The sequence below is a fragment of the Homo sapiens genome, chromosome 3 (assembly GCF_000001405.40).
Source record: "Homo sapiens chromosome 3, GRCh38.p14 Primary Assembly".
NCBI lineage: Eukaryota > Metazoa > Chordata > Mammalia > Primates > Hominidae > Homo > Homo sapiens.
The window spans coordinates 42,966,849-43,071,202 of record NC_000003.12 but is presented as its reverse complement, the minus strand read 5'-3'; the positions used below and the strand labels follow the sequence as shown (position 1 = coordinate 43,071,202).

The window sequence follows — 104,354 nt, the reverse complement described above, 5'->3', positions numbered from 1 at the left end:
CATAGTAGTGCACAATTACATGGTGTTTCCACCATACAGATATACAATAGATGTAAATAACCTCAAGACCACAGATGATAGCAAAATGTAGTAAAATAATTGTAAGTGATATATTTTGAATACTTATTACTTTTGTTTCAATGTAATTTATTTAATGGTAATGATATATAGGTTTTTTTCCTCTTTTTTAATACCCTTCAATTGGGATATGCTTTTTAAAAAAAATAATGAGGTGGGGTCTCGCTATATTGCCCAGTCTTGAACTACTGAGCTCAAGTGATCCTCCTACCTCAGCCTCCCGAGTAGCTGAGATTACAGGCTTGCGCTACGACACCCAGCATATAGGTTTATTTATTTTTATTTTTTTATTTATTTTTTTATTATTATTATTACTATTATTATTATTATTATTTTTTAATTATACTTTAAGTTTTAGGGTACATGTGCACATTGTGCAGGTTAGTTACATATGTATACATGTGTCATGCTGGTGTGCTGCACCCACTAACTCGTCATCTAGCATTAGGTATATCTCCCAATGCTATCCCTCCCCCCTCCCCCCTCCCCACCACAGTCCCCAGAGTGTGATATTCCCCTTCCTGTGTCCATGTGATCACATTGTTCAATTCCCACCTATGAGTGAGAATATGCGGTGTTTGGTTTTTTGTTCTTGCGATAGTTTACTGAGAATGATGGTTTCCAATTTCATCCATGTCCCTACAAAGGACATGAACTCATCATTTTTTATGGCTGCATAGTATTCCATGGTGTATATGTGCCACATTTTCTTAATCCAGTCTATCATTGTTGGACATTTGGGTTGGTTCCAAGTCTTTGCTATTGTGAATACTGCCGCAATAAACGTACATGTGCATGTGTCTTTATAGCAGCATGATTTATAGTCATTTGGGTATATACCCAGTAATGGGATGGCTGGGTCAAATGGTATTTCTAGTTCTAGATCCCTGAGGAATCGTCACACTGACTTCCACAATGGTTGAACTAGTTTACAGTCCCACCAACAGTGTAAAAGTGTTCCTATTTCTCCACATCCTCTCCAGCACCCGTTGTTTCCTGACTTTTTAATGATTGCCATTCTAACTGGTGTGAGATGATATCTCATAGTGGTTTTGATTTGCAGTTCTCTGATGGCCAGTGATGATGAGCATTTTTTCATGTGTTTTTTGGCTGCATAAATGTCTTCTTTTGAGAAGTGTCTGTTCATGTCCCTCACCCACTTTTTGATGGGGTTGTTTGTTTTTTTCTTGTAAATTTGTTTGAGTTCATTGTAGATTCTGGATATTAGCCCTTTGTCAGATGAGTAGGTTGCAAAAATTTTCTCCCATGTTGTAGGTTGCCTGTTCACTCTGATGGTAGTTTCTTTTGCTGTGCAGAAGCTCTTTAGTTTAATTAGATCCCATTTGTCAATTTTGGCTTTGGTTGCCATTGCTTTTGGTGTTTTGGACATGAAGTCCTTGCCCACGCCTATGTCCTGAATGGTAATGCCTAGGTTTTCTTCTAGGGTTGTTATGGTTTTAGGTCTAACGTTTAAATCTTTAATCCATCTTGAATTGATTTTCGTATAAGGTGTAAGGAAGGGATCCAGTTTCAGCTTTCTACATATGGCTAGCCAGTTTTCCCAGCACCATTTATTAAATAGGGAATCCTTTCCCCATTGCTTATTTTTCTCAGGTTTGTCAAAGATCAGATAGTTGTAGGTATGCGGCATTATTTCTGAGGGCTCTGTTCTGTTCCATTGATCTACATCTCTGTTTTGGTACCAGTACTATGCTGTTTTGGTTACTGTAGCCTTGTAGTATAGTTTGAAGTCAGGTAGTGTGATGCCTCCAGCTTTGTTCTTTTGGCTTAGGATTGACTTGGCAATGCGGGCTCTTTTTTGGTTCCATATGAACTTTAAAGTAGTTTTTTCCAATTCTGTGAAGAAAGTCATTGGTAGCTTGATGGGGATGGCATTGAATCTGTAAATTACCTTGGGCAGTATGGCCATTTTCACAATATTGATTCTTCCTACCCATGAGCATGGAATGTTCTTCCATTTGTTTGTATCCTCTTTTATTTCCTTGAGCAGTGGTTTGTAGTTCTCCTTGAAGAGGTCCTTCACATCCCTTGTAAGTTGGATTCCTAGGTATTTTATTCTCTTTGAAGCAATTGTGAATGGGAGTTCACTCATGATTTGGCTCTCTGTTTGTCTGTTGTTGGTGTATAGGAATGCTTGTGATTTTTGTACATTGATTTTGTATCCTGAGACTTTGCTGAAGTTGCTTATCAGCTTAAGGAGATTTGGGGCTGAGACAATGGGGTTTTCTAGATAAACAATCATGTCGTCTGCAAACAGGGACAATTTGACTTCCTCTTTTCCTAATTGAATACCCTTTATTTCCTTCTCCTGCCTGATTGCCCTGGCCAGAACTTCCAACACTATGTTGAATAGGAGCGGTGAGAGAGGGCATCCCTGTCTTGTGCCAGTTTTCAAAGGGAATGCTTCCAGTTTTTGCCCATTCAGTATGATATTGGCTGTGGGTTTGTCATAGATAGCTCTTATTATTTTGAGATATGTCCCATCAATACCTAATTTATTGAGAGTTTTTAGCATGAAGGGTTGTTGAATTTTGTCAAAGGCTTTTTCTGCATCTATTGAGATAATCATGTGGTTTTTGTCTTTGGCTCTGTTTATATGCTGGATTACATTTATTGATTTGCGTATATTGAACCAGCCTTGCATCCCAGGGATGAAGCCCACTTGATCATGGTGGATAAGCCTTTTGATGTGCTGCTGGATTCGGTTTGCCAGTGTTTTATTGAGCATTTTTGCATCAATGTTCATCAAGGATATTGGTCTAAAATTCTCTTTTTTGGTTGTGTCTCTGCCCGGCTTTGGTATCAGAATGATGCTGGCCTCATAAAATGAGTTAGGGAGGATTCCCTCTTTTTCTATTGATTGGAATAGTTTCAGAAGGAATGGTACCAGTTCCTCCTTGTACCTCTGGTAGAATTCGGCTGTGAATCCATCTGGTCCTGGACTCTTTTTGGTTGGTAAACTATTGATTATTGCCACAATTTCAGCTCCTGTTATTGGTCTATTCAGAGATTCAACTCCTTCCTGGTTTAGTCTTGGGAGAGTGTATGTGTCAAGGAATTTATCCATTTCTTCTAGATTTTCTAGTTTATTTTCGTAGAGGTGTTTGTAGTATTCTCTGATGGTAGTTTGTATTTCTGTGGGATCGGTGGTGATATCCCCTTTATCATTTTTTATTGTGTCTATTTGATTCTTCTCTCTTTTTTTCTTTATTAGTCTTGCTAGCGGTCTATCAATTTTGTTGATCCTTTCAAAAAACCAGCTCCTGGATTCATTGGTTTTTTGAAGGGTTTTTTGTGTCTCTATTTCCTTCAGTTCTGCTCTGATTTTAGTTATTTCTTGCCTTCTGCTAGCTTTTGAATGTGTTTGCTCTTGCTTTTCTAGTTCTTTTAATTGTGATGTTAGGGTGTCAATTTTGGATCTTTCCTGCTTTCTCTTGTAGGCATTTAGTGCTATAAATTTCCCTCTACACACTGCTTTGAATGCGTCCCAGAGATTCTGGTATGTTGTGTCTTTGTTCTCGTTGGTTTCAAAGAACATCTTTATTTCTGCCTTCATTTCGTTATGTACCCAGTAGTCATTCAGGAGCAGGTTGTTCAGTTTCCATGTAGTTGAGTGGCTTTGAGTGAGATTCTTAATCCTGAGTTCTAGTTTGATTGCACTGTGGTCTGAGAGACAGTTTGTTATAATTTCTGTTCTTTTACATTTGCTGAGGAGAGCTTTACTTCCAACTATGTGGTCAATTTTGGAATAGGTGTGGTGTGGTGCTGAAAAAAATGTATATTCTGTTGATTTGGGGTGGAGAGTTCTGTAGATGTCTATTAGGTCTGCTTGGTGCAGAGCTGAGTTCAATTCCTGGGTATCCTTATTGACTTTCTGTCTCGTTGATCTGTCTAATATTGACAGTGGGGTGTTAAATTCTCCCATTATTAATGTGTGGGAGTCTAAATCTCTTTGTAGGTCACTCAGGACTTGCTTTATGAATCTGGGTGCTCCTGTATTGGGTGCATATATATTTAGGATAGTTAGCTCCTCTTGTTGAATTGATCCCTTTACCATTATGTAATGGCCTTCTTTGTCTCTTTTGATCTTTGTTGGTTTAAAGTCTGTTTTATCAGAGACTAGGATTGCAACCCCTGCCTTTTTTTGTTTTCCATTTGCTTGGTAGATCTTCCTCCATCCTTTTATTTTGAGCCTATGTGTGTCTCTGCACGTGAGATGGGTTTCCTGAATACAGCACACTGATGGGTCTTGACTCTTTATCCAACTTGCCAGTCTGTGTCTTTTAATTGGAGAATTTAGTCCATTTACATTTAAAGTTAATATTGTTATGTGTGAATTTGATCCTGTCATTATGATGTTAGCTGGTGATTTTGCTCGTTAGTTGATGCAGTTTCTTCCTAGTCTCGATGGTCTTTACATTTTGGCATGATTTTGCAGCGGCTGGTACCGGTTGTTCCTTTCCATGTTTAGCGCTTCCTTCAGGAGCTCTTTTAGGGCAGGCCTGGTGGTGACAAAATCTCTCAGCATTTGCTTGTCTGTAAAGTATTTTATTTCTCCTTCACTTATGAAGCTTAGTTTGGCTGGATATGAAATTCTGGGTTGAAAATTCTTTTCTTTAAGAATGTTGAATATTGGCCCCCACTCTCTTCTGGCTTGTAGGGTTTCTGCCGAGAGATCCGCTGTTAGTCTGATGGGCTTCCCTTTGAGGGTAACCCGACCTTTTTCTCTGGCTGCCCTTAACATTTTTTCCTTCATTTCAACTTTGGTGAATCTGACAATTATGTGTCTTGGAGTTGCTCTTCTCGAGGAGTATCTTTGTGGCGTTCTCTGTATTTCCTGAATCTGAACGTTGGCCTGCTTTGCTAGATTGGGGAAGTTCTCCTGGATAATATCCTGCAGAGTGTTTTCCAACTTGGTTCCATTCTCCGCATCACTTTCAGGTACACCAATCAGACGTAGATTTGGTCTTTTCACATAGTCCCATATTTCTTGGAGGCTTTGCTCATTTCTTTTTATTCTTTTTTCTCTAAACTTCCCTTCTCGCTTCATTTCATTCATTTCATCTTCCATTGCTGACACCCTTTCTTCCAGTTGATCGCATCGGCTCCTGAGGCTTCTGCATTCTTCACGTAGTTCTCGAGCCTTGGTTTTCAGCTCCATCAGCTCCTTTAAGCACTTCTCTGTATTGGTTATTCTAGTTATACATTCTTCTAAATTTTTTTCAAAGTTTTCAACTTCTTTGCCTTTGGTTTGAATGTCCTCCCGTAGCTCAGAGTAATTTGATCGTCTGAAGCCTTCCTCTCTCAGCTCGTCAAAATCATTCTCCATCCAGCTTTGTTCCATTGCTGGTGAGGAACTGCGTTCCTTTGGAGGAGGAGAGGCGCTCTGCGTTTTAGAGTTTCCAGTTTTTCTGTTCTGTTTTTTCCCCATCTTTGTGGTTTTATCTACTTTTGGTCTTTGATGATGGTGATGTACAGATGGGTTTTCGGTGTGGATGTCCTTTCTGTTAGTTTTCCTTCTAACAGACAGGACCCTCAGCTGCAGGTCTGTTGGAATACCCTGCCATGTGAGGTGTCAGTGTGCCCCTGCTGGGGGGTGCCTCCCAGTTAGGCTGCTCGGGGGTCAGGGGTCAGGGACCCACTTGAGGAGGCAGTCTGCCCGTTCTCAGATCTCCAGCTGCATGCTGGGAGAACCACTGCTCTCTTCAAAGCTGTCAGACAGGGACATTTAAGTCTGCAGAGGTTACTGCTGTCTTTTTGTTTGTCTGTGCCCTGCTCCCAGAGGTGGAGCCTACAGAGGCAGGCAGGCCTCCTTGAGCTGTGGTGGGCTCCACCAAGTTTGAGCTTCCCGGCTGCTTTGTTTACCTAAGCAAGCCTGGGCAATGGCGGGCGCCCCTCCCCCAGCCTCGCTGCCGCCTTGCAGTTTGATCTCAGACTGCTGTGCTAGCAATCAGCGAGATTCCGTGGGCGTAGGACCCTCCGAGCCAGGTGTGGGATATAGTCTCGTGGTGCGCCGTTTTTTAAGCCGGTCTGAAAAGGGCAATATTCGGGTGGGAGTGACCCGATTTTCCAGGTGCGTCCGTCACCCCTTTCTTTGACTTGGAAAGGGAACTCCCTGACCCCTTGCGCTTCCCAGGTGAGGCAATGCCTCGGCCTGCTTCGGCTCGCGCACGGTGAGCGCACCCACTGGCCTGCGCCCACTGTCTGGCACTCCCTAGTGAGATGAACCCGGTATCTCAGATGGAAATGCAGAAATCACCCGTCTTCTGCGTCGCTCACGCTGGGAGCTGTAGACCGGAAGCTGTTCCTATTCGGCCATCTTGGCTCCTGAAAATCAGGTTTATTTTTTAATAATGGCTGTGCTTTACAACATAAGCTCTTGCAAGCCAATATGAACAGACTACAGTATTTCACTGTGGCAGGCTGAAAGAATGGCCCTCCAAAAAAATATTCACTTCCTAGTCCCCAGAATCTATGAATACTACCTTAAATGCAAAAGACTGAATAGTATTTTATTTGGTGAAAGTGATATCTAAAAATCCTGAGAGTAAACTCTTACCCTGGATTATGCGGGTGGGCCCTAAATCTAATAACAAGTGAAGTGTCCTTGTACGAGCAAGGCAATGGGAGATTCGACACAGACACACATGGAGTGGAGAAGGCAATGTGAAAACAGAGGTAGGGATTGGAGCAATGCAGCCACAAACCAAAAAAACAAAACAAGACCGAGTGCGGTGGCCCATGCCTGTAATCCTAGCACTTTGGGAGGCCAAGGCGGGTGGATCATCTGAGGTCGGGAGTTCAAATCCAGCCTGACCAACATGGAGAAACCCCATCTCTACTAAAAATACAAAATTAGCCAGGTGTGGTGGCATATGCCTGTAGTCCCAGCTACTTGGGAGGCTGAGGCAGGAGAATCACTTGAACCCGGGAGGTGGAGGTTGCAGTGAGCCGAGATCTCACCATTGCACTCCAGCCTGGGCAATAAGAGTGAAACTCCATCTCAAAACAAACAAACAAACAAACAAACAAAAAAGGAGGAATGCCAGGCAGCCAGCACATGCTAGAAGAAGCACGCGACAGATTCTCTCCAGAGCCTCAGGTGGCAGCATGAACCTGCCAACACCTTGATTTCGACTTACCCCCAGAACTATGGTTTTGAACCACCCCACTGGTGGAAGATTGTCAAGGCAGCCTGAGGAAATGGTTACGGGCCTGACGTTTCTTCTCACATGGACCTCAGATATTTGCCTTGTCCTTAAGCAAACCAAAACCAATGGCTGCCTTCTTTGCAGAGATTTCTTCCTTTGGATTAAAAGCTGGGTTAAATCTCCTATCCTTCCTAAGTCTTCCTATCAGTCTCCAAACACTCCTTTTGGAGGGACTTACATAGTTCAGATTTTGCTAGAATAAGCTGTTTGTTTAGTTCTCAAATACACTGTAGAATGATTCCATCACAATTTCCAAATTGCCTGGCATTTTCATAAACTCTGGAGAGGCTCCACCTTTTCCTTAACAGCAAAGACTTGAAAAATGTTGTCCCTGGACCAGCAGTGCCAGTAGTACCTGGAACTTGACAGAAATGCAGATTCTTAGGCCACACCCCAGGCCCACTGAGTCAGAAACTCTGAGGGTGGGGCCCAGCAATCTGTGTTTCAACAAGATCTCCAGATGATTCTGATGCTGGCTCAAGTTCGCAGCTGCAGCCACAAATGGATGGTTTCAGAGTCTGCTCAGGCTCTCAGACGCAGCAGCAGGCCAGGGGACCCAGGATGATGTCTGAGAGGTGGGGTGGGGCTAGCCCAGAGCTCCTGCACTGAGGAGGTTGCTCAGGGCTCCAAGCATGTGAGCTGCACACTGCAGGAATCAGAGCACAAGGAAGACACCAGCTCCTGCCAGGAGGGGCAGCCCCTCCAGCCTGGGTAGAGCCCTGCCGTCCAGATGGCTCAGGCTATGGGAACTTCTGCCCATTCTTCCAACCGCGACTCTCGTCCATCGGAGCACTCACTCTCTGGATCAGCCACAACCTCTCTGGTGCCTTTGAAACACAGAGTGCCTGGGGGTGCAGACAGAGGAGGATAAGCACTCATGCTTCCTACTTCCACTCAGTTGATAATAGTCTGCCCAGCACGGGCCTACAGTATGGCAGAAGTCAGTTAAACCTCAGACCACTGAGGCACGTGGGCTGGCTCCTCACATCCCTCCAGCCTCATGGGGGATGAACGGGCCAAGGAGCTGCTTGGCTTCCTTCCAATCTCCAGGCTCCCAACCCAACTCAGGGAACCCACATCTGACATTCCACTCAGGGTGGGGGCCGTGGCTAGGGGAGGAGGAGCATCGCATTCACCCCTCCAGGGGAGAGCCATCGCCTGCATCCTTGGCCAGGCCTTTCTGGACTTCAGGATCCTTGTCTGCAGAACAAAGGGGTTTCAGCCAAGTCAGGATGACTCAAAGTGCATCTTGAGGAATGCTGACAGACGTTACTTAACGCCTCTGTGCCTCATCTGTAAAACAAAGATAACAGCAACACAAAGGCCACAAAAAAACCAAAGGAAGGGCTCTTTGACAAAATAAGTTTAGGAAGGGCTGCACTGAACAGGGCTCTGGCCTCAGGACCACAGAGCCTTCAGATGCTGCTGTGGCCACATCGCCAAGATGCACCACACCCAGGGCCTCCACCTTGGAAACTTCTGAAGTCAAAGATCTCAGGATCCCTGAAGCATCTGTCCAGCATCACGGGTAAAAATTTGCTGCTCCCATCTGTGTGGCCTCAGGCAAGCCACCTCTCTTTTTTCCCTCCCCGCTACCTCTGTCATTTGTTCCTTATCTGTAGGGTAACCATAATCAAATTGGGGTTGTTGTTAGTCATTCATGAGATAAGATGTGTAAAGCCCTTAGCATGAGTTATTACAGGTCTGTCCAGAATCCCATACTCAAACCCTGGGGGCCAGATGTGATTCAGAATTCTGAATCTCTCAGATTTAGAAAGGTAATATGGTTCACATGCCGTGCATTATGCAGTGCCCTCAACAGAGTCCGAGGTTACACCCAATAACCCAACACATCACTATTTCTGCAGTAAGTTGTATAAATATTCACACTGAGTGGGACATGAGTTTTAGCACCAAACATACAAAAAAGCTTTTGATTTTCATGCTCTGGGGAATTGCTGGTATCGCATCTAGAAGGTTGCGAACCTGTGTTACTATCTTCAGCTCCTCTAGCTTGGAAACCATCATTTTTCTTGGAGCAGCCCATTCAGCTGGGGATGCAGGAGGAGCAGGTTGGACCTGGGGTGAGGCCTGTCTGGCAGCACGGAGGCTGGCAATTGTGATTGCCTCAGCAGAGCCTCTGAGGCTCATCTGTCTGAATCGGAGCAGAACCCTCACGGCACCCCACCCACTGCAGACCCATGGCAGCTCCAACCCTACAGACTCTTCTACGCTTAGTGGGAACATACTGATTCCCAGCTGTTTGCTTCACTTGGCACATGGTTCTCATTCCAGAGGGAATGGCTGGGTGAACAGCAAGCACTGAGGCAAAGAGGCTTTCTTGAAAAGGATAAAAGTGGATGAAGTTTCCAGTTTGCAGGAAAGACACAGCTAATAGATTAGGCAGACTTTAACAAGCCAAGAGCCAAATGCATGTGAATGTGCTTGGCCAGGAGTTGCAGTTTGCGGCTCCCTGGACTAGAGAACCAGCCCTGCCACATCTTTAACAGAAAGTTCTTCTCCTGCTAATCCTTCTGAATCCAAAGGGATTAGCAGAAGAGGAACTGTCAGGGTGGCTGGGCTGGGGAGTGTGGTGGGAAAAGCGGTGGTCTTGGAAGCGAGACTTGCTAGCACAGTTCCTGATGGGTTTGAAGTCCCACCCTTCTACCTACAAGCTGGGTGACCTTAGGTACGTTATTTAACCCCTCTGTGCCTCATCTGTAAAATGGAGAGAGTAACAATCACACCTCCCCATGTTGTTGCTGTGAGGTTAAATGCTTTGATCCATGTAAACCACCTATCCTAGGGAGTCTGCCCTTCTCCCCGCCCCAGGTAGGAAGAGGTCAGTGTTGATGGGAGTGCCTGGAAATGGTGTCCTTCCCAGATAAGCTAAGGAGGGAGAGCTGGGTCCTATGCCACAGTGCTACAAGTGGCTGCTGTGCACTGGGCAGGCTGAGAGGGGCCACTCCGTATCTGCCCATGTGCCCCCACTGTCTATGCTGAGCAGACCTGTTCACATCAGCACACAAAAGGGCTTGGTGCAAGCTGGGGCCTTGCTCACTGACAGGAAGAGTCTGGCTTGGTCTTTTCAAAGAGAAACTCTACATACACACACACACACACACACACACACACACACACACACACACCACAAAACCAGGCAACCCTGCCAGGCAGATTTCCCCTCCTTTCTTAGGCGGCCACCTCTGCCCCATTTCAGTGTAAAGGAAACCTGCTCTCAGAATGTGGCTCAGTTTGCCTACCCTTCCAGCTGCCGGGCCAGTGCCTTCACCTGGATTACTAGTTAACTTTGTTTAATTCTTACAGCCAGGCAGTATGGAAATCAACAAAGACCACCCAAGGGAGAACAGACAGAGGCTTGCTACGGCAAGGGGGTCAGCACCATCACTTGCATTTGGCAGGGACTCCAAGACAGGCAGGGACTGGGAAAGCTTTATAGTGAGAAAGAAAGGGAAGGCTCCAGGTGCACCCTGATTGGAGGCTGCTGGCATGAGAGACACTGGAGATGGGCAAACTAGAGGTGGGGCATCCTAACTGATTGGTTAGGGGAGCATATTTGGCTTTCTCTGATTGATCCTGAGTTGGAAGTAGGGACAAAAATAAGGAAGCTGGCAGTCACTGACTAGGTCTTCACCCTACTGAGCAGATGCTACAGACATTGTGGTTGGTTCTCTGAGCTGGTTGCTACAGAGGTGGTGGATAGAGTTTTATTATTATATGTAGTTTGGGCATTGTCCACTTGCATGTCAGTCTCTCGGTGGTGAGACAGGATTAGATCTGTTTTATTTCAAAGCGGCTGGTTAAGTCACAAAGTAGAATGAGCCTCATCCTAATGTGAGAGCTCCACATTATGTTTTGCAATGAAATGTTTCTTTGTATTCCTTTCTTCTTGCCATTTTCTAGGATGACAAGTGTCTCACTCCCACCTCTGGCTGAGTGTAGGTCTACCAGGCAGAAGGCAAAGCAGAGACTGTTAAACAGAAACTGGCTGAGGCCTAGAGGAACAGCATCACTTGATAAGGGTATCCTTGGAAAGAACTGAGAACACAGGAAGAAGAGAGGAGAAAAGACAAAAAGTCAAAGTCAAATAAACATTGGTGACCTTAAGAGAAATGCCTGAAATCTCTAAATCCAAACTCCCTTTTCCAAGGGCCTGAGTCTTGCCCAGGACACTTCTACATTTCCACGCCCACTGAATATGCCAGGCATGTTGGTTTATTGCAGGCCCCTGTTACCTATCTCCTACATTAGGTTGTAAAAGATCTAGCAAAAGGCACAGGGCCCAGATGGTTTTATGGGAGAGTGCTATAAAACTTTTGAGGAATAAATGGTTCTTATTTAAACTCTTACAAAGCATTAAAAAGATAAAATAAAATTCTGAATTTATTTTATGAGGTATGTTTAAATTTAATAGTAAGACAGCCATGGAGTGCCCAAAAAGGAAAACCTTATGAATGTATATGCAAAGATTCTAAGTAAAATATTGGCAAGTTAAATTCTGCAGTTCCCAAAATACTAACATACCTCAGCCTAATAGGTTTTTTCTGAGAATGTAAAGATTATTCAGCATTAGAAAATAAAGGAGAAAAACTATATGCTCAATAGATATTGAAAAGAGCATTTAATAAAATTCAATCCCCATTCTTGATTTTTGAAAAATGGTTTTAGTAAGCTAAGAATAAAAAGAAACTTCCTTAACTTAATGAAAGATATTTATCAGAAATGATTTCTTTAAACCTGACAAAACATAATAGAAACCACAGAGGTGTTCCCATTAAAGTCCAGAATAAGATGTGGATGCCTACTATTGTTGCTATTATTACTCAATTTTCCTCCAGAAAGCTCCCAACCTAAGTAATAAGACAATAGAAATAAATGAGAGGAGAACACACACACACTTATGAAATATAAATGTAAAATTATCATTATTTGAAAATATTATTTTCTACTTAAAAACTATAAGATATGCACCTAAAATTCTATCTAGAAAAATCTAATCAAGAAAAAGAACTCATTCTCAATAGGAGTAGAAATTGCAAACTATCTTTAAAATGAGCTTATTTGCTGAAGAAAACATTAAAATGTTACTAGAGGCCGGGTTCGGTGGCTCATGCCTGTAATCCCAGCACTTTGGAGGCTGGGATGGGCAGATGCTTTGAGCTCAAGAATTCAAGACCAGCCTGGGCAATATGGCAAAATCCCATCTCTACAAAACAATACAAAAATTAGCTGGTCGCGGTGGTGTGCACTTGCCGTCCCAGCTACTCAGGAGGCTGAGGTGAGAGGATCACTTGAGCCCAGGAGGTTGAGGCTGCAGTGAGCTGAGATCTTGCCACTGTACTCCAGCCTGGGTGACAGAGTGAGACCCTGTCTCAATAAACAAAAAAATGTTGCTAGAGATTATCAAAGAATAGGTGGATTGATAAACCTGAATGAGAGCACTCAATATTCAAATAAGTCAGATTCCCACTAATTATAAATTCTATATAATCACAATCAAAACACCAATGGGATTTTGAGGATAAAAGGAGAGGGGTGGCATGCTTCATAGACTGACATTATCACATGAAAGACAAATGCACAAAAATAGCAAAGGAAAAAACTAAAGTAGAATAAAAATATGGGAACTCAGCCTACCAGACAGCAAAAAAGAATAAAGTAACTTTAATTAAAACACTGTCATACTAATGCAGGAACTGAAAAATAATATCAGAACAGAGTTCACAAATGGACCTCTGTGCATGTGGGAACCTAATATCTGATAAAAGTATACTTTCACAGCAGTAAAGAAAGAATGGACTATGAAATAATGTTACAGCAACTAACTATCCATTTGAAGGGAAATGAAACTTGTTAGATCCCTAACTCACACCATTCTCTGCTTAAATCCATATAAAATATAGGTTTTATATATTAATTTAGAGGGAATATATATGAAATATATGAAAATATATAAGAAATACTATATAATATATAAGAAATACTGTATAATACTAGAATAAAACACAGATTATTTCAATAATCTTGAAGTGGTGACAGCCTTTCTAAGAAGGCATGAAACTCAAAAGACTTAAAGGGAAGGATAAACAAATTTGACTACGTGGAAATTAACATTTTACACTTGGCAAAAGACTATAAACAAAGTTAAGAGACAAATTAGAGGCTGGAAGAAAACATTTATACCAAGTCAGCAGAGAAAAGATTGATCACACTTATTAGAGTCAAAGATTTCCAACAAATTAACAAGCAAAGGGCAAACATCTTAAAACAAAAAGACAATGCAGAAAAGAAAATACAAATGTCTGGCAAATAAGTGGAAAGATGACTTCATTCATGATTAAGGAAATGCAGCTTTTAAAATCGGTTTTCCTCCTAAATAGGCCAAAAAAAACCCAAAAGTCTGAGAATGCCAAGTGTTGGTGAAGGTGTAGAAAAATAATCAGTCTCCTACCCTCTTGGGAGAAATGTAAATTGACACCACCATTTCAGAGAGCAATTTGGCAGTTTCTCTCAGAATACTGAATGCCCATACCCTTTGCCCCAGAAATCCCGTACGGAAATCTACCTCGCAGAAATACTTGCACGCCATGCAATCATGTTCATGGCGGCAATGTCTGTAATTGATGAAAAATTGGAGCTACTTAAATGTTCATGATTATGGGACCAGCTAAAGAAAATATGACACATCCCTGCCTTGGAATTTCATGCAGTCACCAATAAAGATTGGGTCAATTCAGATGGCTGATACAGAATATAGTTAATAAAGTAAAAATATAGTGAGTTGACAAAGCATGACCACACTTTCATTTTTTAATTTGCATGTAGTGTGACCATGAATAACACACACACACATACACACCGCTAGGGAGTTTGTGGGACTTATGCTTTTTGTCATATGCTTCTATTTTTTATGGACTTGTTTTTACTGAGCATGTATTACTTTTAGACTTTTATAATTTTTTAAACCAAAAACATAACTGAGTAATAATTGAAAATTTAAAGTCTATAAAGACAAACGCATTATGTTTCATTTCTTAAGCCTGAGTCTACTTTCAGCCAGAGCAACTCCAGGCTGCAAGTGCAGTTCTATGAAGATTGTACCTTTATTAGGTTGGTCTCAGGTATTGCATGCAGGCGGGCACACATGCCACCCACACCTACACACCTCTACACACACACAAAGTTCTCCCACTCTGCATATGCACGTGCATCACACATTTTTACAGTTTCTTGAGCAGCTCACAGAACATTTTCGAATGTATTTGTTGGTGCAAGGGAATAAATAGCCAGAGCCGAGAAGGCAGAAAGGGACGCTTTGAGATTGAAAACCCCATACTACCTCCACCATCCCAGGCAGGTGAAATATCCCGTGACATCCTTGTGCCCCTCTGGCTTCTGGCTTTTCCCATTTGTCCTCAAGATGAGTGAGCCCAAGAAAATGTGGCCATCAGGATGGATGCTCATTGACTCAGGGCTGTGTGCGGCTTATGGGTCCTCGTCCCTGAAGAGTGTGAGGTTGTGCTTTTGGATGTGTCCCAGCAGCACCTGTCCTCGCTGCTCCAGGGTCTGGAGGACCTGCTTCAGCCCCTGGGCTCCGCCTTGGCTTTCCCAGAACACTGGGTCCATCTGCAGCGACTTCAGCAGCATGTTCTGTAGACACCCTGATGCGAGAACCTTCACGGCAGACTCAGGAAACCTGGAGCAAAGGCCCCAGAGCCCCGTAACAGAAAGAAAAAGCAACAGTAATCTCAGAGAATTTCAGTAACAGGTGATGCCAGATGGCCAGAGCTTGCATAGCTGAGGAACTCTGGTAAAGTCACCTGGCAAACTCCCCAGACCTGCACCTGCTATCTCACTAACAGAGGACCCTTTGCCTGGCTTTGCTGTGAAGGCAGGGGACAGACCTTTCAGATGGGTCCCATCCTACAGAGAAGCCAGGTGAATAAATTCCGCTATCCCAGGCTCCACTTGGCAAATGCAGGGCCAGAAAGAATCCTGGGAAGGCAGAGCTGCCTGCCAAGAGTGAGCTGGGAGGGGTAGACTCTCTGGCCTAGCTCTCTCACCCAGAACAAGGGAAGGACTAGCCTTCCCACACCCCAGCAATACAGCTAGTATTCTGCAGGCACGAGGCCCTCTGGATATTGGGGTAGGCCCTGCCAACTGTATCCCCTCTCAGCTTTCCCAGGGCTCCCCACCACCGCCTAAAGTTCTGATCCAATAACTTCTGTCTGATGGACTGTGGGCTTCTCAGGGCCACAGTTGAAGGTCCCAAGGTTTGCAGCAAGGCCATCAGGTCTCAGTCCCATGAACTTCCACCCAACCCTTTTGACCCTCACCCATCTATGCCCTCCAGCAGCCGAAAGTTCAGCTTGTCCTCAGGGTGCTGAAGGTTGCCAGCGTTATCGATGTAGACCAGGTGAGATGGATCGCTGCTCCGGACCTCAGGGAAGAGGGTGGACAGAGACAGAGGTGGGTAAGGGTGCAGCTACGGCTGGCACCTATGGACTTGGTCAAGATTAAGGGGCTGACAGCCCTGAGCTGTCAGTCCCACAGTCCATCCTAACAAACAGTCCTCACCGCTGAGTGCTTACTCTATGCTGGGCACTGTGCTAAGTGCTTCCAGACATCCTGTCAATTAATTCTCCCAGTAACCTTAGGAAGCAGGCACTAGTGTTAGCCCTATTTTACAGAAATGGTGGCACCTTCTTTAAGTTAAGCAATTTGCACAAAATCACACAGCTAGTAAGTAGCTGGGCTGTTTCAAACCCGGACCCATGGGGCTAAGCCATAGCACCATCTGCTAAATCGCAAGGCCAAAGGACTGATCCTATTTTGGTGGCTGAAGGGGTGAGGAGCAAGGGTGGGAATCAGCAGTTGCCAAGGTAGCCTGCTCCTCGGGGCCACCGGCTGTGAGGGGCATCGCACATGTGCTGCTCACATGTGTACACACACTCAGTCACCCCTTTGTGCCACCTGTGCCTGTGCACCTGGGCATCCCCCTGAGCATCACTGAGATCACAGACATATCCTTTATCCTCAAAAAGCACTGACCATAATCTGATTCTACAGAAGAGTTTAGCAGCTCCTAAACCTTTTCAAAACCAAAATCAGCACCAGAAAATTCTTTAGTACCTTAAAGAATATGGTGTGGTTGCGAATGGGAGGCCATCTCTTCTGGTCCCCACTCCCATGCATGCACTCCTTTCCCAAATAGCCTCCAAAAGTCCATGGGCATTTCCCACAATCCTCTCCAGTGGCCTAGGCTTAAGCTATGAACTTCTGTTTCCAGGACTCCAGCTTCCCTTCTCTCTGCCTCTTCTCCTTTCTCACCCCACTCCACATGTCAGGATCACCTTTTGCTCAAAGCCAGGTGACTCTTCCCTCTGGAAACTGCTGTCCTAAAAGATCTGTGAAATGCCTGCTCACCAGGGGTAAACAATGGCTATTAAAACTTTGTCTCTCCCATGGATATTTACCTTTGACCAGGGAAAAGGAGAGATGGCTCTGGGGGTAGGGGAGGAGAATTCCCAGCACCACCACTAAGCAATCCTGGGCTTCGGGTGATGCGGCCTCCCTGAAGCCCATCCCTGGACACCATGCTGACAGCTACCCTCTAAGAGCAAAGGGAGGCTGTGAGGACACTATGCCTCACTGCAGGAGAAGATAGAGAAGCCCTTCCCCGGGGGAAGCACCTTGCTTCTTATGCAGAAGAAGTGGCTATTCTGCCCTCTCCAATGGCCTCGGCACATTGCTTCCCACCCTGGACTCTAGTTTTGACAGGAGCAGCACCAGCCTGTGAGCCACTGCAGTCTTGGGTTCATGCCCTAATGCTGCTAGCGTATGGCCTTGAAGATTCCTTTCCCTCCAGACTGCAATTCCTCATTTACTGGCACAACGAGGATGTTGACTAGACACACCATTCTCAAACTCTACTTCCAGGAGCCCTAGTTGTTCCCTGGAGTCTCTTAGGGGCAGTGGAGACAGTGAAAACAAGGCTCCAGCCCCCACCCCACACCCCTCCTCAGGCACATTCTTAAAGCTCCATTTTGTCAGCTTTATATATTGCGGACTCCTGGAAATATTCAAACAACTGGTTCTGCTGCTGAAAAGAACAAGACTGGGAAACCCCAGCATCAACTGATCTCTGAAACTTGTTAACAGCATCTTCTGAAGGACACAGAAAGACCTGGGTCTGGGGTGACAAGGGGATGGTGTGGAGGAGACGTACCAGGATGTGGACCAGCCGCAGCTCGGCTGGGTTCTGGCATTTCTCTCGGAGCCTCTCTTCCACACAGGGGTCTGAGGGCTCAGGCTCGAAGCCACAGCAGTAGCGATCCAAGCGGTCGTGGACCTGTGGAGACACCCAGCCTTCGGTGGGGTGCGGCAGGGGGCCTGCCTCCACCAGGCATAGCATGGAGGCCACCTGACCTGCTGTTTCCTACATGACCCTGGGGCCACAGCAGGGGTGACCCTCACTGGTTCTCTGTGCTGGTCATTACTAAATGGGGCTTCCGCTTTCCTCCTCTGGCCAGATCACTCTGCGCACCAGGAGCTGTTTGCTCATGCCTCAGGCCAGTGTGGATTTTCACCCAGTGCCCACAGCTTAACCTACACTGTTGCTCTTTAGCTCTAGCCTGGCACCTCTGAGGCTCTGAATGCTGACCGTCTGCCTGTCTACCTAGGGAGATTCCACATCACTCTATTTTTTCTTTAAGCAGCAAATGCTACATCAGGGATTCCTCCTTTCTTTAGAGGTGCAAGTCCTTCAATGATCATCTCAACAGCTCCAACTGGACAGCTCTTTCACCCTGCAGCAGGCCTGAATCAAGCCAGGGAAAGAGGAGGACATCCTCAATGTGGTGTGCAGTCAGTTCTGAGGAGCTTTGCCACCCTTCCCCTGAATAGACACATACAGATGACACCCACAGCATTTTAGAGTGGATCAGAGGATTCCTAGAATCACACTTCCCACTCACTTGCTTCCGGGATGCTTTCTTCAGAAGGAAAGGTGCAGCCTGAAAGTCAGCAATAGGAAGAATCGTGGGTCTACCCCAGCCCTGACCTACATGAGGATAGTATCTGCTGTAAGTATCTAGGACAAAGAGGTTGAGGATGGAGAGGCATACAAGCAAGAAGTGGTAGAGTCCTCTGAGGATGGTTAGGGGAGGGCTTGCTGTGGGGAGAAAGACAGGAAAGGGAGAATAGTCGAAGTGAGGAGTTGGTTTGGAGAAGGTTTGGGAGATGCTAGGAAGTGGATGAAAGATGAAGCGAGGGCGGCTGAGCAGTAGGGAATCACCATCACACACAGGATGGGCAAGCCGGGGAAAACTCATTCTATTTTCCTTTTATGAAGGAAACTTGGTTTGATGCAATACCTCAATGAATGCCTAGGGTAGAAGGTGAAATCCCTGGAGGTCTGGGTGAGGGAGGACTTGCATTGCATGGGACAAGAAGAAAAGTTAGTTTCTTGCTGTGGAAGGAGGAGGACAGAGGAATAGAGAAGGTGAAGGGAAGCAGGGAGCAGCAGGAGGCTGGGGCTGAGATGTGCCCTTCCACAAGTTCTCTGTCCTTCAGTGAAGCTGCCGCCCTTGTGAAATGTTTGGTGGATGCTGAGCTTTGAGTTCAGGTTTGGTGTGGGGCAAGTCAAGGTAGTGCTCACGGCACATGAAACAGAAAGAGTCCATCTACTCCTTGGGATTTGTCCAAATCCTAGGAAGGGCTCCAGACCCCACAGGTTATGGGACTAGGGGTTTTAGTCGTTTTCTTAAATCTCCCAGATGGTGGTGAAAGTCAGTGGGGAGGCCTTGAGGATCTCTGGGATCTACCAGTCAGGACAATGACTGGTAGGTATCTAACTCTCAGGCTGCAAAATGTACTAAGTTCCTAAAAGAGCCTGGTGTGGGGAAGACCTAGATTGGACACTCTGATCCCATCTTTGCAGAAGGGCTAGTCTGAATTAGAAAGCCTGGGAACAACACTGGAGAGGAAGACATCAGCCTGGGAACCTGGAAACTCAGTATGAAGGGAGCAGAGCAGACCTCATTGCAAGAAAATTGTCATTATCTGACGTGTCTGGTGATTCCCTGGTAAACTCCACTAAAAGGCATGGTTTTTTGGTTGCCCGGTACTAAAAGCCTTCTCCTGGAAGGGTAGAGGACATTTGTTGAGAACATTTACTGGCAAATGTTTCAACACCATGGCTGTCTGAGACAATGGATAACAATTGGGACAAACAATAGATTAACCAAAAAGCTTTAAAAGGAAAAGATAAGAAATGAAATGTCCAAGGGGCTGTGAAAAGCTCCAATATGTTCCTGGAAATCTAGAAAGCCACATGCACATGTGTAGGACTGTGCACATGTTCAGGAAAAAACTGAAAATACCCTAAGCTCTCACCTCTGGTTGACCTTGAGACTATACAAGCACAAATGAAGGCAAAAGCAGATTTGTCAATTGCATACATACGTGTTGGAGATGCCTCAACACACACACAGAGTCCTTTGGCAAAGACTAGGAGACTTACTGGCTCCGGAAATTCATGAAAATCTCCTGCTCAATCATCAGCTGATCACTGAACTAACTGAGCAGAAATTTCAGTGGCCATATACAATAAAGAATACAGATGACTATAGAATTTGTTCATAAAAATAAAACAAGCAAATAAAGAAAACCACTACAAACAAAAACAACTACAACAAACAGCAATGACAAAAATCCTGGGGAAAAGAAGAATCTGATTTTCAAAGTGGCCACCTTATATTATTTAAATACTCAGTTTTCAACAAAAAAATATGAGACAGTCAAAGAAACAAAGTATGGCCAATATGCATGAAAAAAGTCAATCAATCAAAATTTTTCCTGAGGAAGCCCAGACATTAGATAAAAAAATTTAAATTAGCTATTTTACATATGTTCAAAGAACTAAAGGAAATCAGGCCTAGAGAAGTAAAGTATGAGAACGATACCTCACCATAAAGACTACATGAATAATGAGATAGAAATTATAAAGAGAAACCAAATATAAATTATGGAGTTGAAAAGTACAACAACTTTTAAAAATTCACTGAGAGGATCGAACAGCAGTTATGAGCAGGCAGAAGAACGAATCAGAAAACCTGAAGATAGGTCCACTGAGATTATCAAGTATGAGGAATAAGAAGAAAAAAATGAAGAAAAATAAACAGTGCCTCAGAGACCCATGTAACACCATCAAGTGTACCAACATATATATAAGAGGAGTTTTAAAAGGAAGGGAGGATGATGTGAAAATAATATTAGAAGAATTAATGTCCAAAACCTCCCCAAATTTGGTGAAAAGCATTGATCTACACGTCCAAGAGGTCCAGTGAACTCCATTAATATAAACTGAAAGAGACCTACACCTAGAATAAAACTGTCAAAAGCCAGAGAGAGAATCTTAAAAGCAGCAAGACAGAAGTCACTCATCACATAAAAAGGATTCTTTCAAAGAGTAATTTGATATCAAATTTATCAAAAACCATGGAGGCCAAAAGGCAGAGGAATAACATTCAAAGTGTTGAAATTAAATTAAAAAAAAGAGAGCCTGTCAACCAAGAATTTTATATACAGCAAAACTATCCTTCAAAAATTAAGGAGAAATGAAGACATTAACAGAACAACAAAAACAGAGTTTATTGTCAGCAGGCTTCTTCTACAAGAAATACTAAAAGGAGGACTTCAGGTTGAATGAAAGGACACTAAGTAGTAACTTGAATTAATGTCAAGAACTAAAAAGCTCTGTTCAAGGTAACTACATAGATAAACATAAAAGACAGTATAAATGTATTTTTTTTTGTTCTGGACTTCTTTTTTTCCCCTCTGATTTAAAAAAAAAAACTGCTGAAAGCAATAATTATAATCTATACTGATGGGCAGAAAATGTATAAAGATGTAATTTGTGACAAGAATAGCATAAAAGTGGGGGGGGAGAGATTTATATAGAAAGAAAGTCTTTTTACACTATTGAAATTAAATTGCTGGTAATCTGACCTAGATTGTTATAAATCAAGATGTTAATGGTAATCCCAGTGCAACTACCAAGAAAATAACTACAGTTCTAGTCACCAACTAATCTCACAAAACCAGATGTTAAGAAATGAGACAGCATTCAATAGTCCCAAGTACTGTCCCCAAACATTATTTTCTGTTTTATACAGTTAAACATGGAGAAAGCACATCTCAGGTCTAGATAGGCTGAGGGCAGTAGACCAAATGGATTAAATATATCCACTGATTCTAGTAAAAAAAACAAGTTTAGCCCAGAGGCCAATGCACAAAGCCCAGAAGATTGGTCCAGCTTGGCAAAGAACCACAGCCCTGTTCATGCGATAAGCCAATTAGCAAGACTTCCTGAGGAGTACCCTCTTTACTGCTTTGGCCTCCTGAACTTTGGGTAACCAATATTCAATTTTTCTTCTTTCCTCTAATACCCTATTATAAAAAATTTCAAACAGCAAATTTGAAATAATTTTATGGTGAATATCCACATACCCATTACTAAGATTCTACCATGAATATTTTATTATGCTTACTTTATGACATATCTATTGATACATCTCTATATCTATCCATTAAGTCATCTTATCTCTTATTTTTTATGCATTTCAAAGTAAGTTGCAGACATTAGAAATTTCCCTCTAAACACATTGGCATGCACACCACTCATTAGAGTTCCTGGTTTTCCTGTAAGAGAATCAATCTTCCCTGCTAGATACAGTCTGGTGGCATCAACAATCCAAGTACCCTGCACACCCAGCCATGAAGTGAGGATGGGGTCCAAGCTCCCCTAACCATATACCCTCCATCCTTCCCCTGACTCTTCAGGCTTCCCAGGCCTTTTTCTTCCATTCCTTGAAGCCCTTAATGTCTTACCAAATGTAGATTCTTTTCTTGCTTATGTTAACCAGAGTTAGTCTCTGTTGCTTGGAATCAAACTCCCTCCAAGTGATGCGCCCCCTGAATTTTCCTTCATCCAGGTTAAACACACTTGGGTTCTGAAACTATGGTAGATGCTTTTGATGCTCTCCATCCATGAACCTAGGGCTCACCTACAGAAGGTCCCAACCATACAGTCCCCATATGTAGAGGTACTCTTGCCCATAACAGGCTTGACCCACCCATGCAGCAGGCAAATGTGCTGGAAAATAAATGCCTCCAGGAGCAAGCTTCAAACAATGACTTATGGCAGTTAGTGTACAAGTATCATAGCCCCTCACCTCCCAGGGGAATGATACCCCACAGCAGTGTTCTACACAGTCTGTCAAGGGCCCTCATCTGGGTTCAGCCTCACTTGCCCATGGTGGCAGCCTGCTCTTTACTGTACCCTTCATTAGCTTTTCTTCCTTCCCTGCTTCACTTCCCCATTTGCTCACCAGGTTTCCTAGGACCACCTCCCAGATAAATTGCTCTATTCAAATTCTAGTCTCAGAGTCCCTTTTTGGGGAACTCAAACCTAGATAGAAACCCCTCATGGTCTCTATTGCTGTCACATGTCCAGGCTCTTGTTGGTCAATATTCTTATCATACTTTAGTACCTAGCACTGGACACAACAGCTGAGAATCAAGTTACGGAGTAGCACAGAAACATCGCCTCCCTGATTCCAGATGCTAAGACTGAATTAGCATCTTCACCAATCTTATCATATTGTTGACACCTATTGTGCATGTCTAAAACTAGCAAGTCTCTGTCTCATATGTGTCCATTCAGCCAGGGCTTCATTAACCTGCCTTTATACCACTGACTCACAGGCCCTCAGTAGACTTTGCATTTAACACTATTCCATTTCCTCCTTTAATCTTTCATTGCAACCCATTGAATCTTTTTTGGATGGTTTTGCTGTCACATTCATTTGCCTTTCCTTCCCCTGCCAATTTTAGGTTATGTGCCGCCAGACCAGTAAGCTACTATACCAATGGGAGTGTTTTCAGCCACAAGTAACAGAAAAACCTGACTCCAAATGGCTTAAACCATAAGGAAGATTGAGATTATCTACAGAAGGAAGTCTTGAGGAAGGGCAGGTTGGGTGGATTTAGCAGCTCCATATTATCATGATAAGGACTTGGGTTGCTTTCTGCCCTCCACGTTACCACCCACAATGTTAACAGCATCCCAGTGTTGTCTTAGGATGCCTGCAGGTAGTTGCTGTGGGAATATGTTTCCTTGTTCATGTCCAGCAGGAAAGAGAGAAGAAGAGTATGAGAGAAGGGGAGAGAGAGAAGGAACCTCTCCCCTCAACAACCGTGGAATAGAAGGTCTTCCCTTCAGCCAAATTAAGAGGCCAATAGCAATCAGTGGACCAACAGCAATCAGTGGAAGACGTTAATGCACTGATCCTTGAACCCATTGCCTCTGAATCCAGGAATAGGTGGAAGGTGAATCAAATCAGGGCTCTGTGAGGAACGACTACAGAGAGAATGGCTGGGTCCCCTACAGCCCAGATGTCCTCATTCAGGCTACTAATAAAAATGTTGGCTAGGACAGGGTTAGAGAGTTCATTTTAAATCACTAAAGCTAGTATCATCCCACCTGTATTAGTCCATTCTCATGCTGATGCAAGAGATGGGCTCCCACAGTCTTGGGCAGCTCTGGCCCTGTAGCTTTGCAGGATAGAGACCCCCTCCTGACTGCTCTCACCGGCTAGCATTGAGTGTCTGCAGCTTTTCCAGGTGCACAGTGCAAGCTGTCAGTGTGTCTACCATTCTGGGGTCTGGAGGATGATGGCCCTCTTCTCACAGCTCCATCAGGCAGCCCCACTGGGAACTCTGTGTGGGGGCTCTGACTCCACATTTCCCTTCCACATTGCCCTAGCAAAGGTTCTCCATGAGGGTTCCACCCCTTCAGCAGACTTCTGCCTGGACATCCAGGTGTTTCCATACATCCTCTGAAATACAGGTGAAGGTTTCCAAAGCTCAATTCTTGTCTTCTGTGCAGCCACAGGTGCAACACCACGTGGAGGCCTAGAAGGTTTGGGGCTTGTACCCTCTGAAGCAATGGCTTGAGCTGTACTTTGGCCCCTTTTTGGTGCAGCTGGGATGGAGGGCACCAAGTCCTAAGACTGCACAAAGCAGCAAGATCCTGGGCCCTGCCCACACAACCATTTCCTCCTCCCAGGCCTTTGGACCTGTGATGAGATGGTTGCCATGAAGACCTCTGACATGCCCTGGAAACATTTTCTCCATTGTCTTGGCATTGACATTTGGCTCCTCATTACTTAAGCAAATTTCTGCAGCCAGCTTGAATTTCCCTCCAGAAAATGGGTTTTTCATTTCTACCACATCATCAGGATGCAAATTTTCCAAACTTTTATGCTCTGATTCCATCTTAATTATAAGTTCCAATTCCAAACCATCTCTGTGAATGCATAAAACTGAATGTTTCTAAGAGTATCTAGGTCACATCTTGAATGCTTTGCTGCTTAGAAATTTCTTCTGCCAGATACCTTAAATCATCTCTCTCAAGTTCAAAGTTCCACAGATCTCTAGGGCAGGGGCAAAATGCCGCCAGTTTCTTTGCTAAAGCATAGCAATAATCACCTTTATTCCAGTTCCCAACAAGTTCTCATCTCCATCTGAGTCCACTTCAGCCTGGACTTCATTGTCCATATCACTATCAACATTTTGTTCAAAGCGATTCAACAAGTTTCTAGGAAGTTCCAAACTTTCCCACATCTCCCTGTCTTCTTCTGAGCCCTCCAAACTCTGCCTGTTCCAACATCTGCCTGTTTCCCAGTTCCAAAGTCACTTCCACATTTTTAGGTACCTTTATAGCAGCACCCCACTCTTTGTGGTACCAATTTACTGTATTAGTCCATTTTCATACTGCTATAAACAGCTGCCCAAGACTGAGGAATTCATAAGGAAAGAGATTTAATTGACTCATTGTTCTGCATGGCTGAGGAGGCCTCAGGAAATCTACAATTATGGCAGAAGATGAAGGGAAAGCAAGGAACCTTCTTCACAAGGTGGCAGGAAGGAGAATGAATGCAGGAGGAACTACCAGGCACTTATAAAACCATCAGATCTCATGAGAACTCACTATCACGAGAATAGCATTGAGGAAACCAACCCCCATGATTCAATTACCTCCACCTGGTCTCTTCCTTGACACGTAGGGATTATGGGGATTACAATTCAAGATGAGATTTTGGGTGGGGACACAGTCAAACCATATCACCACCCATATATGAGCCTACTCCATGCTTTCATATGCACCCCATCCTTAGCAAGAGCCACCAGAGGCTACCAACACAGTGGTTTAGTGCAGAGATCAGAAAACTTCTCTATAAAGGACCAGAGAGTAAATATTTTAGGCTTTGGATGCCATACAGTCTCTGTCATAACTACTTAAGTCTGCTACTGTTGTGCATATCTTATATATTATAGATAATACATAAACAAATAGGCATGGCTATATTCCAATATGTTGGTAGAAGAGCTGAGGCAGGACTGGCTTGTCTGTCATAATATAAAAGAGTCTTGGAAGATGTCCAGGGTCCAGGGTCTAAAACCCCTCATGGCCTTTGGAACACCAAGCTCTGTGCCAAAGGGTGGAAGGCTGCCCTGCCACACCACAAATCTAAGCTCAGGGCATAAAACCCCTCATGGCTTGGATAGAATCCAGGGCCCAGGGCATAAAACCCCTGTAGCCTCTGGAATGTGCACAGATTTGCTGGTTGCTCTCCCAGGCTAGTAAACATGCTCTCCATTATCTCAAGCAGCAGAGCATATTCTATATGTGTCAAAGAAAATGCTAAACCATCACAGCTACACTTGATGCACCGCTACCTTTCTACACCCACATCCTCACACCCTCACCTGTTTACCCCCACATCCTCAATGTCCTCACCACCTGCTTCTTTGTTTGATCACCAATAAATAATGTGGGCTCCCAGAGCTTGGGGCCTTCACAGCCTCCATACTAGCGTTGGCCCCCTGGACCCACATTATGCACTCTTGTCTTTTCTCGTTCCTTTGACTCCGCCAGACTTTGTAGCTCCCACGGCCTCGTGTTGGGTGTGATCATCCCAACACCAATAAAACCTTATGTGCACTGAAATTGAATTTCATGTAAATTTAGATGTCCCACAATATTATATTTTCAATTTTTTCAACCACTTAAAAGTGCTAAAATCATTCTAAACCATTCTACAAAAAGGCAAGGAGTGAATTTGGCTGCATTGTGGGCCACGGTTTAGTTTGTGACCCCCAGTTTGAAGTCCAGATGAATTTGGGGATGAATCCTGCCTCCACTATGTCCTGGCTATGCGAATTGAGGAAATTACTAATCTTGCTGTGCCTCAGTTTTCTCATCAACAAAATGGGGAGGTGATACTCCCATGGGGCCATGTTGAGGACCACACAGGATGTAAAGCAGGAGGCGGTTGTTATGGAGAGTTCCCAGAAGTCTCTGGCCCTGGAGGGGACAGGCCAGTGGTTCCCTCCGAAAAAGCACTGTCCTCACCCCCCACTCACCCAGCACTACAGGCCTGAGAACCAGAGTCTGACATAAAGTAAGTTATGATGTGGGTCTAGCATCTCTTCCACGCACAAGCCTAGTGTTTGGAGCGCAACATATCTGTGAGACAGAAACTCACCAGCTGAATTCTCTTGGGCCAGGACAGCAAATGTCAGGGCAGCTCTAGCAAGCCCAAAATGCAATAACTGCCCTGGATTTTGCTTCACACCTGCTGCATGGTCAGCCAAACCCCCTTGCTCCCACCAAACCCTCCCTGCTCCCGTCTCAAGGCCATTCTGTGCAGATTTAAACTTGCAGCAGCATCTATTTCCAGAGGAAGCTACAAGAAATACTGGCCCATATGATGCGTGCAGTGCTGGCTTCCCAGAATCTACACCCATTTGAATGTTTCACAGTGAGGGCTTGGCTGGCACACTTGCCAGTGTGATTATTCTGCCACACTGTCTGGTTGGTTTTTTCTACAGAAGAGAAATTAGGTTTAAACAGTAGCAGACTAGCAGCCAAACAAGACCAAGCTTACCTTTCATTCCCATATTCCTTCAAGATTTGATTTTTTTCCCCTTTTTGAAAAAATGAAGAGATACCAAGAAAAAATGATAATCCTTTAGAGTTTGGGTTTTCTGGCAGTGTTACATAATCATGTGGACTGAAGTTTTTGTTTAAATTTAGTTAAGCCATTGTAATGCCCTTACTCTGTGCCAGGTATTATCCTTAGTGCTTTACATATCACAAGTCATTTGACCCCTGCTAGCAGCCAAGAGATAGATACTGTTATTGTTCCCATTTCAAAGATGAGGCTGAATAATGAGTCACACAGGCTGAGTAATGTGATCCAGTCCCCAGAACATGTTTATCATAACCAGAGACTTAGTTGAAGGTTTTTGGATGCAAGAACAAATTGAAGTGCATGACTGGTTGCCAGCATGAAGGATATAGTAGGGTCACTGCCTCTGTGACTTCCCAAACAGGACATCTGGATGGGAAAAGATACTGCAGTCTGCCAAGAAGGGATACCAGGTCCAGCTGTGGGGGTGGGAAGGTCCGGAGTGAAGGCTCTTGGGCCAAGACTCCTCAAGCAGTGCCTGATCTGGGTCTGGTAGAGTCCAGAAGAGCCATCTGCTGTCTCTGGTGGCCCATGCCCCTAGCGCAGAGACACTTCCCCAAACTGGGAGCAGTCACAGGCCTGGGACCTTCACGGTGGAAAGGGTGGCTGCTGACTAGGCAGGCTCACTGCCTGGGGGTCAGAGAGTTGCAGCATAGTTGGAGGCAGGAGGAGAGCCAACTCCCCTTCCCATACCCCAATACCTCTCTCCAAGGAGGGTGGCAGGCTGCTCCCATACTGGCTGGCTGGCTGTTGAAGAATTTGGTGAGGCTTTGGGGTGGTCAGAGTGTGAAAGAGGAGGGAGTTACTCGGCACTGACTCTCACTCTCCTCTAAGGACTCACCTTGCTGTGCTCCTTGCCTTTCCACATACATGGCATCTTCCCTGGAAGCTCCAGGGAGGGAACACCTAGACTGCTTCATCTGCCCCAAGCCCAGGGCCAGAAGCCTCAGCACCATCTTCGGAAGCCGGCGAATAGACCAGCTGATGGGCTTTGAGGAGCTGGATTGAGAAGGACTATAGCTTATCTAAAAAGACCATCTGTGGAGCCTCCTAAATTTTAAACATCAACGCAAAACCCAGCAGCCATTAAAAGATGAATCCACCACAGCAAAGTAGGTTCTGGGCAAGAAAGCTAAGAAGAATCACCATTGCAACACTGTCACAAAATGTCCCACTTTAATAATTACGGGGGAAAATATGGTGACTTCTCCCACAGATACCCAAAAGGCATTCGAAAAAATTACACATCCATTCCTGAAAATGAAACTCTTTTTTGCTTTTGTTTTCTTTTGAGACAGGGTCTGGCTCTGTCGCCAGGCTGGAGTGCAGTGGCATGATCACAGCTCACTGCAACCTCCACCTCCTGAGCCCAAGAGATCCTTCCCCCTCAGCCTCCTGAGGAGCTGGGACTACAGGTGCATGCCACTTTGCTTGGCTAAGTTTTAATTTTTTTTTTTTTTTTTTTTTGTAGGGACAAGGTTTCCCTATATTGCCCAGGCTGGTCTTGAGCTCCTGGGCTCAAGCAATCCTCCCACCTGGCCCACTCAAACTGCTGGGATTACAGTTGTAAGCCACTGCGCCTGACCTGAACACTCTCAATAAGTAGGAATAATGAATAATTCATCCTATTTTCAGTCAAAAGCCAGCATGGTGTTTAATGGTGAAACACTAGAAATTGTCCCGAATCTGTAAGAAACATGTCATGTCTCTGGGGCCAAGATGGTTTCCTCAAGCAGTGCCTGATCTGGGTCTCGTAGACTCCAGAAGAGCAACCTGCTGTCCCTGGTGGCCCATGCCCCCAGCACAGAGATGCTTCCCCACACTGGGAACAGTCACAGGCCTGGGGCCTTCAGGATGGAAAGTGCTGGGATTACAGGCATGAGCCCCTGCACCTGGCCTGAAAAAATCTTAATAAAGCAAGAATAATGAATAGTTCATCGCAAATCTGTTAGAAACATGTCATGTCTATCATTCCATTAATATTTACCATTGCTCTGTGACACCAGCAAATGTAATGAGGTAAGAGTAAGAAAGAGGAAATGAAAAGACAGAACCCCATTTGTTACAGATGAAATGATGGTATGCAGGGGAAGCCCAAGAGGATAAACTGAGCAACTGTTAAAAGCAAGATGAAGTCAGAAGGTGGATGGTGGCAAAGTTAATATGCAGAAGAAATAGCCTTCTTATGGACAAAGAGCTACCAGCCAGAACATGTAACGAAATAAAAGATCCCTAGACATTTCTCAAAAGAAGACATTTATGCAGCCAAAAAACACATGAAAAAATGCTCACCATCACTGGCCATCAGAGAAATGCAAATCAAAACCACAATGAGATATCATCTCACACCAGTTAGAATGGCAATCATTAAAAAGTCAGGAAACAACGGGTGCTGGAGAGGATGTGGAGAAATAGGAACACTTTTACACTGTTGGTGGGACTGTAAACTAGTTCAACCATTGTGGAAGTCAGTGTGACGATTCCTCAGGGATCTAGAACTAGAAATACCATTTGACCCAGCCATCCCATTACTGGGTATATATCCAAAGGACTATAAATCATGCTGCTATAAAGACACGTGCACATGTATGTTTATTGCGGCACTATTCACAATAGCAAAGACTTGGAACCAACCCAAATGTCCAACAATGATAGACTGGATTAAGAAAATGTGGCATATATACACCATGGAATACTATGCAGCCATAAAAAATGATGAGTTCATGTCCTTTGTAGGGACATGGATGAAATTGGAAATCATCATTCTCAGTAAACTATCGCAAGAACAAAAAACCAAACACCGCATATTCTCACTCATAGGTGGGAATTGAACAACGAGAACACAAGGACACAGGAAGGGGAACATCACACTCTGCGGACTGTTGTGGCGGGGGGGAGGGATAGCATTGGGAGATATACCTAACGCTAGATGACAAGTTAGTGGGTGCAGCGCACCAGCATGTCACATGTATACATATGTAACTAACCTGCACATTGTGCACATGTACCCTAAAACTTAAAGTATAATAATAAAAAATAATAAAATAAAATAAAATAAAAAAGATCCCATTTCCAACAGCCACAAGAAGATAAAATACCAAGGAATAACCCAACCTGAAAGTGAAGACCCAGCTGAAGAAAACATCAAAATGCTTCTGAGGAACGTGAACAGATGGAGAGGCATAACCTGTTCTCGGCTAGAGTGACTGTATTTCAGGGTGTAAATGCTCTCTATATTAATCCACAAAAACTTGATTTGATTTCAAGAAAATCCCAAAAGGATCTGGGAAGGGGAAGGAACAAGCAAAAAAGTACACAAGAATATCAAGAAAATTCTAAAAAAGAGCAGTGAGAAGGACCAAGTCCTACTAGTTATTAACATAAAATATAAAGCTCAGTAATTCAAACAGTGTGACTCTGGCATATAAATAGACCCTTTCCTGGAACAGAAAAGAGTCCAGAAATAGACCTATATACTTATGGAAATTGGCTCTATTAAAGGTAGCCTTTCAAGTTGAGGGAAAGATTGATTATTCAACAAATGTCACTGAGACATTTGGGTTGCCATCTGAAAAAAAAATAGTTGTTTTATACCTTATCCCTTACTCCAAAATAACTTCCAGATGGATCAAAGATATATCAAAAACAGGAGAGAATTTTAAAAATAACGCTGAAATGAGAATAGCCTTTTAAAATATAACACACGAACGTAAAAATCAGAGAAAATCCTGGTCATTTTAACAATGTACATTTTTAAAACTTTCTGCACTGCAAAAAGACTATAAACAAAGCTTAATTACAATTGAATCTAAGGGAAATATTATATACTACAATGGAAAACAAAGGGCTAAGTTCCTTAATCTGTAAAAAGCTCTTAAAATCATTAAGAAAAAGACCAACAACCCAACAGAAAATAGGGCAAAGAACATGGATGGAGCTGGAGGCCATAATCCTAAGCAAACTAACTCAGGAACAGAAAACCAAATACCACATGTTCTCACTTATAAGTGGGAGCTAAACACTGAATACACATGGACACAAAGAAAGGAATCACAGGGGCCACACAAAGAAGGAACAACAGTCACAGGGGCCTACTTGAAGGTGGAGGGAGAGGATCGAAAAACTACCTATCGAGTCCTATGCTTATAACCTGGGTGACAAAATCATCTGTACACTAGACACCCATGACACAAAATTTACCTGTATAACAAACCTGCACATGTACCCCTGAACATACAAGTTTAAAAAATACATAAATAAAACCTACCTAGGCTAGGCACAGTGGCTCATGCCTGTAATTCCAGCACTTTGGGAAGCCGAAGCAGGCGGATCACCTGTGGTCAGGAGTTCAAGACCAGCCTGGCCAAAATGGCAAAACCGTGTCTCTACTAAAAATACAAAAATGAGCCAGGTGTGGTGGTGGGTGCCTGTAATCACAGCTACTCAGGAGGCTGAGGCAGGAGAATCACTTGAACCCGGGAGGTGGAGGTTGCAATGAGCCAAGATTGCGCCATTGTACTCCAGCCTGGGCGACAGAGTCAGACTCCATCTCAAAAAAAAAAAAAAACCAAAAAAAAAAACTACCTGGTGGCAGATTGTGCTGGTAGCAAGAAAAATAGATGTTTAAAAAAAGAGAAGAAAATGGGGCAAAGAATATGGATAGTATTTTTGTCTTTTGTTTTAAAATGCTTTTAAACAGAGGCAGGACTAAGATGAAACCAAAAAAAAAAAAAAGTCAAAAGAGGTACTTTCTTTTTTTTTATACTAAAAGAATAAAGATGTTTATTAAGCATTGTAAGTTGCATTCAATAGCCTTCAGATACACCACACCACAATCCATCGACAGTCAATCAAACCCAACAGCAGTTCATTCTTGCACAATCCATGTGTCAGGGCCGAACTCCCTTCAACTTACAGTAAGATCCTACTTAGTCCTCGTGGGCAGGGGTTGGGGAATTACACCTCACTTCTGATCACTAATGTGATGAAGAGCATCAGAAGTATATAAAAATGATAAGAAGTGATTCTGATTTCAAAGTACATTGTTTGGAAACATTAACAAAAACATCAAAATGATAGAAGTATACCTGCTTCTACTAAATTCTTGATGGGAAAGTTCTCAAGAACAAGCAATTTGTTTCCTGCTACAGAATGGGGGATTTTTTTTTTTTAAAGATCAAAGAGTTTTTTTTCGCAGAATTTCATATTTGCTAATATGAAAGCATAAAACAGCAACAAAGAACAATAATGCATAAAGCAGTGAATACACCAGTGTAATGTTGATATTCGAAACGGCTAGATAATTTTTGGGGGGCTTTAGAATAAATGCAACAGAGGTCAATAATCATACAATTTCAAGGTTAGCGCAATATCAGTCAATGACTAAACAGAATTAACATCTTTTCTAGGACTATTACTGATTATTAGTATTTTTGTTTTGCAAATGGGCACATACTGATAAGAATGGAAGAAAGGATGATAACATGCACAATATTAACCACACACTTCAAAAATTACGAACCATGCAGAAGTTTAGCTCAAGTAGTAGTATTAAAGGTCTACATCCGATTCAAAACCACATAGTTCATTGATCACAGATGCATGGTGTGAGTCACGAAAAGTTTCAGAACACATTGTGTTGATTTTGAAAGGTCATTTGCATCTTCTATGATTTCAACTTTATCTCCATTTAACCTGCTCGTAAAGTACGTATGATGTATATTTAAAATCAGCAGAACGGCAATATTACTCTATAATTTTTTAGTTTTGATAGTTGCACTTTTTTTTAACACAAAAGAACCACATCAACAGTGATGAAATTTAAGAAAGAAAAACTGTGGTTGTTCCTTATTTCTTTCATAATCATAAAAATCAAAGTCTTAAAGAAAGCTTCATTGTGAAACAGTAATGCAAAATCAAATATAATGGCATACATATGGTGCCAAATGCTACAAATTATATTTTAAGCTATATATACTTAAAGACTGCCAAAATTTGTTTTCTTTATACTTCAAGAAACACAACTATAGGCTTTTGTCATAACCAGTTTAAAGCTTATGTGTACTTCATTTTAAGAGTGGGAGTCAAATGCTCTTCATTTTCTTTCTCTTTTTTGTTTTATTGTAGCATTTTGACTATAACTGGTTAAAATTAAAAATGTATCATTTAAATCTCTGATATCAAAGAGGGATCTGAATTTCCAAAGTCCTCATTTTTCTCTTACAGAAAGGACAAAATGTACATAACTGCAGGTTCTTTCTCTCCAGATATTCCTAAATACCTTACCCTTCCAGCATCCTTCACTCTCTATAAAAAGTAAGTTTACTCTTCTTTATTTAAGACAGCTGCCTCCAGAGCAGCTTCTGTGTGGCAAGGGCTGTCTGTACTTAGTGCATTTCAATGAGGATTTGTATTGCACATTTTAGAGTCATTATTCAAGGCACTTTCAGAGTGGCTGGGAGCCCTGTCATCACCTGGGGTCCCGTTCATCTGGGGAGTTGGCTTCTCCTCGGCCATCGCTCCATTTTCAGCCAGGGACCTGTCTGAAGACATAGCAGAGGACTTCGATCCCCCAGATTTTGACTTAGGTTCTTTGGCCACTTCTTCCACTGAAGCAGCATAAGGAGGTCTGCCCTGAATCGCTGCCTGGTTTGAGGTACTGACTTTTAGTGTTGTGCAATCGCAGGGTCAGCACCCAAGAGTGAGCATGCTCTTAATTTTTCACACCTTGGAAACCACCCTTGCCTCATGTGTTAGTCTTCTATTGCTGTGTAATAAATTACCATGAACTCAGTGGCTTAAAAGAACACATCTATGATTTCACAGTTTCTGTGGGTCAGGAGCCTATTACAGTTTTGCTAGGTTCTCAGCTCAGGGTTTCCCCAGGCTACAATCAAGGTATGGACCAGGGCTGGATCTCACTCTAGCTCAGGGTCCTCTCTTAAGCTGTTCAGGTTGCCAGCTGACACCATCGCTTGCAGTCGGAGGGCTGAGGTCCTCAGGGTTGCTAGGGTCCTCCTAGATGTCTCTTCTCCCCACAGGCAGTTCATAACGTGGCTGTTTACTTTTTTCCTTTTTTTCCACCTCAGTTGAATCCAATTGACCCACAGATCCTGGAGCAAGAATAAAGAGCTGGTGTTTTAAGCCACTGAGTTTTGGAGGTTTGTTACACAGTGTTATTTCAGCAATCACTAACTAATACAGAGTGTTATATGGGATTTGTGAAGCACAGGTATGCTTTATGGGGTGTATAAGAGATGTGCATGTGTGCGGTGCTTGTGTTTTGTGCCTACATAAATGGGATGTGGTGATGTACACAGAAAAACAAGGGTTTATACAGGGTAAAACCAAAGGAGCAAGCAGACCTACTCAAGAGTGGGCTGTATGCAGTTTGTACCCAGGCCCTGGTCAGAAGGTTCCTGTGCAGGAAAACCCACGTTCTACAGCCCTGCCTCTCTCTGCCTTGCCAATGGTTTCTAAGAAGGTGGCATTAGCCAGACGGGGGGTGCTTGACTTGACTGGCATTCAGCAAACCAGGGAAGAGGTGGCATGAGCCCAGCCGAGTCATGTCTGCCCATATAACCAACCTGTGTATGCTTTGGCTACAGAGACTTGTCCCCACAGCAGGGGTTGGCAGCTGAGGAAGAGTCCCACGCTGCAACCCTGAGAGGTGAACAGAGGGGCTCTGTGTGGAGCAGAGAGCAGCTGCAAGCACATCAGCTGGACTGGGGCTTTGCAAGGAGCTGTGCCTCAGAGATCAAGGCCCCAGGACACCCCTACAGGCATCCCCTTTTCCTGCCCTCGTTCATGGACAGCTGAATGACTGTGATTCAGAGAGTGAGCTCTAGAGTCAGACCATCCAGGCTGCTTCTCAGCCCACAAGCTGCCACCTTGGGCAAGTAACCTAATTTCTCTGGGCCTCAATTTCTCAACTTTAAAATAGGATTAAATGTAGTATCTCACTCATAGGTTGCCATGAAGAGTGGATGAGTTAATTCCTGTAAAGTGGGATGGTACCTGCTTCTTACTGAGTATGTGCCACCCGCCAGGCACTGTACTAAGTACATTACATGAATGACCTTGCATCCAGAAACTATGCGTGATCAATGTTATTATCTGACGAAGGCTGGGATCCCCAGAGGACAGACCAGAATTCAACTGAGAGCAGTTTACTTGTGTGCTAACTCCAAGAAACACAAGTAGAGTGGGGGAAGAGAGACAGCAATTACCACTGTGAATAACTGGGCTCCAATCCTGCTAATTTAACTGAGAGGTGTGTAGAATACGCATACAGGGCATCTATACACCTACTCTCCTCAGTCACAGTTGCAGGCTGCTCCTGGGGGCAACATGACCAACCTTCCTTGTTTGCCCACAACTGTCCCAGCTTCAGCACTGAAAGTCCTATGATCTGGGAAACCCCTCCTTCCCAACCTGCATGGTTGGCCACACTACCTGGAGGGTACTCATTCCCCAGCACTTCCAGTGCAGCAAGCAGAGCAAACCTGCAGATGCAGGTGCCAGCAGCCAGGAGCTACCATGTACTAAATGGTCAGGCTCAAGGGGATGAGGTTGGGGTGCACAACCCCATTTTGGGGTGAGAAAAGTAGAGCTGAGAGAGGCTAGGTAATCTGCCCAGGGGTACACAGTGGGAAGTGGCCTGGGGGTGGGAGTTCAAACCCAGGTTGGTCTGATGCCAAGGCCCATGCTCTTGATCATCAGGGTCCATAGCTCCTCCTTCCACAAAGCAGCCACGGGGACATAGATTGGAGGAGCTGGGAGGACGACAGGAGATCAGCTAGTCCCGTGACTGGAAACAGACTTATCTGCAGGCAGACTGGGGTAACATTCAAGAGGCCGGGAGGACAGTAGGTGAGTGTCGGACAATAAAGAGGTAGAGCCTGTGGCCAAAAGGAGAGTATGGCAACCTCCAAAGGGGGCAGCAGATGCTCAGCTCAGGCTGCTTCCTGCTATATGGGAATGAAGGACCAGTATTACTAAACCATCCAATTTTTCAAGGGAAGCTGGGTTTTTATGGTAAATCTCTGAAGTATTACATATTATCTAAGAATTTTCTAAAATAGAAACCCAACCCCATGTGGACGAAACACCACATATTGGTCCACTCACCTCTGCAGGTAACCCTAAGGGCTGACATTGAGGACCCTTTTCTTCAACAGGGGTCTCTATAGAAATGGGGGCTGGTTCCATGTCCATTTGGTGCACACATCCACCCTCACTGAGCTTTATCTGTTTTTTGTCTTTGTTTCTGTCTGGCCATGTTTCCACACATGTGTATCTATGGCTGAGGTCCAGCTCATGGGCACCGGAACAGCCACACTGGTTGTTAACAGACAAGTTAGTAAATAGCTGGTGCCTGTAGTCCCCCAGTCAGCCCGTGTACCCTGACAACACAACCCCTTCCCTGGGATTCCCACACTACCCCTCGATCCAGCAACTCCAGGGTTAACTCCTGACAGTTCAGGGACCTCAGCCAGCACAGTTCCTTCTCATTCTTCAGTGCCCAAGCATCCTCACTTTCTCCCTTCCTCTCCCATTCTCTCCATCGCTATCTCCACCTCTCCCTCTCTCTTTTTTAAAAATGATACAACCATCTTGAATCCTTGTTGAGTCAAAGACGTAAAGTTATAAACAGTGGTATGCTGATAAATGTTCAACAATCAGCTCTCCAGGAGTAGAGGGGAGTCCTGATTTGTAGCATTTGCTGCTTTCCATGGTGTAAACAGATATTCACACCCTGACGGATTTCAAGCTACCAACATGACCAAATGTGGAGTTGTCAAGAGATGTGCAGTGGCACACCATTAGCTAGCATTTATTATATAGTCACGAAGCTGCAAAAGCACAGATTATAGTAATATAATTAGGAAATAATGCATTCTGAGTAGTTATTACCTTTGTTTCTAATATAATTTATTGTTTCTACAACTTAATTTTTTAATAATGCCTGTGTTTCACAACTAGGTCACAAAATTCCTGAAAATTATAGCCATCAGCTCTTGTGAGCTGATGAGCTGGCTCCAGTAACCACTGGATAAATAAACAGAGGCAGGAAAATTACAAAAGCAGGTGCTTGGTGGTCAAAAAACCAAGACTTGGGGGAGAGTCACCATCTAACCTCAGGTGGGCAATTCAGGCCTCTCCACCCAGAACCCCCTACCTCCGCAGCTCTCTACCCCTGCTGCCCAACCCCACCTACCTGCAACAGGAAGTCGAAGAGCGCCAGGCGTGCCCACTCGGTATGGTGGATGCCCGGGCACGGGGCCTGGCCTGGCCAGTTGCAGCTGTGTGCCAGCAGGGCCTGATACTGCAGCCAGCCCAAGGCCAGAGAGTTCTGATCCTCATCTGGGTCGCTCAGGTGCTGCACATCGGGTGCCCACCAGATGACAGGCCTTGCTCCACCGTCTGTGTATCGGTAGGGCAGGAGGGGGCTATGGAAGCGGCGGGCCACAGCAGGTAGGCTCCGGCGCAGCCCCAGCACACGATCTACGTGGAAGGACAGGACCTCAGGCAGGTCCCCAGGCCTCTTGATCAGGCCACAGAGCCCTTGGGAACAGAGTTGGCTGAGCCTGGGAGAGGACAGGTCCTGAAGGGCAGCCTCAGTGGAGAAGCCAACCTGTAGCACCTGCCCATGGGCGGGGACCCTGGCTTTGTCCACCACCTCCCCCTGTGCCAACAGACGGAGCATCTGCACATCGTGGTCTGTCAGCCATGGGGGAGCCTGCCCACCAGTCCTCGAGCTGCTCAACAGCGTCTCAGCATCACACCATACTGACCCTTGCAGCTTCTCAACAGAGCCAGGCCACTGATGAGCTCCTGAGGCCAAGGTGGGATCCTCTGCTTGTTGCCCACCAGTCAAGGCTCTGTTCTCAGCTCCCAGCAGATCCCTGCCTTCTGCTGTATGGGGCCAGAGTGTCAGCCCAGAAGTAGCTCTCCAAGCCGGTAAAGCTGCCATGTCACTCCCTGGGAGTGGACTGACCAGGGTGACCACCTCACTCTGTGTCTCCTGGATGGGACTGCCATGCTGGGGGTGGCCCAGGTCTTTGGTTCCTGGATCTCCAACCTCATCCTCCCTCAGGAGCACAACATGCTGAGTACTGAGTCTTGGATGTCCTGACAAAGTAATGTCCCTCCTCACCCTCCCTGGATGCCTGAGGTCCCCTCCTGGGGACTCCCTGCTTCTGTCCACTCTTGCTCTATGGCCTTGCTCCTCAGCACAGACCAAGATGGAGTTCCTGGGCAAAGCACGGCTTCTCCAGAAGCCCATGTTTCTTGCCCGCTGCCTCCGGCTGGAGCTCAAAGCCTGCCGGATATGGGTTGCAGGGGCGCCAGTTACCCCCTGAGGCTCCATGGGACCAGGGTCTGGGCCGGCGGATGGACGCTGTGGGGGAAAGCGGGTGACAGCCATCGCAGATAGGATCATCAAGAGGCAGAACGCTATCACTGGCCGCCTCTTGCCACGCAGCTTTCTCCGGAGCCAAGACGCCTGAGAGACAGGGTAGAAAGAAAAGCTTGAGATCTGGGAAATACATCAGCTCAACCCACAAAACAATGGGGATGGTAAGCAAATGAGGTGCTCAGTTCATGAGAGAAAGAGAAGAGCACAGCCCAAGTGGAGGGACAGCTGGCTGCCTTCAAGAAAGGAAATGTCAACTCCAGCCAACTATGCTCCTGTTTTCAAGCTTGGCTTGCTTTTCCTTCTAGGGCAGCCTCTGCTGAGGCCTGCAGACCCATGCTCTTCTGTCTTATTCTCCCTTTGAATAAACTGCCATTACAACACTGTCACCATGCAACATAAGGGGCTTTTCTCACGTCTGTCCCCATCACCAAGAGCTGACCTTCTCTTTTTGTCTCCATGTGATCCCATGGGCCCATTCTGGCAGATCTCTTGATGTCCCCACACACATGCCCTTACCCTTTGCCAGAGCACATGGCCACCCAGTTAGAGATGACTTTGCCAGCCTCCTTAGCAACAGGGTGTGACCATGTGACCAAGTCCCTGACTATGTCATGAGAGCCAACCACTTTTGCCAGCCCCACATGCTTAAAAGGAAGTTAGCCACCCTGGCCTTTCTCTCTTGCCGTCCCTGCCGGTTGCACACAGATGTGGCAGCAACAGCTCTGCACATGTTAGCAAGGACACACCCTAGGGGCAGTGATTTCTCAACATGCAGTCCTTGGATTACGTTCAGGTCTTAGTTATTCAGTTAAATATATTCTATGCACACTTCAGTCAACTCTTGGTTGACTGAAGTTCACGTGGGACCAGCAGTATCAGTATCACCTGGGGACTTGTCAGAAATGCAAATTCTCAGGGCCCCACACCAGAATTCCGGAATCAGAAACAGGGGCTGGGCAGCCTGTGTTTTAAGAAGTACTCTGGGTAATTCTGATGTGGGCTTAAGCTTGAGAGCCACTGCTCTAGGGCATCATGAGCCACAAAAGGGAAGGAACGCAGTGTCTGGAGCAGTGCAAGCCTGCAGTTGGGAGTCTCTGTACCTGTGAGCCTTTATGTGACAGACCTACAGGCAGAGCCCTGGTACATAATGGGAATCAACAGATACGTGACTGACAAAATGAATGGACAATCTAGTCCAAATCACAAAAAAACTCCCCAAATTAAGTTTACTTACTAAATCCACCAGATATTCCTTAGAGATTTTTGATACTATATGCAGTGTGAGGCAATTTGCTGGAATGCACAGAAAAGGCACACGGGTAAACAGAATTTTAAAGGTGTCAAAGAAACAACACCCACAAAACAAACCAGATCCCACTTTTTTCCCCGCATGTGCTTGCTCTTCTGAGAAGCTCCCCTGTGGGTGTCAAAAGGGGATTATCCGGGATCTGCAGTGGACATGTAGGTGAAGTCCATCCTCAGTAGCCCCCTGCTTTCTCTCAAAAGTACCACCTCTATCCCCCACAATCCACCCGAGCCATATCTATCCAGGGACCCCGACCCATGACCTAAGCTGATGGGGCCATCCTGGATCCTGACCCATGCTGGGCCAACAGATTCTCACCCCCAACCCCAGCCCTGGGAGCATGGGCTTGTGATAAATCAGCAAGGCTGACTTGTCCTGCTCATGAAATAGAGAGCAGGGGCCCATTGCCACCCAGCCAAAGATGACAGCAGTGGGCCATACTCTGTTGAGAGCCAGTCTGCAGGGAGAGAGAAGGAAACCGTTGCATAGACAAACCAGAGATGAAAACAGGAGGAAAGGCCTTGCCCAGCATCCTGCACTGCAGTTCCAATTCTGAGCCTGGCCCAGGAACAGCAGTAGCCACCGCCTGGGGCTCTTCGGGACTGCGCAGCATCCACGAAACCCATTCTCACTCTACACTTGAGCTGTGGGTCGTGGGTACTCCTGCTACATGCAGCCAAAAAGGCCTAATCCAGGTCATCTCTGAGTTCCCTTTCCTCTACAATTAAAAGAGCATTTCCTGGCTGGGCGCGGTCGCTCATGCCTGTAATCCCAGCACTTTGGGAGGCCAAGGTGGGTGGATCACTTGAGGTCAGGAGTTTGAGACGAACCTGGCCAACATGGCGAAACTTTGTCTCTACTAAAAATACAAAAAAGTAGCTGGGCGTGGTGGCGCATGCGTGTAATCCTAGCTACTTGGGAGAATCACTTGAACCTGGCAGGAGAACCGCTTGAACCCGGGAGGTGGAGGTTGCAGTGAGCCAAAATTGCACCATTGCACTCCAGCCTGGGTGACAGCAGCAAAACTCCATCTCAAAAAAATAAAATCACAAAAGAGTCTTTCCTCCTTCAGTACCCATTTGACCTTCCCCTTCCTTCCAACGGCATGGCCTGGAGGAATGCCGCCCCTCATGAATTTCCTAATTTGTCTGTGTTTTCAGTCCCTTCTAAGTCAGTGGCAGTTTCTGCAGGAACCGAACACATTTCTCAGCACCGTAAACATCAGAAAATAATCAAAAGGAAGTGGAAATGGGAAATCTCAGTTACAGCCCAGCTGTAAAAAGTGCCCATGGCTCCCTCCTACCTCCAGTTCCTCTACATTGGTTCTCTCCCTGTCCTAACCCCTTCTGCCTCCTGGACATGAGGCCAGCATCTCCCTCTTAGCACCTCCATGAGTGGTGCACTGATGTCTCTTGGCCCCACTTTTGCCAAACACCTCAGCTGCAGGAAGCCAGTGTGTGGATCCCACTCTCTGGACCAGCTCCCTCATCTACAAGGGGTTGGGTTGGATGAAATAGCCTTTGAGGCCTCACTTCCCCCAATACCCAGTGATTCTAGCTCTTGGTGGACAGTGGAGGTGGACTGACTCAGCTGTGGGCTCCCCTGAACCTCCTCCTCCTGTCCATGTCAAGCACCTGTAGCAGAACACAGCTGCACAAGAGGACGCACACACCACCATTGCCCAGTAAGTCAGTGTAGGCCCTGGAGGGTGGCTTTCAAAGAAGAGGGTTGAAATGAGGGTTTTCTGCCCCTGCCCAGTCACCACCGGGAGACACAATCACTCCCCTTGGCCTGAACAGTGAGACCATGATAACCAAAGCCTCCCTTGCAGCTCTGAGCTGATCCCCCAAGACTCAGTGGGACATGCCAATACAAGGCGACTCAGGGCCAATGGATACTTTCCATCCACCTGAAGCTGCTGCTGGAGGGACCACTTAAGCTCACCTTCCCTCCCCCATACCTGGAGGGGAGGAGACAGTAGAGAAAATCCCCTCTGGCCTCTGGCACCCACGTGCTAAAATATCTTCCCCCCTCACCTGACACCCCATGCATTAATGCTTCTGTGAAGCCAGCAGGTGAGCCTATATGTCCCAGGGCCACAAAGCCCTGCTTGGACACCCTGCTTAAGAAGGGGTGGGGTGGTGACCAGCAAGCAGAAGGGGTGGGGCGGGGACCAGCAAGCTAAATAAACAGTGGGGAAATCAGGTGAGTCATGCTTCTGATGTCCCCCTCACTTCAGCCAGGGCCTCCAGGGCCACAGGGCAGGGAGACAAAGCCTAGAGAATATTTTCCTTGTAAGTTGTGTGGTCCTCTAGACAACCTGTGCTCCCCAAACCTGGACTGCATCTGGAATCTCTCGCCTGCTTACCAGAGATGGGACAGAACAATGGTTCTTAAACTTGCTCTGGGGATTCCTTCATGTTCTCCCATGGGGTGGGGGGTTAGGAGATGACTCTGTGTGCTCTGCACTTGCCACCCCCACCCACACACACATACACTTCCACCAAGAGAGCTCTGTGTTCTTTCATTAGGTGGGTTTAGCTAATTTACATTACTTGATATGCCATACATATTTAGTCTTAGTTCTGTTGTAATATTTTATGGTATATTTTCTGTATTGTAAATTCAAAATAAAATTCTAAGCCCCCTGACCATCTGAATGGACCCCTCCTTTTGGCCAAGGGCCTTCCAAAGTTAACCTGAAAAACTGGTTCAGGCCATGATGGGAAGAGGAAGCCAGACATGCCTCATTATACCGTCCTCCCTTTTGAAATTTAGGCCCAGCTGACCAGCATTGACATCAACACAGACCTTAAGACTGTTAGAACAGCCTCTTTATGTCTGATAAGAAACATTTACAGTCTATTTCCTCAAGCCAGCTACCTAGAGGCTCCAACTGCATGATAAAGCCTTGGTCTCCACAAGCCCTTATCTTAACCCAGACATTCCTTTCTATTGATTCTAAGTCTTTAGACAATAACTTAACTCTTTCAATCAATTACCAATCAGAGAATCTTTGAATCTACCTATGACCCAGGAACCCCTGCTTCCAGTTGTCCTTCCTTTCTGGACCAAAGCAATGTACCTCTTAAATGTATTGATTGATGTCTTATGTCTCCTTAAAATGTATAAAACCAAGTTGTAGTCTGATCACCTGTTCTCAGGATCTCCTGAGGGCTGTGTCACAGGCCATTGGTCACTCATATTTGGCTCAGAATAAATCTCTTCAAATATTTTACAGTTTGACCTTTTCATCAACAATATTTATAATATTTGAAGTCTTGTACTATGTTTTCTTTTCTCTTACTTTTACTTTGTCTTTTGGTGTATATTTCTTATAATATTTAGGAAATTTTGATTTGGGTCCTAATTATTACCTTTATTATTGTATGCCCTTAATTGTCTGGTTCTTTAGACTGTAGCTCTTAATCCCCTAAAAAGAACAATATTAAAATTATTTCCTCTTCCCCCTCCTTGCCCTCCCTTTCCTCTACCATTCAATTTTCATAACTAGTATTATCTTTTTAAATGTTTATCTTTGTACAATTAAATGTGTTTACATTTCTATATATTTCTCAGCTTTAAATGATATTCTTTAGTTCTCTGCTATTATTAATGAAATAAACAGCATATTAATTCTTTCTCCCACCTTTTGCCTTCATCCCCCATCCAATTGTTTATATTTGTGTCATACGCATTGGTACAATAGGAAGCGTATACATTCGATTCCATCTCTCTAATACCCACATTTGTTCAGGTCTTAGTTATTCAGTTAATATATTGTATGCACACTCTTGTCCCTTTGGACCCAGTTTCCCATTATTTCTTGGTTGACTGAAATTCACATGGGAACAATATTCTCTGATTTCTTGCATGTTCCAACTGTTTTCTACAGCATTCATACATGAAGTAAAGTTGCCTACATAGAAAATACTTGGCTTACAGTTTCTTTCTTTGAATAGCTTATGGGTTCTGCTCCACTGTTTTGTAAGGTTAAGGGAAATCTAAGATTGAACTGATTTTTTACCCTGCCTGGCTGCCCTAAGAATTCTTTCTTTTTCTTTAACATCCAGTAACATTCCTAAGATCTATCAGTGTTGACTGTTTCGGGTCAGCTTTTCTTGGCGTGCAATATGCCCTATTAGAAAAGGTAAACACAAGTCTTTTTATTTCATGAGAATTTTCTTGAGCTAAATATTAAATATTTCTTCCATTCCATGACTTTATTTTACTTTTTTCTTTAGGCTCTTCAATTATGTACACGGTGGCTCTCCTTTATCTTCCTTATATGTTTCTTACCTTCTCTTTAATCCTTTCTAACTATTTTCATTTCATTTTGTTCACTGTTCTTGTTTTTATACTCTATTTGACTTACTGTGTTTTACCTAATATTTATTCACCCTTTCTGTTATTTTCCACTTTTCCCTACTTCTTTCCAGCTCATATTTCACATCTTTCCATTTTACCATTTTTTCTTGAGTTCTTGCATTTCTGCTTTGTGGTATTTATTCACAGAGGGTACTTTAAGTTTTAAAAATTCATTGTGATAAGATTGCTCAAAATTCCACTGTCTCCAGGTAATATTTTCAGGTGGCCAGCCCTCATCTGTTAAGAAACATTGCTGTTCTTTGTCTCCTTTTTTCTCACAGTATCTCTGCATAGATGCTGGACTGTTTTTATTGTATGAGTTGGACCAGTCAATTGAAAGAGGTTCCTGTAGAACCCCGGTGGAATTTGAAATCAACCGGTTTTCATGATGCAGATGCTTTCTTCTTCTCATCTACCCCATGACCAGGCTGCATCCTGCAAATATGGCTTGTTGGCATGGCTCTTTATGTATCACAGTGTCCTCTGCTTTTCTAATCCCAATAGTCCAGCTGGATCCTCTGAGCCACTAAACTTGCCCCCATCCCATTTCCACACCCTCTTTTGCAGACAAGCGGGGGATGGTGATTCTGCTCCTCAGGTGTGTCACTCACCTTCCGGCATATTTCATTGGTGCTTTCTGAGATCTGCCAACTTGGGCTCCCTCTTCCACTCTTTCTCACTTCCTCCAACACTGCACCTGCATGAAACTGGCTGCTTCTTACGCTGTTCCCAAGTATTTTGGTGACTGCCTCCTAATTTATCTGAAAAAGGAATTTGCATTTTGTCTTCCATCTTCTTTGTTACTTTCTGCTAGTTCCAGGGTAAGGTGAGGATGCAGAGTTTATGCTGCCGTGTTTACACCAGCAGTCCTCAATGGTACTTTTTTAAGAAGAAAGGAGTGTGCCCTTACCGAATGCAGTGACTAATCAGCCCTCAGAGCAACGACCTTTTTCCAACTTCCGTGCTCAGGAGCCACAGCACCCAAACAGACCTGAGAATTCCAAGAATTTTGTTCCTGCTGCACACTTCCACAAGATTTATTCACCAGCTTTGTGTGAATCGAGTGCAGCCTCCAGGCTGATCACTTAGCCGCATTCTTCTGGAAAGACCACCCTTGAAGCCCTTTGGAGTGACATGGACCAGGAAGTGAGGTGATCCACCTATCCCAGTTAGACTTCTAAGAGTGAAGGAGAGAGGGAGGGACCACAGGGTCACCTAGCAGTTCTCCACTTTCTAATTTATTCACCATCTCATCCTCTCTCCTATGGATTCCCATCCTTCTGTTTCCAATCTGGCTAAAAGGTAGCACTGTCCACCCAGATACCCAAGCCAGAAATCTGGGCCTGACCTTCATTCCACCTTTCCTCTGCCCCATACATCTAAGTCTTGCAAATTTTTCCTCCTAAACAGCTCTTGAACCAATCCGTTTCTCATTAGACCCTCTGTGACTGAGCCCAGGCACCCTCTTCTTTACCAGGACACGTGCAACAGCCCCCTTTGCTCCCACTCCTGCTCCTCTGCAGGCCACTTGCCACAAACTGGATCATATCCTTCAAAGTCTCCTTAGAGAACACCTAAATGCCGGAAGTGCTCTAGCCATGCTAAACTTCTTTCAATTCTGGACAGTGCCAGACCCACTCTGTCTCCACACCTTTATATGTGTTGATCCTTCTGCCTGAAATAGACCCCTCCTCCTGTTTCCATTGCTCAGGTCTCAGCTTAGACACCACCTCCCCCAGGAAGCCTTCCCCTGAGACTCCTCAATGAATTGGATGTCCTCGCCGTGTGCTCCCATAACACACTGTTCCTTCCCAAGCACACCCCTTTTCACTCTGTACTGGATTTGATCATTTAATGTCTGTCGCTCAATGGATGGGTTGATCCATGCAGGCAGGACATGGGCTCACAATTGCATCTCCAGACTATCACAGTGCCTGGCACGTGAGAAGCTCTCTGCAAAATGAGCTGTCAGATAAGAGGGGTTATCAGGGAGGTGGAAACACTGTTCCCTGGCCTGTGGCACTGCACGTCTGCTGGTGAAGAGGGCTCCTCCAATCTCCAAGGCTCTTTTCTGTTTGGAAAGCCAGCCACCCCCACCCACTACCCAACACAGCAGATGCTTTTTGTGCCCCATTATTTTAAAATGTACCCAGAGTTTGTTTCAAGCAAACACTGCACCTGCAGTGTTTGGTAAGACACAGAGACACAAAAATAATTGCCATGAAATAAGTTTTTGATATATTCACAGTCAGCTAGAAACAGGAAGTACGGCATGCCACACAGGGCCACAGGAGCTGAGATGGGCAGGCAAATTGCGAGAGCAAATGCAGCTGAAGCCTTTACTGTGGTTTTCACAGTACGGAATGAGCAAAGAAAGTTAAGCTAACTGAAATTGAATAATTTCAGCAGGCTCTGGGCTATAGGTGATAGAGCAGAGGACAGACAGAAAGCTGATAAAAGAAGATGGGTGATATAGACTCAGAATTGGTTGGTTTGCACACGAAAGGTATGCTCACAGGCCAGTTGATTACTCTCTCTTCTTAAGAATTAGCTAACCCTCGGAGGGGCAGTCCTTCCCTAAGTCCACAAGGCACCAGACACCAGAGCATAAAAAACCAGAAAATAAGAGAATATAGTGAACACACCCACGTTATGTCCCCGTGGCCCCCGATTGACTCCAGCTGCCCCCACAGCAGACAATCCTCCTGTGTACTGCCGGTCCCCACCTCAAGGACCTGATCACTCCTGCTTTCTTGCCTGCTGTGCCAGGAAGCTCAGGGGAAATTAACACATCTGGTGACAGCCCTCAAGCAATAAGGGACAAAAGTCAGTGGGTAAATAAGCCAATCTCCCTCTTGAGAGGCATTCAATATCATTGCAACTAACAGTGCTCAGTAGGTCTGAGCCTCTTTTCTATAAAACAAATGATGCCTTGTCACCCCCTAAGATACATTTATCTGATGATTTTTCTGAAGTGAGATCCTAAATTTCTGTCCCAATTAGATATGCTTTTAATTTGGTCTATATTGCTATTTTAGAAAACACACAGGTACTACATGCATAGATATGCACTGTTAAAAACCCATATACCAAATAAATCAGGGCAAAATCGAACATCTCCTTCTCCTCCCCAGAGGAAGCCACAGTTAGCAATTAGGGTGTGCATCTTCTCAGGCTGTTGCTTTTCTTTGCATTATAACATATGCATATGTCACAGTATATTAGTTTCCTGTAGCTGCCATAACAGATTACCACTGACTTGCTGGCTTAAAACAACATAAATGTATTCCCTCACAGTTCTGGAGGCCAGAAGTTCCACATCAGTTTCACCGGGTCAAAATCAAGGTGTCAGCAGGGCCGTGCTACCTCCAAAGGCTCTAGGGGAGAATCTGTTCCTTGCCTCTTCCAGCTTTTGGTGGCTGTCGGCATTCCTTGTCTTGTAGTCACATCACTCCAGTCTCCGCCTCCATGGTCTCCTCTTTTGTTTGTGTCAAATCTCCCTCTGCCTCTTACTTAGATGCATATTTGTGATGGCATTTAGGGTCCACCTGGGTAATCCACAGTAAGTTCCCCATCTCAAGATCCTAAATCAGATCTGCAAAGATCCTTTTTCTAAATGAGATAACATGCACAGCATTTGGGGATAATTTTTCAGCCTACTACACATGGTAATTATTTTCAGCATAAAGGAAATGACTATGCCACAACTTGCTTTGATTGACATAAGAGGCCCTGAAGCTTTTTCCGTATTTATCCATACAGAGGTGCTTTACTCTTTTTAACTGCTGCATAATATTTCACAATGTAAATGTGCCATGATTTCTTTACTCATCCTTCATCCTTTTTATTATAACAAACAATATTGCACTGAACATCCAATACATGCAGCTCTTGGAAAGAATCTAAAAATTTCTACAGAGGAGATGCCAAGAGAGGAAGTTGTTGGGCCCCACTCCTTCTCATTGCCCTTACCCTTTCATCATATATAAGTTACTATCTCCTTTAATCCTCACAACAACCTAGAGAAATGAGAATTATATAATTCCTATTTTACAACTGAGAAAACAGAAAGGTCCAGAGTGCCAATGTTTGCCCACGGCCATATAGCTGGCAAGAATACCAACATTTTAAACTAACACTGAAAGGGGAAATGGCCATGGACAAGTTGGCTTGGTTTTTTTTTTTTTCTTCTACAATGAAAAATGTGTTGAATTCCTAATATGTATTCTCAAAGTATTGGATACCACCAGGGTAAAATAAATCATCTTTTGCAAATGTTTCAAGAAGACAGACTGTTTTGATCCTTCTTTCAGCCTCACTTGGCTTCAGAAAACCTGGGGAAAGTTGGCAGTTGTGCAGTTGTGCAGAGAGAAAAGTTCAAAACGGCCATGAGCAGATGTCCCAGGGAGGGCCACCCAAGTAAAGCTTTGGGAAAAGAAAAGCAGCTTTGATCAGACTGAAAAAAAACATCATCTGAAGAGAAATATTCAGCTGAATAATAAAGAGTACATTAGAGAAAACATAAGGGGGATGATGCAGAATCTACTACAAAGTTTGCTGGTGAGACCCAAACTGACCCTGCCATTGCAGACATGCCGGGGGGCGGCCCCACCTCCTCCCCTCAATTCTAACCATCGAAATTACACACCCTGTCTTTTCTGCCCTGCAATGTTCATGGCAGGAGGGAAAGAGAAATGGAGTTACCTTCACTGTGTGGTTCTACAGCTACTCTCTTTCTCCTTCCTTGTCAAGCCCCTACCTCTCAACCCTTCACCAATACCCCTCCTTAATTCCTCAGAGAAGATGCCCATGGGCTTAACAGTCCCATCCACCCACAGTTGCGGAGAAGGAGCAGTGAAAACAGGGGGGTAGCTAGAGAAATAGACACACAGGTTTTGTTGAAGACACCTCTGAGTTCTGCTTCTGCCCTTCTGAGCTGCGTTACAATAGGCAAGTCACACAACCTCTCTGCCCTGTTTCCTCAGCTATAAAATGGGGAGAAAGAGATATCTTCTCCCTCCAGGAGTTGGCACAATAAATAAATGAGTCAAAGTATGTAAAAGGCCCACTACATGGTTGGGTATATTTACATGAGTGGTGGGATCCGGGATTTTCTGTCCCCACTTCTGGATACAGTCTACCTTTCAGGGGTCTGAAAATACTCCTCTTCCTGGGTTTTGGCTCATCGTAAAGTCAGAGTAAAAATGGGGATATTTGGGAGCATAACAGAAGGTAGAGACAGAAAGAGAAGCTCTTTCATTGTAAAACCACAAGCGTCAGCCAGGAGGAAGCCACCTGGGCAGTGAGAAAGTTCTCACTGTCTGCTGAAGCTGCCTCCCAAGATAACCAGGATGGAACAGGAAAGAATTTATTGGCCTTTTAAAATCACGTGGAAAGGTGAGGAGGGAAAGGGTGGGAGCCAGAAGGGAAGTATGTCAGGGAGTTAAAGGAGAAGACAGATTCTGACAAGAATGGGGTTGGGGCTGCCTAGCAATTGTGGGAAGGGAAGCCAGGAGAGTTCTGCCTGAAGGAGCCCAGCCCACTGAGAAGCTGGGGAACTGTGCGGGGCAGGGGACAGGAACCACCACCAAACTCCCTGCCATTGCCTCCACAAGGGTAGAAACAGCTCTCAACCGGGAAGTGCAGCTCTCAGCCATGAAGTTCTAACCATCAAGGGCAGTGTCCTTAATAGCATTATTTGTTTACAATTCTGGGTTCCCCACCTTACCATGGTTGCACTGCAGATGCAGTCTACTTCCCTGCCTACTCTGTGGCTTTGGCCATGTGACTTGCTTTTGCTACCAGGATATGAGTGGATATAACATACACCATGTCCTACTGGAGGCTTTAAATGTGTTTGTGTGGTTTGGCTTGCCTCCTTGCAAATCTGTCCTCACCGTGAGAAGAGCTTGCCCCAGGTGAAGCATCTGGAACAAACCTGAACTCAACCTCCAGCCTGGAGCCAACCCAGCCATGCTCACCAGGCCCAGCCTACCCAACTCCTATTACCAAAATATAGGCATATGTTTTGGTTAGCTATTGAGACTGAGGCTATTTGTTATGCAACATTATTGCAGCAAAACCCAACTAATACACACCTTTTGGTGGCATCTCTTGGGCTCAATGTGTGCCCTCGGTCAGATAACAGGCAGGCAGGTTAGCAATGAAGCCTAGCACCCCTCCCTCAGTTAATAAGAGTGTAGTGCTGTCTCTACAAATGGGGCTTAGGCTGTGATGAGGATGATGGTGCAACCCAGTCACAGACTTATCTCTTGAACCAGTTTCCCCAGTAAGATGGTATGGAGGGAGCCTTCTGTCAAATGGAGGTCTTTTAAGAAGGACTTTTCTGAAAACGTTGAATACAAATGGACTTTGCACAGAGACAGCTTGAGAAACAGGAACGCTTGGAGGAAAGGACCGTACTTAGAGTTTACAGTTCGTACTGTAATAGGCAGCAGGAGATTTTCCTCATTTCTGTAGGGAAAGGAACACTCTTCTTTGGGGAAATCCAATCAGGATCTTGCCTGACAGTTTGGCACTAGATCTCCACTCCCCAGACTGCCTCTATGCCCTGCACCACTCTACACCCTGACACCTCCACTGCCTACAAATATGACTGCAGTTGGCTGGCTGCACAGGGACCAGCTGGCAAAGACAGAGGCTAAGTCATCTTTCCTCAACTACCAGACATCAAAAAAGGATGACAAAAATTTGGTCCTCCACCAAACTGCCATGGGCAATGGGATAACATGCTGGGCAGGGAAGATGGAGAGAAGACAGATCACATGCTCTTCTCCCCACCCAAACAGACAAAATCACAAAGCACTTGTAAAGTGTTTTTTAAGAGTTTTCTGGGTGGGAGAAGGGGTAGAGGGAAGCCATGTGATGGGGTGTGTGTGTGTGTGTGTGTGTGTGTGTGTGTTAAAAACGGAATTTGGGTCTAACTCTGGAGTCATCACTAAAGGTGTGACAACCCCTTAGTTTCTGTTCCCCGACCTTTGCCCCTTTCTAAACAGCCACCCTGCCTGATTCATCACTACTTAGGCTCTGAGTTAAACTGGCAAAGATTTGGGAATTTGGAGTTTCTGTTCCATTTCTTAAAGTGCAGTTTGTCACAACAAAACTATGGCTGGGGTGAAAGGGAATATATGAGCAGACTTTTTCAGAGGGCTGGATTAAAACCACATGTCCCAGTCCTAGGAGGAACTCAGCAGGCAACCCTGCTTTCCTTGATTTCCCAAAGTCAGACCCCAGGCAGGCAGAGCTGAACCGGCCTCTAGGGCAAAGGCAACAGGCACAACCTCCCTCTCCAGTCAGATATGCTGGGTCCTGAGAGGCTGGGCTGTTTGCTCCACTGTGGGCAGAATAACAGGCAGCCTGTCTCCAAAGCTACCACCAGGCCAGGCTCCCTTGCTCAGCTCCATCAGAGGGCTTTGATTTTTCCTTACACATCAGCAACTTCAAGACAAGAGCGGACTTTTGCCCCTGTAATTTCTGGCTCAGCCAATTCCAGGAAAAAGAAAGAAAACCAAAAGAATGATAACTAACATTGATTCAGCATTCACTACATGTCTGAGACTGCTTGAAAACCTTACTTATAATTTAATCCTCATGCCCGTCTTATGAGATACGTACTACTGTTATCATCCTTATTTTACAGGTCAAGAAAACAATGCATAAAGAATCAGAGAGGCCCAAGGCTCACACTGCTGACAAGGGCAGCACCAAGGCACGAACCCAGGCAGTCTGGCTTCAGAGCTAGCTGACCTAGTTGCTGTGCCACCCCAGGAAGAAGCTGCCACGTAAAGCCCCTGCTCCAGCCCTAATTCCAAAAGACTGCACTGGGTCTTGGGGTGGGCCTTCTCTCAAAGGGGGCTTATCTGTTCAGGACTGATCAGTTTATCCACAAGTGAGGCTTGAATGAGGTCAAAGGCAGGTTGCAACCTTTTTCTATCAGGACAAATTGAGGAAAAATAAAAATATTTTTAGGTTAAATGTTTTTCATTCAAAATGAAAACAGCTTTGTTATGTCTCTTGTCCTCCTTTATTCTTTGAGAAATAGAAGAATATCAATGAGAAAAATTCCACCATTTGATATACTGCAAGCTGGGCATATTTGAGAGGTAGCATCAGAAGCAGCTTACTAATAATCTGTTATCCTTAAATTAGTCTAAGGCTTGATGGCTAAAACAGGCAGGTTCTATGCCTCCCGCTTATTCCACAACCAGATGGTGCCCCAGTCCCATGTCAAGAATTATCCAGACTATCAGCCAGGAAATTGAAAACATCTGACTTGTGAGGTGACTATAGCAGATCCCCAAAAAAATGACCACTTATTGAGCACATGCCATGCGCCAGGAACTCTCAAAATCCTACAACATATGTGCTAATATGATAATGTTACAATGGTAGAAATTCAGATTACTGGCAGGCAAGATTTAAATTTTCCAATAGCCCATGTACTTCTCACTTCACAAACAAGGATGAGGGAAGAATCCACAGTCTCGGGATAAAGATGTGAGTATAGGAGGGTGCTAAGCATGGGGAAGAAATCTGGGATTTTGCTGCGATTTTTGCTGTCTCATTCAACAACTTCCCGTAACTTCACACAGCCCTTCCATATGACTAAATACAGCCACTTCCCGTGACCTCAAGCAGCCCTTCCTGTGACTTCATACGGCCACTTCCAGTGACTTCACACAGCCCTTCCTGTGACATCACACTGAATCTTCCTGTGACTTAACACTACTTCTTCCCGTGACTTCCCACCTTCCTGTGGCTTCACCCTGGCCCTTCCTGTGGCTTCGCACTGGCCCTTCCTGTGGCTTCACACAGTCCCTTCTTGTGACTTCCCACAGCCTCTTCCTGTGACTTCACACTATCCCTCCCTGAGACTTCTCCTTGCCCTTCCCTGTGGCTTCAGACGGCCCCCTGTGGCTTCACGCTGCCCCTTCCTGTGGCTTCACACAGCCCCTTCTTGTGACTTCACACAGCCTCATCCTGTGACTTCACACTGCCTTTTTCTGTGACTTCACACTGCCCCTCCCTGTGACTTCCCATTGCCCCTTCCTGTGGCTTCACACTGCCCCTTCCTGTGATTTCCCACTACCCCTTCCTCCCTTCCTGTGACTTCCTACTGCCCCTTCCTGTGGCTTCACAGGGCCCCTTCCTGTAGCTTGACACAGCCCCTGTGACCCCACACTAGCCCTTACTGTGAACTCACACAGCCCTTTCTTGTGACTTCACACAGCCCCTTCCTATGACTTCACACTGCCCCTTCCCATGACTTCCCACTGCCCCTTCCTATGACTTCACACTGCCCCTTCCCGTGACTTCCCACTGCCCCTTCCTATGACTTCACACTGCCCCTTCCTGTGACTTCACACTGCCTCTACCTGTGACTTCACATTGCCCCTTCCTGTGACCTCACACTGCCAATTCATGTGATTTCACACTATCCCTCCCTGTGACTTCACACTACCCTTCCTGTGACCTAACACTGCCCCTTCCTGTGACTTCACACTGCCTCTGTGACTTCACACTGCCTCTATCTGTGATTTCACACTGCCCCTTCCTGAGACCTCACAATGCCACTTCATGTGACTTCACAATGCCCCTTCCTGTGGCTTCACACAACACTTCCTGTGACTTTACATGGTCCTGTCCTGTGACCTAACAGCCCCTTCCAGTGGCTTCACACAGACCCTTCCTGTGAAATCACACAGCCCCTTTCTGGGACTTCACACAGCCCCTTCCTGGGACTTCACACAGCCCCTTCATGGGATTTTACACTGCACCTTCCTGTGACTTCCCACTGCCCATTCCTGTGGCTTCACATAGCCCCTTCCTATGACTGCCTATGGCCCCTTCCTGTGACATTCCACTGCCCCTTCCTGTAACTTCCCACCGTCCCTTCCTGTGGCTTCACACAGACTCTTCCTGTGACTTCACATAGCCACTTCCTGTGACTTCCCACTGCCGCTTCCTATGACTTCACTCAGCCACTTGCTGTGGCTTCCCACTTCCCCTTCCTGTGACTTCCCATGGCCCATTCCAGTGGCTTCAAACAGCCCCTTCCTGGGACCTCACACAGCCCCTTCCTGTGAACTCTCACAGCCCCTTCCAGTGGCTTCACACAGCCCTTCCCTGTGACCTCACACAGCCCCTTCCTGACGCTTCACAAAGCCCCTTCCTGGGGCTTCACATTGCCCCTTCCTGTGACTTTACACTGCCCTTCCTGTCATGTCACACTGCTCCTTCCTGTGGCTTCACACAGCCTCTACCTGTGTCTTCACAGGGACACTTCTGGCATGTTCACACTGCCTCTGCCTGTGGCTTCACACAGCCTGTTTCCCTGTCATCACAGCCCCTACCTATGGCTTCACACAGCCTGTTTCCCTGTCATCACAGCCCCTTCCTGTGTCCTCACACTTCCCCTTCTTGTGGCTTCACACAGCCTCTACCTGAGACTTCACACTGCCCCTTCCTATGACTTCACACTGCCTCTTCCTGTAACGTCACACAGCCACTTCCTGTGACTTCCTATGCCCCTTCCCGGGGCTTCACACAGCCCCTTCCTGTGACCTCACATTGCCACTTCTGCCCTCACACAGCCCCTTTCTGTGACTTCACAGAGCCCCTCCCTGTGACTTCACACTGGCCCTCCATGTGACTTCCCAAACCCCATCCTGTGGCTTCACACAGACCCTTCCTGTGGCTTCACACAGACCCTTCCTGTGGCTTTACACTGCCCCTTCCTTTGGCTTCACACTGCCCCTCCCTGTGGCTTTACACTGCCTCTTCCTGTGACTTCACAGTGCCCCTTCCTGTGGCATCACACAGCCTCTTCCTGTGGCTTCACACTGCCCTGCCCCTCCCTGTTACTTCACACTGCCCTGCCCCTTCCTGTGACTTAACACTGCCCCTTTCTGTGGCTACACATGGCCCCTTGCTGTGGCCTCACACAGCACCTCCCTGCCTGTGGCTTCACACTGCCTCTACCTGTGACTTCCCACTGCCCCTTCCTGTGGCTTCACACAGCCCCTTTCAGTGACTTCACACACCCGCTTCCTGTGACTTCCTACTTTCCTTCCTGTGACTTTGCACAGCCCCTTCCTGTGGCCTCACACAGCCCCTTTCTTGTGACTTCACACTGTACCTTCCTATGGCTTCACACTGCCCCTTCCTGTGGCTTCACACTGCCCCTTCCTGTGACTTCACACTGCCCCTTTCTGTGTCTTCACACAGCCAGAGATCCTGTGACTTCACACAGCCCCTACCTGTGACTTCTCACTGCCCCTTCCTATCACTTCACACCGCCCCTTCCTGTGACTTCACACTGCCCCTTCCTGTGACCTCACAAGCCCCTTACAGTGGCTTCACACAGCCCCTTCCTGTGGCTTCCCACAGCCCCTTCCTGAGAATTCGCACTGCTCCTTCCTGTGACTTCCCACTGCCCCTTCCTGTGATGTCATACTGCCCCTCCCTGTTATTTCACACCACCCTGCCCCTTTCTGTGACTTCCCACAGCCCCTTCCTGTGACTTCACACTGCCCCTACCTGTGATGTCACAGAGCCCCTTCCTGTGGCTTCACACTGCCCCTCCTAGTGGCTTCACACAGCCACTTCCTGTGACTTCACCCAGCCCCTTTCTGTGACTTCTCACTGTCCCTTCCTGTGGCTTCACACAGTCCCTTCCTGTGACCTCAAATTCCCACTTCCTGTGACCACACAAGCCCCTTCCAGTAGCTTCACACTGCCCATTCCCAGGGCGTAAAACAGCCTCTTCCTGTGATTTCACAGTGCCTCTTCCTTTGGCTTCACACAGCCCCTTCCTATGACTTCCCATTGGCCTTTCCTGTAGCTTCACACCACCGCTTCCAGTGACTTCACATTGCCCATTCCTGTGATATCAAAGTGCCCTTTCCTGTGGCTTCACACAGAACCCTGCCTGTGACTTCATACCACGCCTTCCTATGACTTCATACTGTCTCTTCCTGTGACTTCACATGGCCACTTCTTGTGACTTCCCATAGCCACTCATTCTGACTTCCCACTGTCCCATACTGCGACTTCACAAAGCCACTTCCTGTGACTCCCTGCAGCCCCTTCCTGCAACTTCCCACAGCCACTTCCTGTGACTTCCCAATGCCCCTTCCTGTGGCTGCACAATGCCCCTCCTTTTGGCTTCACACTACCCTCCCTGTGGCTTCACACTGCCTCTTCCTGTGACGTCACACTGCCCCTTCTGTGGCTTCAGACTGCCCCTTCTTGTGGCTTCACACTGGCCTTTCCTGTGACTTCACACAGCTTCTTCCTCTGACTTCACACCATCCCTTCCTTTGACATCCCACTGCCTCTTCCTGTGACTTCAGACAGCCCCTTCCCATGACTTCACACTCCTTCTTCCCGTGACTTCTCACTGACCCTGCCTGTGGCTTCACACAGCACCTTCCTGTGACTACCCCCTGTCCCTACCTGTGACTTCACACAGCCCCTTCCTGTGACTTCACACTGTGCCTTCCTGTGGTTTAACACTCCCCCTTCCTGTGGCTTCACACAGCCCCTTCCTGTGACTTCCTACTGCCCCTTCCTGTGGCTTCACACAGTCCCTTCCTGTGGCATCACACCACCTCTTCCTGTGACTTCACACTACCCCTTCCTGCCGCTTTTCAAAGCCCCATTCTGTGGCTTCACACAGCCCCTTCCTGTGGCTTCACATTACCCTTCCTGTGACTTCACACTGCCTCTTCCTGTGACTTCCAACAGCCACTTCTTGTGACTTCCCACTGCCCCTTCCTGTGGTTTCACAAAGCCCCTGCCTGTGAACTCACACTGCCACTTCCTCTGACCTCACCTAGCCCCTTTGTGTGAGTTCATACAGCCACTTCCTGTGACTTCACGTAGCCCCATCCAGTGGCTTTACCCAGTTCCTTCCTGTGATATCACACTACCCTGTCCTGTGACTTCCCACAGCCCCTTCCTGTGACTTCACACAGCACCTTCCTGTAACTTCCCACTGCACATTCTGGTGGCCTCACACTGCCCCTTTCTGTGACTTCCCACTGTCCCTTCCTGTTGCTTCACACTGCCACTTCTTTGGCTTCACAATACCCCTCCCTGTGGCTTCACAATGCCTGTTCCTGTGACTACCCACTGCCTCTTCCTGTGGCTTCACACAGCCCCTTCCTGTGACTTGACACAGCCCCTTGCTGTTACTTCCCACTGCACCTTCTTGTAACTTCCTACTGCCCATTCCTGTGGCCTCACACTGCCCCTTCCTGTGACTTCACAGCACCCCTTGCTGTGGTTTCACACGGCCCCTTCCTTTGACTTCACACTGCCTCTGTGACTTCTCACTGCCCCTTCCTGTGGATTCACAGAGCCTCTACCTGCGATTTCACACTGCCCATTCCTGTGGCTTCACATTGCCTCTTCCTGTGACTTCCCACAGCCACTCCCTGTGACTTCTCACTGCCCCTTCCAGTGACTTCACACAGCCCCTTCCTGTGACCTCATACTGCCCCTTCCTGTGACTTCACACTGCCCCTTTCAGTGGCTTCACACACTCCTTCTTGTGACTTTCCACTGCCCCTTCCTGTGACTTCCCTCTGCCCCTCCCTGTGACTTCCCACAGCTCATTCCCGTGATTTCCCATGCCCCTTCCTGTGGCTTCACAAAGCCCCTTCTGTAACTTCACACTGCCTCTTCCTGTGATTCACACAGCCCCTTCCTGTGGCTTCACACTGCTTCTTCCTGTGGCCTCACACAACCCCCCTTTCTCTGACTTCACATAGCCCCTTCCTGTGACCCCATTGCCCCTTCCTGTGACTTCACACTGCCCCTTCCTGTGGCTACACACAGCTCCTTCCTGTGGCCTCACACTGCCTGTGGCTCCACACTGCCCTTCCCTGTGACTTCACATAGCCCCTTCATGTGACTTTCCACTTCCCTTCCTGTGACTTCACACAGCTCCTTCCTGTGGCCTCACACTGCCTGTGGCTCCACACTGCCCTTCCCTGTGACTTCACATATCCCCTTCATGTGACTTTCCACTTCCCTTCCTGTGACTTCACACAGCTCCTTCCTGTGGCCTCACACTGCCTGTGGCTCCACACTGCCCTTCCCTGTGACTTCACATAGCCCCTTCATGTGACTTTCCACTTCCCTTCCTGTGACTTCACACAGCCCCTTTCATGTGACTTCACACTGTGCCTTCCTGTGGCTTCACACTGCCCCTTCCTGTGGCTTAACAGAGCCACTTCCTGTAAGTTCACCCTGCCCCTACTTGTGACATCACACAGCCCCTTCCTGTGGCTTCACACTGTCCCATTCAGTGGCTTCACACTGCCCCTTCCAGTGGCTTCACACAGCTACTTCCAGTGGCTTCACACAGCCCCTTCCTGTGACCTCACACTGCCCCTTCCTGTGACCTCAGAAGCCCCTTCCAGTGGCTTCAAACAGCCCCTTTCTATGGCTTCCCACAGCCTCTTCCTGTGACTTCCCTCTGCCCCTTCCTGTGACTTTCCACAGTCCCTTTTTGTGACTTCCCACTGCTCCTTCCTGTGACTTCCCATTCCCCTTCCTGTGGCTTCACACAGCCCCTGCCTATGGCTCAACACTGTCCCTTCCTTTGGCCTCACATTGCCCCTTCCTTTGGCTTCACACTGTCCCTGTTACTTCACACAGCCCCTTTATTTGGCTTCACACTGCTCCTTCCTTTGGCTTCACACTGCCGCTTCCTGTGACTTCACACTGCCCTTTTATCTGGCTTCACACTACCCCTTCCTATGACTTCACACAGCCCCTTCCTTGGCTTCACACAGCCCCTTCCTAACGTCACACTGCCTCTTCCTGTGGCTTCATACTGACCCTGTGGCTTCACACAGCCTCCTCCTGTGACTTCACACAGCCCCTTCCCTTGGCTTCACACAGTTCCTTCCTGTGATGTCACGTAGCCCCTTTCTCTGGCTCCACACAGCCCCTTCCTGTGACTTCACATAATTTCTTCTTATGACATCTTCCAGCCCCTTCCTATTGTTTCACACTGCTCCTTCCTGTGACTTCACTCTGCTTCTTCCTGTGACTTCACATTGTCCCTTTCTGTGACTTCACACAGCCATTTCCCATGGCTTCACACAGCCTTGACTTGCTGCAATTCAGTGTGTGCTAAATCCTAGAAGCCAGCCCTGCCTTGTAAATGACAGCCCACACAGTGGGTTCTTACATACAGAAAAAGGTTCCTATTTGCAATAAAAATCTCTTGTGATCTCCTAACCATTTTTTTTTTTTTTTTTTTTGAGATGGAGTCTCACTCTGTCGCCAGGCTGGAGTGCAGTGGTGCGACCTCGGCTCACTGCAACCTCTGCCCTCCAGGTTCAAGTGATTCTCCTGCCTCAGCCTCTCAAGTAGCTGGGACTACAGGCGCACGCCACCACACCCAGCTAATTTTTATATTTTTAGTAGAGACAGGGTTTCACCATGTTGGCCAGGATGATCTTGATCTCCTGACCTCGTGATCTGCCCACCTCGGCCTCCCAAAGTGTTGGGATTACAGGCGTGAGTCACCATGCCTGGCCCATTTCTTAATCTGCCTAAGCAAATGCCCTCTTGGCACATTTGAAGAAAACTATTTTGAACAGTTAAAAACACTATAGATATTTTACCTTAATGGATTTGTTGGTGGGTGGAGAGGGGGGAGTTGGGGAAGGTAAGAGGCTAAAGGTCCATGGCAGGGTGCAATTTGAAATTCCTCTGAGGCTCAGATCTGAATCTCATTTACTTCAAGCAAATATGGTAGGAGGAGCCATCCATGTGTCCATGGCTGTCTGCCCAGGTTCTGCTGCTTAGCTTCCATAGCATAACATCAGGGATATTGTAATCTTATTATGTGATGGAAACTTCCTTGGAGAACAAATGGCAATAGCTAGTGCTGGGGAAGGAATGAAAACCAAAAGAAGCCTTAGAAAATGATGGTTCTCAGTTGGGATGGGTGTGGGGAGGAAGTGGTACACAGGGAGACAAGACCTAGAAAATATTAGCTTTTAAAGCAAGAAAGAAAGGAATGTCAAACTTAGAGATGGCAGAAATCTATAATCCAAATGAATTCTCCACCCTCATGAAATACGAAAAGCAATTCAAAAAATCGTTTCAGCAAAGGCCTCAGCCAAGGTAAAAATTATTTTTCAAGGACAGTGATAGAAATTGAAAATTTAACTCTTGCAGCCCACTCTACTGTATTTCATGGGAGAATATAAAATGCTATAATGGTGTTTCTCAAATTCGGGGATTTGAGAAAGCCTCAAGAACTAGGCTTTCTTGAGAAGCCCTGAAAGCATTAGGGTTCTACTGAAGAGTATGGCCTAGCAGGAAGAAGGCTCTGGCTGGGTAATATCTGAGTACGAGTTCACCTTTTCAGACTCCCTCCTTCACCAGAGTGGTTTCTGTTATTGTAGGTACTGAGTTGCTATATATAACGGCCTGGAACCCAACATGTGACTGGTAGACAACAGGGAGTGAAGGATACTGGGAAAGGCATATGATGTTAGGCACGTACTTTGGAGACCCTCAGGGAACCAGTGTGGGAATCCAGAGCACCCTGGGGCAGGAGGCAGCTTCCTCCAAAGGAACAGTGTAGGGGTGAGGTTGCTCCCCAGAAAAATTGTGCTGCATTACAATTTTATCCTTCTATTCTGACCTCCCCTAATGCCAAGCACTGGACCAAGAAATAAGGACACCAGTGCGAAGAAGGCTTGGCCCCTGCCCCCCAGCAACTCACTGTCTCAAGTGAAAAGGTAATGATATAATAATTTCCCTCATGCCAATTCTGGCAAATCTAGCCTTGCCTACGTTCAGGCCACTTATCTTTCCAAACTTGTGGGACAGGGCTGGTGAAGCATGGAATGCTGGACAGCAGTTCTGGGTGCCACCACCTGAGGTCTCCACCAACATCTGATGACACCATGAGTTTGTTACATGTTTTTCACTGTTATGGCTAGAAGGATGTTGCCTCCAGATATTCTCACAATGACTCTAACAGGTAGGAAGGAAATATCATACCATTTTATGGCTGAGGAACTCGAAAAAGAGACTTCAAAATTTGCTCAAGGTGACACACCATCTAAGTAGAAGAGCTGAGATTCCAACTCTGGCCTCCAGCCTGCAGAGACCAAGCCCTTCCCAGCACACAGGAGCCAGTTCTGGCCCTGGGGACTTCAGGGCACATGGGGGAAAGAATTAGCTCAGGCCATCAGGGGTTTATCCAGAAGCATTTTCAATGCGCCCAGATAACCTGGGGGAAGCAGTGCTAGCAGAAGGATTTTAAAGACCTGAGAAATACCTGGATCCGTCTCTTCATTACATTGGCTGGGGTTCCTGATACCAGCTGAGACATGGGAGATGATGAGTTGTGTTATCTTTCAACAAATACTTACACTCACTTCAGAAAGGCAACATCTAGAAGGATGCGCTGAAGGATACACAGGAGCTGGACTCTCTAGGTCCAACCCCCCAGCTTTGCCCTAATAAGCATATATCTTCACATCAATTTCTGCATCTGAAAAATGAGTATGAAAATGGTTCCTCCCTCAAAGAGTTGCTGTGAGGATTCAACATATTTTAATGTATATAAAGTGCTGAGAACAGAGCCTTGCATACATTTTTATAGTTATTACTTAGCATTATCATTAAATCTCATGATTATTAAATCTCCAAGGTACTTGGGAACTCCAGCACCTCCTTTAAGTTACTGCCCCATGCCGCACTCTCTCCATCTGTGGATGGGCTGGTAACAGTTACAGTCACAGCATTCTGAACACTGGCAAACCATAACTGAGAGGAAAGCGTGTGAAGAGGTTTCAGGGACTGATACCAACGTGCCTCCTCAGAGCCACCACTTGCTCAAGTGACCAAAAGAGTGACCTCTGACTCCCTGCTCTGCTGCTCCTAAGTGCAGTTGACTTCTAAAGCATGGCTGCTCTGTACACACCTGTAGAGTCCTGGTGAGGGCGAAAGCATTCCTGGGCAGATGCCTGGCAGCAGGAAAGCAGGGCTCAGACACAAAATACCTCTTAGAAGACTGGCACTTGAGAAGGTTAAAACAAAGCTATAGTTGAAATCTGAGATGGAAAAATTAAATCTTTCCTTTTTCCTTCAGTGAGTCTATCAGATAGGAAGCCTGTACACTGAATGGGAAATAAAGAGGCCTTGCAGTGGGGATGCTCATGAGGCATTTCCTGACAACCGTGGGCATAGAGCTCCTTCCAGCCAGGTGACCTCCGGCTTCAGAGGACTAGGAAGGAGGCAGGCAGCCACGTCTGGGGGTGCACGTGGCACCATGGAGGCGTGGAGGTCCTCCCTCGAGAGACTCCAGAACACCAACTGTAGCCAGCATTGTTGAGCATCTCCCATGCCAGACCCTGTGCCAGGTACCTGATAAGACAGTTCCTCTACTTCCTGCAACCTCCCTGGAAGGGAGGTATCATTCCTCACATTGGGAAGCTGAGGAAACTGAGGCATAGACAGCTTATGTCAGTTTCTTACAGCCTCATAGCTAAGTGGCAGAGTTAGACTCAAACCCAGGTCTAGCTAACTCCATCAGTTTATTAGCCGGAGTTTTGACCCTGCTATTATAGAAGCCTAAAAGAATAAGAGTTGTTTCTCCACCTGCCTTTCTTCTCCAAGCAAGCAAGCAAGCAAGCAAACCCGGAGAGCTGGAAGCCATCCTCTTCCTGCCCCAGGATAGAATAAAAAGGCCTTTGCTTTAAAAGCCAACCAAGGCTCCTAAAGGTAAATTGAGCTGGGCTGTCTGACTGATATCAGGTCACCTAGGTGAGGACAGGCTTGGAGCCAGACAATTTGATTTAGAAAAGTAATGCTGTTGTTCAGCTAAAAATGGTAGACTAAGCACCTGCTATTCTCTTTCTTTCCTCCTGAAATATGAAAATAACAGTAAAGTGTTCTTATTTTTAAAGAACAAACCTCTAAGGATAAAGAGAACAGGAAAGCAGTCAACCATAAAAGCAAAATTCAGGAAGCTGGAAAGCAGGTGAATGAGTAGCAATGGCCTGAGCAGACTCATGAAAGCTGAATCCTAAACTAGAAGGCAGGTCAAAACTCAACATGATTTACACCAAGGGAGCCCCCAACAGGTAAAGGACTGGTGCTGATAGGATAAAAAACAAAAGGATTGGCTGAAAGTCGACTTAAGAAGAAGCTAGACACCCAGATCTCCATACTGTGAAGTCAGGCAGCTGCCCCTCCTGCACCCAGCAGAAGACTGAAAGTTTGTTCTATGGAGAGAGAAAGCTAGGGAAGCTACATGCTGGGAGACACCTGGGACAGTTGAGGGCAGTGGGGACTATACTGAAAACAGGAGTTTTAAGAGAACATTTACATGCTGAACATTGAAATATTGCAAGGGCCCCCCAAGTATCCAACACAATGGCTAAAAAGTGAGACCTTAGTGGTATGGAATTCAGATATTTGCAATTGCCCCACACACTTGTATTTTGATGAGATCACCCACTAGCAACAGTATGTCCTGTTTCCATGGTCATGGAGACAGTTTGTTGCTGCAGCCATTAAAAGCAAAAGCTTCAATAGCAATGGCTGCTTGGGGCCACCTATCCTGAGCTTCACCACTTGGCAGTGCTGTGCCTCTCACCTGCTCTCCTATGACTATCAGGTGTGTGATACTGAGGGGTACACAACCCGGAAGTATAGGGAAACTTATGTCGAGTGGAGCAAAGCTTTGATCATTGGGAGACTGAAGACAGTGGGTAAATTCAAGTGGTCCTGAATTCAATTTATGCAGCTTCTTGGATAGGTCCATAGGATCACACAATCAATTGCCTGTAGCAGCAGCCAGCTTGATAATACATCGCCATATCATCTCTCCTGTTTCCCTGCTTCTCTTTGGGTGTTTCCTGAGATTGTACTCCCAAATAACAGCACATAAGCCTCCAGCCTCGGGCTCTGTTATTAGAAAACCAGGTTAAGACAAACCAAGGCACATCATTGTAAAGCTTCAGAACACTGGGGAAAATATCCTCCAAGTTTCCAGAGAGAAAGGGAGAAAAAAATAAAACAAGTTTTATACCAAGTAATCAAGAATCAGAATGGCTGTGGACTTCTTTACTACAATACCCGAGGCTAGAGCACCATTGAGCAAAGCCTTCAAAATCTGACAGAAAATTATTTCTTTTAATTCTATACTCAAGCCAAACTATCAATCAAATATGAGGGTAGAATGAAGGCAATTTCAGGCATATAACATTTCAACATGGTTTACCCCTCCTGTAGTCACTTTTAACAAGCTATTGGTTAAATTACTCCACTAAAACCAGGAGGTAAGCCAAGAAAGAGGAAGACATGGGATGCAGGAAACAAAGATGCAAAACAAGAGAGGCAAAGAGACTCGTGGGATGCTGGGAAAGGAGGATCCTAAGCCAACGGCTGTGCACCGACCAAGAAAGCGACCAGCTCAGAAGGAGCAGGTCAAAAGGCTCTGGGCAGGGGGTTTCCAAAGAAAGAAATTGATGTGTGCTTGAGTCTATTAAGAGGAAGTTGGCTTGTGATAAGTACATGAAAAAAACTAAGGAAACAAAAAAGATGATTACTAACTAGAGAGAAACAGAAAGGTGCCCAGGAAAGGAAAGGTGATCATAATATAATACAGCAGTCCCTACCCCTTATCCTTGGAAGATACGTTCCAAGCCCCCCAGCGGATGCCTGAAACCTTGGACAGTACCAAATCCCATTGCCATAAATCAGAACACATTTCTAGAAGTTCATGTCTTCCACCCACAAATTGAATGCCTTTTCCATCTTAATGAAGCACTTATCACACACTTTGGCTGTAACTTTTGCCACAGTTTGAGGTGCAGCAGCAAAACTAGCATGAATTTCTCTTTCTTCAGAAGACAATTTCACAGATAGCAGATTCATTCTTACTGCAGATCTTAGCAACCCCAGCCTACGATTTTTTTTTCTTAAGTAGAGAAACTTTCATCTTCTCACTTAAATGAAGCACTTTCAGCGTCTCTTTGTCACACTCCAATTGCAGGATCACTACTCTTGCACTTTGGGCCATGATGAAGTAAAATAAGGTTTACTTGAACATGGGCAATGCAGTACTCCAATAGCCATCTGATAACTGAGACAGCTACTAAGTTACTAATGGGCAGAGAGCATCTGCAGTGTGAATATACTGGACAAAGGGATGACTCATGTCCCAGGTAGGACAGAGCGAGATGCCACAAGATTCATCACACTACTCAGTACAACACACAAATGAAAACATAAATTGTGTATTTCTGGAATTTTCCATTTAATATTTTCAGACTGCAGGTAACCTTGGGTAACTGAAACTGTGGAAAGTGAAACCAAGGGTACTACTGGATACTGCTCAGCCGTTAAGATATCCATGTCCTAATCCCCAAACCTGTGAACAAGTTACCTTATGTGGTTAGAGGGATTCGGACGGTGTGATTAAATTAAGGGTCTTGAAATGGGGAGATTATCCTAGATCATCTGATGGGCCCGATGTAATCACAAGTATCCTTTTAAGAGGGAAGCAAGAAGGCGGCCATGTGATGACTGAAACAGAGGGAATCAGAGTCAGTGAGAGAGAAGATGCTGCACTGGTGGCTTTGAAGATGGAGGTAGAGACCATGAGCCAAGGAATGCAGGTGGCCTCTAAAGGATAGAGGTGGCAAGGAAATGGATTCTCCCCCAGAGCCTCCAGAAAGAACTGGCCCTGCCAACACCTTGATTTTAGCCAAATAAGACTCACTTTGGACTTCTAGTCTCCAGAACTGTAAGAAAATTAATTCGTGTCGTTTTAAACCAACAAGTTCCTAGCAATTTGTTACCGCACCAATACGAAGCTAATACATCTGTGAGTAGGTTTTAAGTAGTCATAATGTAAACACTGATCTCACCAAAATTATTACCTAATTATATTGGGGGAATGGATGGATGAGAATAATGTGTCTGTACTGGAGATGGGGAAACGTGGTGAAAGGCCCAAATCCTCATCTTCCATAGAGGGGAGTGAATAAATAATGGTCAAAACTGAGAACAGTTTGGGAAGCACTGTTCCAGTTTTCCACCCTCATTTTTGATAAATGATGAAAAGGAACTCCAAAGAAGCTGTGGTTGAGCTATCCAGTGAGTCATCTTCTACTGAGAAGAGGGTGGGTGGGTGTAGGCTCTTGTGTGACGATCACTCATAAGCTAGTTTATGTTTTGTGTCTTAAACAATAAAACAGCTGATCAGTTAACCTAGTCATCCCCTAGTTAACCTGGGGGAAGTATTGGCAAGATCTGACATCTGCAGTCTCAACTGCTAGGTGAGAAGTCATTCATTAGCCTTCGCTCTGAGCAGCTAAACGTCTCCTTGGCCAATGAAATAGCTTTCACCTGAAGTCAACTGGTTTTATTTTCCATGGCCTGACCCAGACATCTCTCCCCATTGAAGACATGCTAAATACTAAAAACTCATCTTGGGAAGTCTAAGAAAAAAGGCCTTCCTCACTCATTCTGCCACTCCCAAACACCTGAAGCCTGCCAAAGTTCTCCAACCATGAGGCAGGCAGGAAAATAACAGTTAGAATCCAGGCTCTCAGAGAGCAGGTAAATGTTACCAAAACAACGACACCCTCATAGATCCTAAACGAATGAATGAATGAATAAATAAATGAATGAAATGCATATATTCAAAAGAGTCACTGATACAGTAGTGGGATTCAATTATCACTAGGGGGCAAAATCACCTTCTCTGGGTCAGTAGTCCCAAAACTTTTTGGTCATACACCTTTACTGGTAAAAAATCTGAGCACATCCTTCCAATATTTACAAACCATTTTTTTCCACTATTTACAAATTAGAAGCATGTAATACTACATAAATATGTTCATTATAAAACATGGACAAGAAATTTAAAATCATAAAAGAATTAGATAAAATAAACGTAAATAGCAGTTCTGATATTTTCCTGCTGCACCTGGTGGATTGTCTAGTATACCCACTGAAGTGGCTGAGCCCCACTTTGAGACCTTTTATCTGGTAGCAGGCTGCCTTCACTCTGCTACCAGTGTGCTACCACTCTGCTGCCAGATGACTCTGGCAGGGAGTGACTTGAGTTTGATTCTGTCTATCATCTATTCTTTTTTTTTTTTTTTTTTTGAGACAGTCTCACCCTGTCACCCAGGCTGGAGTGCAGTGGTGCGATCTTGGCTCACTGCAACCTCCGTCTCCCTGGTTCAAGCAATTCTCCCACTTCACCCTCCCGAGTAGCTGGGATGACAGGAGCCTGCCACCATGCCTGGCTAATTTTTGTATTTTTAGTAGAGACACAGTTTTGCCATGTTGGCCAGGCTGGTCTCGAACTCCTGACCTCAGGCGATCTGCCTGCCTTGGCCTCCCAAAGTGCTGGGATTACAGGTGTGAGCCACTGCGTCTGGCCTCTAAGGTTTTACTTTTAACACATCTAGTCTCCTTTAAAAATGCATATTTATTCACAATGTACTAGACATAATCTGAAGGGATTATGGGACCAAGTAAAGTAGCTATTTTCCTGTGTAAGTCAGGAGGATCACCAAGATTGAGATCAATGCTCTAAAGATTCACTGCAGAAATAAATTAATCAAATGGAGTCCAGGCACATTTGAATAAGAAAATTAAGGCATAATGAACACCTGTCATCCTCAAACATTCAGAAATGAAAATCAGAGAAAAAGGTCTGGAAACAAGGAAGGTGGGAATTGTTGAGCTTGATTTTCAAGCATAAAAGAACTGAAGAATGAGATGGCTGTAAACCAATGTTTTCCTCACTCAGAGCCAACCAATAGAAATACAATGTGAACCACATAGGAAATTTCAAAGTTTCTAGTGGCCACATTTTTAAAAAAAGAAAAAGAAACAATTGAAACTCATTTTAATAATATATTTTATTTAACCTGATATATAAAAAATATTATCAGTTCAACATGTTATCAATATAAAAACTATTAATGAGATATTTTAGTTTTTTTGTAACATCTTTGATATCCAATGTGTATTTCACACAAACAGCACATCTCAATTCAGACCAGCTACATTTCAGTATGTGGCTGGTGACTGCAATATTGAACAGCACAGCTCTAAGCCAAGGCAGAGGTCCTTGGAGCCCCAGGAGCCCACAGAATGCTTGAGAAATGCTATACTAAAGGATAAACAGCAGTAGATCACTTGGACCAATAAAAACACAAAAGCAAGCATAAAAATTGTGGTACAGTACAGTCCCAACTTACGAGAGATCAGATTCTGAATACAGCAAATCAGGCAAAAATTAAGTCCAGATCAGAATTACCCTTGAAAATCCCTTAAGAAAGAAATTGATATGCCATCAGTTTTTCCTCCAGCCTTAGGACACATGCTGAGTCTTTTGTCTCAACAAAATAAAACCGCAGAGTTGGAAAATTATGTCACGTACTCAGCCTCTGCGACTGTCGGTTTGTCTTGAGAAACAAACTAGACCATCTAACAAGGAGGATTCTGGGAAGACGAATGTTTGAATGCGGACCTACCTGGCTCCACTCATATTTAAAAGGAGACCAGTAATGATTAACACCAGAATAGTAAGCTGATTTCCAATCAGCAAGCTTTCTATGCTGTGTAGCTTTTAGTAATAAAAAGCATCCCAAAGGGAAGGGAGAGCATACGTGACAGTAGAAAGGGCAGGGTGCCCAGCAAGCCTTGAGGAGCCACAACTGCGGGTGGGAAAGAGGGTGGTTGAAGAGAGACAGGCAGCCCGGTCAGACCCCTGGAGCCTGCAGGAGAAGGGGAAGGGGTGAGGCAAGGACCCACCTCACAGGAAGCCTCCCTACCCCTCAGAAATTCTTCCTCCAAAGCAAACTTGACTGCCTCCAGAGGCCCCCAGTGCCAGCAGTCTAATTACATCCGCAGGGGCCCACCTATCCCCACCTTCACCTTTACCTTCCTCACCTCCTCTCATGTCTCACTGAGGCTCCTGGAAAAATAGTGTCCCTGGAAGTAAGTAGCCATAGCCCCTCATCTTGGATTACAGCTCTCCTCTTTTGAAAGGGAATCAAATTAATCAATATTTCCCCTCAGCTCCCTGTCTGCAGCTTCATGTTCACAAACAAATAGGCAAGCTCTGCATTCTTGTCCACATACTTGCTGGAGGCTGCATAAGCCTGCTGAGCACAGACCAATATTTCATAATATCTGGCTCCTTTTCTTTGTTCTGGCTTCCTGCCCTGCTCTGGCCAGGCCAAGTCCATTGCAGGCTAGATGTGGCCACGTGCTGTTTGGATTTAGCTGTATCCAGTGTTAGAAGGAATGATCGCTTTCCCGGACTGCATATCATCAAGTTCCACCAAGAAAAGCAGCAGCTGGAAGGGTTTCGCTCCTTCCCTTGTGTCATGACGTGGAACTTCTTACAGCATATGACCCGGGGTCGGCTTTCTGGACTAGGCCCACAATGTCTGCGCCCTGCTCAGGGTTCTGCCAAGGTGAAGATCTGGCACTGGGTGTTCCCAACACTGAGGCATCTGGAATGATGTGTCTGGTGGACAGGGAGGGGCAGGGGTGGAGGAGGGGAAGAGAAGCCAAGGAGAGAGCTCTCCTCCTAGGAAAATGTGGACTCAACCCCCTCTTCCTTTCTGTGACAGGCACCCAGGCATCTCCACCAGTTCATGATGGTGCCATAGGGTCTCAAAAGAACAAAATTTTTCTTGTCTTCATGAAAATGTAAAATTTAATTGAGGAAATGAGTCCAGGGCCAGATTTTCAAAGACAAAACTAGCAAGCAACAGAAATTAGTCTTCACTGTCCTCCGTGCCCCACTTTGCCCCAAAATACAACTACAATGAAATGGTCCATCACCTCATCCGTGTGTTGAATGACTGTACAGTTAATTTCTTGGGAGCAGCACTCTACAACAACTAAAGTGAGAAGGATATTCTTTACAAAGTATTAATGTGATTTTCCTGTTTGCTTTTCTGAGAACCTAAGCTTGATCTTATTCATCTACTGGGAAATGTGACAGAGGAATGTAACAAAGATAATATGCAATGTCGGCCAAGGGAATGTTCGCCTTCTGATGTGTGAAATAGAATTATATGGAAATGCATGGTCTTGTAGGCATGGCTGCTGTCTTGAGAGAAGATTTCCTAGATTCCTTCATCTCTCTCTTTAGCATCAAGGGCCAAGCCTGGAGAATCTTGCTGATTTGGCCCAGGGGCCAAAGGAGATGTTTATGCGATCTCCTTCTGCTTTTGAGACTCTGTGGCTGTCTGTCCACAAACTCCAAGAGGAATCTGACTGAAGAGCAAAACCCTAACTCTGGAAGTGGTAGAACACAGCAGTTACTTGTTAAATATCTAGTAACTACTGATTTTTCTTGTTTTGGTAGATGGGAGTCAGAAAGCATTGGACACTCGGCCCCAGGAGCACGCAGCTCCAGCCTGACCGCTCTCACAGGACTGGGCCAACTGATGATGGGTAAGAACACGTGGTCCTCAAGACAGAGCCTGGACAACCCCTGTAGTAAACTGAATACTGACTCCAAAGACGTCCAGGCCCTAATCTCTGGGACCTGGGACCTTTGCATATGTGATAAAGTTAAGGTTCTTGAGAGGAAGAGACTGTCTTAGATTAGCTGGGTGGATTCTAAATGTGATCACAAGTGTCCGTATTAGAGGCAAGTGGAGGGAAAAATGAATACAGAAGAGGGGACAGCAAAGTGATGATGAAAGCGGAGACTAGAATGATGGTCTCTGAAGATAGAGGAATTCCTGGCACAAGCTAGTAACACAGGCAGCTGCTAGAAGCCAGAAAAGGCAAGAAAAAGGATTCTCCCCTAGAACCTCCAAAGAAAACCAGCCCTTCTGACAACTTGAGTTTAGTCCAGTGAAACTTGTTTTGGACTTCTGACCAGAGCTATAGAGAACAAATTTGTGTTGTTTTGAGCCACTCGATGTGCGTCAATTTGTTACAGCAACAATGGGAAATGAACACAACCCCTATACTGGCTGCTGCAGAGATTGGCGGCATGACCTCTTTAAGATGCCTTTCTACTGTAGGAGTCCCTGGGCAACAAGGGGGGCCAAGAAGGCCAGGCCCAGCATGCCCACCTCAGGAATCTGAGTACATCAGGGTGGGCTGCGAGAGAGCCAGCCACTGAAGCCCCAGTAGACAAGCTCCTCTCCTCCCCACAGCCCTGCCCTGGGAGAAACAGCAGGGAGGCAGGCTTGGGGTTGACAGCTAGACCCAGGACAGAGGTTGCTGGGCACCTTCACCCTGGGGTTTGCTGCATGTGGAAGGTGCCTGCCTGTGGAGGAGAAGCACCAGTATGCACCAGCTCCGTCCAGAATGTGGAGAATATATTGGCAGGGAGGAGTGGTGATTTGGAAATGCAACAATGCACGCATTGCCTTCCAAATTGGCTTCATTCCCACCAACCTCAACCAAGTTCAAGAAGGGGGACAGTTCCATCAAAATGAGAGAGTAGTTCAATCAGATTGTCACACTGTGATTGGAACCCATTAGTACAAGGGAAAGAAAAGGAAAAGAGAAAAAGAAGAGAGGAAAAAAATAAGTCATAAGGGTATGTTATTTCATGAGACTTTAATTTCAGCTATACACACTGATATGTACACGTGTACACACACACGCACACACATATTAGGTTAAAAAAAAAAAGTCCAAAAGCCAATAGATAAAATGACGTAGTTGTGGCAGTAAGAAACAAAGAGGCTTTTCTCACGCTGTGAATCCTAGGGAAGCTGACACTGATTAGAGGGTCCCTCCACCCAAATCTAGGCATCACTAGTAGCCACGGAGGAACAAGTCAGAACCAGCTATAACCAGAGAAGTGATATCAGGTGAACTGGCACCAGAAAACCCCAGGTTAGCACCTAAGGTCACAGGGAGCGGGAGTAAGCAGGTGGGAGGAAGAGCCACCAGGAGGAGAGGGCCACCCACACAGGGCCGTCTGTCATAGCAGGAGGCAGAGACAGAGACCCCCTCCCCTGCCTACCGCACACTCCTGCTGAGACACCTGTCCTGGGTGTCCTAGCTCTTCACTCATTTCTAAAATGGTGGAAGGTTTAGCACCCGCCTCCTAGGGTTGATATGAGTGTTTAATGAGTTAATGTGTATATAATTCTATAAAAGTCGCAGGGACATAATAACTGTTCAAAAGGTGGTCGCTCCCATTATTAGCATTACCCCGCTAAGAACAAGCTACAGCAAAGGGCAAACTGGGCTAAGTAGCTGAGCTCCAGGTCTGCCCTAGACACACCCACCAGCCATGAACTCTGTCAGGTGGTCCAGTCCCGAGTGCGTCTGCATCGCTTGCCCTGCCCCCACCACCTCTTCTTCAGCCTCTCCTGGTTCTCGGATATGAGGCCCCCAGAATATTCCACAAAAGCTGACCCTTCATCCAACCAGCTCTTGGGTGGAGAACCCTTCCATTAGGAGTTCTCCCGGCTGCGTCTTCTGCAGTGTTGGAACTCATCACAATCAGTGTCCTCCATACAGTGGACAGTGAGGCGATGTCCCAGACCACCTAAAGGACTTCAGAAGTGGTCAGCAGCAGTGTGCCTGCTGGGACGCTAATACCCCCAGGAGCAGCCCTCAACCTATGGCAGACAGGAATTGGCAAATAAAGACTCCATCCTCTTTACCTGTAGGGGAGGACAACTCCTAGGAGTGACATGTTCCTCACGGCCTCCCAGAAGTTCCCAGCAGGACCGAGCCCCAGAAGTCCCCAGCAGGAACCTGCCCTCTCATGCACCCTGCACTGGCTGCCTTCCCTGTCTCACTTCCTCCCTCCGTACTGCTGTCTTCTGGTGATGTCTTCCAGATAAACTGTTTGCACTGGAATCCTGGTCTCAAGGTCTCCTTCTGGAGGAAGCCAACCTAAGACACAACCTTATAGGCCCATTATGCTAATTAAATGAGATAACTGTCAAATGCTTACAATTATTCTAGACCCGCAATAGATGCTCAATAAACATAAGCTATGAGGGGGAAGAAGAGGAGAACTCCTCCATTGTGCAGCTGTTATTCCAGGTGCAGCTGAGGAGGGAAGAATCTGCACCCAGTGAGGGCCAGAACAGCCCATGGAGGAGAGGCCCCTGGGAGATACACCTTTGAAAAAGAATGGGCATGTGTTGTTTTCCAATCCGAATATGATTATCCCCATTTCTAAGGATCCCAGATCCCCCCCCCCTCTCTCTGTCTCTCTCTCATGCGTGTGAAAGTAGTAGCTTGAACATGTAATACCTCACACTTGAAACATGGAAAGTCAGGCCAAAAGGGAGCTCCGAAGAGCAGGGAGCAGAGGCCAGAGGTGAGATCAGCAAGACTTATTGAGGGCCTTCTCACCCTCAGACCCAGCAACTCAACCCCAGACACTTCACACACAAAACTATGTTCCTCTGACTCTCTGAAAGGGAGTTGCAGAGTCACCCAAGGTGCAGGTAGCAGAGGGTAGAGGGTGGGCAGGAAGAAAAAATTATTCATCTCCTGTCCCAAATGAGGAACACTGGCTGGTGGGGTTGCTCATCACAGGGCCCCTCGGCCTGGACATGATTCCAGCCCAGGTTCCAGCCTCAGCTCTGAAACTGCTCGGCCTATGAAGGGAGTGTGGGATGTGCAGTTCTGCACAGGGCCCTTAGCACATGCAGCTGCCAGCTCTCTGCTCCAGGGACAGAGTGACCTACTTGTCATCAGAAAGACAAATGGCCTCTCAGAGTTTGTGCACATTCTCCAAGGAGACCACAAGTCCTGAGGCTCAGTGTAGATGACCTACAGCCCACGGGGCACAGGCTGAGCCAGGAACTGAGTATCCTACACCCAAATGGTCACAGGGAACACCCCTCAGTCCCTGACCACAGGACCATGACCTTTCTCCAGTTCCCAAACTATTTGACAAGTTTCATCTCTGGGCCTAGAGGGGAGATGGCCAGGTCCCCATGGCTTCCTGCCATCACCAGCCTAGCATAGCTGCAAATAACACATGGGCTATTGATCCCAACTCCACTGTGGGCATTGATCTCAAATCCGCTGTGTTCTTGCTGTGTGACCTTGGGCCTTGATTTCCTCATCTGTACAATGGGGGTCATAATAGTACCTAGTACCTCCTTCATAGGGTGGTCCATTCATTAGTTCATTAAGTAGGTATTTCCTGAGCCAAGCACTGCTCCAGGCAGAAGAGAAACATCATGAACAAAAGAGACAAAAGCCCTCTTATGGTGGTAACATTCTGATGGGAAAAGAATGTGACCTGTCCATCATAAAAATAAAATCACTCTACTAAACACTATGAGAGTTACATGAGGTGTTGTAGATAAAGCATTCAAAACAGAGCCTAATGCAAAGTTAAGTTCAGTCAATGTTAGCTGTCATTAGGATTGTTGCTATTACCATGATGGTAATTTCCTAGCAACGCCCATGGGATCAACTCCATGGCAGGGATCCTGGCACTGTGCTGAGAGCAAGAGCCCCATAGGCAGGAATGTCAACGGAGTGTCTCTTATGTCCCCCTGTTTGCTGGTTGCCCTGGTCCAGTCTCCACGTTGATTATACGTTGGGGCTTTGCAGCCCTGCTAGCCCCAGGAGCCCTCTCCACATCCACAGCTGAATTAGCATTTTGTTCCAGCTCACAAGAGTGCCAGTGTGGGAACACCACAGGCCAGATGGAATTTTGGAGACCCTGTCATTTGTTGGAAATTTTCTCTGGCTGCCTTTGTATTAACAGCCACACATTTTGCTCTCAGATCTGGGAGTGGGGCTGGGATCAAGAGGGGGTGGGGATTGCTGCTGAAAAATAAAGTAAGTTTCTTTCTGGGCTATACCTTTCCAACCTTCCAGAGATTTCTGCTCCCTGGCTGCTCAGAGGCCAAGATGCAACCTCAGAGAAGAAGGGGAGGGGAGCAGGTCTGTGCCTTCCCTGTGCATGTCTCCTCTCTTTTGACCAAACACATGACAACAGGGGAGGCCGAGCCAATTAGGAACACTTCAGGACAGAATCCACCTCGCTCTTCACCGGACATCCACCCCAGTCTCCAGGAGGTGGTAGAGATTCATACAGGATTAGACCTAGAGGAGAGTTTATAAACCGGGACCCACAGGCCAAATCTGGCCTGCAGATGTGTTTTGTTTGGCTTGTAGTGTTTTAAATAAATTTGAACCAATATTTAAAATCCAGGATATTTCACATAAAAATTCAGATTTCCGGCTTCCCTTGAAAAAGGGGAAGTTCTAGTTATACTTTGGGCCCAGGTCCCTACATGGTTGGCGTAGAGTATGACACTCTCTCTCAATGACATGCTCCCTGAAGTTCACCACAGGCCTCACTACTCCCTATTGTCTCCCAAAACCAAGGAAGAAGGACAGTTGCCTTTGGCATCTCATTTGCCTTATTGTTTTTCTTATAGAAGATGAACACTTCTCTGACTACAGCTCAAGTAAACCTGAAGAAACGAAACATAGGCGGATTTGTTTTCGTTACACCCAGCCCACTTCCTTCACTTATGCTAGCAGCCTGGCCTCCATCTGCACTTCAATTTATATCTCTTGGTCCAGGGCTACAATGTCCAATATGAGAGCCACTAGCCACATGTGACTATTTACATTTGAATTAATTAAAATTTAAAGGTTTCCATTCCTGGTTGTACTGGTCACATTTCAGGTGTTCAATTGCCACCTGCAAGTAGTGGCTACTATGTTGGACAGCACAGGATAGAACATTTCCATCATCTCAGAAAGTTCTGTTGGACAACTCTGGAGATATTTGAATATAAGATGTAGGAGGCTAACAACCAATCGAAACATCTGTTGCCCACATCCTCCACATCTACACTGTGGTGGATGCTGTCGGGGGAAATGATATGCATCGGGGCTGCTGCCTTCCAAGAATTAGGGAGAAAGCCTAATTAACAAGTTTCTGAGACAAGACAAGTCTCAGTCAAAGACAAGAGAAGTGCCTGGCAGTGTCTGATGGACCCTCTTGGATTCAGAGAAGAGGAACAGGTCTCTGTGTCCATGGCACAAAGAAAATGTTCTGCTTGTCTACCGAATGCCCTCTCAGCCCAGTCCCAAGCAGAAAACTGCATCGGAGGCCTCCAGAAATGGAAGTTCCCTCAGCCCTCTCATGGAGATGCTGCTTAGAAGACTGAGGCTGAGCCTCCATGCATGTGTCTTGGAGGCTCCCCAAGCAAAATACACAAAGACAGTCAAATTGGTCTTCAGAGCTTGCCCTCCCTATCAGTGCTTCCTCCCCAGCATTGGCCTTCCCCATCCCCCTAGGCCCGGCTCCTGCCTCCATGCCTCCCCTGGTGTTGTCCTCTGCCCAGGCCTCCCCAAATCCAGACCTAGTTCCCTCCCAGGGCCCCTTCTCTAGTATTGCCCTTTCTTCTCCTCTATCTATACAAGATGCCCCTGAGACCCAGACCCCTGGGACCATGCTTGATGCAACAAACTAATTTCCAAGGATATTTATTTTTAGCAAAAAATTTCCAAAGACTAGATATCAAAATGCAAGGGCTAAGTCCAAGTGTGAGAATTTTCAGGTTGATTGAGTGGAAAAAGCATCACATTTGTGGCTGGAGGGCCCACCTGGGAGTCCTTCATATTTATGAACTGCATGACTTGGCCATGACTCAGATTCACTGAACCTTTATTTATGGATCTCTAAAATGGGTCTCATACAATAGTCTTAACATTGAAAGGATGAGGATTCCGGGAGATAATGAATGAGACAGCTACAAAGTCCAATGCTTTGGGCATTGTTGTTATTGTGTTGTTATGCTACAATGACATAATACAATATGTTGTAAATACAATATGTTATTATTACTGAGGGGAAATTATCTTCCAACACCCAGCACAGTGCCTGGCACACATCAGGTTTTAATTTTTTAAAAGATTATTTTTTAATGGCCGTGGAGTAGAGGCTGGGGAAAGATGCTTTTAGGCAAAGGGGGCTTCTGTCACTCCCCCAGACACAGATCACATTGATGAATATCTACACAGAAGCAGGGGTTCTGAATCTTTTTAACACCAAAGACCCTTCTGGCCACCTGGTGAAGCTGAAGATCCTTCTCAAGATGCGTTTTTTATTGTATAAAATGAAAAATACAGGGTTACCAAGATAATCAATTACATTGAAATAATTATCCAGATCTTCTAAAAAACAAACGTGTGATATAATCCTACACGTGCTTCTTTATTAACACATTAAAAACCAATATCTATCAGTATACCTAATAACAAATGCACTTTCAAAGCAGTGATGAATAAAAACTACATTTCAAAGTGTCTGCTTCTACTGTCATTACATAAAATATCTGTGACTTCTCTTGGTGACAAAGTCACAGGTCCTGCCAACACTACTGTGGCTGGTGCCTACATTCATTATTGAAGAAACAATGAATTCCAGTTAGAGATGAGTGAAAATAAAGATGTAACTTTCTTTAACCTAGTGCTCCCCTGAATTCCATGTGTTAAAGCAAACTAAATATGGCCTGAGAAGGACTCCGTACTTCTATATTTGAGTCCTTGTGGATGAACTGTAACCTAGCTTAATAGTCAGACAAAATTAAAAACCTAACTTAATAGTATGCGGCAGTAACAATGGCTGAGTGTTCGCCAATCCCAGCGGCCATACTTCAACCACTCATAGACTGCTGAATGTTCAAACTGCTCAAATAAGGCAAACGCCAAGCTGTAACCAATCTCACTGTTTCTGTACCTACTTCCGATTCCTGTACGTCACTTTACCTTTTTTGTCTATAAATTTGTTCTGACCACGAGGCACCCCTGGAGTCTTTGTGAATCTGCTGTGATTCTGGCAGCTGCCCGATTTGCGAATCATTCATTGCTCAATTAAACCCTTTTAAATTTAATTCGGCTGAAGTTTTTATCACATGCTTGGACCCCAGATCAACAACTCTTGAACTAGGCGTCCCTTTCCCCTTCCTCTGTTTCCAGTTCACCGTCATAGGGATGGATCCCCAGGGATGAGGCAAAGGCAGCCCCTCTTTGGCATACATCCCAAACTCCTTCTGAGGGGAGCCAGAGTCTAAGGTATCCCCCACTCCTAATCCTTTTGTTGCACTGAAGGATCCTCCTGACAGTTCTAGAAGCCCAGGCCTTGCTATGCCTCCAGGCCTGTCTGTTGTCCAAGGAGAATGTAATCACAGCCCCCATTAACTGAGCACTGACTATGTGCTGACTGTTACGCAAGGTGCCTTATGCTCATTAAAGCATTGAGCATACATTCCCACAAGGAGGCCCTGGTATTGCCAAGGGAAACTGAGGCTAAGAGGTTAAAGGTTCACTGAAATGCCCAAGGTGGTGAGCAGGGTTTGAATTCAGTTCTGATTACAACTCACCCTCTGAACCCTTCATGCTTTAAAACCACACCGAGTAAGATATTACGACAATTACAGTCTAAACTCAGCCACCGCCAGGGAGGGAAGTGAGTGTGAACCAGGAGCCAGGAGCCTCTCCAGACTCCCAGCGAAGTGACTACACAAGGCATCCCTGCCCAGTCAGCCTAAAGGGAGATGAGGGGATTTTAACTAGAGTTTCAGGGGAGAATGTTCTGAAAGAAAGGAATACAATAGCATCTTTGTAGTTGTAACAGGATCTTGGGCAGAGGGGTGGGGGTGGGGGGCCAGAATGTGGTAAGTAACTGTAAAAGCCAACTAGGTCCAGAGCCTGCAGACTGGCCAGGCTTGCCGGGAGGCTGGGAATGAGCACCCGTGCTATCCAGGAAGCAACCCTGCCAGCAGCCAGTCCCTGAGCTGGGGTCCAGGTCCCCCAGGAGGCATACACTGAGCCTCTATGTGGACAGACAACAGAGCCACTCTGTCCTTGAGAAAGAACCCTGTGTGTCCCACTCACTCTCCTTCCAGCACAGGCACAGACATCCAAATGTCCCATTCACTGGCCGTTACAGCCTCCAGCCCTCAAACTGCCTGCAGCCTCCACCTCCGCTGGGCCCAGGCACCCAGGCAGCATGACCGCAGCCCCCACCATAGTCTGGGCACAGCTTGAGCCTGGCTCCAGCCCCCGTACTCCATCAAACACCTCTGCTTCAGAGCCCAGGCAGCACCTCTGCAGCTGCTCTATGGCTATGCAAGTGTGTGAGGGTGTGTGAGTGTGTATGCAAGATTACCAGTGTGTGGGTGTGTATTTCATTGTGACACTGTGAATGTCAATGTAAGCATGTGGTTTATGTGTGTGTGAATAATATATCTAAGTGCATGGAGTGGGTAGATGTGTGTGTGTGTATATCTGCGTGACTCTGTAGAGGGTATGAATAGCAGAGATAACAGCAAGAAAAAGACCGATTGGCCAGGCGCAGTGCCTCATGCCTGTAATCCCAACACTTTAGGGGGCTGAAAGGGAAGAATCACTTGAGGCCAGGAGTTTGAGACCAGCCTGGGCAACAAAGTGAGACCTTGTCTCTACTGAAAATAAGAAAGAAAAAAGAAAGAAGGAAAAGGAGACTTATAGAAGAGAAGCCCCCAGGAGACTCCCAAGACCTCAGATGACATCCTTAAAAGAACTTTCCCCAGCCAGTGGCCTTGCCTGGCCCCCACCCCCACTGCTTCCACCTAGACAGGTCCAAGGGACTTCAGGGGTCCCCAGACCTCCTCTCAACAGGCTGGGGTGAAAAGAGTGAGATAACCGCACCCATCATTTGCATACATGCCCATAGTTCCCCCAGGCACAAGCCTCGAGCTCATTCAGGTTTGGGTCCGGCCCCTTACCCCACCATTTCCCAGCCACAAGAGCTCAGGCAAAGCATTTGGTTCCTCTGAGCCTTAGTTTCCTCATTAATAAAAAAGAGTGACACCTAGCTGACAGAGCAACACACCTGGCCTGCAGAACAACATGCCTGGAACACAGAACAACACTGCCAGGACTCAGAACATCACACGTGGGACTCTCAGAACATCAAACCTGGGACTCAGAGCTTCACACCTGGGATGCAGTCAATGACTGTCATTAAGTAGACAAGTAGGCTGCCCCCCATCCTCCCCAAGACTCGGAATTCCCGAGGGGCCTAGGGTATAGAGCGTGCTCATTCTCATCTCAATGCTCAAATGGAGGCCGGGCACATGGCAGGCAGATGCCTCTCTGATAAAAAAACTTAGTAAATGTGGGTTTCCTTTGTCCTCCCTTCTTCCACCACAGACAACCACCGCTGCTGTCCCAGAAGCAGGCAGAGAGCAGCACTCTGAGAAGCTGGTTGGGAGTTATCCCCAAGGGTGTATGCATAGGGACCCTTTTTTTTTTTTTTTTGAGACGGGGTCTCACTCTGTCACCCAGGCTGGAATGCAGTGACATGATCATAGCTCACTGCACCCTCGACCTCCTGGGCCCAAGCAATCCTCCCACCTCAGCCTCTTAAGTAGCTGGGACTATAGGCACACACCTTTTTAAACTTTTGTAGAGATAGGGTCTCTCTCTACATAAGTTTATGTTGCCCAACATAGACAAAAGTCTATGTTGCCCAGGCTGGTCTTGAACTCCTGAACCAAGGGATCCTCCCTCCTCAGCCTCCCAAAGTGCTGGAATTACAAGCATGAGCCACCACACCTGGCCCTGCACAGGGACTCTTGACCATGCAGACCTCCCAGCAGGTGCACCTGTCTATGCTGTGAGTCTAACGCTGGGAGCACCACACAGAGACTCCTCCAAAGAGACCCAAAAGAAAGCAGGTGGCCGGGCGCGGTGGCTCACGCCTGTAATCCCAGCACTTTGGGAGGCCGAGGCGGGCGGATCACGAGGTCAGGAGATCGAGACCATCCCGGCTAAAACGGTGAAACCCCGTCTCTACTAAAAATACAAAAAATTAGCCGGGCGTAGTGGCGGGCGCCTGTAGTCCCAGCTACTTGGGAGGCTGAGGCAGGAGAATGGCGTGAACCCGGGAGGCGGAGCTTGCAGTGAGCCGAGATCCCGCCACTGCACTCCAGCCTGGGCGACAGAGCGAGACTCCGTCTCAAAAAAAAAAAAAAAAAAAAAAAAAAAAAAAAAAAAAGAAAGCAGGTAGGATTTTCCATGATAAACAGGTATTGCTCTTACAATTTACAAAAGACAGAGATAAAACAATAGAGTTGCAAAACCCTAACAGGCCCAAAAGGAAAATTGAGGAAAACATTCCCCTATAATTAGGTCAGGAAAAGAAGCAGTGACAATATTCAAAAGAACAAGTTTCTAAGAATCCTACCTCAACTCTACATTCACCAAAAAGAAAGATCAACGGCATTCTGAACCCTAAAAGGGAAGTCCAGACAGACAGAATGGGACACCTAGAAGGAAGAGATTGCACAGACCTGGAGACAGAAAGCAAATGTGAGGACCCACCCCATCCATTAATGCACCTTTTCCCAGGCTCTGTAGGAAATGTGTTCCTTGCTCCTCCCTGCAACCCTCTCCCCCTATCGACGTTTCCCCCTTTCCTTCCACCTGGCCAGTAAGAGTTATCACATTATCCCTGGGCTGCAGTTCATTCATCTCCTTTGTAGATAAGAATGAAAGGGACTGCGGCTCCTGCACTTTTTGAAATTACGGCCCGCTAATGTTATGGTTTGACTGTATTTGGGTCTTCCCTTCCCATCTCAAAGATATCACCAAGCATTTAACAGCACTACAGTTACTTTTTAAATCCTTGCCAGAATATCTTGAGAATTTCCTAGTGCCCAGTGCATTGGAAGTCACCTCACAACACTGCTGCAAAGCCTGTCTGGCTAGAAGCAAGACTGGCCAGTGGAACCATTGGGTTTGTCCTGCTGATAATGCCTCCCCAGCAGGAGCACAGAGCTGACATTAGGGACAGCCCTGGAGCATGTGAAGCACAGAGAGGCAGTGGCAGTCAGCCCTCAGTCCATCCAGGCCAGCAGAAAACAGCACTGCTCTGCCAAAGGGCAACAACACTGACGAAACCCAGCTCAGAAGAGTGTGCCCCATGCAGCCCGGGAGCCCCGCTGCATGGCATGCTCACAAGCTGAAAGGGGCACCTGCCTGGCTCAGCACCATGCCTAGACGTGAAGGTTCTCCACAGAGCTGGTCTCGTTTGTCTCTGTGCCTTACTCTCTTCATCTCGCATCCCTGTGTCTCTGGGTCTGACTCTTCTCGTTTTTCTCTCCCTTTCTCTCTTCTAATCTTATCCCCTCTGCTGTTTTTGACCGGTTCTTTGGCTGATGGCATTTCTGGAAAAATCCCTACCCAACCTGGCTCTTATAGAACCATGAACCTGCTGCCCCAAGATGGGAGGATTTGAATCCTCCAGCTGGTTCTGGAAGAGGCTGTTTGCTCATTGCAAGCAAACACCCTCAAAAGCCAAACAAAAACTGCCCACAAGTAAACAGCATGTGATACAGCCCCTTCCCGCGGCCACTTAGCAGAATTCCAAGCTCATGGCAGGAGGAGAAGTTGGGCTAGGAAGGATGCAGCAGCCACAGCCCCTACCCACTCTCCAGCAGTGGTAGTCAGCTGGGCTGGAGGCCAGAAGGAAGGGAGCCAGGTGTCTACACTGGCTGGAGGAGAGCATCAGGGACCACAGGCAAGGTGGCTTGGGGGACATAAATAAACCCGTACACACAATTATTGTTGGAATTCTCTCTATCCTACCCCCATCCCTTTTTTTTTTTGAGCTAGAGTCTCGCTCTGTCGCCGAGGCTGGAGTGCAGTGGCTCAATCTCAGCTCACTGCAGCCTCTGCCTCCTGGATTCAAAGGACTCTCCTGCCTCAGCCTCCCAAGCAGCTGGGACTACAGGCACCCACCACCATGCCCAGCTAATTTTTGTATTTTCAGTAGAGATGGGGTTTCACCATGTTGGCCAGGCTGGTCTCAAACTCCTGACCTCAGGTGATCTGTCCACCTCAGCCTTCCAAAGTGCTGGGATTACAGGTGTGAGCCACCACACCCAGCCTCTCTCTATCCTACTCTTGTGATTATCAAGGCAATATGTACAAAATCAATTCAAAGGATTAAAGGGGAAGTATCCAACATTTCACCTTCACATTGCTCTTAAGAATATAACATAATAAGTGATTTTATAGAATTAAAATGATTAGTATCATTGTTAAGTTACTTCTATATATGATCATTTTGTGGGATATGATGAGGTTTCTCTTCATATAATCTGATCAATCTTTTATTCTTTAATTCATAGTACCCCCTCCCCCCACTTTTTTCTCCTTTTTTTCCTTTTTGCCTTTGTTAGGTGCCCAGGCACGCCACAGTACCAGGCTTTATCAGTACCAGCTCACGTTCCTTTCCTTATTTGGAAAGAGGACTAACTTTCTAGCTCATTACAGACACCCCTTCCCCTTCCTCTCCACTTTGTGTGCCCACCCTATCTAAAAAAAATCAAAATGTTTAGCCAACCAGGATTAGTTTAGATTGTATGACCCGACCCCGGCCAATGAGGAAAGGGTACAGGGGCAGGACTTGCATCAGGAATAAAGGCTCTCGTGCCCCTTTGTTCAGGTGTGCTCTCATGGCAACTGGCCAAGGAGGCACCCCTCTGCGCAGAAGTAAAATTGCTTTGTTAAGAATCCTTTGTTTGAGTGTTCAATTTCCTTAGGATTTTGAGCATTATTCCTAACAATTTCTAAGTGTGACTAGAAAAGAAACACCAAAAGCTAAATTTAAATGAAAATGAAGAGAAAGGAGGAAGGCCGACAGAGACCCATACATCCGGATGCCTGAACAAGAACCTGGAGTCACTCCTGACCTGTTCTCAGCCTCCACATCTGAGATTACCAAGGGCTGGAGGTTCTCCTGCCCAAACATCTCCCTACCTGCTCCTCTGGCCTGCTACAGAATCCATACCTCTATCCTGGCCCCCAGGATCACAATCCTTCTTCTCAGCCTCCAAAACCGCTCTCTAAAATGCAAACACAATCCCATCTCTCCAAGCTCAAAAGCCCTTCCATTGCCCCCTCTGCCCTAGGGACAATAACACAAACCCCTAGCTGGTGGGGCGAGCACCCACATCCAAGAGCCAGGCCCTGGCCCCAGCCCCATCTCCAGGAGGTTCCCCTGTGGTCCCAGCCCAGCTCCTTCCCAGCCAAATTTTAACAGCTCATTTTTGCCTCCAGGGGTTTTGCATGTGCTATTCCTTCTGCTAGAATGCCTTTCCCTCTTCTTTTTGTTATATATATATTTTAATTTACATACAGTAAACCTGAAACTTTTCTGTATCATTCTATGAGTTTTAACACATGTATTAGATTTGCATGTCCACCACCACAGTCAGGACACAACAGTTCCATCACTCCAGAATTCTCCTTTGTGCTGCCCCTTTGTAATCACAGCCTCTCTACCCCTAACCCCTGCAACCGCTGATCTGTTTTCCATCCCTATAGTTTTGCCTTTTCTAGAATGTCATTTAAAAGGAATACCACAGTATGTAACCCAGTAGGATTGGTTTCTCCCAGTCAGCATAATGCCTTTGACATCCCTCCACGTTGTTGCATGGATCTATGGTTCTTTTCTATTGCTGAGGAGTAGTCCACCGTATGGACATACCACAGTTTATCCAGTTACACTTGAGCAACATTTGGGTTGTTTCCAGTTTGGGGCAATTATACGTAAAGCTGTTATAAACATTTGCATCAGGTTTTTTTGTAGACATATGTTTTCATTCCTCCTGCATAAACACACAGGAATGGGATTGCTGGGATATATGGTAAGTGTATGTTTAACTTTTAAAAAACTAACAAACTGCTTTCTACTGTGTTTCCCACTTTCATGTATGAGAGTTCCTGTTGCTGGCATCCTGACCAATACTTGAGGTTGTCAGGGTGTTTTGCTTCACTTTTTAACTATTCTAACAGATGTACAGTGGCTTCTCCTTTCTTCCCTTGACAGAATCCAGATCCTCCTCAGATACTCCCTGTCCTGGAGGCTCCCTCTGCCCCACTCACTCCTCAGGTTGGGTCTATCCTTTCTCTATATCTTCAGCAGAATATTTGGCCCACAGGGCTGAAGCATTTCCTTGTGCTTCCCTCTCCCCTGAACCTACCACCTACCACCTGCTCCCCTGCCTCCGCCCACACACACACACACACACACACACACACACACACACACACGTATGCACAGGCAGCCTCAATAAACTGTGTACTCCTCAGAAGCAGGGTATGTATTTTTGATTTTTCTATTTTCTGCCCTACACAATGTCTGGCTTAAAGCAGACATTTTATAAATGAATGGATGAATGAATGAATGACAAGACGGCAGGGAGACAGAGGGAGCATTAACACACATTTACACATTGAATGTGAATCCTCCATTTGTGGCCTTCTTGATATGCCACTCAGGAATTCCAAAGTCACTTGGGAGTAAGACTCAGTCCCTGCCCATGGAGACACCCGTTCCTTCAGAACTTGTGAAGGCCTAGAAATCAGAGTGAGGCCCCTATAACCGAGTACCCCCATTTTTCTAAGACAAAGAGAATAAGTTATTTTTTTAATTATTTTTTCTTCTATCTTCCTCCTTTTCCCTCAATCCTTGCTTCCTACTTAGCTCTTTAGAAATGCAGTTAGAAGCTCTACCTTCCCTTCACCAAACACTCCCTATATGAAAAGCTTATCTAACTATGTGCTTACTTAGAAGCTCCAGAGCCTGAGCTACCTTCCACCAGGAGCTTGCCTCGAGAGATAACAGTCAATTTACAACCTAAAGTATGCCCACTCCAAAACTCTTTCCCACCTGGAGAGTATCTCAAGACAACGATGACCTTACAACCTAGCTCTGCCTGTGATGGTGCTAGCTCAACTCCCTGGTAGATAAGGCACCAAAGCAAGTCACGGAGACCCCCACCTGCTTGCTCACTCCCCTGCATGCCATTCATGCCAAGTATTCATTTAAAGGACCCTGCTTTCTGCTCTAAAGCAAAGCGGTACCCTTAAAGGCAGGAGCCTGTACCTCTTCCCCTAAGCTAAGCTTTAGAATAAAGTCACTTTCTTTATACTAGACCTTGCTCTTGTTAATTGGACTCTACAAGTGGTGAGTGACTGAATCTGCATTTCAGTTATACTCCTGCTGTTTCCTCACCCTTCACATCAGCCCTCATCCTGCTTTCCTTCCACTCTTAGCCTCCTTGACCCCAGGATTCACCAGATGCTATTATAAAGCACCTTCCATCTTCCACTCAGCTGGCAGTTCTGGAGCCACAGGCTGGACTCTGGGGAATAGGACCAGATCCCAGGCCACTCCCAAGAGTATGTGTGCATGCGTGAGTGTGTGTGTGCGTGCACATGTGTGTGTATGAGTATATGTGTGATGTGTGAAAGTCAGCGTGTGTGTGTGTGAGAGAGAGAGAAAGAGAGAGAGAGAGAGATAGGAAGTGAAATCCACATAAAGAAGGGCGGCCTGGGATTTTCCCACAATCATGGCTCCCTCTCATCCTCAATCTCAGGCCAAGTGGTCCTTCACACACAGGCCTGTGCAGACACATCCAGAAAATGAGGGATCACGCCCTAAACTCCCTAGGCAGAAACACTTTAGCAGTCACATCACAAGATGATCCAAGCAAAGACAGCCCCAGGTGACTCACAGCAACCATGCCTCAAAGAAAACTGATGCACTCTGTGTCTCTACTAGTACCTTAGGTGGGGAGCAGACATTGGGCCTCCCAGACCTATTGGAAGGATGTCGGCATCTTTGAGGCCAAGCTGAAGCATGTTTCTCTCACTAGTCCCTGAAACAACTAAGGAACTCATTTCTTTGTGAGGCCTGTTCCCACCACCCCCGACATCCCTGTTTTTTGGATCAACCTCTGTTTGGTATGGTTGGGGCCAGTAGATTCTTTAAAACACTCTGCTCCCTGCCCAGCCCTGCACAAAGCCTGGGTCAGGTATGCAGCAGGAGCTGCAAGTAAGGGCTGTACCCCAGAAGAGAGAGGGGATCAAATTTCCCACAGGCTCCATGGGCTGCATTTCAAGGTTCCAATACCAGTTTAACCTCTTCTTTAGCTAAGCCTGATGACTTCTGCGACTCATTCAGTGCAGAGGGACTCAATGAGGGGACCCCAGCAGTAGATTCCAAGGACCTGCGGCTGTTTGGGGAGCTACATTCTCATCCAGTCAGCAGCATTCTGCAAGGGAGACAGACTGGACGAACATCTGCAGGCTGGGTTTTCCTGCCTGATGAGAAGAGAGACTTAAAGAAGCAAGAAAACTACTTGAGGGTAAATTTCATCTATACTAGATCCTTACTTAGAGAAGAGTCCCAGAAGCATCCCCTTGACTGGTATTGAATGAAAGGCACCTGTGACTTCCTTACCATTTTAGACCCTAACAAAAAGCAAACCTATTTTTGTGGGTCGTTTGTAAAGCCCCCAATCTTACAGCACCTTTGAGACACCAAGTATTTTCACCTCCATGACTCCATTTGCTCCTCACAATGACTCATTTTACAGATAAGGGGCTAAGGTTCAGAGCAAGGCAGCGCTTACCCAGAGCCACACGGTGACCTAGCCCAGCACAAACCCCATTCTGACTGCAAACCCCAGGCCTTTCCTCTGCCACTCCAAGCCACACCACATCCCTCAATTCTATGATGGGGCTGTAGTGACTGTGACAGGACCTACATGGAGAGTGGAGGGGAAGAACTAGGAGACCCGGGCCCTAGCCTGGCTCTAAGTGACCCTAAAGAGGCCACATCCCTTTTCCAGCTTCAGCTACTTGTCCTCTGAGTCTTAACCTCCAGGGATTTTAGCTCTTGGTTCTCCCAAGGAGGACTGGCCCATGTGGGCTCCCCTGGGACTCCATTGCCCCCACTGCTGCCTGCCTGATGACCTGCCCACAGCACAGAGTGAAGACAGGCAAGAGGAAACTCCTCCCACAGCACGCTGGGCCCTGGGAGGGTAGTTACAGTAAGAGCTTGGATAGAGAAAGAGGCCGGAGCAATTCATTCTTGTGAATTTTTCTGATTTCCACTTAGCTGGGCACTCAGGTCCTCATTTCCATGGATAATGAGAAGCTGGCCACATGCCACTGAAATCAGCCCCAATCCTGAAGTGACCTAAATGTCCAAAAATGGGGAGATGATTATCAAAATCACGGTACTGAGCATTAAATGTATGGTTATAAAAGATTTTTCTAGAGATGTAGACATGGAAACGTGCTTTGATATAAACTGAAGTAAAACAAATCAGACTGCAAAATTCCATGTGTGGTGAAATCTCAGCTCTTTAAAATAATACTCAAAGAGAATAGGAAATATGCCAAAATGATAATCATGGTTCCTGTAGAAGTTGTGTATTTTTTCTCAAAAATCAGGAGGAAAACATTTTTTAATTGGCAGTAATAGTTTCAACTTTCTCTATCAATATTTTTCTTTTTTAATTTTTAACCCAACACATATATATCTGATTCTATCAATATTTTTCATCAAGTACAGAGTCCTTGGCAAACACCAAACCTCCCACCACCACTGCAAAGAAAGAAACTGACAAGTGTTCCAATCTTCGCTTTAGAAAAATACACACCAAGCCATGGCAATGACCCCTGACTCCTCAGGATAATCAAAAATGCCCCCGCAGATACTGCAGCTCAATGCTCTTTTCTTTTTTCTTTTTTTCAAAAGGACATTTAAGGATTCTATACTTTTATTTGTATACTTCTAACCCAGAGTTTCCCATCATACGTATCTTGGATCAATAATAGGATGGCATTAGGGAAATACTGAATAAAGGATACCGTATTCAAACAAGCTGGGCAAGTTCAAATCTCAGTGTAATGAATTAAAAGACAATACTCTGTGGAAGGACCCTCAAAGAGATATAGCATGTGATATATGTGATATCATATAATGGGAAATGATATAGCATCTATCATTTCCCAAAAACTATTTTAGGACTATCTCAAGGAATGACCACTCTGTGGACATAGGGATATCTTGGGAAGTGCAGCTTTGAGCCCCAGCTTTCTCCCGTTCTCTCAGCCTTCTTGCCCTGTGGTTCTCAGCCCTGGCAGCACACTGGGCTCACTTGCAGAGCCTGAAAACATCCCTTGGTCTGGGTCTCATCTGGATTTGGGCTGGGGGATGGGGGCAGCCTGAGTCAGGGCTGAGAACCACTTCTTCCCCACACCTTTTTAGTTGTTCATGCTAAGCACAGCTCAACACTAGAATTGAGATCCAATCTCAAAATTATTCACATATCACCCATTTTTGGAGCTAAATGGCACCTTGAATAACATCTAGTCCAATCTCTCATCTAACAGAAGAGGAAACTAAGGTCCTCAAAGGATTCCTAGCCCCCTGTCTCCTCCCATGCTGCTTCTAGCCAGTGCCAGGCTGCCCTGTGGTCTCTGGACCTCAAGACCCTTCATTCAGATGGAGAAGCAAAGGACAGCCTTCAGATCTCCAAGGCCATTTCACTGCCAGAGGATGACCATCAGGCCCCTCTCTCTGCAAGTGAACCCTGAGACAGTGAAATGTTGACACAAGTCCTCTTCCTAACACAATACCAGAACCCAGAGCCAGGGACGTGAAACCGGGAAGCTGCAATGACTCACAGAACGGGAAGCTTACGCTGGCAGTGGGGCAAACACACCAATGTTCCCCTAGGCAGCCTGAGCAGAAGGCAGGTACCATCTCTCCTCCAGGCACTCTGCTTCAGCCGCAGACCACAGAGCCTCTGCTACATTTGCCTTTAAAGCCAGGAGACTCCAGCATGCTAATGCCCCTCGGAGTGGATGGCTGTGGCCTGAGTTCTGGTAACACTCTTGCTCCTAAACAGGGAATTTGTAATAGGATATCTCCACACTTTTCGTTTCACATCCTGTACCCCCAATCATTCCCCCTTTTGAAGCTTAAGATTCCACTATTTCCTTCTCTTAGCAGCTTTGAGAAAAAACCTGAAGCTGGATAGGTGTTAGGAGGGGTGAAACATACACACACCCCTAGCCTCAAAGGTACCCTTCCCTGAGCCCCCAGCTCCTTATGACCAGCCCTCCACCTCTGTTCCAGCCACCTGCCAGGCCCCCCTGCACACAAAGGAGCTGTTCTCACAGAGACCCTCCATCCTACAGCGCAGTCTCTAGACAGCCTTCTAAACCCCAGGCCCAGCAAAACTCCCCACAAAGCATCTCCAGTGGGTTCCGATCTGCCTTCTGTGAGCTTGGAAGGAAAGGGAAGAGGCGAGCAGGCACGGAAGCAGCCAGGGGAGCCCAGTGAACTGCAGGAGCCCAGTTGGGGTTGCAGGGGTTTTCTGCTGCGGGAGAAGCAGAGCAACTAACCAGCGGCCGGGCCTGAGGGACGCCCCTTTCCTGGGGTTGCATGTGTCCTTTAGCTAAGCCGCCTGGGCCACATTCTCGATGGGTTTTTCTTTTCTGCCTGTTAGTGTCTGTGAAGTTGATCAATGGAAGGGCCACGTCCACAAGATCCTGGTTTCATCGTGACATCCCAGACCCACCAGTGCTTCCACATCTGCCCAACAGTCCTCCTGTCGGGGAGGTAGAGGAAGGCGGATTGGAACCTTACTAGAGCCAATTTAACTCAATGTTAATTTAGTTATTAAATGTTAATAAACGTTAGGACATTATTTTTAATATCAATACATAGCTAAATTAGAGAAGATAGTATAAAATTCACATGAACTTTGGAGAGTATTAAAATGACTTCAAAAGCATCTCATCAGAGGCTGCCGTGGGTTCCCCAGGGAACGCTCCCCTCTCCCTGCCTTGTGGATTGCATGAAGATTGCAGAGTTGCGAGTGGGTTACGGTTAGGTCAAGGAGTGCAGATTAGTAATAAAAGCCCCCTTATTACGGTCCGCCCCACTAAGAGCGGCAGGAAAGCCGATCGCCCCCAGCTCTGGTGCAGAAATGAAAGCCGCCGCCGCCCCATGCAACTTTCGGGGAACAACTCCGGCCTCGGGAGGCCGCGCAGGCTGCGCGCGCCCTGGGCCGCTGCGCGTTGACTGCAGCCACCTGTCCTGGTGATCGCCCCACCCTCCGCTCGCGCGTTCCTTCCCGCGAGTCCTACCATGTCCCCGGCGGTGCCCCGGCCGGCTCCTCGGCGCGCTCAGCCGGCTCGCAGACTCATCCCGCCTCCCCTTGGCCGCCCCCGGCGCCGTGGCTCGCCAGGCTTCCCAGGATGCGCGGCTACTCGGCTGGGGCGGGTTTCCCGGACTGAAGGTGCACACGTTCTCTGCAGCCAAGTGGCCCTGCGCCAACTCTCGGGAGATCGCTGCACACCGGGATACTCCGCGGGTGGGGAATACACGCCGGATCTACTGAGATCTACGGGGATCTGAGGGAGCCTACCCGCGGCCGCGAGCCTCTGCGGTCTACTCGGGACTTTTGCAGAGTTTGCAAAGTCCCTGCCGCGCGTCCCGGCCCAGCTTCCCCATTCCCCTGAAAGCGCGGGAGGGGGAAGCTCCCTTCACAATAAAAGCCCTGCCGGGGGCTCGGCCAGCCGCAGTCTTCTGGTCTTCTGGAGTAGGGGCCCAGGTGCTAGGAAGGAAAGGTCTACGCCCTGACTGCCCGCCTGACGGGTGATGCACCAAGGCTGGACGGTGAGGGACGCCTCTAAGGTGTGAGGGTGCTTGGTGAGTTCGCTGCAACTCAGCAATATGGCTGAGTGTTGCCCAAACTGCCACCCTCTCCTGCCAAGCAGGACAAGTCTTTTTCTTTACTGTCGCTTGTCAGAAGGACAAGTCTTTTTTTACTGTCACTTCTTCGCCTTGTTTGGGTTCAGTCCCCAAGAGGATTTGGAAGGAAAATCCGTTGACCACTAAGCTAATTAACAATGAAGAGTTTTTGTCCTTGAGAACTAATCACTGTTAAAGTCACTGAAGTAAGTGGCTGATACCTCTCTGCTTTGGATGCACAGACAGTGCCTTTGTGTCCCCTGAGTCACCTACTGCCAACAAAGGCACAGTCAGAGCAAGACCTGAGAGTCTATCCGTTCCCCGTTGGGGAATGTCCTGGGCTTAGGGGTTCTGTAGTCCCAAAATCAGGGCTAGCCCCACTATTAACAGCTGGATGACCATCGACCAGTCCCCAGACGTCTTTATGACTTGTGTCCCCCAGTGGCCCAATGTTTGGACCCCAGGATTATTAAGAGCCTGTAGACAATGGATGGAGGCGAGGCAGAGTCAGCAGTAGGGTGCTCTGAGAGAATTTGGGGGCCAGGCTGAAAAATTAGCCTCCAGTACTGAAACTAACAGGAAGCATCATTAGCTAGATGAAGACAGGCATCTTCCCAGCAGTCTCCTGCCCCAGAATGATCTGAGGTTATCACTGATGGCAGTGCTTCTAAAGGGAAGCAAAGATCCAGAGAGTCCCCTTAAATTGTGTATGTGTGTATGGGCAGGAGGAACAGATGAAGGGAAAGTATTCGGTCCTTAACATTCCAGATGCTTTCTGTACATTATTTCATTTAATAACCACAAACGATCCTAAAAGGAAAACTTTTGCAAATTAGGAAAGTCAGGATTAGGGAGGTGAAGTAACTTTCCTGAGACCAGATCGCCAGTAAACAGTTTAGCAAATCCAAGTCTATTTGCCAGAACATGAAACAAAGAGGAAGACTTGATATGGCAGGAACAGGAGGCAGGATGTAGCACTGCAAACTGCAGCTTGTCTGTGCATATGGACTACTGAAAGGACAGAGAGTTTGAGCCCTGGTTGGGAAATGAGGGAAGAGGGTGGAGGACAGTACAAACCATTCAGGGTTTTATTTAGATGTTTAGGGAGACGCTGTGATCTTTTGAGTCTCATTTTCTGACTGTGACCCCACACAAGATATATATTAAACATATATGTATAAATGTAACTAAAAGATTGTTTTATAAAACATTACTTCATGTGATGCACTCTGACATTTTCTATTCTATTCCAATTTTATGTATTTTTAATGATGGTCTCAAATCACTAACTTAGACAGGAAGAGAGTGCCCAGTATTTCCAGGATTACTGGAAGCAGAACTGTTTTTCAAAAGAAGCAGCTCCAATGACTCATGGAACACACTTGGGAAAAGCTGCTGCAGGATCTAGCCCAGCCAAATAAAATGTCACACAAGAACATGGCTAAGCTGTAAAGAATTGTTTGTTGTTATAGCATATCCTGGTCCATCCTAATAACATGAATAAAATTACTTTTAAGAAGAATTACTTGAAAAGAGTCATAAATCAGATTTTTGTCATTTCTCTGCTCAAAACCTACCAGAGGCTTCAAATCTCCTGCAGTGTAACATGCCACATCTTACAGGGGCCTACAAGTCCTTTCACACTTTGGCCCTCATTGGTTCTCTAACATTATCTCTGCACACTCTCTCTCACTGTGCTCCAGGACACACTCACCTTCTTATTGTCCCTTGCATATTACAGGCAAGATCCCACCTCAGGACCTTTGCACTTGTTATCCCTCTCCCTAGAATGCCCCAGATATCCCCATGGTTTGCTCCCTCATCTCCTTCAGGTCTTTGCCCAAGTGTCACCTCTTTAGTGAAGCCTTCTCTGACCACTCTATTTAAGATTGCACACTCCATTCCTCTTCAGTTCCACCTTGTAATTCTTTTTTTTTTTTTTTTTTTTTTTTGAGACGGAGTCTCGCTCTGTCGCCCAGGCCGGACTGCGGACTGCAGTGGCGCAATCTCGGCTCACTGCAAGCTCCGCTTCCCGGGTTCACGCCATTCTCCTGCCTCAGCCTCCCGAGTAGCTGGGACTACAGGCGCCCGCCACCGCGCCCGGCTAATTTTTTGTATTTTTAGTAGAGACGGGGTTTCACCTTGTTAGCCAGGATGGTCTCGATCTCCTGACCTCATGATCCACCTGCCTCGGCCTCCCAAAGTGCTGGGATTACAGGCGTGAGCCACCGCGCCTGGCCGCAACTTCTTGGAAGCTATATTAAAGGGTTTTAAATTTAGATAACCAGTAAATCCCTCCCTTCTAGGAAACAACACTTCATGTTTTGTTACTTTCCAAATTTTTGTTGACTGGTGGTTGGCTGCTCCCAGGTTGTTGGCAGAGCCTCTGGTTACACTGCAGACCTTGCAAGTAGGAAATACTCAACTCACTCCACTGGGACAGGTTGGTGCTAGAGAGGAATATTTTATTATTTTCATGACAGGGTGCTCCAGGTTCATTAGGAGTGAGTCTATCTTTCACCAGTTAGCAGATTTCCAACTTGCTCTAAGGACGTTTTAGGGTTTCTTATAAACTGGTACCCCAGGCAGCGGCCCAACAGGCCCACTCTCTAATAAGATTCCATGTCTAGCTCCATTCCAGACTTACTGAATCAAAATTTCCAAGGCTTGAGTGTCTTTATATTTTTTAAGCATAGCCAGGGCTGAGAACTGCTGAACGACGCAATTCCTCTTCCTTGGCTCCCATATCCAAATGGCCTTTCTAAATGATTCTGGAATCTTTCTCCTCCTCACGGCCAGTTCTTTGGCTCAAACTTTTGTCATCACTTACAGTACTCTCAGAAACTCAACTAGCATCTCAGGCTCTACTTTTGCTCTTTCCAATCCATCCTGCACATTACTGCCAAAACGTAAACATGGGCCTGCCACTGACCTGTTCCACATAACTCTCAGGATTAAGTGCAAATTCCTCAGCAGCATAGCTTTCAGACTCCTTCAAGGTTTGACCTCCGATTACTTCTTCAAGCCTTTTACACACTCATAAACCTCCTTCAGGGCAGTTTCCTCCATCTCAAAGCCTTTTCTTGACACATTCCTATTTCCAACCTGACATACCTCCCTGCACCAGTCCTCCCCATCCTGAAGGTCCAGCACAGCATGTCCCCTGAAGTTTCTCTGTTGCAAATATTATCTCCTGTGACTCTCACTTCCTAGAAGAAAAGACGATTCTGGGCCTTCTGTCTCCATCTTCCTGGTACCAAGTAGCTACTTGATAAATGCTTCTGAATAAAGGAATGAGACAGAGAAGACTGAGGTTCAAAACTGAATCTACCACTCACAAAGCATGGGTCCTCAGCAAAGCCACTTCCTCTCCACTGGTTCAGGTTCCTCATCTGACAGATAAGAACCATCATCCCAGCCCAGCCTAACTCCCTGGATTCCTGCAACCATGTAATGTGCTCATATAAGTTACAACATCCAAGTCAGGACTTTTCTCATGGTAAACTTTCAAAAACATTTATTGAATCCAAGAATGACGAATGAGAAAAAAACTTCTTTTGCAGCAGAGAATGTTAGCATCCAGTTTACATTCTTTTTTTTCATTCACTTAACTCGTATATTTCAAGGGGAAGCAGTATACTTGGCCAAAAAATTATATATTTCACAACCTCCCTTGCAAAAACGAACAGCCAATAAGAAGCAAATGGAAGTCATTGGTGGGGCCCACAGAAGCATTTGAAGGGGGCTGAGGTAACTTACATTATTGTTCAGCAAATATTTACTCCCTATATTAGTCTGTTTTCATGCTGTTGATAAAGACATACCCAAGACTGGGCAATTTACCAAAGAAAGAGGTTTAATGGACCTAGAATTCCACATGGCCTCACAATCGTGGCAGAAGGCAAGGAAGAGCAAGTCACGTCTTACATGGATGGCAGCAGGCAAAGAGAGAGAGAGCTTGTGCAGGGAAACTCCGCCTTACAAAGCCATCAGATCTCATGAGACTTATTCACTATCATGAAAACAGCATGGGAAATATCTGTTCCCATGATTCAATTACCTCCCATAGGGTCCCTCCCACAACATGTGGGAATTCAAGATGAGATTTGGGTGGGGACACAGCCAAACCATATTATTCTGCCCTGGCCCCTCCCAAATGTCATGTCCTTACATTTCAAAACCAATCATGCCTTTTCAACAGTCCCCCCAAAGTGTTAACTCATTTCAGCATTAACTCAAAAGTCCACAGTCCAATGTCTCATCTGAGACAAAACAAGTCCCTTCTGCCTATGAGCCTGTAAAATCAAAAGCAAGTTAGTTATTTCCTAGATACAATGGGGGTACAGGAATTGGGTAAATACAGCCATTCCAAATGGGAGAAATTGGCCAAAACAAAGGGGCTACAGGCCCCATGTAAATCTGAAATCCAGCAAGGAAGTCAAATCTTAAAGTTCCAAAATTATCTCCTTGACTCCATGTCTCACATCCAGGTCATGTTGACGCAAGAGGTGGGCTCCCGTGGCCTTGGGCAGCTCCATCCCTGTGGCTTTGCAGGGTATAGCCCACCTCCTGGCCACTTTCACAGGCTGGCATTGGGTGGTCTGCAGCTTTTCCAGGTTCACAATGCAAGCTATTGGTGAATCTACCATTCTGGGATCTGGAGGATTGTGGCCCTCTTCTCACAGCTCCATTAGGCAGTGCCCTAGTAGGGGTTCTGGGTGGGGGTTCACACCCCACATTTCCCTTCCACACTGCCCTGGCAGAGATTCTCAAAGAGGGCCCCACTCCTGCAGCAAACTTCTGCCTGGACATCCAGGCATTTCCATACATCCTCTGAAATCTAGGAGGAGGTTCCTGAACACCAATTTGTGACTTCTGTGTACTTGCAGGCTCAACACCACGTAGAAGCTGCCAAGGCTTGGGGCTTGCACCCACTGATGCCACAGCCCAAGCTCTATATTGGACCCTTTCAGCCATGGCTGGAACAGCTGGGATGCAGTGCACCGAGTCCCTAGGCTGCACACAGTATGGGAACCCTGAGCCCAGCCCACAAAACCACTTTTTCCTCCTAAGCCTCTGGGCCTGTGATGGGAGGGGTTGCTGTGAAGACCTCTGACATGCCCTGGTGACATTTTCTTCATTGTCTTGGGGATTAACATTCAGCTCCTCATTGCTTGTGCAAATTTCTGCAGCTGGCTTGACTTTTCCTCAGAAAATGGGATTTTCTTTTCTCTCCCATTATCAGGCTGCAAATTTTCCAAACTTTTATGCTCTGCATCCCTTATGAAACTGCCTTTAATAGCACCCAAGTCACCTCTTGAATGCTTTGCTGCTTAGAAATTTCTTCTGCCAGATACCCTAAATCATCTCTCTCAAGTTCAAAGTTCCACATATCTCTAGGGCAGGGGCAAAATGCTGCCAGTCTCTTTGCTAAAACATAACAAAAGTTACCTTTGCTCCAGTTCCCAAGAAGTTCCTCATCTCCATCTGAGACCACCTCAGCCTGGACCTTATTGTTCATATCTCTATCAGCATTTTGGGCAAAGCCATTCAACAAATCTCTAGGAAGTTCCAAACTTTCCCACATTTTCCTATCTTCTTCTGAGCCCTCTAAACTGTTCCAACCTCTTCCTGTTACCCAGGTCCAAAGCCACTTCCACATTTTCAGGTATCTTTTCAGCAGCACCCCACACTACTGGTACCAATTTAATGTATTAGTCCATTTTCACGCTGTTGATAAAGACATACCCAAGACTGGGAAGAAAAAGAGGTTTAATTGGACTTACAGTTCCACATGCCTGGGAAGGCCTCAGAATTATGGTGGGAGGCGAAAGGCACTTCTTACATGATGTCGGCAGGAGAAAATGAGAAGGATGCAAAAGTGGAACCCCCTGATAAAACCATCAGATCTCGTGAGACTATTCACTATCAGGAGGACAGCATGGGAACGACCTGCCTTCATGATTCAATTATCTTCCACAGGGTCCCTCCCACAACATGTGGGAATTGAAGATGAGATTTGGGTGGGGACACAGCCAAACCTTTTTACTCCCCTTCCCCCTGCTGTGAGCAGAACATATATCTTTACTGCACTGTTGTTGGGATTGGCCATGGACTAACTCTGACCAATAAGACGTGAGCAAACAGAAGCATTGTGTGTGCTTGTGCAGTATTGCTTGGCTTTGCATTCTGATGATGCATCATGTGAAGAACAAGCACAAAGGTAATTTGATCTTTTGAAATTAAAGTTGTATTCTAAATAAGTTACAGTCTTTAATAAAGAAATTGAAAAAAAATCCTGTTTATCTTGGCTGCCCTTTCCTGGTGACAGTTTTTGAAATTCTGAAATCATCTGCTAAAACTCAAGTCATTTTTTGCTGCATAAGTTTTTGAAACAACCTATGCATAACCATCGAACGACTCAGGTGTAGTCAGTTCATCCTTTGTCAGGCTCCTTGTTGGCCTCTTCAAAGAGCATCAAACAGTTTTGGAGAAACAGCATAGAAATGTGTTAACTATAATCTTTTCTCCATTCTCAACCTCAATATATTTCCAAATTGAAGAAGAACATTGTTATGGACTGCAACCCCGGGGAGCCCTCACCAAGACACTAACCCTGCTGTCACCTTGATTTTGGACTTCCAGTCTCCAAAACCATGAGAAAATAAATTTCTCTTGTGTCATGGGTGGGCAATGACTAGCTGGGCCCGTGGCATGGAGGGGGAAAAGAATTCACCAAGACAGTTGTAAATAAAGAAAGGCAGATTTGTTAGACAAAGTATAAAAATACATTCCAAGAAAGCAATGAGCAAATCAACATGAGAAGAGATGACTGCAAAGAAAAAGGGCTTGCTGGAGATTTTATAGAATAGTGTTTATGCTGAAGAGGGCTTTGTGCAGTACTGATTAACACCAAGGTTGCAGTGAGCTAACTTGCAGGTGTCTGGTGATCCTTGGGCACAAGAGGGCTACATGTCCTGGACCATGAAGAAAGGCAGGCTTATAGCTTATCCGCTTCTCTTTTGCTTTCCAGTCTTCTCTTTTTAAGCCATCCAGTCTATGGCATTTTGTTAAGGCAGCCCAAGCCTACTAAAACAGACATCCTTTTGTCCCACACTTGGAAAATATGATTTTATGGCAGGCCAACATTTTAATATCTTTTCTATGGCTGACAACAATGACAGCCACGTCTAAAGAGGTGTTTTCTACTTTTATAGAGTCAAAAATCTTATTAAGTGCTTCTGCAGGTTCTGAGGAATTTTTAAGAGGCCCAAAATTTTCATTATAAAAGGCTCAATGTCAGGTAAGCAAATTATATGCCTTTTTAGCAGTATTGTATATAAGATATGCAGGTTATTTAGTAGGTAAGGTGTTTTCATTTTTTTTCTTTTTTTGGTAAGAAATTTATAGACTGAATGGAATTTGCCAAAATTTATATTTGCACTGTCTGCTGAATAGGCAGATTGCTGAGTAAAGTCCAGTTTGTATTTGAACACAATACCAATTATCTTTTGTGTTTTCTGTAGTTTTATTAAGCTCTTAATAGAAATCAAGAAAATGATTTGAAACCTCCTTTTTCAAATCAAAGTACCTAACAGCTAGGGACAATATTTTTTGTTGCTATGATTTGACACATCACTTAATGTACGGTAGAAAGTATGATCAGTGGTAAGATCTGACAGAATCAGCTCTACACGCCAGGGGGCTAACACAGCAGTTTCCCCCTCTTTTGCCCACAGGACTTTTTAGTTGCAACTTCTATAATCAGGAAATAAAACCTTACTCAGTTTCATGGAGCAATCAAAGGAACAATAAAATAATGCATGTTTGTTCATTCATGTGGTAAGCCCAAGCTAATTCTGTGGCCTCTGTGTTCCACTGAGCATTGATGTCTTTTGGGCAAGAGAAGGGATAAGATACTTTTGATTGATTAAGAAGTATTTGAATTTCTTATCCTAGACTTGTGAGATTCAGTCTCATCTGCATTTTTGTATCTCCTTCTCCACCATGCCCAATCCCAAATTCTTTTCATAATAGGGTGCAGTATACTTTGTTTCCGTTATTCACCTCCCTGATCTGGCTGGATGTGTCTTTCCATCTATCATTAAAATAAGTTATTTAGTCTTTTCTTTGCAGTGATATCTGGGTCATGCTGGCAATAGTATAATAATAGTTCTTATTTTCAATATCTGAACTCTTAGAAAACATAGTCATAATATTCACAATGTTAAAAATTAATCCAGCACTATCTCAATACAAAGTTCAACAGCTGATCCACAGTCAAAATAAAAAACAGACTGTTAACACTCACAATTACAACACACTTAAGATGGACCCTTAAATCACATCACTTGGAGTGAAGCTATAATGAATATTCCATTATTGTGAACCACAAATCATGGTTGTCAACATCAGTGGTCAAGGGAAAAATAAGCAAGAGCAACTACAAAAGGCAGATAATCTATACCTTATCCATTTGACACTAAAACTAGTATTGCTTTCAGCCCCTATTTTTTGGGCAGCAATGTGGTTTATGTACTTTTCCCCCAGTCTTCCCCAACCAGCACCAAAAACTGGAACTTTTCATGTCCCAAGCAGGGGTTCCTGGGACGTGGAACTTTCAATGCTAAACTGGAACAGTACTGAGCAAACCAGGACAGTTGGTCACCCTAGATTAAAGGAAGCCCACTGGATATATCAGTCATATCCACTTTCAGAACAGATGGATTCAACTAGCAACTGATACATTTACTGAGCATCCACAATGTACCACATTTACTGAGCATCCACAATGTACCAAGTATAGTGCAAGGTATTTTCATGTACATTTAATTTTTTTAAATATTTATAACAGCCCCATGAAGTAGCTATTACATTTTCCGTTTTATTATATTCTCCCTTTTATAGATGGATAAACTGAGGCTAAAAATACAGACTCCATCACTTATGGACTTGGGGAAAGAGGAAAATTGATTTTTGTCCTTCCCTTGGCTAGAGAGGAATTATATCTGAGTCAACCAAAGATCAGACACACTGGCAAGGAGGAGCAAACTGGAGAACTCTAAGGAAAAGACAGCAAATTATAGGGGGATGAATTAGGGCCTGCTAATCCCACTATTCTTTACTGCCTCCTGGGCACTTTTTTGTTCCTGGAAGATTGGGACCTTGTTTGATTAAGAGTTGCGAAGGTGGGCGGATCACAATGTCAGGAGTTCAAGACCAGCCTGACCAATATGGTGAAACCCTGTCTCTACTAAAAATACAAAAATTAGCCGAGCTTGGTGGCGGGCGCCTGTAATCCCAGCTACTCGGGAGGCTGAGGCAGGAGAATCACTTGAACCTGGGAGGTGGAGCAGAAGTTGTAATGAGCCGAGATTGCACCATTGCACTCCAGCCCAAGAGACAGCGTAAAAGACTCCGTCAAAAAAAAAAAAAAAATTGCATCCCTTATGCAGTTGCTCTTAAACTTTTTTCCTGATGACAAACAAGAGAAAATTCAGATCCCAAGGCACATGACCATTATCTCACAGCTAGCATGAAATTTTTTCACCCCAATCCACTATATACATGTGTAATTAATGTTAAAATAATTAAATTATTATTTAAATGTTTTAAATACATTTCTGACATTGTGTTTCAAAATCTTATGTCTAAAATTACTGTTTCAGAAGGCTGTACTGTGGGCAAGCCATTTACCATTTATAAGCTTCTTATCAAAGAAAATACAAAATTTCTCTCTCCACCTTTTCAAGCAATAAAAAGAATTCAGATAAAACATATTATTTAAGCTTATTACTTATTTATAACTGAAGAGTATAAATAATTGTATTTTTTCTGGAATTCTAACGCTAGTTCTCACTTGCAAAACAGTCACAGCATAACCAGAAAAGATATATCACATGTAAAGACTAATTCGCTTGCCAAGCCCAAAGAGTTATTAGTATCTCATTTTCATACCTATTTATCTTGTGTTCCAAGTGCAGGCAACTAGGTAAGTATTATTTCCGTGAATATAAAGATTTATTATCTCCTCACCACTACAGATCTTACAGACACTGTAATAGTCTAACTCCACTATTGACGTTTGAGAGCCAACATTTTTGATTCCCACCTCTCCTTCCCTCTTACCCTCTTGCCCACACCTGGACAAGCCTATTAGAACGCCTGTGGGCTTCCTCCGTTGGTGCTAGCAGCAAGTTCAAACCATGTAAGCCCCTGCAGGCACACTGGGAACCCTCACCCCATAACCACAATTAAACTTCAAGCCACCTTGTTCTCTTAACCTACTTTCAGACTGGCTTGGGTGCCTGCCCTGCCCTCCCCAGAAAGAATATTTAAGTAAAAATTCCCTCATATCCTCTTTGTACATGTGTGGCACCATCACTTTTGATACCCAATCCAATTTTGGATACATGGGTGGGTAGACGGTGCCATCCCACCTGGCAGAGTGATTACAACAGACATTAAAAACATAAAAAGATATTATGAACAACTTCATGCCAATAAATTTGATGTTTAGGTGAAATGAACAAATTCTTTGAAAAACACAACTTACCAAAAGTAGCAAAAGAATAATAGAAAATTTGAATATAATTAAAGATATTGAATTCATAATTAAAAGCTTTCCCACAAAGAAAACTCTAGTCCCAGGTGGCTTCTCTGGTTAATTCTCCCAAATATTTAAGAAAAAAAAAATACAAACCTTATCAGAGGACTAAAGAAAAGTAGGAACACTTCCCAATTCATTTGATGAGGCCCTGATACCAAAACCTAACAATAACATTACAAGGAGGAAAAATTATAAGTCCTTATCTCTCAGGAACATAGACACAAAAGTCTTAAAACAAAATATGAACAAATAAATCCAGCAATATGTATACACACACATATATGTAGACATGATATATATTGTAATATAATCATTAACAAGCAGAGTTTATTCCAAGAATAAAAGTATCATCAATGTAATTCACCATATTAATAGAATAAAAGAGAAAAATACCCTTTTAATAGATTTTGATAAAATTCAAAACTCATTCACAATAAAAAAGAAAAAATTCTCATCAGACTAAAAACAAGAGGGCACCAGCTTAATCTGCTATAGAGTTTCTGTAAAGAACCTACAGCTAGCATTACACTTATTGGTAAAATACTGAACTCTTTCTCTTGAGTTTGGGGCTAAGACAAGAATCCAGTATCACTTCTACTCAAGGTTTTACTGAAGAGCTTAGTCAATGTAAAAGTAAGAACAAGAAATAAAAGATATAGAAGTCAGTAAGGAAAAATAAATATATCATTATTCATATAAATATTATTTTCTACATAAAAATGCAAAATTACCTATAAGCTAATAGAAAAAATAAATGAAGTTATCAAGGTCACTGGATACAAAGTCAATATATAAAATCTATTGTATTTCTATATACTAGCAATAAAAATTTGAAAATAAAATGTAAAAAGTTCATTACAATAATATTAACAACATCAAATATTCAGAAATAGTGAAATATGTTCAAGATCTCTACACTGAAAATTAAAAAAGCTTTCTGACAAATTAAAGAAGGTCTAAATAAAGAAATTATATAGCAAATGTATGGATAGGAAGACTCCGTATTAAAAAGATATCAATTGTCTGTCAAACTGATCTGTAAATTCAATCCTAATAAGTTTACATCAAAATTAACAAAATGATTCCAAAATTTTACATCAAAATGAAAATGACCTAGAATATCTAAGATAATCTTGAGGAATAGCAAATTTGGAGGACCTATAATATCAAGACTTATAAAGCTTCTGTAATTAAGAGAGTGTGGGCCAAGTGTGGTGGCCCACACCTGTAATCCCAGCACTTTGGGAGGCCAAGGCAGGCAGATCGCTTGAGTGCAGGAGTTTGAGGCCAGCCTAGAAAACATGGCAAAACCCCATCTCAACAAAAAACACATATAAATTAGCTGAGCATGGTGGCACAGATCTGTAATACCAGCTATTCCAGGGGCTGAGGCAGGAGGATTGCTTGAGCCAGGGAGGCAGATGGTGCAGTGAGCCAAGATCACACACCACTGCACTCCAGCCTGCGTGACAGAGTGGGACCCTGTCTCAAACAAACAAACAAAGCGAGTGTACTATTGACACAGAATAAAGAGACCAAAAAAGATAATAGAGAGTCCAGAAATAGGCCAGCATATATATA

General features: G+C 45.6%; 1 protein-coding gene across 1 annotated transcript, besides 3 other annotated features; it reads right to left on the bottom strand.

Moving 5' to 3' along the window:
- Nucleotides 8,109-8,628: an enhancer, noted in NCBI's record as "H3K27ac-H3K4me1 hESC enhancer chr3:43104067-43104586 (GRCh37/hg19 assembly coordinates)". NCBI's record gives its function as "activates a minimal SCP1, AML or CMV promoter by ChIP-STARR-seq in naive H9 embryonic stem cells {active_cell/tissue: H9 hESC(naive)}" and the evidence as "EXISTENCE:reporter gene assay evidence [ECO:0000049][PMID:30033119]".
- GASK1A (golgi associated kinase 1A) lies at nucleotides 13,488-91,892 on the bottom strand. Its single transcript, NM_001129908.3, has 5 exons — nucleotides 91,558-91,892; nucleotides 37,650-38,936; nucleotides 17,560-17,682; nucleotides 15,668-15,771; nucleotides 13,488-15,027 (listed from the first exon to the last, which is right to left on the bottom strand). The coding sequence occupies exons 1-5, from the start codon at nucleotides 91,558-91,560 to the stop codon at nucleotides 14,817-14,819; spliced, it is 1,728 nt and encodes a 575-aa protein (NP_001123380.2). The 5' UTR covers nucleotides 91,561-91,892; the 3' UTR covers nucleotides 13,488-14,816.
- Nucleotides 86,368-86,868: an enhancer, noted in NCBI's record as "H3K27ac-H3K4me1 hESC enhancer chr3:43025827-43026327 (GRCh37/hg19 assembly coordinates)". NCBI's record gives its function as "activates a minimal SCP1, AML or CMV promoter by ChIP-STARR-seq in naive H9 embryonic stem cells {active_cell/tissue: H9 hESC(naive)}" and the evidence as "EXISTENCE:reporter gene assay evidence [ECO:0000049][PMID:30033119]".
- Nucleotides 86,869-87,369: an enhancer, noted in NCBI's record as "H3K27ac-H3K4me1 hESC enhancer chr3:43025326-43025826 (GRCh37/hg19 assembly coordinates)". NCBI's record gives its function as "activates a minimal SCP1, AML or CMV promoter by ChIP-STARR-seq in naive H9 embryonic stem cells {active_cell/tissue: H9 hESC(naive)}" and the evidence as "EXISTENCE:reporter gene assay evidence [ECO:0000049][PMID:30033119]".
- Nucleotides 91,893-104,354: the final 12,462 nt, after the last annotated feature.

What these genes read in the sequence shown, in the direction of transcription:
- GASK1A (NM_001129908.3), bottom strand. An exon ending in TGCGGCTGGTCCACATCCTG is followed by an intron (nt 15,772 to 17,559) that starts GTACGTCTCCTC and finishes CTCTTCCCTGAG; the next exon opens with GTCCGGAGCAGCGATCCATC. An exon ending in CTGCTGGAGGGCATAGATGG is followed by an intron (nt 15,028 to 15,667) that starts GTGAGGGTCAAA and finishes CCTTTGCTCCAG; the next exon opens with GTTTCCTGAGTCTGCCGTGA.